At 36.1% G+C, this 144179-nt stretch overlaps 10 protein-coding genes, 3 long non-coding RNA genes and 1 pseudogene across 16 annotated transcripts in view; 9 read left to right on the top strand and 5 right to left on the bottom strand.

Moving 5' to 3' along the window:
- LOC124646119 (alpha-tocopherol transfer protein-like) overlaps positions 1 to 1868 on the top strand; it is a 17002-nt gene extending 15134 nt beyond the window's left edge. For both annotated transcript variants that reach the window (XM_047186197.1, XM_047186196.1), the window contains exons 4-6: positions 1 to 147; positions 322 to 515; positions 736 to 1868. The exon at positions 1 to 147 is cut by the window's left edge and continues 4 nt beyond it. In XM_047186197.1, the coding sequence (XP_047042153.1) occupies positions 1 to 147; positions 322 to 515; positions 736 to 1083 (689 nt within the window). In that variant the 3' untranslated portion in view covers positions 1084 to 1868. The remainder of the gene's footprint in view (positions 148 to 321; positions 516 to 735) is intronic.
- Positions 1869 to 51804: 49936 nt separating this feature from the next.
- Positions 51805 to 52727, top strand: LOC124646323. The gene is made up of 3 exons (XR_006986317.1): positions 51805 to 51963; positions 52059 to 52246; positions 52526 to 52727. It is a non-coding gene; the product is annotated as an uncharacterized LOC124646323 (long non-coding RNA).
- A 349-nt stretch (positions 52728 to 53076) lies between these two features.
- LOC124646325 lies at positions 53077 to 53855 on the bottom strand. Its single transcript, XR_006986318.1, has 2 exons — positions 53566 to 53855; positions 53077 to 53454 (listed from the first exon to the last, which is right to left on the bottom strand). It is a non-coding gene; the product is annotated as an uncharacterized LOC124646325 (long non-coding RNA).
- Positions 53856 to 62463: 8608 nt separating this feature from the next.
- Positions 62464 to 65030, top strand: LOC124646114 (annotated as a pseudogene).
- A 1405-nt stretch (positions 65031 to 66435) lies between these two features.
- On the top strand, positions 66436 to 83778 carry LOC124646267 (ras-related and estrogen-regulated growth inhibitor-like protein). The gene is made up of 7 exons (XM_047186386.1): positions 66436 to 66660; positions 76170 to 76263; positions 77039 to 77095; positions 77176 to 77276; positions 79571 to 79768; positions 81501 to 81678; positions 81870 to 83778. Exons 2-7 carry the CDS (start codon positions 76191 to 76193, stop codon positions 81968 to 81970), a joined length of 708 nt encoding a protein of 235 aa, XP_047042342.1. The 5' UTR covers positions 66436 to 66660; positions 76170 to 76190; the 3' UTR covers positions 81971 to 83778.
- A 2454-nt stretch (positions 83779 to 86232) lies between these two features.
- Positions 86233 to 89664, top strand: LOC124646061 (class E basic helix-loop-helix protein 23-like). The gene is made up of 4 exons (XM_047186093.1): positions 86233 to 86435; positions 88695 to 88791; positions 89112 to 89251; positions 89507 to 89664. The coding sequence occupies exons 1-4, from the start codon at positions 86233 to 86235 to the stop codon at positions 89649 to 89651; spliced, it is 585 nt and encodes a 194-aa protein (XP_047042049.1). The 3' UTR covers positions 89652 to 89664.
- Positions 89390 to 104955, bottom strand: LOC124646062. The gene is made up of 2 exons (XR_006986302.1): positions 104866 to 104955; positions 89390 to 89646 (listed from the first exon to the last, which is right to left on the bottom strand). It is a non-coding gene; the product is annotated as an uncharacterized LOC124646062 (long non-coding RNA).
- LOC124646060 lies at positions 104740 to 107641 on the top strand. The gene is made up of 2 exons (XM_047186092.1): positions 104740 to 104997; positions 105311 to 107641. Exon 2 carries the CDS (start codon positions 105326 to 105328, stop codon positions 107561 to 107563), a length of 2238 nt encoding a protein of 745 aa, XP_047042048.1. The 5' UTR covers positions 104740 to 104997; positions 105311 to 105325; the 3' UTR covers positions 107564 to 107641.
- A 2865-nt stretch (positions 107642 to 110506) lies between these two features.
- LOC124646126 (protein FAN-like) lies at positions 110507 to 119904 on the bottom strand. The gene is made up of 13 exons (XM_047186205.1): positions 119726 to 119904; positions 118777 to 119368; positions 118236 to 118307; positions 117828 to 118030; positions 117510 to 117753; positions 116888 to 117010; positions 116491 to 116752; positions 115564 to 115981; positions 115398 to 115486; positions 115151 to 115283; positions 113502 to 113709; positions 112381 to 112525; positions 110507 to 110772 (listed from the first exon to the last, which is right to left on the bottom strand). Exons 1-13 carry the CDS (start codon positions 119737 to 119739, stop codon positions 110672 to 110674), a joined length of 2604 nt encoding a protein of 867 aa, XP_047042161.1. The 5' UTR covers positions 119740 to 119904; the 3' UTR covers positions 110507 to 110671.
- A 362-nt stretch (positions 119905 to 120266) lies between these two features.
- LOC124646230 lies at positions 120267 to 121831 on the top strand. The gene is made up of 6 exons (XM_047186339.1): positions 120267 to 120662; positions 120762 to 120912; positions 120995 to 121093; positions 121168 to 121225; positions 121308 to 121584; positions 121661 to 121831. The coding sequence occupies exons 1-6, from the start codon at positions 120267 to 120269 to the stop codon at positions 121829 to 121831; spliced, it is 1152 nt and encodes a 383-aa protein (XP_047042295.1).
- A 32-nt stretch (positions 121832 to 121863) lies between these two features.
- Positions 121864 to 123592, bottom strand: LOC124646229 (proteasome subunit alpha type-7-1). Its single transcript, XM_047186338.1, has 3 exons — positions 123398 to 123592; positions 122843 to 123313; positions 121864 to 122103 (listed from the first exon to the last, which is right to left on the bottom strand). The coding sequence occupies exons 1-3, from the start codon at positions 123497 to 123499 to the stop codon at positions 121927 to 121929; spliced, it is 750 nt and encodes a 249-aa protein (XP_047042294.1). The 5' UTR covers positions 123500 to 123592; the 3' UTR covers positions 121864 to 121926.
- Positions 123593 to 124119: 527 nt separating this feature from the next.
- On the top strand, positions 124120 to 126178 carry LOC124646046 (coiled-coil domain-containing protein 43). The gene is made up of 4 exons (XM_047186068.1): positions 124120 to 124315; positions 124384 to 124605; positions 124734 to 124879; positions 125006 to 126178. The coding sequence occupies exons 1-4, from the start codon at positions 124151 to 124153 to the stop codon at positions 125076 to 125078; spliced, it is 606 nt and encodes a 201-aa protein (XP_047042024.1). The 5' UTR covers positions 124120 to 124150; the 3' UTR covers positions 125079 to 126178.
- Positions 126168 to 128437, bottom strand: LOC124646045 (ultraviolet-B receptor UVR8). Its single transcript, XM_047186067.1, has 3 exons — positions 128247 to 128437; positions 127263 to 128127; positions 126168 to 126730 (listed from the first exon to the last, which is right to left on the bottom strand). The coding sequence occupies exons 1-3, from the start codon at positions 128262 to 128264 to the stop codon at positions 126501 to 126503; spliced, it is 1113 nt and encodes a 370-aa protein (XP_047042023.1). The 5' UTR covers positions 128265 to 128437; the 3' UTR covers positions 126168 to 126500.
- A 787-nt stretch (positions 128438 to 129224) lies between these two features.
- Positions 129225 to 130469, top strand: LOC124646022. Of its 3 annotated transcripts, none has more exons than XM_047186037.1 (5): positions 129225 to 129321; positions 129549 to 129757; positions 129922 to 130072; positions 130232 to 130322; positions 130413 to 130469. In XM_047186037.1, exons 2-5 carry the CDS (start codon positions 129560 to 129562, stop codon positions 130450 to 130452), a joined length of 480 nt encoding a protein of 159 aa, XP_047041993.1. In that variant the 5' UTR covers positions 129225 to 129321; positions 129549 to 129559; the 3' UTR covers positions 130453 to 130469. The 3 variants fall into 3 exon arrangements, with proteins under 3 accessions (XP_047041993.1, XP_047041994.1, XP_047041992.1); XM_047186038.1 differs by lacking the exon at positions 129225 to 129321 and adding an exon at positions 129413 to 129428; XM_047186036.1 differs by lacking the exon at positions 129225 to 129321 and having other exon boundaries at positions 129448 to 129757.
- Positions 130470 to 144179: the final 13710 nt, after the last annotated feature.

The following is a 144179-nucleotide window of genomic DNA, read 5'->3' as shown; positions in this document are numbered from 1 at the left end:
TGAACTACTACCAATTCAAAGAAGATAATCCGGAATTGTTTGAGAACGTATTCCCGTTGGATTTGCGAAAAATAGGGGATTCAAATGTGATCGCCGTGCCTCCATACAGAGATCAGGAGGGTCGCAGACTGCTGTTCTATAGAATAGGTAAGTTTGACATCAAGCTACAAGATAACTTAGCTCTATAGGTATATTGGTCATTATACGTTACACGTGTTTGCATAAATAAAACAACCTAGCCCCGATTTCAACAGACTAACCATTTCGTAACATTTTTCAAGTGTTTCTTCTGAACGACTGAATAAATATTTTTATTTTCAGGTTGTTGGAACCCTAAAGCTATTCCCGTGGAGGATCTGTTTAAAGCGACCATCATCGCGCTAGAGTTGGGTCTGATGGAACAAAGGTCGCAGATATTAGGAGGTATCGCAGTCTTCGATCTGGAGAATATCGGCACACAGCACGCCTGGCAGATCACTCCGTCCGTCGCAGCGAAAATTGTGAAGCTGATGGTGGTATGTATTTATTTTGACTATAATATTTCTCAATTCTTTTAAATGTTTCTTTAGCCTTCTAAAGATGCATGCATGAGTGAATTTAGTAATATTTTTCCTTTCTTAGCAACACATGAGGAAAGGTCAAGAAAACATCTCAGTTAGGTTAAGAATAACTATCGATTGAAAAATTTCGTAATACCTGACAGGTTTTGTAACGATACCGTTTTGTATTTTTCAGTCGTGCTTCCCAGTGACAACCCACGCCATACACATCATAAACCACTCCTGGCTTTTCGACAAAATCTACAACATCTTTAAACCTTTACTGAACTCGAACATGAGGTCTCGGATCTACTTCCATGGTCACGACAATTCTTCTTTACACAAACACATACACCCGAATCATTTGCCGGAACGCTACGGGGGTACTTGGCCGGACTACTCTTACACCATCTGGCTCAACTCCCTAAAGAAGAATTTCGAAGTCGCGAAACAAGTACTTGATTACGGTTACAAATTCCGCGAAGAAGAAGTGGACCCTGAAGTGGTGAGACAGTTGAAAGAAAATGGGTTCAAGTTGTACTAAAAAAATCTTCTACGTAGCTTATTGCTGAACAGTTTTTATAGTGCTTGTAATATTTTTAATATTGATAAGTGTAGATCACAGTCAGTCGGTCTGATTCTGTTATTGCTATGAGTCATCTTGTCTACCAGACAACAGACTGCGATGTTTTTAGTTTGTCTGTGCCTGATAAATGTGGAACAAATAATATTGTTAATGTTGCTTGAAACAAACAAGAATGCGTTTAACCTAGTTTTCTGTTATTAAATTTTATATATTTTTTTTAATAAAAAAAAATCTGAAATAATTAGACCTGAAAATTGTTTACAGCCCAATATTTCGTTTGGAAGTTATATTGTAACGCAAATGTACATGTTATCAATTAACAGGCCTTATCTACGCTGAGCTTTTCTTCTGTCATTCCTAAGTTTAGTTATGTTAACATTTTAGAGTAAGGTTAGTTTATTACATATGAGATTTTGTAGTTATATTCGTAGATTTAAATAATAATTACGCCTTAGGTTCAAAACGTTTAGTGTTTTTTGGAACAAACAAACAAACAATAATTTAGGTATGTATGTACCGGACAAAATTGTATTCTAGTTTAGTTAGTACTTTGATTTACTTAAATTAGTTTAGCATTAAGGCATGTCGAGAGAATTCGTCAAAAAACCTGTGATAGAACAAATTATGTATATGAATGCACCCCTAACTATAAGTATAGGCTTAGGTTATATTTTTAACTATTTCTTAGAATTAAGTTGTTATACATGCTAATTGTATGTTTATTAATATATGTTTACAAAATAGTTTCACGATTTTATTTCGTTTCCTTCCTCGTTAAGTTTAGTAGTTTTTTCTGGGACCTCTCGTACTATTGTAAGATACCTCATTGGCGAAATCTTTTAGTTTATACAAATCGTATGTATGACTCAGTGTTCATGAGAAACATATAACCCGGAAACTAAATAGATACTCTTAAATCAATAAACATGATCGTTAAATTATATGTTGAAAAACTCAATGACGCTCGCTAAACAAATATTTAATTCTTATATAAGCAAACGTTTGTTGTTTATTATTACAACAATGTTTTGCAGCGCTGTCCTTACACCCATTTATTTATTATTTATGCAAATTCACATGACAGCGAGGTCATTGCCATCGGTTATTACAATTAAGGCTTAGCCTGCTGAAAACCCTGAAAAAATATTACTGGCGACTTTTCACGAGATCTCGTAGAATTTTATTTATAACATGGCATACATTGAAGGTTTGAGGACTTTGAAATCCTACGCTGTGACGTGATTTTAAGTAGGTCTCTAGAAACTCAATTCAATACATCCAATTGGTACCGAAGGCGTTTTCTTTATAACTCGTATGACGTCAACTACCAAGAATCTCTCATGAGATCTTATCATCCGCTTTCTATTATTTAATAAACCTACGATTCCTGATAACATTATTTGTTTGTAAAAAAGAGGTTATAATTTATTGCGCCTTAACGGTACGCGATTAAAACTTCAGAAGTGTCGTGTTCCAAGAAAGGTGGCACTTTCCAATGTTTACCAAGCTTTTTGCAAACAAAGATAAAGAGTATTTACAGGGCGAAACAGAGTTACCTATCCACTGTAGTACTATTTCCCATATGTATTATTATTTTGAGCAACCGCTTCTTGGCAGTGACAAACGACGATGATCATCACCTCATATATATTTGTTGGTTTACGGCTCCTATACGTAGACTGAAGGCACGACCAATGATCACCACGACACCCCATGTACGTACACGATTATTGCCAAATTACTTAGATGGAGACAATTTTTATGAATGAGGGCCATCCATCATGTTCACTGTCTAGTCAGGAGGGGATCGGGCATTGACCCCCAAATCTTAGGCTACGTCACAAGACGCGCCCTCGGGCGACAAGTCGCTATGATGCGGAAGCTGATGAAGGGCCGTACTATAGGTTTGTATAACAACCTATGTTCGTACTCAAATGTTGGCCACACTAGAAATTTCGAGAACTGCGCGTGCCAAACTATCGGAATGATGACATAGCCATAGTTCAGGCGCTTCGAACTTGCGAACTAATTAAAGTTTGAAGTGAACTTGGTTAAGGCGTGATTGTAAACATAATAATATTTGAAACGTTCTAAGAATTTTCAGCTTCGTCAAGTTCTACACAGACAGGTCTTCAGTATTATCGTGAACTATTAAAAACCCTTTTCGTTGCAGCAGTTTCTACCTACATTTATATATTATATATTAATGTAACCTGTTGTAACTTTTTTTTAAATAGTTATCAATGTATAATTAATAAAGTAAAAGATGAATCTCATTCCATGGTTTATAATATTACAAAACAAACAAAACTACCTTCTACAGTGAGTCACACTTTTTTTGTCTTCTAAAAGATCACCTTTACTATTTCTTGGATGTCTTATATTAGGGGTTCGTATGTTTTCATTAGATGTTTCTTCGGATATTTGCACTAAAAATGAAGAGTGCGGGTTCCGTAGACGTGCACATCTTGGGAATTTAAAGTTTGATATGTTTTTAGTTTCAGACTCCTCTGTGGTTTGCTCGGCTACGTCGGCAGGGCGTCTGAATTTCCGAAACGTGTTCTTAAGGCGTGCGAAGAATCCGTCTTTGCTGGATTTCGGGAATGGTAGAACTTGATGCATTGATAATGAACGTCTTTCTCCAGGAGAAAAGAACTCTAAATCTATTTTTGAACTCTTATGTACATTAGAACTAGGGCGGTTGACGATCGGTATGCTCAAGTTGCAACAGCTCTGCGTGGCCTCTTGAGTCCTGGCCGGTCGGTGGCACTTCTCCTCGAGGCGCTTGCGCAGGAAGTGCACGCTGGCCGTGTAGAACAGCTGCTCGTCGTCGGGCTTCGCGAGCGCCACATCAAGACAATCCGAAGTCGCACTGTCAGGACTCCTCACTGTTAGACTGTTTCGCCGTTGCATCCCTTGTCAGTGTAACCAATCACTTTTATGTCCGAATACATTTTTATCGTTTCATCAGTAAATACTTTAACAATATTAATAGCTTATTATATTTAAGAATACAAAACAATATTAATTTCCCTAATTGATTATTAACAAATTGTGTATTTTGAATTGACGGAATGTCAGTGTCACCGAAAAAATTGCTTATGATTGATATTTATTTTTTTATGAAAATGTGTCAACTTAGAATTTTTGAAAAGGTTCGCTTTCATAAAAATGTAAGGTAAGGTTAATAAACTCTCAATTTTATTCTCGGAAATACAATTTATTTCACATTCTTAAGCAATACAGTATTCAGTGAAAAATACTTGGGACTATTACAATTGAAAATACCTCGACTATTTCTTTGTTAAGTTCCGAAAAAGTACTTTTCGATATACCTATAGAACATGCTTCTATGTGATGTAGTTGCCAGTTGCCACCACATCCCTGACCTTTCTATTCCAAACAGACCAATTTGGTCTCATTGCCCATGGAAATAAACGAGGTATTAATACATCACTAGCAGACATGCAATTACGAAATTACGATCGCTTGCAATGAACATCATCGTAAACACATTGCTATTTTAGGCTAGACTAGATTAAAGGTCACCCTACTAAATCAAAGGCAATGCTACGAATACGATACCTACCAATTACTGTAATAAAGAATTATTTTTTATTCTAATATCATTTCAAATGTCAAGAAATAATGAGTACTAATGTGTGTAAAAGTTATCATGTACTCATTAATGAGAATAGGCGCAGTTTCGATTTCTTTATTTTTAGACTGGTAAAATAAATTAACGTCATAGAAATACAACATCAATGAATAATATCAACACCTTCCGTAGATCTGTGAAAATTCCCGCAATCCGGCTATTTTATTTACTTTATTATATTTGATAATTTTTAAGGTCTTTTACCATTAATCATAAATACACGTTGGTACATTACTCTATCACCATGGTTTTAGTGAATTTAATATTCCTGTCATCTTGAAATACTTCAAAAGCAATGATAAATTACAGTTAGAGATAAAGAATCAGACGAGTTATTTAGTGTTTGTGTTCATTACGTCTAGTGCTCGCAGTCCGGTGACCCTAGGTTCTTTAAATATCTGACTATCAACTCGCACACAATGGAATTGTCCCGGAGCGCAGAGCCTTGTGGACAATAAATTTACTTAGTCGCACAAGCACCGTAATGAACTCGAAACTTTCCAGATTTAAATAAACGCTTCCATTGATACTTTATTGCAACGGATAAGTAATCCTTTGTGTCTCAATTAAGTGTGTTTACTATTTTGTTTGTTTTAAGTATACTTAACTTTTACTCATATTATGCTTAATATACATTTTCTAGAATTTACTCAATCATCGATACATGAAAGAAAATTCTCAAGCCTTATAATATTTTCTTGAGTGTTCTGAACTTTAAGTACGGCCGTTGACCCATTGATTTCGAATGAAAATTCACGTCGAAAAAGCGCTTCGAGGCAAAATTTACGAAATGTATAAGTCAAACGATTCACGAAGTTTATTATTCGAATTAAATCTGTTTGAATTATTGAAAAATGGGCGCACATTAAGATACTTGAGTACAACCGAACTGATTGTCCGATTGCTGGCAAGACTGTTCTGAATATAAATCGTTTAAGGATCAATGTACTTGTATATTATTATTTTCCTTGCAAAAGTAAAGAAATTCCAATAAAGATAAATCACATAACCGTTTTCGTATCTGCAATATAAATTATGTAAAATATTATTAGACTTGAAAGAAAGTTCCGTTCACTAATTGATTCTAAAGGATCACATGACACATGGTAACTGGTTGGCCGTGTTGGAAAGATTCTCGGTAGTTCCTTTTTTAGAACATGGGTAATCTGAGCTGGAAGGATTTCACCACATTTATAAGGTCAGTCTATAAGCTGTAGTGACCCGTGTCCTTTCTATTGCGTAAGCGATCCGTTTGCGGGTAATTTATTGAAGAGTCGTCTGATTATGTCCCGTTATAGAATTTAATATATCTGGCTTACACGTGCCTCTACGTGATTAGTTGCTTTACGTAAACAAGTATGGGACTGATATTCGTTTTCATATGCCGTTTGTTTTTATGTCCATTGTTGTTATAGTAGATACTTTTCTATTATTCATGTGAACAACGCTTTTATTACCTACGTCTATTATTGGAGTTCTTATGTTTGACATGTAGTAGACGCCTTTAGGTCTTCTAGAATACTAAGGATAATATTTTCAATTCCACGTCACAATTTCCAATTATAAGTATTTAAACATCACGAGTAAAAATAGGAAAATAATTTTATTAGTGATGTTATTTTGCACATACATAAATATACAGGTAGATTTCATTTATGCACAAAGACGAGCTTAACCCAGAATTGACTTTTCTTACAGCAAAACTCCTTAATACCTTCTAAATATTGTTTCAACAAAGCAACTTCTTATCAATTTAGGAAAGGGACTTCCTTACACATATTAGCTTGTTTACTTAAACCTGTTAGCGAGAGCGAAAAGTTAACACAACCCACTTTTAATAAAAGATATGCAAACGGAGATTTGAAAATCCCTGCTAACTTCAATTTCCGTATATGGAAGCCTGGAGGCAGTAATTTTTTGTTAAGCTATATTAGAAGACACGACGCCCCACGACTCAGCGGGATCTGTGTCACGCGAGGAACTGGGACGTTGACTCCTTAAACGAAGTCTTCATTACATCTGAACCAAGAATTTGTTAAAGCACCTACTTCGCAGTAATTAAAACCGCTCTAGTCTGAGTTAATGACCTAACGTTCAAGAGATAGGGAAGCTTTCAAGCGTAGATTGTGAGTAACTCCGAACAGGTAGGTAAGGCTTGATATAAATCATCTTCATTTCTACAACTGTAGCGCCACAGTTGTAGAAATGAAGATGATTTATATTTCAGCACTTCAGCGTACCTATTGTTAGCACTTGGAATACCTTTCTGCCATTAATACATTCTTAAATCCACAGAAATAAATTGATGATCCTTTACCGGATACCTAGCTCGAGAAAATTCATTTTCATAACTCATTTTTTGTAGGAAATTATGTAATGCCACATTCAATTCGGATTTTTGGGATACGTACTTTAGGTTTAGGTAGTGTCATTGACCTCAAGTTTTTCATTCATTTATTAAAGGTTTAACGTACCTTAGGAATTTTAATAACATTTTTATACCAAGTTCTTTAATTATGCGTGTAACTTCAGCCGGTTTAATGCCAGTTTATTTATGTTTATGTGCGGCGCTTAAACTGACAGTACGGACTGAAACGGCCGACAATGCCTGTCAGTACAAGATCGCATTAAAATACATCATCGAATCCTCATATTGTTGGATTTACCATACTCTTTGTGTTATGACAGTGGGTAATAATCGCTTTGTGTTCCGTAGGGTATCGAACTTTTCGTAACACACGAATAAGATGCGGGGCTACATAAACAGGGGTCCGGTACAAAAGGCGTTATGTGTTTCATAATAAGATAAAGGTGGAAAGTTGGTGTGTTATCAAGTGGGTAATGAGAGAAAACAGGCTCTCAGAGGGAGCGAGTTCGTTGGCCGCGGCGGGAGCTGGCGCGACCTCTGACCCCGGCAGCCTGCATCCTGCTTGTTGTTCACTCGGGGAACTGACGCTCTCTTGTGGAAAATTAACTTTTCCACCTTGCCTTCTCGAGATTTTCAGCCTCTTGTACCTAATAAAATACATGGAATTTTCACCGAAATAACGAGGTTTTGTGAGGTCCGACAACCGTGTAAATAAATCATTACTGAAAATGTCAAACCCATGTTTTGAATTTATTATTCTAGGTTCAATAGCATTGTTCATATGAATATAATATTGCTTCAGGGTTCATAGTCCTATAATCTGTACTTCTTACACTGAATGTGCACAAATCAGAATCTAAATTTAACGTTTTTATCTCAATGATATGAGCCTTATATACCTATGTATTTTTTGTATAAAATAAGTAGCATATGAGAGAAAAGTGATCCTCAGCGTAAATAATAGGTATTCAAATGTAAATGAGATTTTTCATCTTTCCGGGTGAACGTACGATATGCTTCATAAGCGAGAAAACGTGAATAAATTCAAATATATCAAAGAAAAGCCGCTTTCATTGAGACACCAAACAGTTCGTAGAAAAAGGCATTCATTAGAATAAGTAATCCGCATTTTCATTGAGAAATCTGAATACTACAAAGGTATTGTCCAAGGAGGTAAAATATACTTGTATCTCGTCATTCTGATAGTTGGGGTTTTCCATTCTACCTATGGTTAAAATTGATTAATTATGACCCAAAAGGAACGCTCTCACTAATAACTTGAGTACATTATCTGTTCAGCCGTGCACCGTTAAACAAGTAGGAATAAGTCAACAAACTCATAACTCAACAGAGCATTACAATAAGTAAGAACACCTATTAAAATTTACGTTCTTCACACTAAGCCTTGATCCTGAATAATATTGACGAGTCAAAATAAGCACGTAATTACACTGTTTTAGTTTAACACATAAAATTTTAATGCCTCGAGTGCTGTCTTGGCTTAACTAGAAAAATATATTGTAGCGAAGTGTTTTCTCGGCCTAACTGAATACGTGAGGTGAAGGTACTCTAAGGTATGACTAAAATGACCTGAAAATTATCACGTAGCAGTAATCGTATTTGTGCTGTTACTTTACGAACACACCTACATTTTCTGCTTAGTAAATAGTATAGACGCCTACGCGCTACGGTGGCATTTTTCTTAGAGCGCGTGCTACGGCGCGGCATTTTTCGTAGCTCGCGTAGCCTGAATGGGGCAAGTACTTAGATTCAAAGGCATTCTCTTGCTCCAAGGTTTAAGCTCCTTTTTTGAAGAATATAATTTACATAAAATAGTTGAATACGTTGAGCCCACAAAGATGTACATAAACAAGTAACTGTGTAATACAATGCAATATTAATATAGCGATATCGAAATTTGAAGTCATTGTCAATTGAAAAAACCTATAAACTATGGACTACTAAAAATAGAATCTAAATGAAAATCCAAAAGTACTATCAGCTATTATTTTCACTCATAATGTTCATCATTAGGTGTCATAGCCGCCCTTGAAACTTTCCACCCAAAGGAAAAATGAACACAACAAACAAAATATTGCTGTTATTAAACACAAATATTACCAGTATTATTTATCGAAGGGTGAACGACCTCGTTTTCCCTTAGCACGCGGAAGTCGTTTGACAGTTGTATCAAGTCTATCCACAATAATTACATAAGTATCCCGCGGGTCCCGCGAGCGAGCCCATCAACAGTTCCGTAACAAAAATGAACAAACACCAAGTTTCATATATATAGCTGGAATGTGGGAAGGTCATTAACCCTGGTGGTAAATATAACAATGAAAAAGAGTAATGAAGGTACAATGAAGGTGGATTAGATATTGAGATTTTTTATTGTAAAGAGCTTTTGAATTTCAATAAACTGGTAGATATGTACTTTTTATTCATTAGACTTTGTGTATTACATTACCACAATTTCTGGAAGTTGCGTCAATTGTGAAGAATTCGAGAAAAAAATTGGTTTTAGGTGAAATGTAATTTTCATAGATTACTTAAATTTTTTCATAGAGTGCAATAACCATTTATCATCAGGTTGGACTTGTTTGTTTATGACACAAATAAAATATTTTTCTTGGAATTTACCATTCACATTATGTGATACCGATAACTGAATGAATTCGGAGTAAGGATACCGACATTAATGTAGTAATTATAGGAATATTCCCAGATGACTTAGTTACTTAAGAAGGGCCGTTGCATAATAATAGCTAACTCGACTTAAGAACTTATTAAGTAAATAAAATATTGTTATTACAGAAATAATTTACTGTTGCTTCATCATCATCATCTCAGCCATAGGACGTCCACTGCTGAACATAGGCCTCCCCCTTTGATCTCCACAGATACCTGTTGGAAGCGACCTGCATCCAGCGTCCTCCGACGACCTTTATAAGGTCGTCTGTCCACCTCGTTGGTGGACGTCCTACGCTGCGCTTGCTAGTCCGTGGTCTCCACTCCAGCACTTTTCGGCCCCATCTGCCATCTGCTCTGTTGCTTATGTGAATTATAAATGAGTGATTTATTAATTATTAATTGAGAGATTTATACACTTTCTAACTGATTTTAGCGATGTGGGCATAGGTATGGAAAAAAATTGTACCTATTTAGATACTACTTAATAAAAAACACTCTGCTACAGATAAGTGTGTTTTAAGATGATGTTATAAGTATGTGGGCAAAGTAAATTTCCCACAGATAAACTTTGGTAAACCCAAAATCTTTTCATAAATAGTAAACAGGATGAGATGACGCAGCTAACGATATTTTTAATAAAGATACAGTTTGCGTTGTGACAGATATGTGCTGACTTACGTAAACTATGACTGAAAATCTCCGAGATAATATAATTAGAAAGCTTATTAATAACGCATCGGGCTAATTATAACTGAAACTAAACTTTTCCTACCGGCTACGGCTGTTTGTTTGTACTAAAAATTATTTTCCAGCGTCAGTCAGTATTCCACATCGCAACGTCAACGGCTCGTCAAAATATTATCAGTTCCTTGAAATTTAATAGTGTCGCAGCACAATAAACAAGTCTTATTATCCAGCTGCTGAAAGGTAATAAACAAAAGCCGGACTTTGACCGCCATCTGTAATAATGTGTAGCTATTGTAATAATTATAAACCCGCTGAAAGGTTCCGTTATTCTCGCCCGTGCCTTTATTTTAGCGATTGTTTTGATTTGTTCACTGTAAAATTGTTTGCCAGCAATTGTAAAGGTTCTTATGTTGTAGGTCTAACGTGACCCGTATTAAATATAATACAGATAGGTACCTATAAATATCGATGCAATTTATGTGTAGGTATCAAATTGGTGATTCAAAAAATATTTTGTTGCAGTACATTCCGCCATTTGTTTCTTACTTTATATCATAATGGCTATAAATTCTCCAATATCTAAATCACGTGCCCGAAATGTGTGCTAAGCATGCAAAACCAGTCAAGTGGTGGCCGGTTTTGGCAGTAGTTGCAACATTATCAAATACATATGAAATCCCTAAAATAACTAAATTACGTCCATAGCATTGGCATTCATCTTAGGAAAGTGCCACAGAATATATTTGCACACCTTACTAGAAATTACTTTTATTGATTAGTTTATCTCGCCCTATGGTAATTAAATCTGGCATAAAATATCATTGATGTAGTTGTGGTATAAAAATATGAAGTTTGCGGGAGTAATGTACCGCAATATTATTAGCGGAGTTTTTCAGACATCGTAAAATGCTTAGATGGCGCCAGATATATCATCATCTGACGCGTCCATGATGAGCAGTGGCAACTCTTCAGACTGGCTACGTCCTGTTGTGAGAGCACTTCAACACTTCAGTTTTTTATAACTGCATCAAACACATTGGCAGACGTTATAAAATCTAAAAAAAATGCAACATCTACGCACGCAATGTTGCTTGTTTTTATTATATAGTCAGAGTTTGTGTAATGTTTGCTCCTCAATCGATACCTATGATTATTATAAAAACCAGGCACAGAATTAAAGAAGTGAAGCAAAAATATTTCCAGCAAACAAGTTTTCAACGAACGAAAGATTTTGATGAACAGAAACACTGAAAATATGTACAAAAAATGTTATTGTTTATGTAATTTTTAAATGCACTTGAACTTGCTTAATTATGAAGGAAAAAACAATCGAACCAGACGAATAAATATAACTTATTTATTTCTTCTAAAAGTTCCTATTGAAAGTTTGACCTTTAACTTGAACCTTATTGTACTTCGAAGAGATCGACAGAATTGTAAACTCTCAAAAGGGGGTGACCACAAATACCTAATTGTTACAGATTCAATAACAAAAGGCACATAATACCGCCTATTATGTGGCCTTATTATTACCACACATAAAAGCTCTATTGTATTACAATAATAATGAAGTTTTCACTTTGAACAGCAAGTCCGTAAAATTCTTGGGAGAAATAACCTTTTCGAAAACAATTACTTACCTATTTATTGTTGGCACTTTAAATCAATAACACTATATCTAATTCAATCATCATCATCATCATCATCGTCGTCGACATCAATAAACAACTATAAAAATAAAGTACCAAATATTTAGTGTTATTCTCTAGTAGTATTAAATTACCTATGTCTAGCCTATCGACGTTGAGCTACTTAATCGATCACATTGCTCTAGTACGCGACCATAAGCGATTCGATACTCAGTGAAATTCGATCAGTGAGCGAAGCAAACAGATCAACACGGGTGCATTGACCCTGCGAACTTTGCGTCCGTTAATCTTGCACTCAAGTATGTAGGTACATTCCAACACTTTTCAGTGGGCTCCCACTGCTGACCCGTTGGACGGTCAAGGGTTTCGCGCGGGAATATTCAACAGCATTCAGATTCGATATCGATTTTAACAGGACAACGGCCTAGAAAATTCCTCGGTTTCATCAAAACGAAACGTGAATAGAATCGTAATTAATACGTATCGATTAAAGCTCCACCTTTTATATTTTTAACGCTTAATTACCACCAATTATTTTTCTGTGCCCGTGCGTTTACGCAACGCGTTTCGTCTCATGATTTCAAAGGCGATATAAAATTGATTGTGTTTTCATTTAAAATAAATTATTACGCATTTTCATCATCTGTTTAGACTGAAATTGAAGTTTAAAATGATCAAGGTGTTTGCCTCCAGTGTTGCATGGTGGCCTAGAGATGTCAAAGATCGTGTGATTGTTTATAATTAATATTACGCATTAGGGATTATCTAAAGAGGTAACCAGATCGCTTGGCCTTAAAATGGGAATCATAACTAACATTTCCTGGCGCCGACCCCGGGATCATGAGCGCAATGATGATTCGAGTAGTTATAATGATGAGGTCAATGATACATTAATCTGTTTAGATACGATTAATAGCATTTTAATACATATTAGGATATAAATGTTAACTGTTTTTGGGACTAAATCTATATGCTGAAAGCACATTGATGATTATTTTTTTCTCTGTTTCTCTTTAGCATTGATAACATTGTGTCTTATACAATTTTGAGAAATACATACACGGCTTTATTCAGAAGCTTTTGTTTCTCTAGTACGTAAAGACCCGAGAAAATATATGAAAAAAAAAACAGACGTAGCTCCGCGCCAAGATAAGTGAAAACAGAAACCCTTTTTATTTTTTCATGCAAAAAAACTACGTTTAACCCCTTCTGGTCGGGTCCGTTGCAATCGTAATGAAAAACGTAAAATATGGCTAGCACAAAGGGTGTTTTCATAAGGTTAGTAAAGTGCTTCGCAAATGGTGTCTGCATCTGACACCGGGTTTGTTTGGAAAATTGCGGATTGCGCTCAAGTATTTTCTTTGTAATAAACAAAAAGGGGTTTATTTTAACGTTACCTACTTAGGCTGCGGTACCTACTTGCAGAGGCTTGAACTAACAAGTTTCTTAGTTCCAAGAGCGCAAGAACTCTTTTGCAATGTAGGTTGCATCTATTGTTTTTTTTCAAAGTACAAGTTTTATGATACAAACTATGAATAAACAGTAGCTGTGATGTTATTGTTGAAAATTTTATAGTTATTTACCTAACGGTTTTTTAATGTGTCCAAAATGAAAACCTTCAAAAAATTATAAATTCACCCCTGTGAAATCCTTCACGGAAAACCACTGTGTTTAATAAAACTATACATATAAAACCAACATTAACTTTGAAATACAGTACAAAACCATAATCCAAATACGCGGTACTAATGCATAGACTACGAGTAAGTGGAAATAGGGTGAGTTCCACTACCCCGACATCCCGTCAGTAACAAGTTACGTAATCAGCTGTTATTGGCTGTTACTCAACGGAATGCCTTCTGTGGCTGTCGCTCTAATGGAATCACAAGATTTTATGTTCTGTTCACGTAATAATATGAACTTCTGTTGTTCTGTTGTTAGGTGATTGTTCTGCTTGAAAAGTAACAATACAGTTTGGTTACAGATACGTATTATGCAAGCTTTTAACGAAAAAAGTTGCATTGTTGTAGGTATGTGTGCGAAAGTTTAATACATGAGCATGCATGACTACTTCTAGCGGAACATTAAAAATGTGTGTAGGTACGCGTTTATGACATGCGAGAATTTAAAATCCTGGTCTGTACGTAGCTTTAAAAATGAAAAAAATAAATAAGCTACTGTTAGATACTCAGTAACTATTAGCTAGCTATTTTGAGCATAGGCCCTGACCAATAAGCTTGCAATAGGCAGTGACCAATCCAATATATTTCCTAAAACATAAACAAGAATTCCGAATTCAAACCCAAACACTTCATGCCTATGCTAAATATTTTGAAAATAATGGCTGTGCTTATTTTGAACGGATGTTAGTAGACATATGTAAACAATAGCAATTGTTGAACGATTTTCTCCGAAGTTCACATTTTGAACATTCGTCATTTGTACAAAGCATTTGTGTTGTACTACGGCCATTCATGACCGAAAATAACGGAGATGAGGAGTACAGTCGCCGAAATACATGGTTGACCTACATGCTACTGTTGGTATACAGTATAATGCAATCGGTTGAAATATTAAATGAAGAATTATTTTAAAATTCCTGTTTAATGAATTAATGATTTTATTGTTGAAGTGGGATCAAACCTCTGTGGACTACGATTATCTGCTGGATCAATTGCATTTCTTTTTTAATCCAGAAAATGTAATAAACCACAAAATTGTGCAGGTATGAAAATGGTTCAGCCATAAATGTCCACGACTCCACGACTGCACATATTGCAAGGCACACTAGTCACGTGGCAAGGCACACGGTTGCAGATCAGTGAGATTGCACGTTGACATCTAGTTCCCAGACATTGGTAAACAAGTCGTTATGCCGTTGGCCCTGACTGTCATACTCGTACAATTTTAATGGTTACAGTTTATGTTTACTTAAATAAACATGAATTTTGTTAAATATTTATTGTTCGACTATTGCTCCGCGGCAATATTTGTCCTTTCTGCTGAGTCTCAAATTACTATTCTGGTGTAAAACTTCTAACAGTTTGGACTGTTTATATTTAATTCATGGTGTTTTTATAATTATCATCGTGCCTAGCCTTTGCCGAAGTATTTTGGGGTTGGCTTCCAGTTTGATCGGATCAATGTTTACATGGATCGACTGTCTATCGAACTTCCTCAACCAAGTTACCCCCACAATTTTCCGGATTTCACTAGCAAAATGGCAAAAGCAAAATAATTCAACTATAAATAAAATTAACTTCAGTTGCAATATTGCGTAATAAAGCAATAATTTCAACTGCATTGTGCCTTCAAATTGCCAGTTTAATTTCTCAGTTCTCGGTAGTAATTGACCGGGCTGTCTTAGGGCTTCAGCCGACGATAACTCGTAGTAATAGAACCTTCTCGACTGCAGAGCAATGTTCTAGCTTACACCCCGCGGAGCCACGTAACTTTTAGTTCTTTGAAAAACAAGAAGCCGTACTAAGCTATTAAAGAAAGGTTGCAAATTTCAATTACATCATACTTTTTTTTCATGGAAATATAGTTTTATAAGTGTAATAATTTCTGGTATTGCAGAATTGAATTTGTACTGCAAGGATAAACATCAGTAGCAGAATAATGTTTTTAATACCTTTTTGAACGTTGGTACATACAGTGGAGAGATCATTTATAAGGAATGGCTAAAACTGCATACCTTTAATTGTTTTTTTTTTTAAGTTACTTTTGAGCTCAGAAAAACCAAATCCCACCAAAAACATTAAATGTAAAAAAAGCCAATCCTCTACGCAATTCCTCCACCGTAAAGTTTTGAGATCGCATAGAAGCCAAGTCCTGTTCTACTTTATTTCTAATAATAAATCAATATTTTGTGACTATATCAATAGTTTCGTTCACTTTACAATAATATTGACTTGGCCATGAGCACAATAAACTACAAATATAATACAGAATATCTTGGAGAGGTGAAAGTCAAACATGAAGTTTAATATCACAGAATTAAATACTTTTAGTTTATTCAATTGTTACTAAATGACCGACAGTCAGTATCATCCAACATCAATGAACTGCACATGTACTATGGCGCATGTTTAGTCCATGGTGATCTCAAATTCCAATCAGTCCATAATCAGTACAATCGTAAAATCATGTCCATATAGAATTTATCAATTTACACATTATTACAAGGAGCGACTTTTAACTTGTGCTCATGGCCAAGACAGTATATTATTGTAATGTGAACAAAACTATTGATATAGTCATAAAATATTGATTTATTATTACAAATAAAGTAGAACAGGACTTGGCTTCTATGCGATCTCAAAACTTTACGGTGGAGGAATTGCGTAGAGGATTGGCTTTTTTTTACATTTAATGTTTTTGGTGGGATCTAATTTATTTTTTGTAGGTCTCTTTCTTCTCTAAGTATATAAAAAAATAAATTAACTTACATGCAACTAACTAAATACCTATATAACAAACTAAATATGTACACCTAAAGTAGCACGTAAACAATATTTTTTTTAACCTAAAAAATTTCAATTGTCTTCTAAATAAAATAAAATCTTTTAGAATAAAAGAGATTTATTTCAGAGGTAGATGACGCTATCACATGAAATTATTTGTTTTTTTTTTTTTTCAGTACTACTTATACTAAGCTATGTAACGAAACCATAGCGCGATTTAGACCAGGACAAAGCCATCTATCGAGCGAGCATGCAGTGTTTATCGCACTGCATTAATATGAAAGATTTTATCATTATTCATTTCATTTAAACCTAGCTTTTTTATTCATATGTTGTATATTTAATACATAATAACAATATACCACTACATAACAATAAAACAAATAGTAACATTTTGTACATAAATAAATAACAAAGTTATCAATGCAGTCAAAATTCATACACAATGTTCTTGAAAAACCGCAAATATAAATTTGTTTCCTATTTTTTTATTAAGTTTTAAGGTTTTTATAATTTTCCCTTTATATGTAGCTAATAACCTATCTTGGTGCCAAATTTGAAGGTTCTAAGTTTGCTAGAAGTACCTTAGACTTTTGATGATCGGTCAGTGAGTGAGTCAGTGACAAAATGGTGTAACTTTGATCGCTCATAACTCGTAAACCATTTATTCAAATGTCTTGTAATTTTGAGACTGAGCTTGTTCTAATACTTACTTCTGGTCATCGAAAACCTAAACTCCTAGCTTTGTCCACATGGAAGATACAGGGGGCTGAAATAGCCGCGAAACGCTTCGAGAAAAGATGGTACGGCCGTGCCCGCTTTGCTCGAGTCTTGGCTGGGGCACTGCCGTGCCCTCAGATAAGTACGTCTATTTATTCACGTTAAGAAAAGTCAGTATCATAGTTCTCGCACAAAACTACGCGTAAAAAATGGGATATAGGTTACCTAGATCCTTTATATAAATTACCTAGAGAAAACGATATCTACCTTGACAAACCTTCGTCATTTATTTTAGGTCTCAAGGACGATGAAAGGTTCAGGTTTTGTATTTCTTTGACGTCTATCTGTACTGTACTGTACTGTAACAGCCTTTTTATCGTCCCACTGCTGGGCACAGGCCTCCTCTCACACGGAGAAGGACGTCTATCTATGACAATGTAATTTATCGTTACCTATGTCTTTAGTTTCGGCTGAGTCTTCGTAGTTTACAGGTCTCCGACAATTATGTCCTCACTTGTTTTTTTCTTTAAGGTCAGTCACAATATATTGGATTTTTATATGTCATATTTTGTGAGTGGCCTTGAGTCTTGATGTATGTACTCCTACCCCTGTCTTGAATATAACTGGTGAAATGTAGATATACCTACGTAAAGGCTTGCTTGCTGCTGTCTAATCCCTTTAAGTAAATAAGTAGGTCAAACGTTTATACTTTGTCTAAGTTACATAAATCCCGTTCTATTCTGTTTGTATTTCTGCAGGTACAGAAGTAAAGTTCATAGTTCATAGGTAATCATAGTCTTAGGGTGTGATGTAATAGTGACTCCCCCGTGGTACTCCTACATTGAACTTTTCCTACATCGTGGGTTTTGCAAACACAGCTGTCATAGTTATCTCCTTGGACAAGGAAGACTAAATAAATACTCGATCCATGACCGAGTGGAACTAGGAAAATGGCAGCAACCATGCATATTGTATTGTTTTCTTTTAATTAGAATTTATTCCAGACAGTAAAAATGTGTATAACGACAAATGTTTAAATATAAAATAATACTTAATAAAAGAGGAAAAATGTAAGTAATGAAATTACAGTAATGATTTTCATTGTCCATACAAAATTTATATTAAGTCTCAGCAACTCGTGTAGAATTTTATGAAGTATTTAACCGAAACATTGTTAGGACATAGTACATATTACCACACATTTTTGAGGTTAACAAAGTTCAACATTACAACCAAATTACAATTCAAAATCTATTTCGAAACATAAGATTTTCATTAAAACAAATTTAAAAACACAAGACATCATAAAAGACAACTGATTCGAATAAAAACTGACCTAAAAACATTCCTAATTCTATTTTTCATTCAACAGATTTGTACCAAATAAATACTCGTAACACGTGTCACTATCAGACTTCATTTTGAAATACAACATAATAAATTAACAATAACACAAACACACGTGGAAAGATTAGCTACTGTAATTTATATACCTCCCATGAATGAGGGAAATTAGGGCAACGGATTGAGGATAATGGGGAAAATTACCCAGTTACCAAAGCATTACATTTTAATGGTTGTAGACAATATGGTAAGAAACCATTCATTCCCAATATTATGAGACACGTGTAATATCAATACAGTTATCGTTCTCAGCTCTTATTTGCTACCGATACACGTGTTTTTCTCTAAAGCGAGACTAATGAAAAATACCTTCGGATCAACTAGGAAAGGATTGCTTGTTGAGAACATCGTCCGTAGAACCCTGTACGTGGAACTTCATCCTACATATTCTCGAAAGTTCCGGCACGTTTACAAAATCCATATAAGTGATGCGGAAGAACTTACAAACAAAACAATTGTTTGAAAGTTTTTCCTGATCTACATATGGCTAGCATGATATTAGCTCCATTTTAATTCCAGCACAGTCTTAAAATAATCGCACAACTTGAATTGAGGGAAACTTTACTAATTCCGCGAAACTCATTTTTTAGGTACATTGAAATTGTGTCAACGTGTACAAAATCTTTAGTTATCTACGAAACAAAAACCTATCTGAGTTCGTGGAATAAAGTCGCCCAGACGTCTGTTTCGCAGTCTTCAGACATTAATCTTCGTGTTGTCAATGTTACGTCTACTCTATTTTCACAGCGAAGGTGATCACTACTTCGAACCTGCTTTTCACCAGATTTAATGGCAATACTAACATTGCTAAAATAGTCGAGACAAGGCCGATTTCTTATAACATAATCGATTAAACATCTTGATATACAAGGACAGTTTGGATAATATTATTTCCGCTTGCCGGAAGATATTTTTTGCGGAATTCGAAGTCAGGTTGCCCATTGCCGTAAAATTTAAAATTGAAAACATGTTGTGATCACCGCTGTTTGTGTTGTAATGCGCCTCCAATAAAAGGCATTAGTATCGATGGTAAACAATAAACAAGCTTACTTTTTACCAAAATGCTTTTGAGGCAAAGAAAGAATCGATAAAGGCAATCTATGGATAAAACAGGTAAGTACATGAAAGGTGATGAAAATACATGAATCAACAATGTAAGTAAGAAAAACCTCCTACTTAATTTCAGATGTAACCCAAAACTTAACAAAGTGGAAGTAAAGATTAAGAAAAATAAATTTATAAGACAGGTAGATAGATACATACAAGCATGGCTGTGCACAATATAATAATGCGCTCCAAGTAACATTGTTTCATTAGACAACAAACTTCTTGCAAGTCCGCCTCCTGTAGGTTACATAGGACGCCGAGTTTCCTCATTAAGTTCCGATGCTTCGTGGAAATTGGCATTATCGGTATAGAGGAGGTAGGGTGAAATTGCGGTTACTTAATAAAATTATGTTACATCTAAGTATAAGTGATTATTAACAACATTTCCTACAAGTCCCAAGTATATTTTAAGTACGTGTTCTTATTAAGCGCATTTAACAAGAGATACTACATAGTTTTTGAAATAAACGTGTGTGTTCATAATGGACCACAACTTTGTTTTATTTGGCTCCTTAAGTTTCATTAGATGTGGGTTGATAGGCTAATGTTTTGGTTGGTCATTTTTGAAACTGGTAAGTTGTCAAGAGGATGTGTCCATCGTATATTTTTACTTTCTCTCCCCTATTGACTGTAAGGATCCGGTCCGTGTAATGAAGTTATAAAACTTTCGTTTGAATAGAAATAAATATTAATATCTCGAGGTATTTTTTAAATTCGATTCTTTACAAGGAAAATTGTGGAACTGAATTAGGCTGACTGGCCTTCATTTGACCCATCCGATGTTTCAATTTTATAATGTTATCAGCTGATAAAGTAATGTTACAATACTCTGCGTAGACAGCACCTGATAAGCATGAGACACTCAGACAGAAGAACAACACTGGCTGGCAGATAGTGCTCCAGTGTAAGCCGGGCTTAAGCGCTGACACTGATCAATCAGTGTACACATAACGTTATAATGTACTGCACAATATGCGATGCACTTACTAAAAATAGAATAACAAACATAAAAATCTCATTGATGTTTGAAAAGGTCTGAATACCGCGTGTACAAAAACAAAAGTCTGCTTGATACTGATTATAGAATGATAGAATTGTATTGAAAGAGTCACAGGACTATTGGGACAATATTATTGGAACATAAACAACCATTCAAATTGTTTGTCACGTGGGAGAGCCTTAAAGGCTTTTTGAATAAAACCTATGCAAACAAGATGAAAGGGATGCCAGCCACTTGTAATGTAACACGTGACAACATCGGGGCTGCTCGAGAAAAGCGGCTTACTGACTGTATCAGCTTAAAGCTCCGCAGATACGAAACTGGAAGCGATCCAGTTCTCAAAATTTTTCGCTCGTGAGAACACATGTTGCAATTTACATTTAAAGTTATGATTCTAGCAATCATAAACAATAGTTTCTCTTAATTGTAAAAGATTTATTGAAAGAGAATCTTGTTTACATAACACAGCTGATATACAAGAATCGAACTTTGAAGCCATGAATTTCTGCAAATAAATAGTGGCTTGTTCCGCATTGTTCTAAAACTGCGTGCATAAAACTGGTACCGAAAATATACAATAGAGAATAAACCGTCTGGTGTAGGAGGAGTTATATTTCAGTGGCATGCAAATGAGTATTGGAACGTCCTTGCAACGTCTCATTAAGATATGTTCACACGTTCTCTGACAGCTAACCTTTGTGCGCAACTACTTGGAAATAGCCGTTTTGTAAAATGGATGCAGCTGTCGTTTGTTGACAGTATCAAATAGCCTGCCAGATAGCAGTTGTAAAAGTTTCCATGTCCGTGAAAACGCGGCCTAACAATACACTTCCCAGCGCTGATGTGTTCCGGCATCTGAATAGGAGCTCCGTTGTAGTTCTACAAGGCCGCACGCGACTAACTAGGTATAGCATATAAACTTGCATATACACTTGCTTTTGCTACTGCTTGGCTATATAAACTATGCCAGGAAGAAACTCAAGATAATTAATCAATTTGACTACCCGTACACATACAAGAAGCTTATTAATGTATGTTTTAATGTTTCTACATGTAATGAAATTCTTGAAATATTTGGCATCACTCAACAGTTTCCTCGGAAAATTCTAAATATTTGCTCTTCATCATGCTCATTATCTGGCAATACTAATAACCGTACCATAACTTTGACTAGTAATTGTCTTATATTATGCACTCTGGTTGATTCATGCTTTTTATCTAAGTACACAAAGAGCTTTGGCCTGATTAATTGGTACTCTGGATTTATTTATCGATATTTCCATAAAGTCTTTGTCTCTGTGATGTCTAAAGTGTGCACAACAGGGCTTAAATCAATGAAAAATTTCGCTTTGGCCACATCAAATTTCTGAAAAGGGTATTCCCAAAGTTACAGGACTGTCGCCTCATTCTTAGAAATCAAAGCCCACAGGAAAAGACTCCGCTTCTACATAAGAGGAAATATATTTTTTTCGTCCAACTACCTGGAAATGTCCTCTCAAATAAATCTAAACAGAAAAGAAGGAATTTTGGCTAAAACCGTGAGCAGCTTTTGTCAGACGAAACACAGGCATCAGTATCTAGGCATTATCCTGTCTCACGTTTTCTTCATTCGGAGTGCAAGCGTCACGTGCTCATCAGACACTGGGCAGTCTGTACCGTACGGGAGCCCGGTCCAATTGGCGGCACTCTCACGTGACCAATAAGACAATACTTCGAAACAAACGTGATCGACCCAGATTGTGTGTTTCCTTTTTGGGAAATGATAAGCCTCAAAATAATGCATTATTACAGCCAGTAAACAAGATTTGTAAATAAGTTTTCTAAGAATTTTTGGACGCAGATTTTTTAAATTAATTGCATAATCAAAGATCACACATGCTGAATACACGCTACATGTTGAAAGATTAGTTTCTGCAGAATACTGTAATAAATTGTATCTGCCTTTCCACTTCCGACTACCGCGTGCAGGAAGTTAAATAAAAAATAAATAAACGATTAAAATCCTTCGCTAATCCGATTACTGAGACGTGGATTAATTTACGCAATGTTTTTAATTTCAAGGTGATTGTTCGTGAATATTAGCCTCGCAATAAAAAATAACATTTTCGCGATCCGTTTCCACCTTCCCTATTCGATAGGAAGAACATTGAGACATCAAACGTCCGATTTCAATGCGAGATATAATAATAACATTTGGTTGATTTTGATAAACCAAAAGTTTCGCGTGACTAATGACCGTAGAATTTGTGAACTCATGAATGAATATGCGCGTAGAGTTTCAGACAAGGTTCCTGCTTGATGTATCGAGGCCGGTCCTCGGGGATACATGAACGTTATAAACAAGAATTATAGTTCATTATGCGCGACATAATCATTTGTAAACACTACATCAAACAACCCGTTGTTCTGTCTTACGGATGACAAATCGAGCATTGAACCTTATAACTATTTTTTATGTAAGTTATAACGGGTCGAGCCCTTCATAACTCCATCGCGCAGTCAGCCATAACCGCCCCAGAAACCTCGATCAATAAGTACTGGCCTATAAATATTAAGAAATATTTTTATTAGCCATGAAACTGATTTCAATTGATCATGGTGATTCACAGGTGTTTATTTTCACACCGTTTAATATCCATAACAAATAACTCATCTGAGACTTATTGACTGAACTTATATTTTCAAATGTATGACTATGTAACTACGATATTGTAGATAAAAGATTTCTAGATATTATTATAACTTATATTTCGCCTTAAAAGGGGACAAAAGCTAAGAAAATGTTTACTGCAACATAAACATTATCCAAAAGCAACGTTGTGATTTACCTTTGTTGAATGAATCGCACTGTGGATGACTCCTTCCTCTGAAAGCGTACCTGCGTGAGTTATGACTATGTAAAATAATTATAATATTTCTCTGGTCATTGCTTTCGACGAGACTCAGTATCTACCTTGAAATGCCACAATTTCGCAATGACACACATTAAGTTCATCAACCTTTTGCACTTTTTCTTAGTCTCTTACTAACAACACCTTGACGCGAAAACTTTAAACGTTTATCTGCTATCATATTATAAAAACTCTGAAAAGTGACACAATTGTGTTACATTCTAACAAATTACGAACATAGATTGAAGTAAATCACATAAAAGGTGTTACATTAAATGTGATATATTATGATGATTATTCTTTTAGACGGAGTTATAACGGAAAGTAAATGGGATGTTGCTAGGCCGACAACACAGCTATTGCCGAATGGCTAAACATATTGTGTAACCGCGTGGCCGGGTGCCACCGCGGCTCGGGGATTTATCGCATCGTAAACACGTAGTCTCTGGTCATCCATGTCGACGAGTGCAACACAATACTTGAATGAAGCCAATGAATTCCTCCACCAAAGACTAACGCGCAGAAACGACTTGCTCATCTAAAAGCATTTTCTGATAAATAAATAAATACGATGTTTTGCTCCATTATACTAATTTATTTGGAGAAATGTTAAGAGTGAGGGAATTAGCCACTAGCAATAAAAAATATATGCTTCCTGTTAATGTTTTTGTTTACAAAATATGACTTATATAAAGTATTCGCGGAATAAATGCACACAAATCCTATTTTTCGGAATGGAATCTCGTTCGGTTTATTTCCAATCAACAGTAAACATTTATTCATGGCGGGTATAAATAGCGAGTTTATTCTTACCCACTTTTGCACAACTGACAGTTTTGTACGTCCGGGATTGACAGAGAAGCACCGCAATACTTGATAAACATATAAATTAATATGATTCATCATGTAAAAAACGCTTAGCAACCATAGGTTATTACGACATTAGAAACATACTTAGCAGAAAATCCGACTTTAAACATTGAAATTATGCTTACCACATCAAGATTTTTCTCATTCTTTCGCATTCTTGCGAAGAGTGTACTGCTTCATACTAACATTCGCAGATCCCCTAATTGTAAAGTAAACAAATGCCGAATCATTCTGCTTATGTCTAATCTACTATCCAGAATGTCAGTCGGTAACCTCATTTTGTTTAATTTGATTACATAACAAGCAGAGTGAACATTTTTATGAATGGAATCTGGTGGAACATTTGTTGTATTTAAAATATATTTTCTTATTTTATAAAGACCTACATTTCGTTAAGATTATTTTCTCTAACGTGTCGGTTAACAGTTATGTAGAACAACTGAACTCTTTGAGAATATTGCACTCTTGTAAATACAAGAATTAGGTCGTATGTGTTAGAAGTGTGTTCCATTTTCAAATTATGTAATGGATCACATTATCTGTGCTGTTTACTTTTGGAGACGAATTCGTTCAACTTTTTACGATGACTTACATTTGAGTTTGGCCTTAAAGGAAAGCCCACGTGAAAAGTGATTCTAGCTTCATTCTCATATACAACAATACTAAGTATAATTGAATAGCTAGTGATAATACTCGTGAAACAATAGTAACAATGATAGTAGAAAGGTGAGTGGCCGAAGCTTAAGACACACGATCCTTCAGGTTGGTTACATGTCAACGAACTGAAGAGTTAACAGACTTGTAACTTTAGTAGTAAACAATTACTTTACTAAGATTCATTAACATCGAAGGTTCCGGAATTAATTAAATATGTACTCATGTTTCTGACAAGAGGAAAGTTGTTATACTTAATACTGTTATAATAGACATTCAAAAAGTTTGCTTTGACGCGTGATTAAACTTAAAGTCAACTTTATAAAATTGGTAAAAGACATGTGAATGTTAACCATTATTAATTCAATTTGATTTTCATTTAAATGTTTATTACCTTGGTTTAAGTATTCCTCCGGCAGCTACATTTTCTTAGTCATCTCATATCTTTCACCGGTTCATCATTCTATTACAATTTTTTTTATAGCCTAGTCTTCACTTTCTTTCACACTCTTGAATAATCATGGCTGTATTCCAAGAAAAACATCTATGCCATCAAAAAGCATAAACAATCAAAAAATCAATAAAATTCTCTTTTTAAATTGCATCACACCTTGAAGGTAAGAGACCTTACTACAGACATTAGGAAGTCAATAAAAATTTTCAAATGTTTATTTTAGACAACGGCTATTTAGATTTAGTGCTCTCTTAAAGCAACAATGACCATGGAAGATATTTGTGAGACCGATAAACGCCATGAATTTTGTCTGAGGACGTCGTATATTTGAACCCACTGGAATTAATGGCTGACATTTGATCTTTGACGTTTTGTTATAAGTAGTTTTTAAACTGGAGAATATTTATAAAATCGGAATAAAAAATCCGTCATCGACAAGAAGCGTTGGCCTTTTTAGTAAACATGGGATAGATGCCTGTAGATACTAGAAAAAGACATTGCATTAAGTATTTATAGTGAAATAATGATTGTTTGTGCGATTTCTGTGTGAATTAATTAAGTATTACAAACACAATAATTGTTTTTTTTTGACATAACACGTTTCTAACAAACATTAGTTGTTTACGAATATTAAAAGCAGTTAAAAATAATTTTAGTAATAAAGCGTGCAGCTTTTTTGCCGCGCCCTACGCGGAAGAGTTGTAAAAGGGTCAACGCGAGTTATTTCAACACTGCAATCTACTCATAACAGTCGCATATTAGTGTTGTTACAGCTGGAAGAGGTACCACAAGAAGAATAATAGAATTTTTCTAAATTTAAAATTGTACCGCTCTTTATAAAGCATTCTTCTTTCAAATCTTATAAAGAAGCTTTGTTTTGGTTGCTTTCAATATGGTAGTTGACAAATTCAATACTTTTTCATTAGCTCGTATGAAAAAGTAAACTACGTCGACATAGATTTTTCATATCAATCTGCATACAAAAATTCAAACAACTTTTCATTTAAACCTCCTCCGAGCCTTTTTCCCAATCATGTTGGGGTCGGTTTCCAGTCTAACCGGATTCAGCTGAGTACCAGTGCTTTACAAGAAGCGACTGCCTATCTGACCTCCTCAACCCAGTAACCCGGGCAACCCGATACCCCTTGGTTAGACTGGTGTCAGACTTTCTGGCTTCTGACTACCCGTAACGACTGCCAAGGATGTTCACTGACAGTCGGGACCTACAGTTTAACGTGCCATCCGAAACACAGTCAATGGTGTCTAAGATATACTTAGAAAGTACATACAAACTTAGAAAACTTGCATTGGTACTTGCCTGACCTGGGATCGAACCCGTGCCCTCATACTTGAGGTTGGTCCTTTACCCACTAAGCCACCACGACTTCATTTAAACGATAGATATAAATATTAAAATTCATTTCTTTCAGACAAGAGATACAGATTACAAATAAATTATTACAGAATTAAATAGAAAAGAAAAGAAGGAAAGTGACATAATTTTATCATAATTTACCAAATGAATACGAAAAAATAAATTTATCTTTGACCTCATCAACTACCCAATTACAGGTGAGTCACTCAATTATCACTATGATTTTCTCATTAAGATCCCTGAAGGTATTTGTATTGTGTATAAATAGAAAATAATTGTTATTTCTTCTGTCATTCACTGTTTGTTGGTGTCCGTTCACCTGTATGTTTTGTTTCCGCATTTCTGTCCCAAATATTCCGCACACATCGAATTGTGTTCCCGTAAACATATCAACCACTTTTAGTGGTGTTTCCTACGAATGTGCCTATTTATTACAAGTTTTACAACTTAAGAAGCTTCATATTCAGATTGAAAATAAAAAAAATCCGTCTTAATTATTTTAGTTCCAAATTACATCATCAGTTTATTCAATTTGCATGAAAGTCCTGTTCGCGGCACTAGGATGATAAATGCTTACCAATTTCCAGTAAACAAAAGAATTTCTGGAGTCCCAGAAAATCAGTACTTCCAAATAGACAGTAGATACAAACTTTGTCTCTTCATACTTTTTCCATGGAACTGTAAATTAACAGGTGATGGTTGTGGTCTAGACTTTCTGAAAGGCATTTGTTAATACTTATTACTGGAAGTTAATTTATTTGCAAATCAATAGGTTAAATCTTTGTTTTTGATCTTTAGGGATGTATATGTTACCTTATGTTCAGATAAGAACTTTAACTTACATGTAATGAAATCCATCTATTTGGATTTACGAGGGACATGAAACATAGATACTGTGTGAAAGGGCGGCACTAAAGGAGTTTAATGCTACATACGACCAGTTTATTGAATAACACCCACGAAATGGCCTTTAACTGCAAGGTGCAGACCTTGTTAATTTTAATCCACCATAAACGTTATGTACCTGTATATACGCTACATTGGTTCATCAGGCAAAGAAGAGACATAGAGAAGAGAGATAGAGACATATTAGATTGTAAGCAATATCAAAATATCTTTCGTAATGTTTTGTCATTGGCAACACTAGTACAAAAATACTACTTCCTACGTAGTTAAGTATTATCATTTAGAAAGACGTTTCCAGCGACGATAATTCTGTGTACACGATGATCGAAGGGCTCGCAACAGTGACTGGAAATAGACGTCGATAGTGGACAACCGACACGCCCTTCTTCGTAAATAGTCGCGGTTGTTCTTCGTAAATACTGAACTAAAGGTCACCGGCCCAGACAGTTACGTAAAACCACTAAACTTATACTTCACAGACTTTTCTAGATTATCATTTTTACCGAACTACTTTTTTACCTGACATGTTTTTCTAGACCACCGTTTTTATGTTCGGTATTACGATTTACGCGAGTCCGAATAAACAAAGTTACATTCAATCTTCAGTTTATGCAGAAACCACATAAATAACAGTTATCATGTATTACGTTTTTGAAAACTTCCTCATACAACGTAACATTAACACACATACTTTTCAAAATTTACTATTCTTCCGCAAATACATAAATCTTGTTTTCGGTAAGCCATCTCTATGGTCGTAAAAGCACACATTATTGCTGATATTACACCCTAATGTACCCAAGAGGATTTACTAATGTAACACACCACAACGTCACGACTGTTATCCGCTACGGCTATGCACCTGTGGGTATCAGTACCTAAACACCCACATTCTATTTAACGTAATAGGATAAAGCTTATAGCCGCCAGGGGCTTGCTTGCTGGGAGATTCATATTGAAAAATTTATCGCATTGAAACCGAATACGCTGTGTTCATAGCCGGGTATCAAGTCAAGCTTTGAAATTAGAAGTAAAGTTTGCGATCACAAGAACCAAAGAAAGACAAATTATTAGAAGCAGACACTTTTGAAATACGAAAACAGTCTTGAAAAACAATAACCCGAATTTACCAGGAAGCATCATGGTGTATTGTGCAACGCGACGAATGTTTCGACATCCGTGCGCTGAGTGACCGGCGCGGGCGCCTGTTGGCAAACAACGCCACGCAGGGGCCCACGAGCCACCGTGCTTCTTGTGGTGTTGTACCACCATAGTGACTCACGAACTATGTACACTTCTGTTTTGTATTGAATATATGCAAAATATACACTGTTTATACATAGATACGTAATAAATAAACAAATAGATGTTACGTTATTCGCCCTGAAAACAACGATAGGCAAATCAGAATTAATCTTACCAGCTTCAAATGCTTAAAATTGAGAAGTGACGACGGATAGTGAAACCGTAGTAGATAATTTTCGAATATGTATCGTAATAATGCTCGGCAACAATGTGTCAATGTAAAATCACGGGTCTCATCTTCGCGTTGTAGAAAATAGCACTTTGACGTTGCTAAAACATATAACTATTTCCGTTTTCGTGTACATTTCCATGCAATATTGAAACTTGAATTAATCAAAAGGATTTGAAGAGTTATTGTTAGAAAGCCATCCTAGGAATACAAAGCTGTTACACTTATTCTGTAGTGAAATAAAATTTATCAGCAACGTAAATATTATTCAGTAGATTTACATGGCACGCCGTTGCACGCTCTCCCTCGTAACACAGGATGTTACTCCGATTGGATCCAATCGGTTCGAACTATTAATAGAATAGCTACTGAATTTACAGTAATATAAGGCTGGGTATATTGGTGTAATGATTTCTGTGTTAGTGTAATCATAATCGCAATTTACTAGATTTTTCTCAGGTCAGATTGATTGCGACTGGAAAACTCCAGTGAGGAAACCTACAAGAGGATTTTCCCTTAGTTTTGTACCTGCATGGTTAAAGCATTGAGTGCACCTCACAATATATGAGGGATTTTCATAATCAATACATTGTGTTCTGCTTTTGGGGAAGTCCAGTGTGTGATGTTAGTATGAAAGTTGGTTGTCTCAACAAAGAACCGGCTGAAGTCCAATTATGAATGATGCATGACATTGAGTGTCAGCTAAATGCCCATACGAATTATTTTTACACTTTCATTTCTTTATTCATCAAACATCAGTCACCACCATTAAAGCGGAAAATTAAAGAAAAATATAAAAATGCCGTAAAACTGCAAGACAACAATATTTCATATGTGGCGCCGAAATATTGTTCATGACTTTCAAATTAGCAAGATTAATTGCTGACGGCAATATGCACCAACATTTATAACCGTGCGTATAACAGAGTGATTTAAGCTGTAAGATTAATATCTAACAATGTTTTATTTCACGTGAATAATTTGCTTATGAAAATAACTACACGGTTGCTAATTTAGCATCTTGTTTTAAAAATAGGTATTTTAAAAGGCTGAAGAATTTTACGTTACGAATGAGTCTTATATTGGTGTTAAAAAATATCTATCAAGAGGGCAGTGATAAGTGTTATAAATCTCGTTGTTGGCGCCGCGATGCGCGCGCGTCGCTGACGACCGGAGTACCGCCGCGCCGCCACTGAAACTTCATAGTCAGGCTGCCGTACATGGAAAGAGCTTTATTTATTTACGTCAGAAAATCTTTAGCATGTCATGTATTATCGTATTGTCTTTAAAGTAGTTTTCTAAATCATGTAGTCCTGTAAATTTTCCTTTCTACATTATTTATATTAGGTTTCAAAGGTCTTTTGACAAACAGAAAAAACATTTGCTCATCGAATTATTTCATGGAAAGAAAAACAATTCCGACATTTTATTGTAATGCGTGAATAAATTAAATAAACAAACGGAAAGTTCGGAAACGTACACCATTACTACCGGTTGACCGTGAGTCTTTCTCTGAAGATATATTAAAAACAATTAGGTATTAGTCAATGAATAATTTAGACTTCTGAGAAAGATGGCGACGACATGTGTAGGATACGGGTTGTAAAATGATAATTTGCTGGTTCCACAATATGTTAGCCGTACGCGCATAGTTGGCGTGGAGCCAGCTGCACTCGCGCCGGATGCCGACAGCCCTAAAGAATTCGAAGCCGGTTGGCGTCGCCCGCGCAACTCCGCTGTAAAACCAGAGTTACTGAAGGAACTAACCGTGGGCAAGAACAACGCAATATCAATACGATAAGAATCATCTAGTGACGTGATTTTATAGGTGTGTGTTATTGCGTAGGTAACATTGTTGAATATATATGTCATCATAAAATCACATCACAATAATATTTATCATGAAGTGAAAGTTGCGTGGATATTTGTGGTTTTCCATATAAAAACTACTCAACAGATGTTGGGGTAGCATCTGTTGAGTAGTGAGAGAGATGGTGGGGTAGAAATATAGATCCAAATAATACAAATGCTGTCAAGTATTTAGTTACCTTGGGAAGCAGGTTAATCGTCGCGCAACAGCTAGTGCAAAAAAGCTTTTGGCTATTTTTTTTATTTATTTATCAAAGTTGTTATTTTATTTTTATTTAACATGCCAATGCCAATACTAGTTTATTACAGGTTTTATTGGAATAGTTAGCATTTTTTCACGCCTTCTGTAAACAGTTTCATGTTAACATGTTTAAAGTCCACGTAGTAATGGGTCAAGTGCAGTAATATAAACTAAAATATTAGTTCAATTACTTGCTCATTCGCTTTATTAGCAGCCAACATCTGAGTGTCATACGTTTTGAAAGCGAACGTAGCGCACTCATGCGAGTATAGGAATTACGTACTTCATTCAACAATGCGTCTTAGTCACTTTATTTCGCGTACCTAAGTATCGATGTCGTCACAAAAATTACGAACGCATCAACTTTCTAGAAACCTGCCCAAATTTTAAAATTACACAGCGTTAATCTAACGCACGTCAAGTATTTATGGAACATGACATGATTACAAATACTGTTAGACTTGATTAATTTCCAATTTAAACTGCACTTCGTGAAAATGCTGCGCAGCTTTCTTTGCTAGAAGTTGTTTACGCGTCGGGTGAGTATGCGCCCGCGCCGACGGATGTCCACTTCTCTCTGCCAGGACGCCGACAGCCGCAGCTGACATTGTAGCATGCTTTATTATGAAGAGGAACATGCGCAAATTATAACTGCAATATATCTCTCAGTCATGTGCATATGAACCTTGCAGGCCAAGGTTTAGAGCGCCGATGGACGAACGAGGTTGTTCCCACTGCAACTAACTGATTGATTGATTTACAAAGATTCCGAAGAATGCCACAGCAATTATTTTATGACTTTTATTAATAAGTAGAAGTGGCTAACCCTGAAATGTACAGGATATGCAACTTTGTTGCTCTTTCCCTTATTTCCTTAAGTGTTCCTTGGTGCTGACGTATCAGCTTTCGAAAACACCTAATTTTAACCAACTGATGTGACCCAAGGTTCTTAATCACAGGTCGTTCTTAACGATATACAAATGGTCTCAAGGAAGTTGATTTTATATGCACCATAACAATAAAAACAGTGAAAACTTCAGATGTCAATGACACTACAAGATGTAGGAACATTTTAATGTGCTGTTGATTTGCCAGGCGTTTGGCTATGGAAGGCCGCAATGTGGTGAAGCCCATCTGTTGGTGTTGGCTTACAGATAATTAGCGCCGTGAGCGACAGCTGCCGGTACCGGCCACTCAAGACCACTCCACAATGCCGTCCAGTTCGGGGTTCAGCGGAAAAATGTTAATGACTCATTAGTCACTACATAATCACCTGTTGGAATTTCACATTTATTGAAAACTTTTGATAGCGCAGCTATTAAAAGTATCAAAAAGCTCGCAGAGGGATTACAGTAACCAAGTTATAAAATCCACTTCAGTAAGTGCCTCCTCAAGTGGATTGTACCTATATCCTAACCTACGACGTGGAAAACTAAATGACAATAATTCAACCTGATCGATGCGAAATTCATGCGCGCCAAGCCTTATATACGAGTATTTCGTACTCGTGCCCAAATCTCTTATTCGGATTCCACGTTCCTTAAATACGCGAACGGTGATGTGTAAATCCTTTATTGTTTACAAATACTATGTGTGTAAACGTTATCAGGGCCCGTGTCAAGTCTTTCGGCCTTCCCCGAGGCCGCGACTGACCTGGATTTCGCCACGCGGCGCCCGCGCATGACTCATTGTTTTGGTGCGCCTGCCCGAGCTACCACCTCGCGTATTGTGTTACGTTTCACTATTATACGACTATGCTTTAGGGTTATGTTATGAAAAAATAGAGCACGGAAAGAATTTCATTTTTATGCGATCGATAAAACAAATGAGTGTATAGAGCCGTTTTGTTTTGAGACGCGCGAAGATAAATATTAAAGTTTGACGCCAGTTTCTAGGTTAGTGCACACACCAGTTATAATTTTTATTATAAATTACATAAACTGGCATATAATATTTCCCATTTAATCACATAAAATATAAGAATACAAGCATGAGATGTTTCCGCGTTCGTTAAAAGCTTCAAAAAAACTTTTTATGGGGTGTAATTTATGATAATTGTTTTATGATGTTTGTATTTAATAATTGTATCGTGTAAACAATTGTTGGTGAGCCAAATAAATAAAATAAAAATAAAAATAAAATAATAGATCTTTATGTAAATTTAGTATTATTTCAATAGTTACAGTTTGGAGGCCGTCTTTTGCCACTGCGAACTAAGAGTGTCGACCTCACGTGGGAAAACACTCAATGTCATAATATGAAAGTTGTCAAACAATCCTTTACTCCAAAGAGTTCTCACGTTTAGGAGACAAGTTACTATTAAGAGTTCACCCACCTAACAGGTCATTACCGACCATAGTTCAGTAACACGAGAATAGACAACAAACTCTTAATGATAGGACAAAGCGGCGTAAAAAGTTTAATGAAGAGATTTTAAAGTTTTTCATGAGCGGCGCAAATAAAAGATCGATGAAAATTCTTAAGCGACAAAAAATCTGACCCAGTAAAGTGTCGCCGAACTTTTAATAACAGAAGGTACTTTCCAACAATGTTTTGCCAAATGATAGCAATTTGTATCACCGGGAATTTATGACTTAAAAGATTAAGAAATTCTTCCAGCCAGTATGTGTTTCTATATTTCTAATGGAATTTTTGCACGCTCTAGATCACACATTCGCGTTAAGATAGCGTCCCAATTAAGATAATTTAAAAACATGGAGCTCGCTTCTGTTTTTCTCTTCATCAAGTTAATCCTTTTAGTAAACAAATAATACTTTCGAATGCATTGAATCAGTCCAGATACTCAGAATGAATGTCTGGAAGAAAATAAGAGTATTTTACGATAAAACATTAGTGTTTTACTGTTTTGTGTTGTTTTGTACTTATTTACGTGCATTCCTGATCTATCAATCATTCTGCAAGCAAATATCGATTCAATGAACTTTTGCCCCCTACCACTGGTATAAACTGACTCCTTAAATAGCAGTCATTTCTCCGAATAAATACCTGGACAGCAGATAGTTATTTTAAAACTGTATAAATATAGGTACCATTATTGTTAATGTTTTCCTCAAATATTACGTCTAAAGTATGACCATTAAAAACTTCATGGAGCGACCTTCATTCCGCTAGAGGAATTGTAATGGTTACCACAATAAGACAAATACGTAATACTATAGTTCGGCCATTCAGAGAATGCGTTCCTGACACGTCGCGATTGAACTGACGACGTAACTACATTCATTGATTATTGATATAATAATGTTGTTTTAATGCTCCTCAATTGTTAAAACGGTAAACAACCAGCAAAAATATTTTTATCGTAACTGCAACGCCATTGCAAAGTTACGTCGTCAGTTCAATCGCGACGTGTCAGGAACGCATTCTCTGAATGGCCGAACTATAAGTAATATTCTTCACGTGTCTGTTTACGTCCGAAGTATTTTTACGATCTTTCACCAGCTCTCGTAATGGGGTGCGAAACTAAACAATTGTCTTGTTTACCCACGAGACTCAGCACATGGAAATATAAGTATTTAAAGGTACTATGATAAAGTGTAAAGTATTATTTGAACCTTATCTACTGAGAAACAAGTCTCAAAACTTAATGGTCTACTTTCCGGGAGCAATTTACCAGGTACTTGATAATCCTTCACGTGAATTCATGTAATTTTCTTAATGAATCCACAATGCGTCCCTTTTGTAAATAAGGAATGTTGAACTGTCTTATTACGAGTATGGTTAGGGAAAAATTGTCTTGTAATGTAAATTTACACGTGGCGCATTTCCACGTGCGGGGCTTCAGCTTAATTCCTAGAATTCATTGGTCTAGCGAACATATCTGGCCGCCTACTGCATATTACTGTGGATCTCATTTTCAGAAGGATTAGTAGTGTAGCACGTAACAGGAATAACACAATATCTAAATATGTACAAAGTATAACTTATAAATAAATATAATTATCTGAATCTTTATTCAGTCAAGTATGAGAAGAGTCAATTTGTGATCGGCTATTCACGCGGCGCGACTCCGCTTCACACACATGGTTCCCGATGACCTCTCTAACTTCTAATATCCATACCATTTGTCATTCGTTGAACTATTCGCGGGAAGTTTATGACCTACGAAAACGTGTTGATTGGCTGACGTAAACTGTGAGCACGTGAATACCCCAGGCCGTTATACCATCGTAAAACAATGCTCTATTATCAATGATACAACTCGTAAAATAATGATCGCATACATTTATTACAGACGTAAAGTTTGTTTGTTTGGCTCGTGGTATAACATAAATTCTTTATTTATTCGCCGATATATAAGACGTATAGCTTCCTAAATGCAGGTTGTAACACTTTGTCTGGTGAGAGTGACGACAATCGGGAGTACTTGTTACTTTTACGCGAATATTTTCTATTCATTGTAGCCACATAAAATAGCCAGTTGGTAACACGAAAATCCCACACATACCTAATATTTTCTCAATTATATTTCTGATATATAGGTGAACAATGATATCCAAAATCTGTTGCTAAGAGATTACTTCGTAAAGTCGTAACAATTCTTCTCCTTCATCTAAATCTTTCAACAAAGATAAAATGGTTCGATGCTGATCAATGTTACGACTCGTATAATATTTATTCTTTGTGTGAAAATATTACTTATTATTTATGAATTATTATCATTTTATGTCGTCCCACGTAAAGTGTAGGTGTATAAAACCATCCATTCATTGAATTATAATGTAGGTATGTGTACCAAAAAAACGTCCTTTAATGACCCCTAAATATATTTTAACACTGGAGTTTAACTTTAAATATTCGTGATAGCTTGCAAGCGGATCCAAATGAATTGCCTTAACCACGGACTGAACGTACACCTACCGTTTAAATAAAAAAAATACTTATTTTAAAATTAAAATTATCTGCAGTAGGTGTACCTATGTATTGTACTAAAGAATAGTTACCTAATTTAAATAGTCGCCAAGGAGATCGTGCCAATTAGCCAGTTGCGTCATTTAGTTTACATCCCCGTAAGTATGTATGTTTGTGGTGCAGACGAATTTATTCAGGCGATTAATTTAGAATAAATATACGGGTATTTAAATAATCGTTAAAAGGATCAAACTGCATTCCTGGAATTCTACGTGCGGATATATAAATGCACTCTTGATAGCTGACGTTGACTTATTAATAAAGAAAATGCTAAAATAAACATAGAATAGCAAGATTTCCAAGTATGACTCATTTAAAAGTACTATGAATTTGGATACTTTTATAAAAATCCTATCAATAGCAGACCTTTGAATGATTCTTTACACGTACCTTCAAATGACACACATTTTCATTCATAAAGTATTTTAGATCAAACGCGAGACCGTCTAATTTTAGACCACTTTCTTTCGCATCCCTATATAGAATGCCCTAAATACAATCTACTGTCTACAATAGAACTGAAATAACAATTACATCCCACAACCTTTTAGAACGACAAAAGGGGATTATTTGTTTAATGCCGTTCTGCCGCAAAGGTGAATGAACATTCAACATGAAAGTTTCCGCCACGCGCTTGTTTCAAGCAAACAGACCTATTACTGAGTAACTAGCTACTGTTTATTTTTTCGACTGCTCGCTTTACGTGGTCATAAATGACATGGACACGTGTCACAGGTCAGGAATACAAAGGAAACTTTTTAATTGTGGAGCGTTTGAGAGTTGACAGTAACGAGCTCGCGGGAACTGCTTCTGGGAATTGTTACAACATTGTAAATGAAAGGACGGTCTTCAGCCCGCCTGTGACCTACATATAGGTACATTTTCAGTTGCTTAATTTGTAACTCGTTTGCCTGAAAAGTATGTAAATATTCCTTTTATGTAACTGCTTGTTGTTTTGGGATTCAGTTCGTTTTTCAATTACATTCTGATGGAACTTTTTAAACCTGGGATTAATAACATAAATGTAGACAAGATTTAAAAAATACTATGAATGTTCTGTTAACCTAAATAATAGCATCAATCCATCGAAGATTTGTAGAAAAAAGTACAAATGATGTCATTTACTCGTGTAGCGTTAGTACGTGCAGCTGTCACTATTAACTAGAGAAATAGCATTGTTTGTCAACTGAAGTACTCTCCGTAGGTGTAGGGCAACTTTATGGTGTAGGATAACCTTTGTGCTAAAGGTTGCAAGATAATCTGGACAGTACCTGCGTTAGATTAAATATTGCAGATAGACATTATAATAAAAACGTTCATGAGGCCGTGTTATGTAAACCTTCAAGTTCATAAACTTTCTTTCTCGAACATTCCTTCAACACAAATGATAAACAATATTTTCCCTTAGCTTGGTCAACTTATTAATATTATGCGTTATTACATAAAGTATTTCTGATAAAACGGTATTTTCATCGAAAATATTACATCGACCCGGAGGCTGTACCTTCTACGTATTTATGGAGAAATATTGTTCTACTGAATTACGTACTCCAGTCCAAGCTACGTTTAAATTCCAAGAAAAGGTGTGCAATTTTTGTTATCGTAAATTGAACACAGAATTGGAGTATCGAGCTATTCATTAAAGTGTCTCTAAAAATCAATTTACTCAACTTCTCTTAGAGCCAGGACCAGCTTAGCAATTGACTTTGCGAACATTACAAAGTTAGCAAAAATCGGATCATTAAAAGGTGGTTGACCAGAGTCCACTAAGGCACTATTGTAGTCTCAGACAGTCCGTCTGAAACACAATGGAATTAGGGCGAGATCTCTGCTGTCAGCCGATATTTCCCGCATTCCGACAGGTGGGGTGCTTGACCGCTAAGACCGCGGCATTCCATGTGGCGCCCAACAAATTAAGACATACTGAGATTAAGTTGTCGAGTAAGGAGGAAGGAGTAAATGGAGTGCTTATGTTAACTTGATTGTAACGATGTTTGTTAATGCAACTAAATTGTGTTAAGTGTTTGAATTGCCTTTTATGTGAAGAGGATGCAAATTCGGCTTATTAAAACATGGTTCTACCTTTAGAGTCGTTTATAAGAGGTTTTAAATCGTTTATGAAATAAGTGCCTATATAACACAATCTTTTTTTAGTAATTATCTTAGTTAAATTCGTTGCTTCGGCTGTGGACTTTTGGAACTTGCGCTTTCCTTTTATCTCACTTTTGGCATTGCCTTAATCACACAAGTAAATAGTAGGAATTCTGAATGGCCCTTTAAATCTATCATCATCGCTTTATTTTGTTTTTATTCGATGTCCCGTTGGAATCCGGCAACACGCCGGAGGAACGACCCGTGGTCGCCACGCTGCGCGGCGCGCCGCGTCGGTCGCACGTCGCCGTCGCACGTTCGACGTCCACACTTCAACGCATCTCACGCTAAAATAAACGATTTCCTTTATTTTTACGCTATAAAATTGAATTAATGCGACGATTTTTTCGCTCCATAATGCGCTATCCTAACATAAAGATTTTTAGTGCGCACACAGTTTTATTTTTATGACCTGAAAATGACGCTAAACAGATTGTGGTGACAACTATTTCTCCGCGCGTTGTAAATCGCTTTTTAAAGTTATTGTTTCCTTTTGCGCATTATGTAAATAAAGTTCGTAGCCACGTATAAATAAATGCAGAATCCACATGGATTGGTATCTGTCCATTGGATTTAATGGCATGTCTACTTTAATCTGCGTTAGAATCATTTATACTTCACCCACGCAATCTGCTTGAGTGGAACAATTTGGTCTCTTATTAAATGGACAGCATACCATAACGCTTCGCAATCAACATGACGGACCTCCTCTTAAATAAATGTGAGCTCTTGCAGGTAACACGTAAATAACTCAAAGGAATACGAAAAAATCTCATTAAAATAGCAAATGACAAAATATAAGAAGGTATTTGTAAGCGATGCTAGTGTCATTGAAATGTAAATACAGATACCTGGAAAAGTAATTTTTCAGAACGACACATATGCCGAGTGAATCAGACATTCGGTTCAAAACCGTGGGCGACGAGTAATCCGCTTTATTTTTACAACTTGACTTGTGATTCAATAAAAAGGCTAATATTAGCAACTTTACATTTTCCTTCATGTTACACTTTTTTATTTGAAAATATATTTTTGAAAATTTAAAGTACTTTTTGTTCGTGATGTATCTGTACAGTGCTTAAATTACGGACATATACAACATTCTTTCATGCTTCTTTGACAATGTGCTGGCGATGTACAAATGTGGGAACATTTACAGACACGTCGAGTTTCATTTTACATTCAGGACTAACATACGAGCTGAGAACAAAGGTGCAATGTACCTAACTACATGTTTTATTAACATAAACAAGAGCTTTTTATACTAAGTCATGTCCCAACAATATTGTGGCAAACAAGACCATTATCTGACGGCATTATCAAAGTGCATAAACAATGATAAGGATACCTAATGAAGTGGAAGAATTTATCCCTTGATAGCAGCCATGTAATATTAGATATTAAATCAAAGCAGAAGCAATTAAATGAATGCGAATATTATCTATACTTCATATTATAAAGCTCAACAGTTGTTTGTTTGCTTGACCGCGCTAACCTCAGGAACTTCTGGTTCGATTTGAAGAATTATTTCATTGTTAGATAGCCCATTTATCCAGGAAGGCTATAGGCATACTCTTTTGATCCGGGCTCGTGGAAAAGTTCCCTCGGGTCGCGGGTGATACCGCTGGCAGAACCTAGTTATAATTATAACTATTTAACGAACTTAACTGTATCATTTGCAGAGCAGCAAACTATTCCTTGATTGCAAATAGCTTCTTGTAAAATATTCTAGTAATAGAAACACAAATTATTTCGTAAGAATTAGTCAAGTTTGGAATTCACCCAAAAATGTGACACGAACAGTACAACATGCATATAAAACTCATCTTGTGTAAGTATTGCAGGTGTTTATAGTGAAATGGACCTAGTCATCTTTCACACAAACTCATTGAAAAACTGAGCACCTTCATTCCTGAGTCACTTGCGGTGGCACTGCTCATAACATTGTGCAGGACTGTTCGAAATTCGTACACCCTAACTCCAAAACAAAAGCTCAAATAGTACCTAATGTATTGATGGCGACACAAAGCATTTACAAACACCTAAAAATAGTCAGTTCTGCACTCAAAAACTAGATTTCTTAATGACCCAAAATGCACACGTGTAAGTTGAATTACCAAGACAGTAAACTTCGACTAATGGGCATCAGAACGACAGCAGCCACAATAACTGTAAATAGATCGGCCTTGGATGAAGTACTCCGATTTAAAGGGAAAAGAGAAATATACAAACTATCTATACATTTACATAGTTATAAGTGACGTATCCCTCTACTATAAGAACGAGGAAGTCAATTTCACGCATAGCTACTAAGTATGTTTAGACTATGCCGTGAAAATGACAAATTAAATGATAATCGTAATGCGTGCTGAAAGCGAGATTTATGATCGATTTAAAGCCGGTTGCAAATACCAGTTTTCTGTAAAAATTACCTATAACCCTCAGTCATACTTAAGTTTATTTTTCAACATTTTATCTACCGCCATAAAAACTGAAAAAGGTGTAACCCCTCATTTTACCCACGTAGAATTTCAAAATACTGCAAAAGCACACAAAGACCTGGTCAACACTTAAAGCATATTAGTAACATTTACAAATGTAGACTACATTACACTGCACTTCTCTGCTTACACAACATTTTCTACTCCTGTATTTCCTCAGCGTAAAGCACTATTGTACTTCCACGTAGAAACGGGAAATATAAATGTCCAACAAAAGCGGATAGGATCTCGCGAAAGTGCTACCAGTGACCTACATTTTTAAGTTTAAGTAAAGTTATAAAGCTAGATACGCACGAGCGAGTTCGTCGCATCTCAAGTACTTAATACATAGTACAAATTCCATCCGTGTATACTTTACACGTGTTCGTAACTTTATCGAAAGCCGAGAACTTACAGGGATATGTTTAGACCTATTCTACTAAATCGTATCTATACATAACTCACGCTTAACTTATCATGTTATCTGGAATGTTCATATTATTTTGCCAAGTCATTCCATACATGCCTGCATACTTGGTATATTAAATTGTTGGATGTATGTACCTCTACAACTATGTTTTCGATACTGCGTCGTAAAGGTGGCTTTATACTTCCGTAATAAATTCTGCCTATTTATAAGAAAGATCTATAATATTTTGATTATTATTCTGAAGTTCAAAATTAACATTTATCATCAAACAATTAACATGCTCGCAAGATAATCATGTGTACATCTAAATCTCTGGCACTCAGCGCAAATCATAATAACAAATGACAATCGTAAAATGTGTTCTTGCAAATAACTGAAATATGAATCATAAGATTTATTGCTTTGCAGAAGCTCGGAGCGCGTGCTCTATGTCACAGAATAAACATTGTTATGATCGTCTATTGCACGTGTAAACAAATATATTATATAAACTTTACAAATTGATTTAAAACATGATGGTATAGAAAATATGGTGAAAGCATCCTAACACATTTTATCCGTGGCCAAGAGAGATAAGATAGCAACTGATCATAATATTGTTGGGTAGTATTTACAACAGTAATATAAAATGCTACAGATGCCGGTAATACCGCAGATTATTGTTGTATAGAAAAGGTAACGATGACCGGCTAGCACCTGACGACAATCATTATAATGTTATACCTATCTAAATAATACACGTCAAATTATAATGAGCTTTTAGGACTAGGTCCAGTCGTATGGATTAGGTTCAATCATACGTCACTTGTTTTTATGTAACAGTCTCTCTATAGAGAGTTTAGATACTCTCGTCTAATTTCTGAATAATAAAAAGGTAGGTTAATGAATAGAACTTCTACATATAGAAAATGGAAATAATGGTTTACAAAGTTATAAAGCACGTAACATCTCTCTTCACACAAGCATGAATACACGAATTGACAAACACGCAAACACACAAACGCACATCTCACCCTAAACGCATATACCTGATCCGTTCCGTCGTGGATAAAAAATGCACAAAATAAAGAATTAGCAGCAAAATAAATATCTGACGGAAAACCATACTTACATTTGCCAAATCCGTAACAAGCAAATCTCTGCCCCGAATACAATATCCAAGCAGTATATTTAAAATAATGTTATATTAGAACCCGACACCAACTCACGCTGACAACTGACGCGCAGTCATTAACTGCGAGCACAACATGACAGGAGCCAGCGCTCAATCGTGTTCAAAACTACCTTCATACTCCGTAAAAAGTCACACTATCGTGATGAAAACACGCCATTAGTCACAACCAACATAAAAATCGGTCCGTCTCAATTTTTCATCAACTTCTATAAATAAAATTGAAACCAGGATGAAAACCGAAGGGCGAATATTAAAATAACTTCCTCCATCCTGCAAGTGGGACAAAGACATTGTATGCACTCATAACGGACGATGTTTACATCCATTATTATGTACCAAATGGTTTGTAAACTGTTATTAAAATAATAATTATTCAAGGGAACACTTTGAAGAGACCTGCAATTTTCTCAACTTATTGACTTCTATTGAAAGCAGTATTTTAGTCTTAATTATTTGATCCACGATATAGCATATTATTTACACTAATTAAGTGCACTTTCAACTTAAATATACTGTAAATATACTAACTTACGGTCCTTAATTTAGATTCACACAGCTCGGATGTTAGTGTCATTATTAAAATCTATCTTCTATATAAATAAAAATGAATTGTTGTTCGTTAGTCTGATTAAAATTCGAGAACGGCTGGGCCAATTGAGCTGATTTTGGTTTTAAAATGTTTGTCGTAGTCCAGGGTAGGTCTAAACGGTGAGCAAATAAGAAAAAAAAATGCGAAAATAAAAAAAAATATTGTGTAAAATATGCCTCCAATAATTACTTAGGCGGTACGAAGTTCGCCGGATCAGCTAGTTAGAAATAAAAAAGAACCCATAATAAATTAAATCGGTAATTCTAGACTAAAATAACTAGGATCGTTAAGGTTCTTCTTACGTCACATGCAAAGTAGGCCATTGGTTTTTGTCCACAATGTTAAAGTTAAACAAAATAGATTGAACAAAGTCAATTATGGTTATATTAGATCTATAAATAACGCATTGGAGTGTCGGGCCGATACCCAGCGCCCACTTGACGCCGTGACTTTGCATACAATGACATCGCCGTTAGGTAACTAGGCACTTCAGAATGATCGCCTTCTATTTTCGGCCGACATTGTATTTGAATGAATTAAGTATTACCAAACAATTTCATTGAAGTTATCAAGCATCATTACTAAGTTAACTAACGAGAGTCAATGGCCACGAATTTAATCAAGGATATTGATACTACTGAATTTGAGAGGAATTGAAGATCTTGTTGAAGGACCCTTAACAATCGACACTTAGCGATTCAAAATAACTTGTAAGGCATTTATTAATTTACGTTAAATTCAAGAGAAGGCTATCCAGGGGAGCTCTTAGCTTAGAGCCCCATTCGTTCAAGGTTGAGTAACTTTCCGAAGTAGTATCTTCACATGCCTACCTTTTTTTCTGGCAGGGGCAAAATTTTCACGGACCACCATGGGTATTAATACATATTCTCTCTTAATCTCATCAATCGTGCCATTTTAATTATCAGTAAATATGTATTTCAAATGTAAATGTCAGAATGTCATTGAACTCCAATATCGACGATGTTACTTGACTGATCAAATTATGTCAACCGTTGTCCCTAATTAACAGAATTTTGTCTTATTAATGTAGACGTCGGAATAAATTAATACTCAGCGAATGCTTTTGAATATGATTTCTAGGACATCGAACTGTTCTGTTTTTCCTTGTTCATTCAATTCACTGACTTCTAGACAAAACTGTTGCCTAAGTATATTTCGGTTATGATTATTTTTATAACGTCTGTACCAGCTCGGTGAATTTGTAACTACTTATTGAAGAATGAATCTGTTTTTGAAACTGTCACGTTGAATCAAAAGCAAGATATAAGTACTCTAGTAGTGTCTTTCTTCAATAATAACACATCGTATATTCACTATAAGACTTAAGACAAAGCTTACCAAAAATAACACTGGCCGATATTTGAATGCGAATTCACAGCTCTAAATTAAAAACAGAATCAATAATAAAATCAAAATCAGTTCGTAATGGAAATCGAAATGCAAAACAGAGCATTTTTCCTCAAACACGCCTACCTACGAGCTCTGAATTTCTGATCGGTTGAATTCTCGATTGATTGGTACAGCCAACGGAAGTTTACCACAAATGTCAGTCGTGCCAAGTCAATAAAAGCGTAATGATCATCTGCGTGCAATTATCTCGTATTTAGACAACCATTGATCAACCCACACTATGGCACTTAATAGGTCACTAAATGTCACAATTACAAATTCAGTATTGCTTTCTGTTACAAACTACAACAACTATGAAACAATAATACGAACTAATTTGGTGGTAAATGTAAAATGAAAGCTGTTGTTTCTGGTTGTCACGTTGCTAGAAAATAAAACGTATTTCTATTTACTTTCAACATTAATTAAGGGACATTGCGGTTGCTTGAAGCGTTAAAAAATTTAAAAGAATATGAGCATAATATTTTGATTACTTACATTTTAATTTCTCGATTACTTAAACACAATTATTTTTAATTATTTAATATTAGTTTCATTAAATTGAAAAATTACACGTCTAAAAAATTGACGAACTTTAGAGTTACAAAAGTTCACAATCTAACACAGAGACTATTACAAACACACCTTTACAAACTATTTGATAAAATGCTAATTTGTATGTATTTAACCTTATCAAACGCTGTTATAAATGCATCTGGGTAGGTTTCACAAATCTAATTAATGTAGGCGGCTAATTGTTCTTTTAAAAGAAAAAGTTGTATGCGATAGTGGGCGGTTTTGTTACTTTTGTACGTGAACTTTTAAAGAGAGTTACATTGTCTTTTTTAATAAAAGTACAAGCCACGTTTATTATAAAATTATAGTTTCCTTAGTTTATTAAAGGTCTCAACCTGTTTTTATACTGGGAACATATAGAATAGAACAGTGATGTATACTTTGTAGGAAGTTTTTATTTTGCCGGTCCTTTTTCATGCACATAGGTGTAACCTTTCTGGAAAATTTCACTAAACATAAAATAAAATATAGAAGATATAAATAGGTTAATTATAAAAAAAAGAATATGACTAAAATACGTGAAAAGATTTTTTCTAGCCTACTACTTGAGCATGAAACTTCTTTCAATTACGAAAATAATACAGTAGTGAAATTGAGTCACGTCTGGGAACAATAGGAATATATTTTCATGTCTATTTTATACGTGTCATATCGGCCCACGCGCCTAGTATTTCATTACGGGAACCACGTTATAGTTCCCATAGACAAAAGTGGTACTATGACCTTGCACATAGCAACAGAGAGGAAGCTGTATATTAATTTATTCATTTTGAATATACAACAGACGGCAAATTTTCGAAAAGCCATATCATGCCAACGATATTTCCGAAATGGCTAGACAGGGGCGTACCTACCTACATAATACGCCCACATTATTTCACCGGTAATAGCTAAGTCCCATAAGAGGTGAGAATATTAAAGGTCACACTGAATGAATCTTAATACTAGGTAGTACTGAAATATAGCATGAATAGAATGCAGTTTATTTCATAATATACGCTTATTACATCTATAACTGATCTTAAACATACAGTTTAAACTAATTAACGACATTAAAAAAGCCGGGGTCCTCTTGAAAACACAATGAATAAAGTTAATCGAACGCAGAACTATTAAATATAATAATAATATATTCAATAAGATAAAACTTATTCACAAAATGTGATAATAAAACCGAATTATGATTCCTATAACGTTAAAATTCATGTTCGGTTTTATTGGAACTCTTAAAATATACCGTATCTTTCTAGGTTAAGCGATATCACCAGAGGCACGAACTTTCATATTCCCGGTTGGTTCCACAATTTGTTCAAATTTACTCGATATCCCGTGTTCGTGGATGTAACTAGGTTTATAGTTCAAGGGAAAAGTACTTAAAATTATTTGTGAACGATATTGGTACTCATTTTCTTTGTCTTCGTGTGTACTTGTGTAATGTATGAGAATTTCGAGGTCAGTGACATCGAAAATGGGGCAAAAAGGAATATCTAAAAAGCTATAATGTTTTTATACATGATTTGAAAGAACAGCTTATAATGCTTGAATTCTTTCATAGTTGTACATAGGTATACCTATTTTGCTTACGTAATTTTTACCTATCTACTATTTTATAATTCTTTCTTTCCCCTGTGCTTGCAGCACATTCACCAAGTTTTAACGTTAGCGTCAGGAACGCCGTCACAATTCTCCGATCCTCTCGAAATACATATAGAGAGTTGCTACCTAATTGCTACCAGCTACCATTAGTTGCTACCAATTGCTACCCTCGTGGTTTTGAAGATATTCAGCATCCAAAGGTGACAGCCATTCTGATATCAGGATGGCTGTCACTTTTTCCAGTGTGAAGAAACGGCGCAAAAGTATTGAGTTTTTTTTTCACCCAGAGTTGCTACCTAATTGCTACCCTCCTGAATTAAATTTTGGGCCACAACGATTCCCTGGATAAAAAGATATTTAAAAAATGAGTTTTTATGCCCTGCCAAATTAAATTAGCAAGCAGTCAGTTAATACAAATGAGTACTTTTGACGTAGGCGCTATCTATTATAATCCGACAGCTGATATAAATGCGGCCGAAAAGTGAACTAAAGCAAGCCGCCATCTTTGAACATCATTTTTGATTAGGTGTATTTATAAATGTTACCTGTTGAATGAAATTTCCCGAAATGCATGAAAAAAGTATTTATTATAATTACCTCAGCCTTCGATTGTTAACACGAAATAATTCAAAATTTATTAAATCATGTCAGGGTATGATATACACTCTTTTGCAAAAAAAGCGGGCACCTATGCGAAATCTTAGTTTTAAGGACTTTATGTGTGTTTCAAAGGGTTTTAATGATTGTAGTATGTTTCTAGCATCAAAAAGGTTAGCCAAGCATGCGTGAGAGTGTATTCTAAATTTGAATATTTTAAAATTGCTAAAAAATTGGTAAACCTTGTTTTGGACTAATCGCTGGCAGAATGTTCGTCGGTGTTTTGAAAATTTTTTAGTCCTTAAAACTAAGATTTCGCATAGGTGCCCGCTTTTTTTGCAAAAGAGTATATTTTAAGTCAGTGACTGAAATAAAAATATTTTTTAATAAAATCAATATTGTTTTACTGTGACCAAATCAGTTCATGTTTTACGTAGAGTTGGGTATGATTTTTACACGACTGGCCTTACTGGATGTTTTCGTATTAACAATCGAAGGCTGAGGTAATTATAATAAATACTTTTTTCATGCATTTCGGGAAATTTCATTCAACAGGTAACATTTATAAATACACCTAATCAAAAATGATGTTCAAAGATGGCGGCTTGCTTTAGTTCACTTTTCGGCCGCATTTATATCAGCTGTCGGATTATAATAGATAGCGCCTACGTCAAAAGTACTCATTTGTATTAACTGACTGCTTGCTAATTTAATTTGGCAGGGCGTAAAAACTCATTTTTTAAATATCTTTTTATCCAGGAAATCTTTGTGGCCCAAAATTTAATTCTGGAGGGTAGCAATTAGGTAGCAACTCTGGGTGAAAAAAAAACTCAATACTTTTGCGCCGTTTCTTCACACTGGGAAAAGTGACAGCCATCCTGATATCAGAATGGCTGTCACCTTTGGATGCTGAATATCTTGAAAACCACGAGGGTAGCAATTGGTAGCAACTGATTGTAGCTGGTAGCAATTAGGTAGCAACTCTCTATATGTATTTCGAGAGGATCGGAGAATTGTGACGGTGGTCCTGACGCTAACGTTTTAACGCAGTTAGCCTAATATAACAAGTTTATTAAATAAAGCAAATAAATGGCTCATAAAGCTACCTCAAAAATATGAATGAAATCAATATATAATATATAATAATAATAATAATAAGCCCCGCAGGGCATCTGAGGCGGATGACGGGGAGTAGCGACCCCGCGGGGCTATATATCCGAGTGCTCCAGGGAGAGTATACTGTCCCCCATCTCCGGCTTGCCGGAGTGAAGCATGACGGGGGATAGGTCTCCCGCCTCTTGGCTTGCCTTCATCGGCCGGTCAGAGTGGAGTCGCTAGAGCAAGGTTAGTCCTGCTCGGAGGGTAGGTGCCTCGTGGTAAGTGGCGAGTGGGCCGGTGATGCTGGACCCACAGGGAGCGCGTGATCTGCGTTTAAAGTCCGCCGAGGTATCCTCACCCTTCTCAGCCGCTCATGTCCCTGTTGCCCTCTTGTTGCTTTTCAGTGACTGATTCCCGGGGGCCCAGTAAGTGAGTTGGCGAGTCTCCACCTGCCATTTTAACATGTATTTAATACATTGTCATCGGCAGGTGCCATAGTTCCCGTAGTTTCCCCATTCCTAGTCCATTAGCATCCCATCACAATAGCCCAAGTAGTTTTCATCCATAGTTAGCAATAGTTTAGCACAGAACCGGGGATTGTCCTTGGGTACATTTCTATAGTGTATACAGGGATAATCGTCGGTTTTGTGTCACCATTTCATTAAAGTTGTCTCAAAAGGGCTTCAGCGTGTTGGCTTCGGCCCCACGTTCGGCTCCCAAAAATCCGGGACTCTATAGTCCCGAGGTCTGGAAGAGACATACATATAATAATAATAACATATAATAATAACAACAACATATAATATATAATAATAACAACAACAAACTTACTGTAAGACCCAATGTCGTACTTCCCCTAAATAATCCTTGAGGAAAGCTCTAATAGGCTCACGTTCGGCAGCGGCCGGCTGACGGTTGTTAAATTAATAACAGACTCACGTATAATATTGATACATGTGCGCATTACCGTAAAACAATATACGCAACAACAAACAAAAATGCGACGCACTACCTGATTGTGGATTCTTCCATTACATTTCACCTTCGACAAATTCCCGATATTCCGCAAAAACACGGTCATTGATAAACAAGCTTTATTACTTTATATTCGCCGCGTTAAACAATAAATAAGCAAATCTGGATATCCGGGATAGTGTGACGTTAATTGCCCGGGGGGATCACGCAATTTGCTCGCTATCGGAACCGTGTCAAACTTAGCCCGAGATTGCGTGTAGGTAAACTATGTTACGACTTTCCCATCACTATCGAGGCTAAGCCTTAGTGCAAATTTATATGTTACCGAACTAAATCGCCTCCAATATTGACCTTCTTTGGCTTTATTGCTTCATAGAAAGTAGGAAATGTTGTTAACGTCAGTAAATCTAATAAGATCGAATTTAGTGGCGCAGCCATTTTGTGTGCCAGCCGTTAAAAAAGTAAATATTATGTTCTTTCAAAGGCCTTTATGCTTGTTTACTGTGTTTCCACCTACATGTTACGTATTCTCATGGTACGACTGAGGTAGTATTATGCCTTGGTACGTATATTGCTACGCGCTACGGAGGCTCTACGGCTACGCGCTACGACGCGTAGACAGTGATTTTACTATGCGACATAGAATACTTTAAGAGTGCTGGTTTTCAATTTTTCATATTACCTTAACAATTATTCATGAAGTGTGCCTTAAAATAAATCACTACTTTAGAGTGAGAAGAGTAAAAACTACAGTATAATGAGGTTGCACGTCGTATATTAATAACATTATACGCTACCGTTAAACCTATTAAGTTTTCTCTACGTTAGTTAGTTTTTCATCGGAAAACTGTTTATACTTCGTTGAAAATTAAAATTAAACCGTCTATATTATTTTAAGGCTTCTTCCTGCAAATACCCATTCAAAGAATAAATGTGCCACCTAGTTGCACTGCATGCATAAAAATAAATTGACATTTAAAAACCATAACACAACAGAACACAACATTTAGTGGGCGTGGAATTCTACAAAACTTTTCAAAAATGTTAGTATTTCATTCGCGTTTCGCCTACGTACTGGACAAATTGAATAAAATTTAATTCCATGCATTTATCACATTGTAGCAGGATAACTGAAAAATACCTCTTCAAAATAAATGACTACACAGAAGGTGTGGGAGAAAAAGTTAAAAGGTACAAAATAGTTTCTATTTTAGATAAAAGTTGCTTCAACAATAGCCAATGTAACTGCCAGTTTTATCTTTATCATAGGAATACAAACATTCACCTGCCATTCTGCACCCACGCCTCTCAGTTCTCTAAAGAAAAATAGGTCTTCACAATCTGTTCTGTAGACGACAACCCGCCAAGTTTTTAGTACCTGAACAATACAGACTATAATAATCTGTTTAAATCCAAGAAAAATATGTTATCTTCAAAGAAAAGGGTCATCTGTCTAATAGAAATGTTGTCTATTAGTTGTGGAAAAACATGTAGTTGAGTCATTCATATCAAAACAAGCCTACCGGGGTTTTCTCCGTATGTGAGAAAGTTGTCACGAAAAACAAACATGATTTGCATGAAACATACTTTTACTCCACTTCAGTTGCTATCATATTTGTGGGTTATTTATTACATAAATTCGGGATAATCTCCTCGCGGTTGTTATTACGAATGTAAACACGGAGTGGCGACGGCGGCGGGGAGTACTCACTGTATTTCCCGGAACCCGCGCGTTATCGCTCGCTCTTGACTCATGCAACTACAGCCATGCGATTCTGTAACAAACACATCATCGATGCTAACAACGACGAGTTCACAGATGTCGCATCGTAGACATCGCTTTTAAAAACAACGTTGATAAAAACCGTATTCGCTAAGCAAAAAAACTCGTCGACGATCTGACGAACAACGATGACGGCTTAGATGTTTACAGTGTTGCCAAAATTCCATTTAAAGTATAATCGAGAAAATCTCGACTAACGTTTTTTGGCGTTATTTCGACATTTTAAATCAATGTAAATGCATAATATGCATGTTTAAGACACATTCTATTCGTTATGCAACGAATAATTAATTAATTATATCATTTTCGATATAGAAAATAATGACTCAAATCTTTGACATTTGTTATAAGGTTATGTAGTATAATATATAGTCTGTGTCATTTCAAAACTCAAACATTTTGCTCATAACTAGATTATAAGTTTATTTATTTAAATACGAGAAAGATTTCAAAGCTCCAAATGGCTTTAAGCGGTCAAGTGGACTTTAAAAAAAGTTGTACCCATAGCCAACGGCATTCTACTTGTCCTGTGTTTTAGTTTGGTTCCAAAACTGTCGAAAGTAAGTACACAATACGTAACATTTATATTTTAATATACAATACAGTCAGCAGTCTTTGTGAACTACGTCTATTAACTAAAATATTTATCTTTTAGTATCTCGCAACGCACTGCCTTCGTTGAGTCAGCTGGAAGAGCTAGTAAGCTTTTTGGAAAGCAAACCATGTTTGATTATGATGGGCCATGCTCGTACTGCGAATGCGAGCATGCATGCATGATCCGTAAACAACAGCCCTAAACAGTGAAGTAGTGGGTGTATGAAAATATTGGAGCAGTGGTGTAAGGTTAGTAAACAATAATCATTTATGAACCTATATAGTGTGTGTTTACTGTTGCATTGAATCATGGTAAGTATAGTAGGTACTCTTCTACATTATGTTTTGTATGTATTAGGTACTAAATTAGTATTGACAGCAGGCAAATACAATGACTTTACTCTATCCTTCAAATTCAATCATAAAGGCATTTGAAATTACAACTGAAAGTTAAACCACACCAAGCAAATAGTTGTTCTATTTATTTTATATATTAGGTACACCATATAAGTTTTGCTTGTGTTACAGTACTGGAAGGACAAAAAGGAGCAGTTCAGAGGAAGTCCAGTTCTATTGCAGCTGCGAGCCAACATGAATTTGCCAGAACTCGGTGTAATCAAGTTAAAAATACATTCTATTATGCAAGGAGAATGTTTTGGAATCTGAATTTAAAAATAAATGCATATTCATTATAAAATACAAAATAATAAAAAGACATGATGAATTAAAATATTGTTTTATTAATTCATGATTACAGAAAAGTTCAGTATTTTTATAAAAATTACTTTGATACCTGCACACTATTGTGTAATGTTAAAAATGTTTATATTACTATTTAACATACACAGGTAAAATACATATGTATTGTTAGAAGGTGTCTACATAGTATTGTTTATTAAATAACTTCTAGCATGACATCCACTGTCCAAGTCACTGCTAGAGTCCGGCTTGCTTATCCACCAGGTCATAGTTGCTTCTTACCTACCTCGTACTTATCAATAATATCTGGATGGTTGATGGCATCTAATGTATATTGTTGAGTCCTTGAGGCAGATGCTTGTGAGACATTGTTCTTGTAATGTCACATAGCATTATTTGGTACTTAAATCCCACTAACAAAAAATTTGACAGTACCTGCAAAAGGTGGATGGACGGTAAGTTTTAGGCATCTATCCACTGTACTGTATGATGATTTATATTATATTGATTAAGTGTAATATATTGGTGCGGTTGCTAATTCCTCCTCGACGATTCGCCTTTGTTAGGAAAGGGGAAATCTCAGGAAATCTTTCAACTGTCGAATCTGTTCTTCAGTCAATCTTATTATAGTTTCTATCAGTAGTTAGTGTTAGTAAATCCATAATACGTATCACGGAGGCCTGACTTCTTATTTATTTAATTATCATGATGTTTAGTTTCTTCCAACGAAAAATCATACAGGAAAGACGAACTGCCATCTAAAACATAAAAAATAGGCGCAAATGTTTCAGGGATTAAAGTACGGTAAACAAATCATCATAAAAACATATTTTCACATTGCAATTTATTAAATAACTTGTTTTACTTACATTTCAATCGCCTTCATCCAAGAAAACATCCACAATTTACAAGCTTTTCGGTTTGACAGATAAAATCGAAGGCGAAGGCGAGGTTGTCGTTGCAGGCGAGGATGTTTCGTGTTGCTGAATACCGATTTTCATACATTTGGCACCAAATGTTAGTTCTATGTCACGCCGTCAACATCGTTGAGGCGCTACGATCGCGCAATTTTAACTAATGAATACCGCCGAGTTTTCATCTGATGTTACAATGATGATTTCTTGGTTGTAAAGATGTTTTGCCTTAGTGAATCGCACCCCTGATCTTGAAATGTTTTCATGGACCAACATCGATGCCTCATCTCTAAGAACATTTACCATATTAGAAGCTACCCACGGTCACCGCAAAACAGTTCATCATAGTTTATTTTTACGCCCACAATGTCACGATTTTGCGACGCGTTCAGTATTTATTATCCTGTACAAACAAAAACGTGTTCAAAATTCAATTATTTTTAACCCACACTTATATCACGCTACTAACCACTACAAATATCAGGTAGTAGATAATGTTAATAGTCATTCATTTGTGGCATTAAATAGAGCGGTTTATTTTTGAAACATGCACTATTTTATTCAACTACAGAATGTTTCCGCAACGCGGTACAATTTTATTTTCATTTCACATTCAGTTACATATGGAAATATTCTATATCGTTAAACATATTTTAATGGATTCGCAGGCGCTTTGTAGGAAATGTTTCTTACATTTTACAGCACAACAAAGCAGGCAGGTACACAATTATTTACACGCAATACCGCTCCTCAGTAACGTTCATAACATTTCTACAATATTACGTGATATTCGATTGGCACTGCAACCTTACGTAATCTTATGATCAGAGTTTACACGAGCCAGTATTGAAAGTGCTATATAATAAAGTAGGTATGAAGAAATGATGAACCTATTTGTACCTAGTTTGTTACTGGTTGCAACGGATTTGAATCAGTCTAGACCCTTATTGCTTAAACATGGCTTTTGACTATAACAATTTTTTTATTATTTTAACTGAATATATTTTTATGTCAATGTACAAAATACTGCAGAGTTAACGCTCTTAACATTCTCAGGGAACTAAAGTTCATTGGTTTCGTCTTTAGAGTTTAGAGTCTTTAAAGTCGAAGTCCGATCAATAATAATTCTTAAAAAAGATTTTATGTCCAATCTAAGTTCGGCAATCTCTAAAAAGTCCATAGTCCGAGCCTTTGAATGAAAGTCGATAAGAATATTTAAATGGTCTGCTATAGAGACGTAAAAAAAGAATAGAATGAAAAGTAATATGCACCTTTTTAATCTTACCAATGAATACTATTTTTGGATCTCTAATTTTGGGGTTGGTGACATGTGTTCACTATTATAGTCTCTTCAGGAACATATAAACTAAATAGTATTCTTTCTATAGATAAATTTGTACTTTTCTAACTAAAAAACGACGTTGCTAAAATTATCGCAAAATTTTCCACCATCAATCTTCAATAGTTTACAAAATTACGCGGTATTTTTCACTACACGTAATTTCATTCATAAAGCGTATTTGTTTGAAGGTCTAAATCATAAATGTTCGCGAGAAGACGAGCGTGTTTAGCGAATGTTTTATTAGAAATGCGTGGATTTAATATAACTTGTTATTATATTCAACGGAAAGCTCGATCGTTAATACGAGAATATTGGCAACTGGAGTCTTCATCTTAGAGTTGAAAGTGACATTGTGACCATTAATAATATTCATATTTTATCTTAAAAATTATCACATCCCGTCAAAACTATTCAGAAACAATTCTAATTTCTCCGGATGCTCATTTGTTTGAAAATTATACACTTTGACACTTGCGATGATAATTTTAGCGTTTTTTGTGATCGTTGACTTTTCTACTATGTAGGTCATTGTTAGAGATCTTAGTCATATGTGTATTTTAATACAAAAACTTAAAGCAGCTTCTTTCCAGAACTGTTTGTCACAGGCTTACATACAAATGGTATAATTTACAAATGCGACTAGTGCTCCTTGAATATCATCATCATCATCATTATCAGCCTATCGCAGTCCACTGCTGGACATAGGCCTCTCAAAGTGCACTTGAATATAAAACTGACTAAAAGAGAAAATAGTCGACAGTCAAACAAAAATGACTGAATTGTGAGCAACTTAGTGTACCGAATCCAGCCTACTAAGAACTGTAACAACTACTACGAAGCAATTGAAGAAAAAATAACAACAAGGACGTTCAAATCCTTAACGAAAACAAACCCAACAGGAAAATCCAAATCGTTATTTGTATGAAACATTTCTCACATCAACAAAGTACTTCACTCAAATCAATCCACTGGAAATAGAACATTGAGACTTGTCTGTAGGATGCATGCATTCGTACATTCGTATGCGAACCCGATGGGATACATTAACACATTGAAACTGATTGACATTTCTAGACTAATTTCATTACATTTCAATAGCTTATGTAGGTACATTTGTATGCTTAATCGAGCTTCTATTAAAATATAATTGATTACTAAAAGCTTATTGAATAATCTCACGACAAAAATAACACGAAAAAAGATTAAGTTTGTATAGAAATTTCAACTCAAATCAAGTTTGAAATATAATTATTTACCGTGTAAAGAGTTATAAGACACGATAGAAGTTTACTTTCCAAAAACAATAGCAACCTGCCTGGAAACACACATTTATTGTTATCGCACAAAGTAAAGATCTTTCACCGATATTTATACTAATACAACAAAACTTCAGCCCTCGACCGCGAGTCGGTCTGGAGGACAATTTTGCTTTGAAATCCTTCGCTACAATATTAATATCAGAGGAACAATAAAACTTCAAGTGACCTCATGCTCTTGTCATTTGTTTCTTATTGTGCTGCTATTGTTCCGGGGCTTTAAACCACTGTTCAAGTTGAATCTCACTTTGAAGTGTGGACTTTGAACAATATGTATCCTGTGAAGACAGTCATCGAACTTAGTAGGTCAAAGAGAGTACTGTTATACCCTATTTTAATACTGCAACCCCATGTAGAGGGTGCTATGTCAGCAAATTATAATAATATAAATATACGTCGGATTCGCCCGCGCGGTCAGTCTGTTGTCATTCTCGACACATATCGGTACTAATTCCAATTACCAATTCGTTACTATTCCTATTTCTAGTTCTACTATTTCTAAGTGTCCAAATATCCTTAAATACTGTCAATTGTGGTGAAAAACCAATATAATCATTTTTGTGTGTAAAATTAGTTTTTTTTTAAAAACCGTGTTCGAGGATCCCGTATAACATTTGGTGGCAGCGGTGGGATACCGAAAGTTCAATATATACACAGATATATCCCGAATACGTCTCCAAAGGACAAACCTTACAAATTAAAGTGCCAGTGCTACGTTTTCTTCAATAATCAAAGGCAATAATAAACAACGTTCACCCAAATATGCCTTCAACATCCTAGTGCGCGTGTGTATTGTGTGCTAGTGAATCCTGTGGAATATAAAATAAGTGCTGTGTGGAGTTGTTCCTGAGCCTTGATTATAATCAGGCCTCATCATCATGCTGTGGCAGATCTTCATTGTCGTGACAATACTACAGTGAGTGACGATATACTATATACACTTGTCTCGCATAGAACTCAGAGTCTTCCAATTCCCTAATTGACATCTTGATAATTAATAAATTCTTAACTTACTATCTGTTTTACATAATATTAAGTCGCTACACAAAATTGTAATCCTTGCAACAGCGAGTGATTGTTATTGTAATGCATACCAGACATCACTGATAAGCTCTGAATCTCGAGCCGGCGAACACGGTGTGGAAACAGCTCCTTGTACTATTATACTTGTACTTGTATTTTATAATCTTTTGTGTACTTTCTAGGCTTAACTTTAATATTTTAGCGTTATATTTCTATATTCAATTATTTCAAAATGTCTAAAGACGATTTAAAAGAAGAGGTTCCCAGTGGCTCTAGAGGTGCACAACTCCGTTCTGAAAAGGTTGAAGAAAAGGTCGAACTAAATGTCTTACTAAAGTTTATCAAACCATTCGATGGGTCCCGAGACAAATTAAACCCTTTTATATCCAATTGCCAAAGTGCTTATAATATAGCCAATAAAACTCAAAAACCAATTCTATTCAGATACATATTAAGTCAACTCATAGATAGGGCGGAGACAATATGTAGTATTAAAGAATTTGAATCTTTTGAACAGCTTGTAGAGTTCTTAAAACAACAGTTCGGAGAACGAAAACACTATGCACACTTACTCTCCGAACTCCAAGATTGTAAACAAGGTCAAAATGAAACGGTTAATCAGTTCGCCCTTAAAATTGAAACCTGCTTAGCAAAATTACTTACCGAAATACAAGTATCTATACCTACTAAGAAAAAGTCGGAAATAGCTGGACGCGTAGCAGCCATGGAAGATCTAGCTCTCCATACATTTATTATCGGCCTTCATCCACGACTATCACAAATAGTTAGATGTCGTGATCCCGACTCGCTCAATGCTGCAGTAAACTTCGCAGTCGCGGAAGAAAAGATACTGTCGAATGCGTTTATGAAAAAGCCAACATATTTTCCTAATACAGACAAATCTAAATTTGTTCCAAAACGAGAACAACCCCAATACTATCGTCCTCAGATGCCAAATCAATACCGCGTATCGGATACTTCAAAGAAAGTTCACACAAGTGACCTCGTGTGTCGTTACTGCAAAAACGTAGGTCATACTTTAGAAAATTGTCGCAAACGACAATATAATAACAATAGATTTGCTAATAATTTCCAACCGTCAACATCCGGTCGCCAGACAAATTTCAATAATGAAGGACAGCCCCGATCCGTGCATTTAGTCCAAGATAACGACGGCGGTTATGATACGGTAGACTCGACCGATTTAAACGAATAAGATTTCCCGAGAGGTATCGTTCGGGAAATTACCCTCACCGAATCAAAATCGATGCCATACCTTCTGGCTCATCTACTAAATCGAATCCTCTGAATCCTCTGAATCCTCTGAATCCTCTGAATCCTCTGAATCCTCTGAATCCTCTGAATCCTCTGAATCCTCTGAATCCTCTGAATCCTCTGAATCCTCTGAATCCTCTGAATCCTCTGAATCCTCTGAATCCTCCGAATCCATTGAATCTTATAAAAACAAATTCACTGTCTCCTCCGAGTCCTTCGAATCAAACAAAATCAATTATTAAAAATAAAACTCAACCCACTGAATCCAATATATTAAAAATAAAAACTTACGCTGAATCCGTCAAAACCACTCAAAATAAATCGTTATTAGGTTCAAAGAAAACTACTAATTCTTCAGTATCAAAAGTCCTAAGCCATTCAAATTCTACTAGTTCACGACCCACGATTGGGCAAACCACCTCTCCTACATCGCAGCACCTGGAAAATAAAAAAAATATTAAAATATATGAAGTAAATAATAATACTGAGAAAAGATACCTACCTCACGTCACTGTCCAAACTCCATTCGCAGATCATCCACTATCATTTCTAGTCGACTCCGGTTCATGTGTAAGTCTCCTAAAACTCGATTCTATGTCCAGAATCCCAAAACTAAGTAATGAGGTTATCACACTTAAAGGTATTGACCCCAACGACGCGGTAACGCCTACTATGGGAAGCCTTCAAATGCAACTATTTCCAAACTCTCCAAAACCTTGCACGCACGAATTTCATGTAGTAAAGAACATAAGTCTTAGCCATGATGGTATAATAGGAAATGACCTAATGCAAAAATTTAAATGCCAAATCGATTATTACAAGAACATACTACGTTTCGATGAAAACTCCATCACACTGCATTTCTCTGAACCTATATATAAAATACCACCTCGTACAGAAGCAGTCATTGAATGTACAGTTAGCAACCCTCTTATTAAAGAAGGCGTTATATTAGACCAACACTTATCTGATTCACTACTCATTGCAAATTGTATAGTCAAAGTAAAACCAAATAGACGAATCAATATCACAGTTGTTAATACATCCGAAGAAACAGTTGTACTCCATCCCAATCTAAATATTACCTTGCAAGCTCTAGACGAACAATCTATACCAGTTCTCACATCAGCAATTCCCTCTAACACTTATACTAGAACTAAAGAAGTCCTAAATCAATTAAGGACCTCCCATCTTAATGACGAAGAAAGGGATGCTCTACTACAAGTATGCTCACAATACTCTGACATTTTCCATCTCCCAAACGAACAATTAACATATACTACATCCACTGAACATAAAATTAGAACAAACTCCGATATACCTATCCAAACTAAATCATATCGTTTTCCCGAATGTCATAAAAAGGAAGTAGAAAACCAAATAAATAAAATGCTAGATCAAAAAATAATTATACCGTCAAACTCACCCTGGTCTTCGCCTATTTGGGTAGTCCCCAAAAAACTAGATGCTTCGGGGCAACGCAAATGGAGAGTCGTTATCGATTACAGAAAATTAAATGACATAACAATAGGGGAAACTTACCCCATTCCACAAATAACTGAAATACTAGATCAATTAGGCAAGAGTCAGTACTTTACAACATTAGACCTGGCTTCAGGATTTCATCAAATTCCTATTGCTGCTGAAGACGCACCCAAAACCGCATTTTCCGTACCCCAAGGACATTTTGAATTTACGAGAATGCCATTTGGCCTTAAAAATGCTCCTTCGACATTCCAAAAACTTATGAACACTTGCCTGTCTGGACTTCAAGGCTCTCGCTGCTTCGTGTATCTCGACGATATTGTCGTTTATTCCCCTGATTTAGCTAGTCACATTCAGAACTTATCCGCTGTATTCGAAAAACTTAGAACTTATAATCTTAAGCTTCAACCAGACAAATGCGAATTCTTATGCAAGGAGGTTGCATACCTAGGTCACTTAATAAATAACGATGGAGTGCAACCGAACCCCGAAAAAATAAAAGCTATCACTGAATTCCCAATACCGAAGTCCCCCAAAGACATAAAATCATTTCTGGGTCTTGTATCTTATTATAGACGATTTATTCCAGATTTTTCCAAACTCGCGAAACCCTTAACATCCCTTCTAAAAAAGGACGCATCTTTCAAATGGCATAACGAACAACAACTCGCTTTTGAAACATTACAAAACAAATTAACCACTTCACCGATATTAGCATATCCCGATTTTTCACAGCCCTTTCTATTAACATGTGACGCCTCTAACTTCGCCATATCCGCAATCCTCTCTCAGGGTCAGATCGGTAAGGATCGGCCTATTGCTTTTGCTTCCCGCACTCTTAACAAAGCTGAATGCAATTATAGCGTCACAGAAAAAGAATGTCTCGCTATTATTTTCGGCACGAAAGCCTTTCGACCATATCTCTATGGCCGTAAATTCACTATCGTAACAGACCACAAACCACTTCAATGGCTTTTTAACTGTAAAGACCCGGGATCTAGACTAGTTCGTTGGCGCCTAAAACTAGAGGAATTCGATTATAATATAATCCATAAGAAAGGAAAAATTAATACCAATGCTGACGCTCTGTCCCGATTCCCAATTAATCCAATAGATGTACCATCTCCCGACTCTTTACCTACAAGCCCTAATGATTTAATCGATAACCCTTTGGAAGACCCCCTCTTAGATCTGCCCTCTTATATACCGTTCACATTCGATGATAATGAATTATTAAACAACGACACTAATCGTAAACAGGATACTATTCCCGAGTCTGATACTGCTCATGACGCTATCCCTACTCATACCGAAGACAGTTTACCAGAACTTATAGACCTAGGACCACTTGACCTTAGCCCACAGAGTATTGATATAAACCCCAATTTTGATAACATCGAAATACCTTCGCCAACAGAATCTAACACTAAATCAGAAGCAAACGACGAAGACTATTCCAAATTTTTGAAATCAATATCGCGTAAAGAATTTAAAACAAATACCATTATAACTGAACATAACGAAAACTTACTCAAATGCCCTTATAAAACTATATTAATACCCACTTCAATCGACTTAGACGAATCAAACCCGTACATCTCTGAAATACTCTCTAGTGATAAAGACAAAGACGAAATTCTTAACGCTGAAAAAGAGCTCCATTCCTTCCTGAAAATAAACTTAGAAAATAAAGATATTTACCTAATTTTTACTAAAGTTCACCATTTCGACGAATCATCTTATCCTGATATATACAACACCCTGAAACGAGCGAGAAATGACATCATACTAGACTCATCGATCACAGATATAGCTACCTCTGACTTCAAAAACCCTTTCGACCGACATTCCTACACTAAAATCTACAATATTTTGACTTACCTGTTTCACGACACTCCAATCCGCATACACGTTTACGTAAATAAAATAATTTATCCTACATTGAGTGAAATACCCAAAATACTAAGGGAAAACCACGATATTCCAATCGCCGGGCACTTAGGCTCATCACGAATGTATTCTAGGATTAAAGAACAATTTTATTGGAAGGGAATGAGAAGTGACATAGAAAACTATATCAAGAAATGCAAATCCTGTCAAGAAAATAAAGCCCTTAGGAAACTTAATCGCGCCCCTATGGAAATAACCACTACTTCCACTGCACCATTTCAAAGAATAGCATTAGACATAGTAGGACCCCTACCTGAATCTGGTACAGCAAAGCTGAAATATATACTCACCATACAGGATGATTTATCAAAATATTCTGTCGCTTATCCGCTACGCAGCACAACAGCTGAAGAATCAGCTGATTGTTTAATCCATTTCGTCTCTCTCTTCGGTATTCCTAAATCAATACTTACCGATCAAGGTACTAATTTTACCTCTGACCTTTTTAAAACCACTTGCCAATTCTTAAAGATAAAACTACTCTGGGCATCACCCTATCATCCACAAACGCAAGGAGCTCTCGAACGCAGCCACTCTACACTTAAAGAGTACTTAAAATCATTCATTAATAATAATCAAGACAATTGGCCTACCTACGTATATACCGCTATGCTTACCTACAATACGACAATTCATTCCACCACGAAATTTACACCTTACGAACTAGTCTTTGGCCATAAACCATTCATTCCAAACTCGATATACGAAACTACACCTAATACAACATATTCGGATTACATAAGAATGTTACAACACAAATTCAAATTTACTAGAGAAAAGGCAGTAGAAAATATTCTAAAATCTAAGGAACATTCAAAAGCTTACTACGACAATCACACTAAACCGCCGCCCAATTACAAGGTTGGCGACCTAGTTTATCTTAAGAATCATTTACGACTAAGGAAAGCCTTATCTCCCATTTGGAAAGGACCATATAAAATCATATCGGTTCATAATAATAACACTGTCACTCTTCTTATAAATCGACGTCATGTGACACACCATTTCGATGAAATAAAACCTGCTGAAGTTTCATCCGATGAGCAACACTAATTCATATTTCATTCTATCTTTCAGCATTCCAATCGATGCACGATCGGACTTTGTCAAGCCTTATCCTTCAAACGCTGGTATCTACTTCGATAGCCTGGGAAAACTTAAAATAATTAAGAGTAATTTAAACGTAATTAGTTATGTAGATATATCTTTCATAAAACCTCATCTTACTAATTTGAATGAAATCATAGGTACATTAAGGTTTAACTGTCAAAAAATTTAACTTAACTTCTTGTGAAAACACGCTATCTCCTTTAACAGCTCGTTTTACAGACGTTCAACGAGAATATGATTCTATTTATCATCTTATTTCAAAGCGATACAAACGTAATGCATGGTTTGGCGGTATAGGTACAGTATTTAAGCACGCTTTCGGCACGCTTGATGAAGACGACGCTCTTAAATACGATTCTGCTATAGAATCTATACAAAATAATCAAAAGAAAATGGCAACATTAATAAAAGAAAATATCTTAGTTACTACTTCTACCTTAGAGTCCTATAAAAATATTATAAATAAATTAAAAACCAATCAAGAAATCATTAATGAATCATTAATATCATTCCTTAAACAAATAACAAATATCACAGAAATTACAAACAATTTAATCATAGAAACAAAAGTCCATTCCATACTTACCAACCTTGAAAGCTCTTTGCTTACATTATCGTTTCAACTCGAAGACTTGATAAACGCAATTATACTCAGTAGTCAAAACATCCTACATCCTAACATTGTAACGCCTGCCCAACTATACCGTGAACTCGCCGATAACGATAGGCACCTACCACGGGACACTGGGATTCCTATATCATTAAGCCTAGATAATATTCATTTAATTTTAAGTATATCTAATGTTGCATGTTATTATTTTAAGAATAAACTTGTATTTGTTTTGCAAGTGCCCCTCGTTACCAATGAGGAATTCAATTTATATCATACTTTGGCTCTGCCTACTCCTCATAGAGTGGATAACCCAAATAGTTATAGTTTAATCTCTCCTACTAGTTCGTATATTGCTATTTCTAATAGTAAACAATTATATTGTAATTTAGATAGTTTACGTAAGTGTAAGACCATATACTCTGAGTTCTTTTTATGCGAAGTACCGGTAATCTCGACGACAAGTGATAACCCGATATGCGAAAGTGAACTATTAACGAAAACTGTTAATGCTATTCCTAAACGGTGTGTTACCAAAACCATATTCGGCGAGCTAGACATTTGGCAACCACTAATAAACAATCGGTGGATTTTCGTGCAGTCTCGTCCGAATAAAGTGTCTATCGAGTGTGGTGTTTCAGAAATGCGTGAGATTATAGTGTCCGGTACGGGTATTTTAGATACCCCAAAACAGTGCACAATCTATACAAAAAGTGTAAGACTGATAACTTCAGATGACTCTTATAATATAAGTATACCTAGCCCTATACTAGATTTTAATATTATCAATGACTCATGTTGTCAAATCAATTATAACTCGATTAATAATAATACGTCCCCTATTCTTTTCCAAAATATCGATTTAGACGATTTAACATCTAATGTAAACAAACATAAAGAAATATTCGCGGAATTAGATAAGATCATAGATGACAAACCATTTATTATTAAATACGGGACGCATTATTCAATACTTACCTTTATAATTTTGTTAATTGTAATTTCTTTTATAATATACATCTTAATTAAAATTATATTAAAATATAAGAATACATTTGTTATCAATAGAAACAATGTAAACATTGATAACGATACTCACGTCGAGAACGACAACGCTTCGCTGCATTCTATCGCTTCTATCCCATTACCGCGACTTAGGGAAGTAGTATAACCTTTCCGAATTTCGGTAATTAACCCCAAATTTCGGTCTTATGCGGGGGGTTGTTATACCCTATTTTAATACTGCAACCCCATGTAGAGGGTGCTATGTCAGCAAATTATAATAATATAAATATACGTCGGATTCGCCCGCGCGGTCAGTCTGTTGTCATTCTCGACACATATCGGTACTAATTCCAATTACCAATTCGTTACTATTCCTATTTCTAGTTCTACTATTTCTAAGTGTCCAAATATCCTTAAATACTGTCAATTGTGGTGAAAAACCAATATAATCATTTTTGTGTGTAAAATTAGTTTTTTTTAAAAACCGTGTTCGAGGATCCCGTATAACAGTACGCAAACTTCCACTACAAACTGAAACAACTACACGTACTAACACGTACACCCCCTTCTCCCATCCTTTCTTTCCATGACGGTACCGTAGCTTTTCTTTTATTTTAACTCTGTCTACCATCATTATATAATAACAGAAATCTCCGCTTGCATCGTAATACTTCGATGGACAAACGCTTCGCGAGTTACAAGAGCCGTAACGACCGTTTATTACCGAGGTCTACGGAGCGTCTGATGTTTACTCAGCTCCATTTAAAAGAAACGTATCATTAAATGTGAGCCTATATCACACGAGAAACTTTCTCATGACTCATCGATACTTGACAAGAAGATATATGTGCCAATAACAATAAAAAATGGTTTGGGAGAACCGATGTTAGCCGAGAAACATCCTTGAACTGGTTCCGTTTTATGTTCGCGTGACTTTAGATACTGATCGATCGACTACTTTTTAAAATAATTCTCTGAAAATCGATTTGTCAGTTTAATTGCAATCTAGAAATGTCTTCACAGACAGATATTAGCTTAAAAGCAATATACATGCATCTAATGATAGTTTTATTATCACCACTATTACCCCAGTAAATAGAATAGTAACATACCGAAGCATTGTTTTCTACTTTATAGATTGACGTTTATATAGTCATAAACGTTTTTTTATTTATTGTAAACATTAACATGGTTTCTTGCGAAAACCATTGTAAGCTATAACATATACGTAAATTATAATGCAATAAATTGTTTTCTTCTTTTTACAACATTTTACGATAGTGTGTTAGAAAATCTAGTGTCGCGTTTTCAATCTGTCTGTTACTTTCGTAAGCTTCTGTGTAGAATTTTGAACATAAAGGACAGGATGTTCATGTAGGAATCTAAAATAAATCAACTCTTAATGAGAAACAGTTCCATCCTCCATTAACATACACATCAATTAACCTAAAGACGCCATATATGGCTTTGAACACATTCAGGATATGAGTAAGGAGCTTAAGTCGACAGAGTAAAGAATTTGGTCAAGTGTCACAGATGCAGGCGAGGAGATCAATGCTCTCATTGTGTCGGCATAAGGCAGTGACAGAGAAAATTAGGCTCTGGATTCCACTGATATTTTTGCATTACTCGGCGCGAGGAGGGCGGGCGGGATTGCTAGCTACCTACGTATATATAGGATGGTTCGGCTGCGCGCCGCCCAGTCGCTTGTAGGAGCTCTACCGCGCTTCACGTCGCTTTCAACTACAGTGACTACAGCATTACTTGAACCTAGAACAATTTCTTTTGCTATTCCTTGGACTTAAAGGACAGTGAATTTATAGACATTTAGTGTTGTGTATAGACTGCTTGATATTTCGTTCCCTGTGTGGTGTTTGCCGGCGATTCAGCCGACCTGTAGCTGTTTGGCCCGGGACGCCAATACTTTGGATCAGGTAAGCTTTCATTCAACTGTTGTCTCCTTGTCATGAACCGCTTATTAGAATACTTGAATGCATGAATCACTTTATTAACTAAGATTTCATAGAGTTCCCGTGAAAATTGTCTGCTGCATTTTCATTCCAGTCCATTGTATTGATTGCATGCAATAGATAGTTGAATAGTCATATTGATTCAGTTATGTCTAGACAAATCGTTGCACCGCTTTCATGTAACAAAAAACATAGAAGTACTAGTTAATATATTGACTTCGTGGCTTAAGTGAAATCATCTTCTTAATAATTGACACCTGTAAGCTGCATCAATAATTTAGTGTTTTGCGTTCACATATCATTTGATACTCACACTCAAATCTCAAGTGGGCTTATTATGTTCACCGTGCGTAAATTGATTAGGCAAATCATTAACATGTGTTGGGTATGCAAATATTTGTTCATTGGATGGAAAAATAAGCTTTTTCGCACTTGTTTTCATTTACTATAAAGGCTGAACTTTATTTGAGCCCACGTAGGCTTCAAAGTTGAATTGTGTGTGTATTTTCACCTATGTCGCCTATTGGGCCATAGGTTTATCTATTGTTACGATGCATCTGTCTTAATTTGATTTATTGGAACCGTATTGTACTGAGACGTTTTAATAAAGGTCTGATTAATTGATAAACTTGTTATCCTAATAATTTTAGACATGTTCTTTATTATGTAGTTTTTCGGCAATGTAATCGTTATGCTGACCATACCTTATCAGCCGTGATTTCATTGTTATCTCGTTGACATGAGGAAATTTTTGTGACCTGCCTAAATATAAATCGATGTAGGCTTCAAAATATTTCCAATACCTACTTTTTATGCACTAAAAGTCTACATGATAGATCTTAATTATGAATACATAGGATAACAAAGGATGGTACATTCATTGATAAGACGCGTGGTACATTCAAATCATTCAAAGAAATAGAAGGCAATATTTCATCTAACTTTATAATTTAATTAAAAGGACATAAACATGATATTCCAGTAAAATGAAGAGCCTATCTTCTTGGAAGAAACTGAGCTACTCAAGCTTGTATTTAATTTCTAGGGAAAACATCAATTACCCGCAAAGAGCTTTGACATAATATAAAACAAACAGTGCACTCAGATTCAATAAGAGTTGGAAATGAGTGTTTTATTAAACTATGCAATATCTACATAAGTTAAATATTCATATTGTAGGAAAAGTAGGTTTGATTTCCCATACCTTTATTAAATTAATTCGGAGGAAAACCGATTTGGATTCAAACAGGACAATTTTCCTTATATGTTTGGTTATCTTGTTAATAAAAAGATAAACATATAGATATCATCGCATGGGAGTTACAAATTGTAGGTGTATCCTTTATTATCCTTGTACAAAATACAATTATGATTATTGAAACTATTCAGTTTCGAAAATCAAAATGAACATCGATAGACAGTTTTCGTAAATAATACCCATATCAAAACAAACTGCCATCACAATGAGTCCCGTCCTTATTCAATTTATACGATTGTCGAACATTCATGAATGAAACTAAAACGTTATAGCGTCTATTGTGAAAGATACCCGAAATAACTCCCTCTATTTTCTTATCATTGAAACTATTGTTACAACAAGGGAAGGTAATCACATACGATTCCAGACTTGTATTTTCAGGCTGAAGAAATAGATTGTATGATTATTGAATAGAATAAACGTTCATACATTTCACATCGCAACTAAAATTTAAGTCGTAAAGGAGCTCGGTTCGATAAACTCCATCTTTTTCTTCGGGTTTTATTGATTGCTTCAAATTATTATTTCAAATACATTTTTATTCTGAATGTACCTTTTAATATACTGTTGCCGGCCAGATACCGTGAAGGTTTCATTTGGCATAGCAACGTTTCCAGTGTTTGAAATAATATAGTATTACATGGATAACCTGCAATTAAAATCATTGTAATTAACAAGCCCGCGGCCTTTCATTGCCGAGTGTCCTGTATTTTTCGAGCCATAATTGCCTCGTCATAACACAACCTTGAAAAAGAGCTATAAAGCCAATTAAACAGATAACGGTTGCCATCCAATTTGGGACGGAACCATTCATTTTCATTGTGGATAAACTTTCACAAAATACACATGTTCACTTCAAAAGATGATGTGTTATTTATCCATTCATTTTAATTCACTTGTACAGTTTATACAGCTGACAACGTGTTTCCTTAGGTCAAAGTCGCCTTAATAAAGACGAAAGGGAGACGGAACATCCGGCCCGGTCCGTTCAGGTCCGCACTCGGCATTGCCAAGTATTCCAACCGCTTTAATGCTCGATTCATTAAACGCGGAAAATAATTATAGTTCATCTTTACGTAGGTATATGCAAAGATAAATATTTTGCATATCCCACTAACGTTACGGTTCACGCCTCCATCGCTCATCTTCACGTGAATGAGAGATATACCATTAATACATCTAATGGAAAAACTGATGTAATGTCGAAAAAAAATAAAAATCAAAGCTGATGTAAAGATTTTTGTGTTCGTATCACGCTCAGTCGAATCTAAAATTCAAATCACGACCACAGTTTTTTTTTTAGAAAACACGATTTATGTAGACGTTGATCTGATTAGAAAAATGGTGTGTACATCATTAGTACACAAACGTTGCAACAGTAATGCCCAAAATGTTGGTGTACTTGACCCAATAAGATTTTATTCCGTGTAAACTGTAACAGCTGTGCCTGTAACGATCACTTGCGAAACCGTTATTGTTAAACACATACAAAAGTTCAATGTTAACCGAAAAAGTTTATTTATCCGAGCGGTTTATCGTAAAAATGAAAACAAATGAATTTTAAATTACGCATTACGATTTTCACTAAACTTGACCCAGTTATCGTTTTAACAATACTACTTTTAACCCAGTTATGAAAGTTGCACAATGTTTGGCGACTTGCATGTTACTGTCGGTGTTTAAATTGAGCTAATGAGAGTTTCAAAGTAACTGATGATCTTCTCGTTACCGTTGTCCTTCGCCTACATGTATCAAAAGCAGGATGTCCTCCTCCATGCTTATATTACAAAGGTGAAAAATAAATTAATTCAGGAATATACATAATGACAGCAACGTGGAATGTTACTAGCTACAACAAATCCGGCATGAATTGAGCACGCCTCGCCACCTATCCCGCTACCGATTAAGATGCGCGTAGCAACAGACGTGTTTATTTTATGATAAAATATACAATGTTCGTTGAGTACAAGTGCGATAAATAGTATTTTTCCACAACACATGGATTAACTCCTGCTGTTATTCTATCAGCACGGTGTCGTTAATATCGCAGACACTTTTAAAAGCGTAACGACTGAAATCACTTAGAGTAGACATTAATGATACTTTGTAGGTATACTATTCCATACCATTTGAAAAAGCAACCCGATATCGCACAATGCTTTTAAAACGTAATTATCAATGATTTGTTTCTTCTACTAAATGATGAACGAGTAAAAGGTTTTAATTTAACATTGATTGATTCGTAACACGTGTTCTGCATAATGGAAGCACTTCGGTAAAGTAATTTTCTTAAATCATGAAATAATACACGTTGTTAAATAAACTCTGTTGTCAATCATCAAAGGACTAAAGAGCAAACGATCTATAACGCAAAGCTCTCTGACAGTACAGAAAAAAACTCATTGTAATATAAGCCGAAATATTCTGAGGTTAGGGTTTAAATTAGGTTTTCATTGATAGTCTCCAAGTTTTGGTAAAGTACGCGCCAGGTGCGGCTAGCTAGCAACAACATTGAAACTTTCCTATAGACGTATTCAGTCGTAAATCTCCTAGTATTGGTGCAGGCGGAGAAATACGACGCAGTTGCACGTTAGAAGAATTTTATTAAGTTTATAAATATAAATAGTTGAACATTTTCTATAATCCACTTTAAGCTCAAAGAGCACTGACATCGTCCGATCGTAACAGGTCGGATATGAAATATTCTAGAAAAATAACATCGTTTAACAAACTATCGTTTCGACAAAAATATTGGGTTATAGAATAGATGCATCATAAAACATGAAAATCTATGTGCAAACAAAACTGAAAACAACTTCATATACACAAAAATATTTATGTTTCACTTGAAATTGAATAAATATTATTATAATATCTGATATCATGATATAAAGGATTATTCAATTTAGCTCCATAAAGTTAGTATTTTTAAAACATCAATGTTCTGGGAATTTTCCGAGGGTATGAGTTTATTTCAAGTATCGTATCGCTTGCATAGCTGTGCAGTATACTTTCAAACGAACTTGTTGAACATCCGTACATAATACATGAGAAGGTGACATGTCCTGTGCACCGCTCACTTTAGACACGACACGTGTACAAAGATTAATTGAAACATCAGCACTTTTCATGACACGTGCTACCTAAAATAGAAGGAGTGCCCAAAGTACGTTGCAATATGTACGCTGGAAAAATGTAGTTACATTTTTCCCAACTAACTTCAACATACTGGCATTTAGTTTTAGCATATATTTCAACAGGTCAAAGGTTTAATTTAGGAGTTCCGTCAGTACAACTATATTCGGGCTTTAGTCATAACTATGTAGTTTCATCTCTACTAGGTATCAATTCAGGTGGTCCGGTGCAGCGCAGATAACCCGGTCACGGGTCGATACGGGTCACGAGTGGGTCACTGGGATCCTGTGGCCTGAACTACATACAATTGCAGTAATTATCTGCATAGTAGTTAGTACAAAAGATGCAATATACAGTCATTTCAAATCAATGTTTACAGACGCATAAAAAATAGCAAAGCTTACTTTCGGCGTCAGTTTGAAGGCGTAGAATTTTCCTTGTTTTTATAACAGTTCAATGGTCGTCCTTTAATGACTTAGTAGCGGTCTCTGATCGCTATTACAATCAGACTTCAAAACACTGTACAGCAAGCACAATGTAGTCGAATACAAAACAATTGGAAAGCTGGGCGATGGAAGCCACACGTGTAACTCAGAAAGCGATTCATTTACCTCTCCACCAAAAACAATGTGTCGCCAATTTTCGACGCATTTACCACGCTGCTATTTTTATTTACTCGGGTGCGACTTTATTCAAGAATTTGACCTACCTCTCCGCGAGATAAAAAGACGACGAGTCGTGAAGATAAAATTATATGTACCCTTTTTGTGTAATCGTCTTACAGCCATTTCTATATCTACTCTGCACTCTGGATCTTTATTTCATTTACAAAAATTCACCAAAGTTAATTTTGAATCTGTAGCTACATCTACTTAGTATTGCTTACGTGAAATGTATCCCACAACGCATTAAAAAGGTCATAAACGTTCGTAACCTGTCGAATTCGCTAATGAATGACTTTAGAGCCGACAATTAAGCCTAATTAACCGAAATACTCTCCGACTTCCAAACAGCGACGAGTCAATGCCCTCATTAAGTGAAAAGTCGAGACACACACAATAGGATCGGCAATCGTTGAATCCCCGAAGCACCAAATAATGGCTTGTAAACAACATGTTACTGCCCCAATCGGTGATAACCATCGTGTTTTTCACAAAGTCTTATTTGTTCTCTGCTACGAAAAACTGCTACGAGGCGTAGCAAAATTAAAATTTTAATTTGTGCAAATTTAATTAAACCAGTGAGCTACGCTATATGAATAAATCTGATGACCGTAATATTACAAAATAGAATATATACATAACAAAGTTACATTAGCACTCATTTCTTACGGAAATGATGTTATCTAACTGAACATCTTGGTCTCCTATTTCAAGAACTCGGTCATGAAAATATACGCGAAAATAAAATATTTTTATGATTTATGTGTCTTCGTTTTGATATTATCTCATTAGATGGTACGCTAGATAGCTCGAGTTGACTTACCAGCCCAGAATGTACTCGTTATGACTCAACGAAGTCTTACGCGTCATTACAAACTTTGGCTGAAGTTTCAGCCTTTATAGCAACACGAATATATGAAGCACTTTCGTCTCACTTTATTCTGAACATGAAATTAACATTCCCTAAAGTACCTGGGTACTCACGACTCGGTACTTGCCAAGAACGAGAACAATGAATAAATAATTTGAGTCATGAACTAGTATTTGAGCTGAAACTCGTTCACTAGGTTTACTGTCGGCTTGCTTGTTGTTGTTGACTGATATACCACGAAGTGGCCAATCAAATCGTAAAATTAAATTGCACAGCTTTGTAGCTGAAACAACAGCTCTTTACTTTTATGTCGAAAAAATTAGGTCTGTTTATACGAAGTAGACCCAGAATGTGAATACATAACATTTGTAACTTTTTACAGAGAAATAATTTAATGATCACATTATGTAAACCTAAACCTAACGTAACTCGTTGCCTGATAACATGCTCGTTAAAAGGAACGTGTGTGTAATCCTACTGTGGTTAAACCCTACCTTCGGCAGCCAAGGACACGGCCTTCGCTTTGTGTAAATAAATCACAATTATTACTTGTCAATCTCTTGTTACACAGCTGTGAAGCTATTTATCATAGTCGATATCAATGTCAACAACTGAAGCAGTCCTTGGCAGCAACCTTCTAACAAGGAAATTAATGGTTATAATCCTTCTGATCCGACGATTTGTTCCCAAGGTCATGTCCTTTCAGCTGATCCCGCGGGTTATGTAACCTTCGAATATTGATGCCAGTTCGTGCACCATTTGACGGTGAAGGTCTCACGGCCTCACTTCAGATCAAGGACTCTTGTAAACGAGTTTCGACGATGTATTGCTTGACCAAGTTGCAAGGACTATTATGATTCATGAGTTTCGGACAGCTGCCCACTACACTATATAACTCAAGTAAATACCTAATTCTACTGGGAAGATAATTTTGCCATCTCATATTATTCTAATGGGGCAGATGTCACCTTATCAAATTAAAACTTTTATCCTATTCTGGCGTGCAATGTTTACCAGACATAATATTTCAGACGCTTAGCATTTCGTCCCACTCGTTTGGCTGTAAGCTTGCAGGGTAAAGGATCGCTTCGTGGGTAGGACGCCCACGAAACCCACTATCGTAATTGATCGTCTATGTTTTTATAGTAAGAAATTCGGGTATTAATAAGCTATAGTGGTTTAGACAAAAGATTTTCCCTGTCTATAAAAATATTAGATAGTGTGATCTAATATTTATAGGAAGCACTCGTATGTAATATATGCTGAAGATTTATAACGCACGAGAAAAATCGATGTCACATTGTAAACCAATATTGGACCTTCACTGCAAACAAAAACAAATTCATGATGCTGATATCAATTTTCCATATTGTTCCACAGCAAACAATGACTCTACTCGCCCACGTAAAGCTGGTTCAGATAAAACTTATAACATTTCGTATAAAAATACATTGTTTTTATTGCGAAACCTTATCAACGTGACAACAAATTCACGCGACTAGCAAACCCAATTCATATTACGTGAAAATACTCACGTTTTATCGCACGCAATTAACTAGTTGTGGCCGATAAACTTCAACATTTTATATATTTTTCCACCAAATAAAAGTGTAAGCCACGCAATAAGTTTTAAAGAGGTTACATTAGCTATTTTGGAATTCATCCTTTATTTTTATTTTTTACTGCTAATGATGAAACGGACTTTGTACACGTACTATATTAAAAATTAAAATATTTTTTATTGGGGCTTCACATTAAAAATTCCTGTAACGTCACAAACCACAATTATTTTTATATAATAAGTGGCTACTGAAATTATTTATGTAACACGGAAAGTAAATTTAAAACTTGATATTTCTTTTGGCACCAGGGCGCGAGTGAGCGATATTATTTGGCGCCAAACGTAAATAAAAAGTGCGTCGTTGTCGCCACTGATACATTAATCAGAAAGGCGTATCAAACACTCGGAATGCCACGTTTTCCACCGCGTGGGCTATGTTTTTTCACGTGGCAATGCAATTTCTTTTGATATTGCATATTTTAAGATTTTTTGATCTATTAAAATCATAATCGGTAAAAACATTTATTCTGTACGATGGTAATATTTCATGCTCACATTTCAGTAAAGTCAACCATTTTGTATCAATACGCAAATGCAATACGCACTTATTCATAAAAATAAAAACATCAAAAGGTAATTTCATGTGCCCAATATGCAGTTGTTATTATCCTTAAATTATATTATTCTTAAAGTATAAAATTGTGTCATGAGTCCGGCTTTATATTTTTATTAAATAAAAACAGTTACATAAGCCGAGAGAAAGCGACATTGTAAACAATCGTAAGCTTTAAACGTGGTCGCTGAGGCTTAAACATTTCATCAAGTATACGATTGTATATTTTATTCAATGGTCCATGGTACGTCACTCCTGTTTACGTAGGATACTTCTGACGTTGATAACACCTGCTCATCTTATGTGGAAACCTAAACACTCATGTATTACCTACATTCACGACGCACGTGCTTCTTTAAAATTAAAATCTTAAAACCAGTCTCTCTCTCTCTCGAAATAAACTCATATTCGTATAATGCAGTTCTCTGCCAAAATTTGTTTATGATACGAACTAAAAATAATGATCAACAAAGTACGCCTATCAAAAGATCTGTCGGATGAATTTATGTAACAAATAGACGAATGTTTTTGTTTTCAATTCTGTATTGTTGTCAACACATGGTGCGTCTGAATGGACATCACGGTGTATTCTAGGGTTATTCAACCAGTCGGTGGGCAGGCGCTGACGCATAGCAGCGTACCCGCTCTATAAATATTTCGCACATATCTACATTACATGCCGCGCTAATGGCGTTTTTGTACGCAGTTCTTTTTTGTTTTATCCTTCCAGGAAAGGGCTACGAGTACAATACCGCTACCTAATCAAAAAGGTTGTGTTCTGTTTTCAAGGTCTACAAATAAATGAAGGTCGATGTAGAATTCGCAATTTGTGTTTTGCTTTTTATTTACCGACCTTTCTTTTGTTTGCCGGTCAACTGAAATCTTTGTCAGTTATTTGACTTCTCGAATTTTGTAACAAAGCTGTTCGAGACAATGTTTCCTGTAATTTTTCAGATGTCAGTGACCACTGTGAATAATGATGGTGAAAATAATTTAAAGGAATATTTTCGCAAATGTTGTATGAAATCTAATGTTATCTTTGAACAAGTGTTCGTGGTGACGCGGTTGGTCGGTCATTAGCTGGCAGACGTCAGAGCGGCGTCAGTAATGAATGAAACTGAAGCTCGCCAACTAACCGCCGCCTGAGCTTATCTCACCCTGATTTAACGCTGAGAACGACTCAAATGATCATTAACACCAATTTTGTAGGTTAGCAAGGGAAAACGTAATGTTAGGTTTCGTATTCTAATGAGTAAACGTATTCACTTGCGAGCAGTTTTTCTGGTTTTGCTTCTAAATTGTTGCGTAATCATCGTGTGTTTTCTTATCAGCCCTTGAAACTGTTGTATAACATAAATGTTTTGTTGTTACAGATAAAACGCAAATCTCTAAGCATGAAGGACGAGCGTGCCAGCATGCAGCGCGTACGCATTGCCGTCATTGGCAGTTCTCGAGTTGGCAAGTCCGGTAAGCAAATATAACACTCACTAAATATCTTCATAATATTATGTAACATTTTCGTTCAGATAATAAAAACAAATTAATTTTTTGGGGCAGAAAAATATTTTGAAAAATATACTTCAGGAAAGTTCGCATCATCTGATTTAATTCAAGCGACCCAAATACTTGAGTGACTATCATCGTTTTGATGGATTTCATTTTCCACGAGTTCATAAATTCGATATTTTCCTCTTACTGAATGAAACTTAATTCCTTTCTTTCCTATTTTTTCAATTTTAAATAAATTATATGAAACATAATATTATAAGGTAACTTTCCTAAGAATTTTGGTTGAGTAATGAAAAGCGACTGCTCCCTTGAATAAATTATATTATATAGTTAAAACATTTACCTACTTATAACTCTCCATAACTAAGCAAAGATGGTGAATTTAACAAATAAAACTGAATGAATTACTTAGCAAAATAGTCCTAAAGACGCAATAAACATTTGTAGTAGTACCTTGACCGCAAATGTTCAGGACTCCGACCTACTTGGTGTTACATAAGCCGAGCTGGGCAACAGCCCACTGACCTATTCTCCTTGGTGATGTAACGTAACATGTTGAACAATACATCAATGTGCCACGCCGTACATTCGGCTACTGCGACTGAAGTCACGAACAAACACTAGAACACAAAACATACTAACAACTTTTGAAAATAGAATTTGTTGAAAAACTTTCACCAACTCAAATACGAAAACCTTTTTTGCATTTTCATAATTTATTTTTTTGTTTTAGCTCTCATCGTTCGTTACCTAACTAGAAGATACATTGGTGAATACCATTCAAATACAGGTTGGTTACATAACATTAAATACTTAAAATAACTTGGTCCGTTATTCCTTCAATATGCTTATTTTACGACTTCCTTTCAGATCTCCTGTACAGACAAACGGTACCTATCAACGGCACTCCAGTTGAACTAGAAGTTATAGATGTATCCGGTTCCAATTCAGATAAATTCCCAGCTGAACAGGTAAATGAATATCTTATACACATGTTTTTGACTTCAAATTCAAACTCGAAATAATTCAGGGGATTCTCTGATATAAGATATCAAAATCGTTAAATATATTTAAAATATATTTATATTATTATTTACGCAAATCGTTAAATGTATTTAAATTATGTGTATGGTCTTGTAAAGAATGTACACGTAGTTATTGACCCTCTACTACTAAAACTAACATAATTTTATGGTTTGATCATAACGAAGTATCGTAAACTTTAACCTTCGCTTTGACCAATGTGCACGGTATATTCAGTTTCAAAGGTACTCTGAAATAACACTTGCTGAACAGTTTATGAATAGGTTTGTACTCCGGGACCTTGCGCAGTGCCCAGTCTTCACCTTCGTGGAGTTAAAGTATAAGCTAAACAACTGACCGGCCTCTAGTTTCTAAACAATAATAAGTACACAAATCAGTGAGATTAAGGATGTCGAGTATTTCATCAGAAGGTCGCATTTTTGTAGCTATTTTAATTTTATTCCTGTTTACTTTAATCTCAGTTGTAATATTTTATTACATACCGGTTTATTACATACATTACATTGGTTGAAGTTTGATGTTTGTTGGTAATGTTTTGTAACATAATCAGTATGTTGGCCCAAGTAATAACTGAAATAGAAGTTAAGCCGTAACAAGAGATAATTAGATACCGCCGTGTTTGTCTTGACAACATCAAAGACAACAGTACCCTTCCGCAAACAAAACACGCCATTACCGGTACACTGGTGGCGCTTTATGTTCCGACAACTGGGTTAATGTTTCGAATAATGCTACTAGTGGCATGGAACGGCTCCAGGAGCTGCCCCAATGACCGATACTCTATGACTCATCGTGTTTACATATAATAGATTATTTATAGCAGTTCCATCACCTAATTACTAAGCAGCTCGCGAGCGAAAGTGCTGATTGTCAGTTTAACATTTGTAGAACTCGAACGACGACCGTTCTAATCTGGTACTCCTTCTGAAGTTTACACAAATATTGTTGCGGTGATCCTTAAAATAGTTATTTCGAGATGGTGTAGAAACACTCAGAGTCGTGAAAAAATAAATTTTGTAAAACGTTAATAATTGTCTCTGTGGGCAGAACATCAATAAATAGGAAAACTAGTGTAGGACGAACTGGCCTAATGACTGTAGCATTTTGCCAAATTAGATTAATTCTGTGGAAATTGATGACCTTAAAAATTGTCTCATTATGCGAAAACATCGCGTGCACATATTAACGACTACGTAGAATATGAAAAAAACTTGTGCAAAAGTAATAACTGTTGACCTTGTCGGAAGCCTTATACGCACACTTCAATTAAAAATCTCTTTTTTACGTTTGTTGTCTTGACCAAAGAGAATTCTTCGTGAACTGAAACCGTATAGGTTGGTATGTTCAACAGTGAAGCAATTTATTCCAATTTATTAAAAAGAAGGTCTGCTTGCAGAAATATAGGTACGAAATGATTGCCTCTTCGCCAATTGAATTTGAATCGATTGCTGCGAATCTGCGTTAGGAGTTCCATTCCTCATAAGTCAGTAGAGATGAATTATTGACGTCAAATCAACTTCCTGTTTAATTATGTGTTGTGATATATACGATGTTCGAGTGTCGAGTGGACAACAATGAGTGGCTATAGTCGAGCGAGTGGGCAGCGTGTCCCGGCGTGCCACTGGCTCGTGGGAGCGCCCGTGAATCGCTGCAAGGCTAATTTTAAGCCGGAATGTTGGCTCTGAAGACGCATTAATTAAACACATTCTTCTTCGTCTAGTCTCCTTTGCACAAAGCTGTATATTATATTGTTTGATGAAGACTTAAAAACGCTTTGCCAAAGTAAACAGCTTTGTTCTGTGAGTTGTTGTTAGTCTAAAAACCAAAACTGATTATGTCCACTTTTTTTAATTCGCGCTATGACGCACTTTCACGGTTATGAATTTCAATTTTCAACTGAAAAGGCTGTCACTATTATTTTGAAAAATTACAACATTGAACCTCACTGAAGTGTTTGTACGAGATTTAATTAGCAATCTAACGTTAATAACAGTCACAGATGTGACCCATTTAGAACGTTCCATTAAGATAGGCTGTAAATTATATCGATTTATTACACCTCATGAGCATCTCTCGAATTGTAACGTTGTATCTGACATAGTTAGCGATGTGTTGACACACACTTCCACATATTTCCGTCATTTACCATTTGCTATTATCTTGTCACGCTAATTGAAACATGTTGTTGGCACTTTCTAATGTTTGTTTTTCGTTGTTCTAGATTCAATGGGCTGATGCGTGCCTGCTGGTGTACGCGGTGACAGATCGCAGCAGCTTCGAGTACGCTACCGAAGTGCTGAGCGCCCTGAAGCGCGCGCCGACGGGCGGCAGCCCGGCGCACGCGCCCGCCGGCGGCGCCGCGGCGCCCATGCCACTCGCTCTCCTCGGCAATAAAACAGACCTAGACCACTTGAGACAGGTCAGTAATTCAATAATCCAATTCGATTACATTCCCATTCGCTAGCCAATACAACATTTTTCGAATATTTTTTTGTTCTACGCCTATTGGAAACTTTTCAGCACTTATGTCTAATGACAAATGAGTCGGGACGTGAATCTAAAATTATGTGGAAAAAACCAGTTGTTCGGTCATTACATCTCCTCTAAATACCGACATCGTCTGTGACCTACAGTATTTACAAATTATAACTCTTTAATTAGGCCAAATATTTATTAATATGGAAAGCTTAAAGCGTAGGGAACTAAAACGTAAATAAGTATAAATCCACTTGTCACTCAAGTTCATGTGTACGGAAAAATACATCTTCAATTCAGTTCTTTATTTAAAACAGATGGTCTTAAATCTCCCTGTTTGTTTACTGTAAACACGGAATAATACAAAAGCTCAAGTAACCCGAACATAGCTTTCGAACCGTAAATACGAATGTATTACTCCTTTCTGCGCAATATCTCTCGTTATTTCTAGAATATTTGACGAAATTGTCCTTCACCTTTCAACAAGATGTAAGCTGATATGTGGATCAGTGTGACGCTTACATAACACCCGATTACGTAATAACAGCCTGGATGATTGACACGTTTCCTTTATCTTGTTTAGAAAATCTAGTCTCGGATCAGCTATGACAAAGATACTAACAATTTCAGGGGCAAACGTAACTGTTGTGAAGGTTTTACGATTTGTGTCTCTTACATTACACGTGGACCATTTTCCACTTTGACCTTTTTTACAAAGTACCTTAACAAAGCTCGCCGTTAGACTGACAGGCGGTATTGTGAAGTTCGACGTTGTCGCCAGAATAACAAAAGACGAGAGACTGTCTTGTCTGTCACTATTGAGTCTGCCGAGCTCGATCTCAATGGGAAATACGCGTACAGAGTGTTGCCAACAGACAGCTTTCGTCACGAATATAATGGTTATACACTCGGGTGAAAACTGAAAGCAGAAATTCATATCTGAGGAACTTTGTAGGTAGACACTTGTGGGGCTTTAAGCGTGTGTAGGTCTCTAAAATTTGAAATATAGACAAGCAAGTTCCTTACGTTGCTGTGACATGTCTTCTACAAGATTTCAATATTCTCCCGTCACAAAGCGGATCCACAGCCGGTTCTGCATTCCTACAAGGAAATGTTTGCTTCGAGTTATAATATAAACATGTATAGAAATTAATTAAGAGTCTCAAGTAGATCTTTTCAGCAACAATGTAATTTATTTAGACTTGTCCGAAAGAAGGTTCGTTTTCGGATTCAAAAACAACGATAAACATTACTTTTAACGATAAAAATAAATTGTAATTTTCCGTTAAACCCTCAAGTTGTTTAAATAAAAGCTGAAAATTGGTAAAAACCTGACCTTATTTCGTTTTGTTTAGAGAGTTTACGCAGTCTAAACAGCTTTGTAAAGTTTACTTTGAATATTAAGTAACAAAATCCTCGGCATTATCCTACATTCCGATCTTGTCGTTAGGGGCTTTAATGTCGATAAGATAAAAATAACTTTTTATGACGTAACTTTACCTACATAACTTATCCTGGGGTGTCGAATGTATAGCGTAGCTTTGAGGACAAAGGTAGGTTCCTATCGCTAAGTATCCTTTAGTCGCGACGACAAAGACCTATTGTGACATAACAGTTCCAAGTACGAGTATTTTTATCCATTCATATTTTTCAAGTCTTTTTTGTATTGTCTGCAGGTCACGACCAAGGAGGGGCAGGCCATTAGTGCGGCTCACGGCGCCTCCTTCAGCGAGGCGAGTGTCGCCGACAACTCTGGCGACTTGTACCGCTGCGTGGATCGCCTCCTGGCCGAAGTGCGCACACCGCAGCGTACGCGCAAGTTCTCTGTCACCAAGATGCTCGGATCATTAATAGGTAAACATCTATTAGATTTTATTAAGCGATCGCTAGTACTTTTCCTTAATTTGTACGGAAATATATATCTATTAGCGCTCGCGGTTAATTGTTGGAATCGAGCCAATTGCAAGTCTTTCCGAATCTTTCCATGATAGGAATCTCAGAATGTCCTGTGTAATAGTTCCTAATGTTGTTTTCCTTTGTTACAGGCGGTGGTGGTAACACCCAGACGACCCGCAGCGGGTCGATGGTGGCGTGCCCCCGCGTGCCCGCGCCGGCGCGACCCCCGCTAGCGGCGGCGGCACCCTGACCGGCGGCCGCGCCTGCGCACCGCGCGCGCTGATGCCTCGCCGGCGCCGGCGCAGTGTGGCTCGCCTGCCTGCCCGTGCCCGCCCGCTTCGCACACCCCACGCCCATGTCCGCCACCATCATATAAGCTGCTGTGACGTCACGGGTGCTGACACCCCTCGTGCTCAACTCATGTGCAGTTGTGGACTTATCTTACCAAAGACCAGATACACTAGTCAATAGTTTAATCTAGTGCATACAAGTGCACGATGTGAACTTTCGTCATAATGTATGCTTGGACGGCATTGTGTTAAAACATCAAGTGAATCAGTTTTATGAATTTTGATGTTTAAGTAATTTGACAATAATTGCTATATTAGTAACGTGTTTCGACTCATGTATTAATGTGCCAAAGATCAGCTAATAATTACCTACATATTGGTGAAAATGTTACATAAATGTATGAAATTATGAACTTTATTAACTCAGTGATTGAATACTCATTTGCATACTTAATAATCGTAATCAACAATGTGTATTTTGTCTGTCGTATGTTCAAGTTGATGTTTATGAAATATACATAGAAATAGAAATGAATTCAAATATATAGTGTTAACGTGTAGAGCGAACGCGTACCTTCAATAATATTGTTCATGTAAGGTGCCTGACTGTCGCTATAATATCTACATATACTATGTGTACCTTCCTATGTGTAACGTGTATCAGTTTGATACGGCCTAAATTTTCTACTTTTTCACAGTATTATTATAAAGTAAGTCTTGTGTCAGGTATTAACTTACACTTTTTATTATTCCTATTTCACCATATCCAAAATATATAAGTACGTCTATTATCTAAAGGCTTAGGAATCTTTTGAAATTGTAATAAAATATTTGAGCTGTTCATAGAGTTTTTGAAGGCCTAATGGATGGTGAAATTAGGTAATTTATTCACGTTTTGAATTTTGATAATTGTTCTTTCTAATAGAGGAATTTAACTACACTCTTTATACATTTCTATCGTTACAGATTTGACCAAATTTTTATGTGTAGCATTGTGATGCTATGTTCACTGTATCGCTATACAATTTTATGAATTACTTGTATTACATATAAATCATTAGTCATCTTCTAGTCATAATTTAAGGGCTGTGAAAAGACATTGTGAATGTTTGGGTGGAGTGTTAAAAGAGACGGTCTGAATAAACAATGTTATGTATTTTACAAGACAAATGTCTACGTGTATTCTGTCAAATGGGATGTAGTAATAAACTATGGAGTGTGATTAAACTTGTAAATAATATGAAGCAAAGATTTGGCTGGTGTGATATTGTTCTAGATGTGACACCGTCGCACTGTTCATGTACCTAATATTGAGTCTATCAAATTAATAGTATCATAAATTATGAACTAAATATGAATGTATATAAGAAAATTGATAGAATATTATGCGATTGTTGGTGCGGCGGAAAAGTTGTAACGAGAATGCCTTAAATTGAATTGCTAAATTATTACTAAGGCTTGTATCGGTGCAGGCAGTGGGAAAACGCGTAGCCTGCTACGACGGCTACGGCAGCTACGGCTTGCTACGAAGTTAGAACCTTTCGCTACGCCATGTATATCTTGCAAATATTCCCAAACTGCCAAGCTTATTACAAGCCTTATTGTTGAATATTGACTATTCCATAAATTATATTGATGAGAACAGAATCGAGGAATGTAAATATGTACCTACATTGTTAAGGGGACTAAAACGTCGGAACTGATTGGAAATAAGTTGTAAATAAATTAATTGATTAGCTTTAATAATATTAAACGGTTATAATAATTATTTCATGTTTCATTTCTTCGTCTCTCCTTTCCCTATTAAAAGCCTCTAAAAGGTTGCAACTCATCCTATACATAATACTCTGAATATAGCTACTTACACTTACAGTATATTGATATCATTTTGATCCATACAACATATAAAGTGGCTTATATGCCTCATCATCACAAGCAGCCGCCATCAAACCAAGTTCTATAAAAGGCAAGGCAAAATAACAAGATAAGAAAAAAGAACATTCACTCAAAAATTCGATTACAAAAACAAATGAACATAATCAAGGCCGTAGAACCATTTAAGTGACCTATAACCACAATTAAAAAGTAACTCATCGTAACACGTATCAATCGTTGTAGAGAATTAGCAAGACTACTGATTGACACACAAAATAAACTATTGATTGAGTAAATAAAATAGAGAGGAATTACTGTAAACACTAATGTAGGTAAGTCTAATTACATTTCTAGGCAAACCGTGATTCATGAGGAAAAAATTAACTTTCTGCAAAAATGAGTCATTATGTTTTCACATTACAATACATAGTATCTTTCGTAAATTTAGTATTCATTTAGTTCTAATCGAAATATCTTCAGTAATGGCGATTAACTTTTATTTTCATTCTTGCAACAGAAACTACCATCTCATAAGATAATATTATTAAAAATAATATAAGAAAATTTAATAAATTAATTCGGATTGCACTTTAAACTGTAGGTCCCGGCTGTCATTGAACATCCTTGGCAGTCGTTACGGGTAGTCAGAGGCCAGTAAGTCTGACACCAGTCTAACCAAGGGGTATCGGGTTGCCCGGGTAACTGGGTTGAGGAGGTCAGATAGGCAGTCGCTTCTTGTAAAGCACTGGTACTCAGCTGAATCCGGTTAGACTGGAAGCCGACCCCAACATGATTGGGAAAAAGGCTCGGAGGATGATGGATGATGATAAGAAAATTTAATATAGGTGTACCTATACATCACAAACACGATAAATAACTCAACACTCATAAATCCATTTAAAATTATCTAGACACAAATTCTTAATTTATATTTCCTATGTAGCCAAACAGACAGGGAAATGCCGTTACCTAACTATAATATATAATAGGTATAATAATCAGAATGGGTTATAAATTCTATAGCGAATGATTGATGATATTGTTTTTATCTCTGATTCGTATATAGTTAACCCAGTTGAAGATACGCCATATAAATTATATCTTTTAGAATTAAGGCACAGATATACAAACGATCAGGGAAAATTAAGTGTATAATAAATACGGTCTGCAGGGTTTATCGGACGATATGTCGTGATTTTATTTAGTCAAAAATTAGATAAATGTATGTTGAACAGTTCATAAAATTCTTATGTTGATAATATGTAAACGAGTTATTTATTTACTTATCCATAATATGAAAAACAAAGACAGCAACATTGTTGAAAACACAGGCTTAAATAGGTACTTAGAAATTAAAGTAATTATCTGGTACATCTATCTACAATTCGTTTTATGTTCAGTTTTTGGCAAAAACTCTGCAGAACGTGCTGATTTGTAAATGTTAGAATAACAAATTAAAATTATTCTTACATCGATTAGTGTCAACGCGTAGTATTTAGCACACTCTTTTCACTTTAGGTGCCAAAAGATGAACAATTTCTAAACTTTGATTTATTAATGGGCAAATGTGTAACATAGTTTTGTGGAGTCGACTTTAGAAATACAGTCGGACCGGGATTTACGATCAGAAGTCAATGAACCCTGTTCCGTTTAAGGCTACTACGATCCGATTTGTTGAACTACCTGAATATTATAATTTATGCATGTGTGATCCACGTTCTTTTCAACTTTGATAAACAACTATGTTTGTACTGTGCATCTTTTTTGTTTGTACTTTATCAATATTTTTACGCAGAAGGGTTGGTGTTACCTAATTTGGTTCTCGTTAAAAAAATAAATATTGTATTCATCATCTCTTAAGTACTTGTTTAGACATATTTATTAAAATAGTTTAATAAAAGTATATAAAATTATTTATCATCAAAATATTACTATCCTTTTTTTACTATCTTTAATTATAGCTGTATATTTTGCTGTAAACATAATTGAATTTTAACTGTGCAGCTTGGCACTGAACTACAGTGCATAATAATATGAATAATAGTTTCAACCTAATTATCAGCTGACATGCATTAATAATCGAATTTTACGTCGCCGGCCGGTCGCACACGCGCCGCCGAAATAAATCACAATCGCATCTCAGAACAATGCTAGCGCGACCGAGATGAGAGGGGTGCGCACCCCAGCTGCGTGGCGCGATCGATCTGTGGACCACTCTCCACTCCGCCACTACACGACACATTGTCTGTCAAAGCGGCTCCAACTTCAAACGTCCCGACACCGTCCCGGACATTTAAGAACAGTGCTTTTAATCAGTGTTATGTGTTAATTTTTATTTTTTTGCACCATGGAGGGGCGGAGGTCTTGGGATGGCGTGCCTCTGGGCGAGTCGCACTCTCCACCACAGTCGGTGCCGGGCCGGAGGACGCCGCTGGGAGCCGTCGGCCTGGGCGGCTTCTACATGCAAGGTGGCCAGCCTCCGCCGCCTCCGCAGCACTGCTACCCGGCCGACGAGAACCAGCCAGAACCAGGGACCAGCTATGGACAAAGGTCAGATTTTCAATCAAACATTACCATAATGATGATTGTTACATGCGCTTTGAGTGTCGTATTTCCTTCTTTGATATAAATGTATACTATTTGCAGTGTTTCTGCTGCAATCCGGCTTTTTTATCGGCCCTAATTTCTGTTTGTAAGCAAAAGCAGATGGTTTTTCGCGCATGCGCGTTGAGCGCAGTCAGCTAACAAAAAACTATTCAGTTCTATGAATATGATTTTAAATTCAATGTTATATTCGCTATATTAAAGTTATATTGCTTAATATAATAAAATACTGATACAGATCTAACTATATATATTTTTTAAGTGCTAAAAAATTAATTAGGTATATTTAACGTCGACCACTACATTATACCCACATTTCAAGCAAGATATTGACATATGACCATACATATTCATTGTTTATTCGTATCTATTAATCCTGATTGCACTTAAGCACGTACCTATAGTTAACATATATATAACATTCAGCAGTTGAGTATGAAAAAAAAACATCTTAACGAAGCGATAAAAAATCAGAAATTAACAACGATAATCTAATATTATACTTACGCGATTCTCACTTTTATGCTTACTTAAAAAAATATATTACAAATATTGTTTTACGTGCATATAAAATTGCATTTTAAAAAAACGATGTCTCTATCGACCCACTAAAGAAAAACAGCACATATGGCTTAAATACAAACTAGTCGATCAGTAATTCATATCGTATTATGTGTCACAAATGCACACATGTTGACAATAGTAATCACGGCTACACCGGCACTTCTAACACAGCATCTGTGCACAATACTACCATTGTTCAATATTCCTCCCCTACGACAAGTATTTGCTCCCTTTGACCACGATATTGTTTACCACAGACCCTTCAAACGGTAGCTTTAGACAAGGCACCATTGCAATTGGTAGAATCGTTCAATCTCGTTTGCAGACTTTGCACTCAGACATTCAACAACCAAAGTCAACAGAGTGTTCCTAATCACATTAAATGTTCCAATTCCAACATTTGAGAACATTTCAAAGCTATTATATTTAGCGGTGTAAACAAAACCAAAATAAACGGGCGATTACCTCATATATTTCTATTACAAAGGAACAGATACCATTAAGGTACACATTTCATCGGCATGTAACGATTGTTTGACACTGTAGATATTGCAAATGCATTAATAGGAGTAAACTTACTTATATAATCCACGTTTTATGTATCATAAACCTGAAATAGAATTCGTATATTTAGATAAAATTGGCTCTAAGACCATTTGCTGTTAATATATGGTAATATATCAAAGGGAATGGTCTAAACGCTATCCAGATCCCATAACCTAGACGATTTATAGGAATTCCTTTACTATTGTCGGCAATAAGTGACTGCAGTTCTCTAAGAGCTGATCAGTTTATGATATTTCAATCAGAGTTGGTGAGTTTAAGCAATCTACAAAGTGTAGGATTTCGCATTAGTATTCCGTGACTAAAGCACCGGGTTACACCCCTCTCCCCTGGTTAGAGTCGTTAGCGTCCGACATACAAGCCCATTCATCGCGCACAACGAGTATTTGCCACTTGTTCCGCTCTGCCTCACCGCCAACCCTTGTCCAATCGTAACTGAGGGGACGCTGTGCTGTACGCAACTGTACTTCCAACTTTATTGCCCGTCAGCAGTACTTCATAACTCGACTGTACGAGTGCTTCCTGAAAGCTATGGTCGGATTATCGCTTGAAATAGATTGCGTCATAAAGAATGTCGTGATAATTTTGGAACTCCTGTCGTCGATTTAAGTTTTATGAGAGTAGCGTTCCAAATAAATACTTTTATTGGGTCATATTCCGAAGACACGACTTGTGTAAATTGAGCTTTGAACTACGTCTAACTAGCGAAAGGACACCAACTTATTACTGATACTAAACTTATTATTAGCGTTTAAAAGTCGGTCATGCAAAAAATATAAATTATACAGTTCATGGTTAGGAATTACATTCGGTTAAGAATCCAAGCAGCATAAATCTTGTCAACTATTGCAATGACCTCGAACTAGAGTTGCATAGCAGAACACTACGATGCGCTAGCAAGATGTCACATTGGTGGCGCATAAAATTATAATTTCGTAAATCAACAATTTGATGTTGGTAATCCGCAGTTGGTTTTGGGTCCAAACAAAATATTATCCTGACTGCATTATGGAGCAATCAAATATTATTTATGATTAATTAAGAGTCTAAAATTAACTATTAACTTATAAATTACAGACCTATCAACGAGTCAAAATCAAAACAGAAGATGCGTCAAGGCAAGAATGTACGACTGAACATAAACGCGAGGGAACGACGCCGCATGCACGATCTTGTAAGGAACTATTTACCTACCTATTATATACTATAAATACTATAATCCTTAACTACTCTACATAACAGAGCAATGATTAAAACTACCAAAGCAAGCTAAATCGAGCGTCTGATTACTACTCTCAAAACTTTATAAAGTAAATATCTTTGTTATTATTGCCCTTAACGTTACATGTTTCAAATCTGGCGTATCTCAAACGCATTACTGGACAAATATAGATATCTATTTCTAGGATTACAGTAATTGTGCAAGTGCATTTCTAGGAAATGTATAATTTGCACTCGACCATTATGTAATTTATGTTGGATGTGTTGTTGCAGAATGATGCATTGGACGAGTTGCGCGGAGTGATACCATATGCCCACTCGCCTTCGGTCCGCAAACTGTCCAAAATTGCGACGTTATTGCTTGCCAAGAACTACATCCTGATGCAGGCTAGTGCATTGGAGGAACTCAGAAGGTACGACGTACTTATAAAATCAAGGCAATACGCTCATTTACGTGGCCCCGAAACGTTTTTTTCACTTGGTATCTAAATTAATCATGCTAAATTACATCTACGGCTAGGTACATTCAGTTTGGAATAAAAATGCTGATGCCCTTATTAAAAGAAAGTATAATATAGGTAACATAAGAAATTCAAAGTAAGAAGGAACAACATCATCATCGATCTCTTTGAGCGTGTTCATAAAACAAACTCTTACACTACTTGCAGGTTGGTAGCATATCTCCAAAGCACAGCCACCGCGGCTGGCATAGTCCCACCTCCTGGCTTCGACCTGACCGGGTTCCCAGCTGCCGCCAAGCTGCTACAAGGCCCCATTCCTGGCCCACCTCCGCCCCCCGAGCCGCCATCTTGAGAATCAACCGTCAAATTAGAACCCTAATCACTTAGGGTGATAGAATGAAGCCAGTCCATACGATATAGGATATGACAACTGGATATTGTATTTTAAAAATATGTCCCAAAATAATCTTCCAAATCCAAATTCACTGTATGGTATGGATTGTGCGCTACATTCTATGTTTAATTATAAAAACCTAGATATAAATATTTCCTTACTAAACTTAAGTACTTACTATAAGACTTTCGAATAGATCTCAAATTAGTTGTAAGATACGTATTTGTAAATAGACGAAAATTTTGTTAGGTACCTATATTTAAAAACTCAAAATATGTTAAATTATATTCGATTTTAGTTTTAACCAAAGAATGTTCGAATTTAATTTTGCTCAATGAATTTCGAAAGCTCCATGCACTTAAATGATGTTTGACATTAAAAATCTTATTTAGCTACTTACGAGTATACTACTTCTCAGTTCATACAATTCAATGTTCATTACTACGTCAGCAGGAAAGCTAAATTATCATCAGTGATATGCTTTTATTTACCCACGTAACAGTCTTCTGGAAAGCCGCAAAGAAATCAATGGGGATCCCCTTAGCAGATGATACGCATTTGTAAACGTTTATTTATAAACGGGAAGTGTCTGTAAAGAATGTGTGTGCGAGCCAAAATAAAGTTTATTGGGGAATCCGGTTCAATATATTTATATTAAAATAAATAGTTGCTAGTCCTCTATTATCTTAGGTTATGTTAAGAAGATATTACAGTTAATGAAAGTACAGGAAATACGTAAAGTACATATTGATTAATGCAAAAGCCCACCAATGATAGAACAGTTACGTACCGCAAAAAGTTTGTTTTTGTATTAATTACTGTTCAGGCTATGAGATCGAAAGAGTACCTGACTCTTCAAAACCGATTATTTTTATATCTGTGCATTTTTTTTGTGATTCAAAGGTACTTATTTGATTTAATGTGGTCGATAATTAGATATCTTAATATTTAGTTAATAGAATTACAATTATAAAAAAATAGGATTAATATAGATATAAAACTGTAGTTTTTAGTAAATCTCCGTGAGTAATCTCCAGAGACGTGTGGAATACATGTGCCAAATATGAAGTAGATTTGTAACATATACTTAGATAAATAATATATTATTTACAAAATAGATATTCAAATATTTATTAGTCCATTTTAAATATAATTAGGGAGACAGATGAAAGAGATGTATGTATGAAAAATGCTGATCTGTTCCTAAATAAATTGGGATAAGAGCAGTTGAATGGATGCCTAGATATAAAGTTCTTCAATTCGGTAATCTTATGACTATGGTATTTTAATTAAGTCATTGCAAACTTATGAATAAGTATTTAAAATATAATAATTTATATTAAGAAGTAGAAAACATATTCAACGTGTCGTCGGAAGTCGTACTATAATATATTTGTGTAATGTATATTATTTATAACGAATTATAAACATAGATCTGTAGGTTTTGGTGATAAATTAATGAATAATTAATTAATGTAGTAGGTAGTAAAACATAGGTATTTAGTAATCATACAAATAGGTATGTAAAATTTTGCTCTAATATTATTAAGGTCACTATCCACTTATACTTTAAGCATATTGCTACCTACCTATTTACTATTATTATTCCTTCCTTAGAAATCATAATTAAAGAATTAATTTTATTATAACCAGAAAAAGAAAAAATCTTTTGAAGATTTTTAAAGCTCAAGAAGTAGGCATAAAGGATTTTTGTAGAATTAGCATTAATTTAGACATTATCATATACGATTTGTAGAAAGAAAAACAACCAATTTGTAATGAAAGGCCAGAATTATTAGAGAAGAAGGCATTTGGTAGAAGAGTTAACAAACAGGCAAACAACTACCGAAACCTTTTCAGAGCCGAATTTTCAATCACCATTTCAACTTCTGCTGAAAAAAAATACTTAAAGAGTGTTGACATATTTTCTATGCAAAGTCAAATATATTTTTCAAACAGAAGTTATCTGGCTACTGAAAAATCGGTCATTAAACTTATAAAATTAGACGTAAGCCCAAGTGAATTGTGATTGTTGTTAGCAATATTCTTGTTTAGGTACTCCATTGACTTGAACTAGCGTATAGTTTATGTATAATCTGTAGGTAATCCCATATAACTACGGTTTTGCTGAAGTATTGCTCTAGTATATAAAATACGATCAATAAAGTATACTGTACTTAAATATATGCAGTGTGTTATTTACTTCTGGGAGCTTCCAATCATCAATAATAACTTTTGTACAATTTAACAATATAGACTTAAGGCGAACCACCAAAATTGATCGCGAACTTTTGAAAGGAGTTATACCAACATTTGTGACGTAGACCGGTGGAATCTCGCCTTGAACATGTTAGGCTATTCTCACACTGCCCCGCATGATGCAGCGCAGCGCGTGGATGCGTTTTCTTCCATTGCTTGTAAATACCTCCGTTTGTATGGAAAACACGCACAGTCCAACACACTGAAAATGCATCCACGCGCGTTCATGCAGATCACGCGCATACACGCGGAGAAACACGCACAACCGCGCGTAGGTGCGGGGCGAGACGCATGGTATGGCACACCGAATCCCGCATTGCCACGCGTGATTTTCAATGGGCGTGACGTGTATATTTGAAAATGGATCTCGATGAGAGCCGCCATGCGTGAATCTACAAAACGCACCTACGCGCGTGAGTGCGCAAAAAACCCGCACGATGATGCAGATCTGGACTCCCGCAGGAACGCGCGCAGGTGCGTCGACACGCAATACGCAGCGTGATGCGGGGCAGTGTGAAGATCACCTTAATTAAATTTAATAAAATTAAAAAGCACCTTTCTTCATATAAAACGACGTATGTGTGCTTATACGTTGTAGTATTTGTACCTATCTAGAAGATAAAGTCACAAAAGGGCTGAGTCTAGATTGGTCGAAATACATACGTGCCATACAGTGGCAGTCAACAGAACTAGCTACTGAACCTATGGCACAAGTTCGACTCACACTCGGTTCAAGAAAGTGAGAAAGAAACCCTCATAAACAAGGAGTTCAAACATCCTCCGGCAGATGGCGCCAGCCTTATCAAATCCAACATCATTTATTACAAACCAATATTTAAAAAAAACAATTACATAATAAAAACAACAGTCGCCTGTTTTAAATGTTGCGATATTTTATTTTTAGAGTGGAATTTAAATTGCCAGATTTAAAATCTTCGAGTATAGCAACACTGGAGGTATATTGATGAGTGCGCGTTCTCATTTGCTTTAGGAAAGCTAATGGCTCCGGCACAATGGCCGCTGTTGGCCTCGTTTCAGCGTGCATAGATGGATTACTTATTATTTTGATTGACCCCCTCTGTACTAATGGAGCAATGGATGTTGATATTTCAATAAACTAGGCCTTTATGATAGATGTACCTTGTTTAGATATTTTAGGTAGTTGCTACCACATTACAGTTAAGATATACCTACCTGCTTAAATATTTGCACATAAAAATATATGCAAGGGTGGACTTCAGGAAATACGACATAAGCACCTACTTGTAGGTACCTAATTTGCACTTAGTACGCAATATATAAACAACAAAAGGATATTTTATAAATTAGTCACGTTGAAGTATTGTCTAGGACGGTGACCCTGATTTAATGAAATACATTAATTTTCCTTGATACTCACATTGTTCATTGATTTGACTTAAAGAACTTAAAAAACGATATATTTAAACGAAGAAGAAATAAATTCTCACCCATAAAGGGTTTCGGCCATGCGAGGGTTAATGGGGGTTCCAGAAATACATAGGTACGTGATGTATACAGGAAACTCTTTATATACCGACTAGTCGTGTTGTGGGTACTCCTGAAAAAACTAGAAAACCTAATTTTGTTACAAAATTATATAAAGATATTCAGGGAAGATGGAAAGTACATTTCGTAGGTACCTATGTGAACTCTAAGGTTCCTAAACAATAACATGAAATAATTCTTAATTTTCTTTACAGGCCCTCTAACGCGCATTTTATATAACTTCGGGTATTTATCAGGCTTTTTTATTAATAAAACTTTCATTATTTATACGGCTTCATTTACCCCGACTTACGTTTGTGCCCATGGGTACTTTTCTGAAGAAAAAACTTACCCGAACCACTTTCATAATGGGGTACTTACATAAATACAACTTTTGTTTCATCCCCTAGTTCTGTATGTGTGTGTACTGTGTACATGTATACTTGTTCGCCTTAACTGACGGCTGTGTGCGTGACTTTGTCATAATAAACCTATAACGATTCGGCTGAACCCTGACCTTATTCAATACTGTGTTAAAATACTCTGGTTTTTCGGTACAAGTTCTTCTTTTATGAAATAAAATATAAAAAAATATTGTAGTGCCACAAAAGTACAAGCATACAGTTTTTTACCGTATCTACTTACATTCTAGACTGTAGTTCGACATGTCATGAAACTTACGAGGCATAAATACGACCTTGTAAATACAAATTCCCAAAAAAGTGGTCACGGTTTACATTTGTAGTAAAGAAGGAGGTTCAGCAATTTTATCCCGTATGACCGGGGACGGTGAAGGACCCAAAACCATTTTCTGGCCTGATAATTACAATTTCCTAATGGAATGAACCAATAACAGTGACCGCTCGGGGTTACTGTATATAGGTACATATAAATATGTATGTATACACCTTTGAGGTACCATTCTTCTTATAAAATATCTATTAAGTATACAAACCGCGTACGATTTGTTACTTTATCAACACTTGTGTTCAACAAAAACTGTTTGATAATAACAACAACGCAATAACAACTTTTGCAAGTTATCAATCAGAAATTAACAGCTATATCTTTTAATGCAATAGAATTAATTATCAGTAATTTACATAATTCATACTTTTTTGATAATTATGAGTTGATAATGAGTGATAAGGTTGGCAATCAGTGTTAGTATTCGTTTCATTGACAAAGAACTTGATATTAAAGATATAAGTATCAATGAGTATATCCTTTACCGGCCTGATTAACAATATTATCTTGTCAACATTTTGATCTTTCCACTTTTAAACTGTTCACACACCTGACTAGTGTCCAACTTGGATGAAGATTCTTGCAATCATTATATTCGTTACTAGAGATTTTCCTGCGGTTCCACTCGCTTCCCGTCTGAACATCTGCCCGTACATGGATAAAATATAGCTTATTTTACTCGAAAATAGTGTAGCACCCAACAGAGAAATCATTTTTCAAATCGGGACAATATTTTCAGAGCCTAGGTACACACAAAGTAATATTTCCTCTTTTTTATAATAGTATGGATTGTATATAGATAAAACCTACATTTAAAATCAAATGATGATTACCAAGATTCAAACCCAAATAAGACTTACTCTCACTTCATAAAATGATGCAAGCGCCATTGTGTAATGAATTTTAAAGTCAACTCTAATAAGTATGCATATTATATGCAACGTTCGCAGTCGCTTTCCCTTGTGACTGTACTTTGTACACAATTAATCCCATGAGGTTGGTACAGAACATGAGGTAAAGGGGTAATAGGCTACTACGCTCGCTGCCATTTTTTCCGGGAAATGTGACCCTTAGATAAATGATTTGTTATTACATTTTTTGACGGAGGTTTCTAACTCGCTTCATGTTTAATAAGCTAGGTGAAATATATAAGGTGCTTTATTATTACCTGCCAGGACTTAAATGGGGGGTAGTATTGCGTTTATTGATTACAATAGTGAAGAAATTTCGTTCCCCGGAACCGTCAATTCAATTTGAGACAGTAAACAAGTTAAATTAACATTGTACTCTGCATAACGTGGTTCACAAATTACGCGCGAATTGTCGCTTCGTCAATGGAAACAACTGCTATCTCTTTCTATCTGTTCTGCAAGAGTGGCAACGCGCAACTCTGCTGGATGGTTTTAAACTAATCATTTAAGTCAAATTTATTCGTATTTTATTTTTATAAAAAAAATATGACAAATAATCAATAAATTATATTTACTATTGTAATCTATAAACGCAATACTACCCTCCATTCAAGTCCTGGCAGGTAATAATAAAGCACCTTAAATGTAGTCTACCTTTTGTAGTAGGTATCATCTAACCGTGCCTCATAGGTAACTTTATAAAACACGCTGCCTGGGTCGAAAGCCGCTGCAGCGAAAAATGTTCTATAGAGTTTTGTGTTTTTCATTCGCTTTTTTTTCTATACCTAGTGTTGGAAATTCTCAAGGTTTTTTATAGGCATCATAGCAAATTAATTTAGATAACAGCTACTTTTACGTATATCCTGAAACTCAAGGTTCTACAAGTAAGTACAAAAGCACTGAATGTCCTTGGCATTGCGTGATTAATTCCGTTTGGTAAAAATTATCTCTCGATCTTGATGATAAACATGTTTGATAGCGGAGAAATCAATATAGACAAATGTAGTAATATAAGCAACCCTTAAACGTAAGCAACTAATAATAAAACTCAACTGAATAAACAAAATTTACTCAGTGAAAAGCTGCATCAAAATCGGTTCAGCCAAACATGTGATGATCGCGCGAAACATACAGGTCAAACAGGACCTCATTTTTATGAAGTCGGTTAGAAACACAAGTCGGAAATCTCCATTCTTAATTAAACAACGGGAACTCCCTACCTACGTAATAAATCAATCCTAGTTGCCGTACCTGTTTTAATTAGTACTAAACAGATGGAATTCGTACTACAAACTGGGTACGTAGGTATATCCAGACATGGTACTTCGGTACGTTCCAGACAGTATATCACGTGACATAGCTATCTGTTTGCGTGGATGCAGGTAGATAGGTACAGTATGTATCTATGCACGCTCAGTTTGCGTACATAGGTAGGGGTGGGACACGAGATGAGCCGCACCCTGAAATCTCGACGTTATTTACGATTTTGAACAATTATTGTGGTTTTGGTGGAAATATCCTTATACTGTCTGGAAATTCATCTTTTAGAGCACGCAATTATGAATCTTGGTTTCTGTTGAATGAATTTCAGGAGTACACTTTCGTCTGATCCCTGAAAAAGTGGACTTTATGTCTCTTGTTGTTCTAACCAAAACAGACGGTAAAAACATATATTTTATAAGCCCTACTCAATACGTAACTTCTACACTATATCAGTGCAAGAACGCAAAAAGTCCAAAAAACCCTAAGTAAGTATATCGTAATCCAGTTGTAAAACATAGGTGAATAGGAGGTATTAATAAACGCTATCTTTGTGCTTTCAAAGATGAATCATGCAAAAGTACATCTGTGAGTGTAAAAAGAAACAAAAGATAATATAGGTGCCTCAAGCATTGCAATTACAGGATTGAAAAATACACAGTCTACATGACGTAACTATTGTATTTCTGTCTGTAGTACGAACTTTTCTTTTGCATAATTGCTACAATTATTGAAGCTTATTAATAGACGTCATGTTAGTCAGTCACTGCAGACTGCTGGCGATCACTTGTTACTGAAACTTAAGTAGGTATTCAGATGTGTCAGGAGCTCAGAAACAATGAGGAAAGAAATCCTTTTTATTTTACAATCAAATTACAAGAAATACGTAGTCTTTAACTTCTATATTCTGTATCACTACATAGTAGAAAACAAAGTCGCTCTTTCTGTCCTTGTGTCTGTATTCCTCGTGCCTCTTGGTACGCTAAAATCTTCAAAGCTACATAACGGATTTTGATGCGGTATTTTTTAATGGATAGAGTGATTGAAGAGGAATGTTTAAATGCATAATAACATCCATTAAATAGTAAGAAAATACTGTTATCCAGTGCGAAGCCGGGGCGGGTCGCTAGTCTAGCATAAAACTTGTAAGTATATCGATCACAGTTGATAACACGGTCATCGTTGAAGTCTAGCTTCGTCTGACCCTAACTCCTGAAAATCAACATCAACATATTTCTATATATTTCGTGAAGTTAGAATAAAGAAAACAATACATTCATGCTCAAAGAACATAAAGAAACCTTATTCCACAAAATTCCATTTTAGCCAAAACTGTTATGGTTAATCCTCATTCTGAAGGCAATATCACCTGATTAGATTCCAAAATAACTTTCACCATTACAGTCGTAAAATATGAGCCCGTGCCTCCACCATAAGTTACCATAACTTATGTACGGGGAACATATGGCGATAATCACTGCGCTTGGCAACTATATCAATGCTTAATTGCTATGTAAATACCATAATAGGCGTTGGTTTTCATCCCTTCGTTTATACTGTACGACATTGCGACCCCAAAGGCTGGCTTATTCAAGCTTTTTCCTACGGTTTCGTGAGTTTCGTCTGAAGAAGAATATCAACCAAAAATATCCTGAAAATGTAAAATTAAGTCAGAAATAAAAATATATATTTGCCTGATTTAAAGCTGAACTGAATAAACTCTGCCTAGTTTTATTTTATCAGACAGATATTTTATACAAACAAAAACTCATTGAAGTTTAGGTAAACCCATGCCTATTAGAGCTTTGTCCCAGTTTCAGAGTCTGGTATTCTGGTGCCTGGGGGATATTTAGAAACCTAGTTTTCGTCGTTTTTGTGTCAATGGGAGTAGGTAAACAGGTACTAAAACTTTCATACTTCATACCTTACTACTTAAAAACCTCTTTATTATATTAGATAGTATCGATTATGAAAGCATCATAACTTCTACATAAACTAGGGCAGTGTCTACACATCAAATTATCGATACTCACTACTCATAGAACACCATAGTACTTGGTAACTGAATCATTCGATATTAATTGAAGCCCATGCAGTCTACGGTACGTTCGCAGCAAGCTCGCGCAGTAATGATTTATCGATCGATGGTTTTCTGTAAACATTTCCCATACCTATCCATCTATCTAATTGCTAGAGCAGCATGCTATATCAAGTCTGCGTCATTAGTGCTAGACGAATAATGTGCGTTAGTACTAATGATTTGCTTACGTGGGTCTGTTGTTCTATGGAAAACTAAACTTTATTTTGGTTTACAGATAGAAAGGATTAAAACAGTGATCATCATACCACTCGTTAACATATTCTACTGTCGATTGCTGAAAAGCTAATAACTAAGTAACATATTTAGTGGTAATAGAAATTGCTACTAATATTTTGAATAAAAATTTAAAAAATGACTATAACTACAAATGTAATTTCAAGTCTCTAAAACATAACCAAATACAGGAACAGTTTCTAAAACATCGGCCCATTCATCCGTATCACAATACACTAGACTAAGATTATAGAGCGGATTGAACCCTTCTAAAAACTGTTAGATGCAGTTCCTAAGGCATTCACAGTAACAATATAAATCGGCCTTGTATTGTATTATGAGAAGTAATCACAGGGTTGGGCGTGGCGTTTAGCAGAACGGTGGCAGCGACCATCGTGGGAGAAAAGGGTACACTTGGAACGAAGGTCGCGAGTACCAGGTATTCATAGATAAGGTTGGGAAAAAACTCGCCTTGTTTAGCTTTTACTTCTAATCATTCTAGATTTTACTGTGGAATTTTACCAATTTTCTCGTGAGTTTTCGTCGGGTTGATTTTGCTAATCCCACCTCAGTGAGAGTCCTATTGGGAAAGAGTGTCTTTTCACTTTCTTGCATAATAGATTTGTGATAAGTAAGTATCCGCTTAGTATAAGAGAAACACTATGTTTGATATTCACATAGCATGAAATATTATGGATTCGATTTGAATCAATTTAAAGTTATAGATGCAAAAAACGCAACGTCCTACAGTCAGTCGTACGCAAGCAATAAATTAGAAGTTAAAATAGGACTAATCTATTAAATCATTACATTAGGGTTAAAAAAAAACGGAATCCTAATATCTACTTGCCTAAATCAGTAAACCGTTCCAAATATAGCCATGAGATTTATAAACGCAATCCATAAAAGCAAGAAATTAGACCAATTTGAAACTAGTGTCATATGTTCAATGCCGTGTTGGGTACGGCATTACCTTGACTAATAGAAACACAAGACTATTACTAGACTGATCATTGATAGACATAGACACATACATATGAAGGTATAAATGTAGCTGGACATATGCGACCATTGTCTGAGTTTCATTCTCATAAAGACATATCACAATGTTGCAAAAGAAACTTACTCAATACTCCTATATGCAACCAATCAGATCACCCTGAATCTATAGTCTGCTCTAGACGAAGTTAGTTAGTTCTAAAATACCAGTTCTAGAAATATTTACTGTTACTGAAAGCAGGCTTTTTCTACAAACTGCAGTTCACGTGATAATGCAGCCTAGACAATCAAACAACCCATTCACTGAAGCGTTACAAATGATCGTAACCTACTGACTGATAAACGATTACAGACGAAGATTTCTACACTAATGTCGAATGAGAATTATTGAAGTGTTTGTAGCAACTGAAACTTAAAAAGGCATACCTACTCAAGTATGTATGAGTACCTAGTATGTGGACACGACACCATCATTATCACAACTTGGTCTGAGCATGGTCTCGCTGCTATAGCATGCTCCTGCACTGATCCCAATTCATTTGAGGTTAGCACACATCTCGTACCTGTGTCATTTTCAGAAGTATCATCATTTCTAGCCATATTGTCTTCCACACAACCACGTTATACCGTTCCTTTATACATATCCACGTTCCTCCTTACACTGGTGAGTAGCAATGACTCATTACCTCTCGACTCTGGTACTTGGTTGCTAGATAGGAATGCAGGTACACAGTTTTTTGTATTGTTACCAGGAACTTCTTAGATTATATCCAAAGGTGTTATTCATTCTGTCCTTTCCAATAGCACATTATCTTCGAAAGGGTTTATTACAAACATGTGAGTCAGTGTTTACCGACACATGTAAACATAATACTGCGTCGTCTGCTTGGTGTTTATCTTTTTATGAGACCGTGCAAGCCACCTCGAGATAGCCACTGAAGTGTTCACACACGCAAATTCAAATGATTTCTTTATTTTTATTGGCATGCCATTTGGGGAATGTGCATACATTTCTTTGCAAAAAAAGAGTAATCATTTTGGAAATTGACAGGTCAGGTTTAAAATATCTGTTGAGGTCCCAAGGTTCAAAAATGGTGAATGCTTCATGGGATATCATGATCCTTGATGGTCTAATACTTCAAACCGAAATATGAGAGCTCTGAAGAGGATTTCTCCAGCTGAGACTGGATTGGATTGTAGTCTTGATAAATCACTATAACTGAGCAGAAGCATGTGTAAATCTATAAGCTAGTTGTCTATAAATTGTTACAAATGCCTGTAAATTTCACAAAAGCAACCGTTCTAGTCTATTCTTAGACGGAATACATTTTGGAAATATTCTATTAGGTTGCTGACAGCCTTGAGGTCTGCGAATATCAGTTGAAAACCGTCGCTTTTTCACAAGGCCGACCTTGTTTCCCCAGACTTCTAGGAACATTTAGGCATTACATAATCATGAAACCGCAAAGTAATGGTAGACAAAATGTAATCTATTTATAATGTCTTCGTTAAGATGTACAATTTGCTTTGATCAACCTAATTGATTTGTAGTGTCTGGTGAATTAGTAATCTTGTACTGTCTTTGTTAAATAAATTAAAATTAAGAAATTGCTGTTAACCATGGCTGGTACCTACATACCATGCATTGAAGTGGGTATTCCTAAAAGCCGTATGGCCCTAACTTTATTTTATGATAGTATCTGTATATTATCTTAGACAAGAATATACCTAATTGAAACAAGAAGAATCCGTTAACGCGACCAGTGATGGAAATGCCTAACAACAACTTGAATTTATGGATTTTTACGTGGTTCCAAAACATTGAAATGAACCAATGATACAAGACGGTTGCATACTAAACATGTGTGAGAGAATATTGTGCGCTGAAACACACCGGGAAGCAATTGCAACCCTAACGCTGATGAATACAAGCGAGCTCGGGCTGCTAGCGGTGTGCTACGAAATTTAATCTACCCCAGTCTGCCACCCGCGCCCCCACACTCCCTCTCCGCGGCACTAAGCACCTAGGTATCTATGTACGTCCACACGTACCTACATGAACAAATCATTTATTCATGGTAACGCGCGTCTTTGATGGCTATACACTCGTAATCACTATAATATAGGTGGAGTTTGTTTGTGCCGTTACCATGTTAACGAATGCCCTATAAGTCTGGCAGTGCCTAGGTACGGCACGATACGAATGTCTACCTATGTACCAGAAGTTCGTCCTACGAGGACCGGCGGCGACGGCGTAGCAAACCGTTAGAAATGAGATAAAAAACGGGTTACACAGACACACAATATGAACAAAAACTTGTTCGATTGTTGCTGAGTTGGTCTGCTTCTGTGAATTAAACTTTATTTAGTACACTCAGTTACCTGAGATGGGTTTTTACAAAAAAGGGTTCTTATAATATGATAAATATTAGTTCATTACGAACAAAGTTGGCTCTAGCTAAGTATGTTACCTTGAATCATTTTCCCTATTAAAATGGCACTGTCGACCGATAAAGGAGTGGCGCCTAGATATGAACGAAGCAGTTTACAAGCAAAAGGAATTTCGAGAGTTTTCCTAATACATTTCCATGCTGAGTACTGTGGAGCCGCATAAGAGAGCACGGTTTCATGACCAATATTATGAATGCAAAGTATTATTTCTTTACTAATCAAATCCTAAGAACTTCCTCTAAAGTCAGAAAAAGAAAAAAAAAAAAAAAAAATAAGATTTGATTTTATCAATCTTACTTTGAACAGTAAACTCTAACGCAAGAGTTTGCTGTCCTTGATAACGGTGCTATAACATTGTTATCAACAAATTCACTGTTGTTGCTATATAAAACTTTTAATCTACATCGTGCTTTTCACCGTATGCTATGTAAATTACAGGTTAGAGCGAGAGCGCGGTCTCGCTGTCTCCGTCGCTCTCCACGAAAGCCTCCTGAAAATATCTATTGATTATCGTATACGTGCGGGTTGGTACGTATAGTCTGCCACCTCGCCCTGTATTATGTCGACTGGCGTCGAGTGCCAATTTATTTGAAGAATGCTTGTAGTGAAGCGAGCAAGCTGTGCTGCTGCAGTGACGCGGCCAGCACACGTCATGCCACCTACGTACGTACACCTGTTCGGGTAAACAGATTGCCCTATGGCAGATCTTATAAATAGTAGCCCCGGACGATTTACTACACTATCCGAAGAATGTTATCGGACATGTACCTACAAGTTAGTATCCGTTGGGGCGCCTTTGTTTTGTTTGGATAGAAGTTTCGTCATTGTGGTGTATTTAGCTGCAAGAGTAGAGGTATATTATCATCAGGTACCGTCTGAGGTACATAGCCATGATGACATGACGCAGACGTACGCTTATGTCGGTCGAGACCTGTCGGGCTGGCCTGAGAGCAAAAGGTTGTGAACCTGGGTTGCCATGTTCGATGCTCCCACGTTTACGGGAGTACCTACTTATCGTTTACCACCTCAATAGCACGGAGACGTCGATGCGTTTGGGGTGCGAAGTTATTTTCGTTTGTAATTTATCCCCAAAACTAGTTCAATGAGTTTAGCGTTTGATTTTTTTATTTTCAAAGACAGATGTAAGAGAACGCTTCAGTACCTAAATTCAATTCTGAAGCGGTTTTCAGTAGCTGGTCGATTTTTGTAATTGATCATGATGAGGACTTGCAGATTGGGGTTGTTAATGAATATACAACATGTAACTTAATTAACGCACATCCTGAAATTAGTTTGTTCAGAATCGTTTACTGAATGGATTTATATCATTTTTAATATAGGTAATTTTTTATCCCAAAAATAATTAAAACTACGGAAATTATTGTCATATTAACCCTGTACAGTCAAAACAAATTCAAATAGACCGTAACTCAAAGTAATAAGACTTCGTGTATTGTCGGCTTTTTCCGTAGTTTCGAGTCGAGCGGCGCGCGGCGCGATATTTGCGTGCGTAGTAGTATGACCAAAAAGTTCTCCAAGAATTAGTATAACTAATTTAGTAAATAACAATGCATATACATGTTAAATTAAAAATTCAGTGTATGTATTATGATTATAACATAATATTCTAATTAGGGTGTTTGAGGGTGTGCGTTAATTACATTACATGTTGTATAACATATGTAATGGTTAAATAAACTATATCCATATGTGTATGATGAGTGTTTCATAACCACAATAGTCCAAATACCTAATACGTATTTATAGTCAGAATAACCTCCCCATCAAAAAAAAAATGTACTAAAATTGTCAACAATAACTTGAACCTGGGTGATGAAATCACCAACCTTCATCTCAATCAAAAATAAGCAAATCAAGATAAGTAGATTGAAATCGGGTACTTATGTTATGGTATCGATCTGAATTGTTAATCGGTATCTCATGATGCAAATGAATATCCATGTAAGCTTGCCAAAAAGGTTTTTTTTAATATACATTGTATCTACAGTTCTTTATACTACTATAATCGGGTAGGGCATGAATTTAAAATGTCACTAAATAAAACGGTGCAAAACAAATAATAATGATAACAAAATGGGAATCTAAATCACCACGTTGGTATCATTGCATTCACAAGAAACGGAACGCGCTTGCGCGAGCTCGGCGGGTGGACGCGGTGAGGAGGGTCGCAAGGCCGGGGCGCGGCGTGCGGGGAGGGGCGACGTCACGTCGAACAACGCAGCCCATACGCTACTAAATTCAGAAGGCCCCTCCGCATACACCGCGCGCATTTGCCAACGGACTATTCCATTGTTCCGGGTTAAAACTTGCCTGCGTCGCCCGAGTCGTCCAACGCGATTACGCGAGGTGGGAACTGTGAGATCGGTAGTAAAAGTGGCCTCTCTCTGTGACTCTGTGCTTGTGCAGTGATGATTTTGCGTTAAATATTTTGTGTAATAGACTATTATGAAGGTTGAATATCTCAAAAAGTGAATAGACTTATTACTGGCTTGAAACCAGAACAAAACGCCCTATAAAAAGACTTTAAAGCAAAGAACGTCGCTGTCAAAATAAGGCGGAAAATAAATAAATAGGGTTAAAACACAACGGCGCGCTGCAAAACGTGATATAAAGCGGACCTTATTGCAGTGGTGCGTTAGAGTGACTTTCGTGTGGCAAACCTGCAGTGGATGTCCGAATTGCTGAAATAAATTATTATGCTTACTGATATTTCGTTGATCGGAGTGAGAAACCGGTGACCGCGTTGGTGTCCGTGTGATCATCATGGAACAGGGGATCCGCTGGCACGCTCGAGCATACCGGTGGAGTTAGTCGAGGCCACAGCCTTTTGAAATAGGTACCGGTTTTGAATTATCATTTTGTTTGAGTTATAATACTGCTCGGTTCAGACGGGTGCAGGTGGCTCGCTGCACTCCTCTATCGCAGCGGTTACTGCTAACGTATATACAGTGATTGAAGATAGCAACAATGAATTTAGTCATTATGACTATGTATAATATGAAATTAAACTAAAATAGGCAGCTCAAATATGCCAATTAGATATCAAAAACCACTATGTTCTGTTCAGACGCCTAAGTTTCCAAAAAATAATTATGTTAAGAAAATGGAGCAGGTTTACTGTTATCTAATATTTTTAATATTTTTTGCAGACAACTTAAGTCATCATGGAGAACGCCATATCAGAACTGGGCGTGCAGCCACAAGAGCAGCTTGATAAGGAGGTAACAGATGGCGATAGAGAGCCAGCTGAAGAACATAGGGAAGAAGATGGCTTCCTTGTGATAAAAGACGAGAAAAGTAGTGACAGTGACGCTCACAGTGAAGACCTTAGCTCTAATGATGAACAAAGTAACATAATCAGTAGTAGTAACTCTCAGTTTTATGAGAGCAGTGACAGTAAAATAGACTTTGCGGTAAAAATAGATGACAATGATACTCTTAGTGATATAGACGACATCAAAACGGACAGTGCTTCAGCTGACAGTGAAGATTCCGCTCTTGGTAGTCTTCCACCGGACAGTGCTCTCAACGATAGGGAAGAAGAAGCTCAAGATAGGTCAGAAGGGAGCGATTCAGGCCTTGGATCAGAAGTCATTGATGATTTAAAAATACCAAGCTTCAACCTTGCTCTTCCATGCACAAGTAGCCTAAACAGTGTCAAATCATCAGATGATTTAGACCAAAATAATGATAACTCCAGCAATAGTAGTAATGATAAGAACAATGTAGATAATGGCCATAATTCATTAGCACAAGTTAAGCCCCTCAGAAGTAGCCTTAAGAGAAAATGTAGCGATGAAAGCAATTACGAGCCTCAAACTAAAAAACGGAAAGAAAGTATAACATTTGATAATGTTACTGTATTCTACTTTCCAAGAGCTCAAGGATTTTCATGTGTCCCATCGCAAGGAGGCTCCACTTTAGGAATGGAATGGGAACATTCTCATATACAAAAGTTTACCTTAGCTGAGCATGCTTTAGAGCAGAGAAGATTACATAGACAAATACTGCAGCAGTTGAAGAGTGAGCGTCATTCATTGCAAGGCGTGTCTCTGTCCTCTAGTGAAGATAGTGACACGGAAGAAGAAGCAAGTGACATTTCTGAATCAGAGCTTGATTTAGATAGTTATTTTTTCTTACAACCTGTTCCAACTAGACAAAGGAGAGCCCTATTGCGTGCAGCTGGAGTAAGAAAGATAGAAGGCTATGAAAAAGATGAATGCAGAGATATAAGAACATCGCGTGAATTCTGTGGCTGCGCATGTAAGGGAACATGCAATCCAGAAACTTGTTCGTGCAGCTTAGCAGGAATAAAATGCCAAGTCGATAGATTGAACTTCCCATGTGGATGCACCAGAGATGGATGTGCTAACACCACAGGTCGCATCGAATTCAACCCTGTAAGAGTTCGGACGCATTTCATACAGACTCTTATGAGAATAGGTCTTGAAAAGAAAAACGAAGAGAACCAAGAAGCTGCTAAGAGACAATGGCTGGAGGCGCACAACAACTCCACATCTTGCTCGTCAAATACTTCATATGAGAGAGAGCGATGTCTTAGTCATGAAGATGGAATGTTACGTGATGTTAACCTTACTCCGAGAGTGGAAGTTGAATCTTGCGTCAATACAGGAAGTTTTAATAATGTTCATTGTGATATGAATAATTCTACAGTGCAGAATGGCGACATGTCATATGGCTATAGAAATGAGGCTTCTAACCTTAATAATGTAAATGACAACAGTATCATGCATTTTGAGAATACAAACAATCATCACACTCATAATGGTTACACATCCAATATACTCCAAGGCAAGGGTCCACCTTACTCCGCGGCGAACGCCATGGGATTTGATACCATATCAAACAATGTACAACGGTTTCCTTGCGAACTAAACTATGCGTACGAACAACAAACGGAACACCATTTTAAGGGTCTGCAAAGTTTCTCCGCAACTAGTTTCGAAGAGTTCGCGCATAGTTCCCAGATGACTATGTTCAGTCATTATGGCCACGTGTATGTACCAGATTACTTGCATAAATCAGCTGCAAATGTGCATGAACACAGCTCGCTACAATATCATAGTACACAACATAATCACTATGGAATGTACAAAAACAGTTCCGATTGTGTAAATAATGACAGCAAAAGTGATACTCATTATACTACTTTGATGACATTGCCATATCAGCCTAGTAATAAGATGCAAACTGTAGAAAATGATGAGAACTGGTTCAGTCACAATACGTTACTGAACTTGGACCATTCGGACCAGACAACCCAGGATGCAACGGACTCCCAGTCTCAATCCGCTTCGACAACCGACAGCAATAATGCCGAGACCACGGAGAATTTTGGTGAACTTATTAAGAAAACGATGGTAGAGTCTGTTACTGTGTAGATGAATCACTTGTTGTATTTTAATCGTCTTAATTATCATGTTATGAAATTTTTAATTATATTAATTGGTAAATTCAAAGACTCGCTTTATTGAAAATCTTTTCAACTTCTAGGGTCACCTATGACGTTACTTATGTCTATAAATAAACAAGCAACTCACAATAATCAGTAAGCTGTGATATCTAAACGCGTATCACATTTGTTGAACATAATGTTATTATATCCGCTGCAAACATAAACAATTGAGATGAAGAAATACAAGCAATAAGTGATGCTTTTAAATAGAATCGCTTCTCATTTATGTCCTCAATATTGTATTGAAGAGTTTATTTTGTTTGGTTCTTGGAATATCGGGAACAGTTGGTTACAAAAATATTTGAAACCAATGCCCTGATAAAGAAAGACCTTAGTAACACTCACTCTTATTAATGTTACATCTCTATAGTGTATGTTTCGCATAGAGACGTCACAAATTCAAGTTTGTCGATAGACGAGATTGGAGTCCCGACTCACTTCTTATGTATAGCTACGACAGCGATATTGCTCTTGGAAATCTCAGCATTAGTCGTCACAAGGCTTTCAGTTGATTGACCATAGTATTGGTATTACCACGCCACCGTCATATTTTCAGCTGCGACAAAGGCTGCGATGTAAGTAGTGTGTAACAACGCCGAACGCTGTATGCTACAATTTAAATGTTTCCGTTTATAATGATTCATCTGAATCAAATATGGCCGCTTTCAATGATTCAGCTTTGACATATTGACGGTTTCAAACGGTTCCGAGCCTTCTTTATTATTTTTATTTCTAAAATATTCGTATGCATGTGTGTAGAAAGCATTTTAACAGGTGTGTTCTTGAAATCGAAAACAAAAAAAAAACATCTGTTTAATACTAAGGAAGCAGACACGTCATAACAATTTCCATAATAATAGGCGCAAGCGCAGAATAAGACGCTAGACCTCGATTTGACCAATACGTAACTTACAAAGAAAATAGTCAAGTCAGCTAAAATACAGATTCCTTATCGCTTTTCAGAAGTCTAAGTTTCTACAAGGGCAAAACAAACGAAGTGAGATAAAAGTCTTGTATCTCGCGCAATCTTTCAGAGGGTGAATACTTACTCACCTACTGCCCACAAGAACTATCACATCGGTAGTTGACACTCATTGAGGTAAGGATTAGCTACATTCAACAGTAGACAGCAATGTCGTGATGAATTCAAAAACGTAAATAAATAAATAAAATATGTTTCATATCTTCAAGTAGCAAAACACCTACTTTTCAGGGAAATAGTAAGTAAGTACTTAGGTAGTAAATCAAACGTGACGATAAATTCTTAGGAGGCGGCGACCGACGGGCAGTGTCCGGCGACAGTGCATGAGACAATAATATTATGATTTATTCAAACTAAAACTACCTACAGCTGTGGTCACTGCACTGAAGGAAATCACACAATAGATATTTTCGCAAAACTATACTTCGGGATTGAAGTGGAGCTTCCAATGTCATCTTTACTCCAATAGTTTTGTCGTATGTAGGGAAAAAGTAATCAATAAACATTTACACTCTGCTTCAGGCTTTATACTTCTAAATAAAGACGAACAACAAGACTATACATTCGTAGGTACCTATCTATAAAAGATATCACTAAGTAAGTACTGACTTAGAACTTAATCCCACATGCCTTGCTGTTGTTCGGCTACACATCCACGAAAACAAATGCATGTAGCACTAATAAATACTCCTAAAAGCACTGCACCTGATGCTGTCTAGCTAATAGGTAATACCACTTGGCCTTCACCATCAAAAATTAGCTAATCTTGAACCTAATATTAATTCTTACAATAATTTTAGTTACCCAGTCTGCTGCTCCCAGGGAACTGTTCAGAAGATAAGTAGTGAACGTTTTCGAGGTCACCCAGTTTCATTTTTCCTACTCTGTTATCGTATGCAGCGTTATGCTTTTTACATCTGGTTTAGGTAGGAATAATATGGTATATGGTTAGGTATCATAATTTCTTACACCAGGCAATTTTCACGATTTCTTACCATCATCACCTGCTTTGCCTTTTCCCGCCTATGCTGGGGTCAGCTTCCAGTGCAACGGGGCAGCGACTGCCCATCTGACGTCCCCAACCCAGTTCTCGGAGCCCGGTTTCCCATATCATCATCCTCCTGCCCTTATGTCAATTTTATTTGGAGTCGGCGCAGCATGTGTTCTACTTCTATACTATCTGCCTTCATCTCACAAGTAACATTCTTTCTAACCATATCGACTTTCACACAGCCCATCCATTCGTTTCTTTAGTGGTCCCCCCTTCCATTATATCCATCCACGTCCATGACCAAAAACTGGGTTTCCCACAATGCCTGAATAATATTTATATGATATCAAAGAACGAACCATCATTAAAGTCTTTTCAGATTCGAATTTGATTTTGTCTAATAAAACATTAACAAATTTACGTAGATACTGTCAAAACGCTTCATTGATAGCGTAGGTACTAGGATATCTAAGAATAAATTGGTATCAAAACAAAAATACTTGTTCGTGCCAAAAAGAAAGCTTTACTCAAATCCATTTGATATTTTATTTTGCACGTTGCATGCATACGAGTAGAATGTAATCGTCCTTGACTTCTAACTTTATGGTGATTACGGTACTTGCCTAATAGCTTGTGTAGGTACGAGTATACGTAACGTAGGCTCGGTATACATAGCTATGTGTAGTGACGTTCGATGCAGACACCGCCCTTCCAATCCGGGGCGGCCGGAGCGTCAGGCGCCGCGCCGACCGCCCGTCCTAATTGCTTAGCAACGGAAGTTAGGGCAATAAATATGCACTTTTTCAAATTGGACCAAGCAACGGACAGACTCCTACAAACCTTTTGTTAAATTAGCAAGGGCGATTTTTTATTCGTATAAAAATGAAACCACTTTGTACTAAAACGATAAATCTTTATTGGACATAGTCTCATTTCTGCATTTTATATTATAACACAAATAAATCTGTATTTTACGTATTGTTCGAATATCACAATTTTTAATAGTATTAATATTATCTGTCATGATTCTTAATACTGTGGGCGCGTGTGAAACACGTCCGTCAGGAACTTCGCGTAATTTCCCAGATCTTGATAATTTTGTCTTCACCGGCCGTTATCAATGTTTTTGAGATCTCGTCGAAATAGACGTTGTTGATGGAGTCTGAAACAAAACACATTTTAAAATGAAAAACGTGGGGAAAACTACTCATGAAATAGGGGAGATATTATTTTTTCAGTAGTGGCACAGGTATAAATAAAAAGGTAATGAGTACCTACGCTACAGATAAGTTCATGTCTTATAGAGTAATTAAAAAAAAAACAGCTTAGGTACGGGACGCAAAAGTACAATCGACCAAAAAGATGTCTTAGTTATATTTCGAGCTGCATAATTTTTTCAATGAATATTAAATTCAAAATATTTTATTTAAATACTAGCTTCTGCCAGCGGTTTCACCCGCATCCCGTGGGAACTATTTCCCATACCGGGATAAAAAGTAGCCTATAGCCTTCCTCGATAAATGGGCTATCTAACATTAAAAGAAATTTTCAAATCGGACCAGTAGTTCCTGAGATTAGCGCGTTCAAACAAACAAACAAACTCTTCAGCTTTATAATATTTTATTTAAATATTAAAACTAAATCCCGAGCGACATAATTGTTAGATCGGTAAAAATATTTATGTCGGCATAAACAAATATAATTTGGATATCGTCATTCTATTTTGTAATAAATTTAGAACTAGGTAACAGCACAGCACACGCTTCAATTTTAATGGTTTTTCTAACAGCACGTGTATTCTCTCTGCCTACGGTACGACCGATATTATCGATTTTAGAGGCAGGTTTAAATAGAAGATTTTTTGCAATACTTTGTTTTTTTTTTCTATATCAAACTTGATGCAGCACGAGACTTTAAATTACTTTAATTCACTTTTCAAGAAAAGTGATAGTTAGTACAACGTGGCTAATGAAACGCAAAGAAATAAATGCCTAATAAGAAAAAATGATAATGATACCTAACAATGACAAGCTGCGACACGGAAACATAGTTTGTAACAAAAACTTTGTGAGGAATATCCCCCAGCCGACTAATGTCACTCGAGATTGTTTGTTTCACAATACTTGTTTATATTTTTCATCCACAATGTTTAATCATAACAAATAAATAGTACCTACATCAATATAAAAATAAACTTCTCAACAACAACTTCTACAGAGAAGGAAACAAAAATCTGTAAATTCTGCAAATGTTTGTGGTTATTTGACCATGAATTATTTGAAAAACATTTTACACAACAAATTGAGATGACTCACAAAAATAATATGTTAAAAGTTTATACACAGGCGTGTGTCCCTATCAAATCTCTAATAACTGTATTAACACATGACAAAATGTTAAACTACTAAACCACTTTTCATAAGTACCAATTGTAGTAGTAGACATGCAGGGACGTCTGCTGATGAAAAAAATGTCGCAAGAACCTAAGCTCTTATCGTACTAACATTATAAAGTCATAAATCACGCTCAGTGTGGATAGCCCATTTATCGAGGATGGCTATAATTTTCATCCCGGTGCGCGAAGTAGGTAGTTCTCAGGAGAATCTCTTGAAACCGCTGGTGGCAGCTAGTCCATCCATGTTTGGCGTTTCAGTGAGATACTTAGCATCAACCGTTCACCTTTCTAAATGAGCGTAAGGGGAAATCAACCTTAGTCACCCTGTTCTATAGTACACATGTGACGCCCATCAGACGGTGATGGCATACTTACCACTATGAGCGGAGTGTTCACTGGTCTGCGTGGCAGTGAGCATGTTCCACTGCAGCAGCGAGCCGTCGCCGCAGCCGAGCCACAGCACGCTGCCGCCGTCCCAGCACAGTGAGGTCACAGCCTCCGGCATATGTTTCTGATATACCTGGTGACAAAAGACGGAATTAAATGACGATTCACAGGTTATTGTACGATATGGTCAATAATGTATCATAACCTGTGAACCAATCATATATTCGAGATAGGGTATCTCACTATTTAGACTAAAAAGTAACTGGTGCTTGTAAAAAAGGATATTTTTGGCAAATTAAAATTAAGTGTTCTATAGAAAAATATATACATAGATAGAGTAAAATAAGAGACCTATATTTCAGGATATATTTTCGATTACACAGCCAGTCAAAATGTCCTTACTGAGTCAAAATGATGATATCTTCTACTTCCGTGTTCTTCCAGTAAGCTTTTAGACATTGAGATAAAGAACAACACAACCAAGGAGAATTTGTATAAAAGAACTGATAAAACTTAGTTAACGACTTCATGCAGGTATATTAAGAATGCATAGTCATTGTTTTCTTACTAGCCAGATAAGAAACTTCGTACAAAGAAAGAAAAATGAATGTAAAGTATCACTAGGTTTTTACTCCAATAATATACTTTTACTGCAGGGAATTCACAGTACGGACCGAAAATTTAACTAATACAGTGGAAGATGCTGTTGCCGATGGCAATAGTCAACAAAAGACAACCAAGCATTGTGGAGGTCAGGCAGACCTATAGGTAGCCGTTATATGATATTCAGCTGGCAGACCTAAAATATCGTAAAGTAAACTTACCTAAGCATTTTGTCGGTATATGGGGTACCATGTAGACCAATAGGACCATTTCGGAATATTAGGTCATATAAAGAAGCAAACTCACCGAATCCAAAACACTAAGATCAGTGACCCTCATATCGCCATCGCTGCAGGCAGTCACAACCCTGTCCCCCGAAGGTACGAAGCAGACGCCAGTGTCGGATGATGTATGCACACTCAATTTGTTGACGAGCTCCTTGGTTATGTAGCCCCAAAGACCCACTTCGGGATATTATTATAAGTTATTTTAAATAGCAAACTCACCGAATCCAAAACACTAAGATCAGTGACCCTCATATCGCCATCACTGCAGGCAGTCACAACCCTGTCTCCCGAAGGTACGAAGCAGACACCGGTGACGGATGAGGTATGCACACTCATCTTGTTGACAAGCTCCTTCGTGGTGTAATCCCATAGAAACACTTCGCCATCTCCCGTGCCAGCTATCACGTCGATCTCGTGGCGACGCCGCCTTGGAATATAAGGATTTTTTTTTTAATTTTGGAACATTTTTTTTTTTTGTTTGTGGGAGGTGGGTATGTAGAGAGAAGGTTTGTTGTGTGTTGATGTTGAAGATTTCATGTCTACAAAGTCCTGGATTTACTGTAATATTTACTATACAATATGATATTTTTTGTTTGTATACATGTTACGATGAAATAGCTAAGGCATTTTAGATGTAATTGGTTTTAGGCAATGCTGTCATTTTTATATTTTTTGTCGAGAAAAAGTACTCATGTGAGTAGCTTTATTTTAGTAAGTAGGTAAGTATGTTTTTATCCCGGTGTGTTAAGTAGATCCTTCAAGATGCAGGTAAAACCGCGGGATAATCCAGTCAAAAATGTGAAATAAAACTAATTTAGCATATTTTTTAGTTTCTATGAATATTTATAACTCAAACAAAGTAGGTCCTTCTACAATTATTTACCGCGTATCCTCACGAAATCTGGCGTGGCAACTTTCTAAAATGATCATTAAATTTGTTCTAAAGACCAAAGTTACCACATAACGGCGATTACACATATGATATACATAAAAATGAATATAGTCTGTGACAGTATCACTGACCTAAACATATACAGACTATTGAACAAATTAATCTGCATAATACATATAAGATATATGAAACTAGCTGTTTTGACCTGGTTTCAACCGCATCCCGAGGGATCTTCTGCCCCTGCCCAGACAAAATATAGACCAAGTTACTCGAGTATAATGAAGCTTTCCGAAAGTCAAAGTATTTTACAAGGCTGTTAAAATCAAAATCATAACTCATTAATTCTAACTTGGCTGCAAAACAGCACTTTTCGAACGTCAAAAAAATTACAAAGGACAGTCCCCAAAACGCCCACCCTTCACTACTTCAGTTCAGTAGTTTCGAGCCTAGAGGACACACAAACGAAGACGAACAATAAATGTTTTTTTTTTTATACGATTAGTTTAGACATAAAAATATATGCAGTCTGTGACAGTATCACTGACCTAGACATATACAGACTATATTTGACCATCTATTCTGCATAATACATATAAGATTAGATAGATAGATATACAAAATTGAAGTCGCTCCAAGAATGACTGATAGTAAAAGTAGATTCGGTTTTTGGGCAAGCCGTTGTGACCTCCAATCGACACTATTTGACTTTTTAACTATCTCATTGTTTTCCATATAAGTCTAGATCTAGATTAATTCTTCAATGTATAACACTATACATTTAGCATGTAGTTCCACCTGCGTCCTGAGAGAACTACTTCCTGCACCCAGATAAAAAGTAACCATAGCCTTTCTCGATAAATAGGCTGACTGACACTTTTTTTTTTCAAATCAGTCCAGTAGTTCCTGAGATTACAGCGTGCAAACGAAATAACTCATTAGCTTTAATACATGTAGGTAAGTATATTTTAAGCTTTACCTGTACGTAAGACTGGTTATTTTTCCATCATGATCAAATTCTGCTTTTAATCCACGAAGGGCTTGTCCGGTCCTGCCAACATTACCCCAAACACGTACCACGCCGTCCCATCCGCCAGATATCAACAAGCGTTCTAAAATACACACCAAATTGTTCATTTAATTCAGTTTTATTCAAAAACAAGTTATAAAGAATACATTATTAGAATATTAGTAGGTCATTCTGTAAAAAGCTGAGCAAAACAAACCTTTTTCGAGCCACAACAAACAGCTGACCGAGTCATCATGCGCGCGAAAACTTTCCACTACTCTGCCGTACTCTACGTCATATAAATATCTGTAAGTTAGGGTTAACAGTTTAGTACTGAAAGCGTATACAACAGTCATACGATTATGATACGAAAATAACTTTACATTTCATTGTCCCATGAGCCAACCGCTACGGTATTGTCATCGACCATCACACACGAGCTTAGAGGCGTTGAACTCAAAATAACGCTCCTTATTTGCTTCCTTTGTACTGTGTCATATACTTTGAGAGTGCCATCCTTTCCCACAGAAATGACCCTGTTCTCACACCGAATAGCACACGTCACCGCTCCTTTATGCAGTTGCAACACATCGATACATTCCATCTTATAAGAAACATAGTCGTCTAAATAAGACAGGGGCTTCGCAATGTGCGGTGTTATTTTTCTAACGTGCGGTTTAGTGAAGAGTTGTTTTGGCACTTGTCCAAATTCCATTATTTGCACCTCTAGTGCGTGCCTGTCGTTCATATCGTAAATACATTCGAGATTGACCGCTCCTTCGTAGCACACGTGGTGAAACACTGCAATTGAAATGTTAACTTTTTTTAGAATGTTTTTTTAACACATTTACTACTAGCATACTGAGCTAGAAATGAAAAGGAATGATCATTTTAACTAGATCGCGTAATGCGTTTAAGACTATTTTTATTTTGCCATTAAGACGCTGCAGAGAATATTTATACTGGCCACTTCAGTTAATAAATACAGGCAATTTGTAGTGCGAAGTGATTGTACAGATGACATTAAACAATGTAAATCGATTTGTAGATAAAAAGAGACTTGATTACGTTAATCAAACCGGGCTTTTATCTTATATTTATCGCGCACTTCACGTAGTAGTATCGTGACTCATATTCAAATGGCGACATATTATATTCACCTGTATATTTTGTTCAGAGTATTTGTATCGTCAGAAGTGAATGTTTTATTTATGTGGATTATCTTATGATCCAACCTTCACTAATGATAGTTAAAGCATGACAAGTGAAACCTTCAAGGTCGATGTTTAAAGCGATCTATTAATACACACCATTGTAAGCCTTGACGGCCTCCTCGCCGCGTTGTCTGTACCCAAATATGAGGTCTATCCATAAATGCAAGTGTTTGCATACATATTCTGACTCCAGGGCTTCTCTCAGTTTTAGTACAAAGTCTTCAGGGGACGAGGCCCATGGTGGTAGTGCTACATTGTTAACTTTACTCCCATCGTGTCGTTCGCCGAAATTGATTTCGTATTGATTCACCAAAAAGTCCCCTTTTCCCTCTGTGTCGTAGAACTCGGGTACTAATTCCTGAAAACATTTTTTTTTTTTTGAGAAAGCAGGTATGTTTTGGACCAATAAACAATTTGGTGTACAAAAAAATATTATATTGATAGTACTAGGTTTCGAGACTTTGTATTAGACTTCCTTAACTTTGTTATTTACCTTAAAATCCGACATATTCCTCAAACAATTGTTATAAACATCTTTAACAGAATTGAACATTCTATCTGGATGATCGAATCTACCGTTTTGTAAACACAGCATATATTTAGGGTATTTCCGCACCTGAAAATCGAGATCAAGTTTTTAATTCACAAGTTCTTGCACAATATAATTAGCATATTGGCGGTAACAAGAAAAGTTATCATTTTAAAATACATTCATTGGATTATGCGCGTTTATATAACTTAAATATTGATGTTACTGATTACCAGACTTTGGTAGAAGCTTGTTGACCATGAAGAGTTTGCGCTCTACTTAACGCTAATTTATATTGTAAAATGTTCTATAGCCTCCTATAGAGCATTCGAACATTGTATCAAAAACTTAAATGTCTTATTATGAAGAGGTTTAACAAAAAACTGTTTACAATAAAAAAATATTTTCACTAATATACCTATTTTTTTACCAAGTCTGTGAAATACTATGCTGAACACCGCATAGAAATCGGTACAGCCTAACATGAGATAATCGGACACAAACATACATACATTAAAGGTCAACCTAAGAAAATCAGGAAAAGGTCACAACTGCTACCAGGAAAATATGTAATAAGATAACTTACTAAATAAAATAAAACAAGGCCAGGAGCCGAATAATGAGATCCATATAAAAATTTCGGTTCAGTCATTTCATAGTATCTTTCTTTGAGTTTCTCCAGTCTGTCTGGGTTTAGGGCTCCCATTGGTTTCGAGAGGTCCCTGAATGTGTCTGGGTTAGTTAGGTCTAAAGTTTCTGAAGTGTAGTCGGCAACTACCCAGGGAAATACTGGGTATTGGGTGAGATCATTCTTGCTCCTATCTGCAAGGCTGAAAACAATATTAAAATAATAAAAATACATAATTTTCAGGTAAAAAAATTGTGGTGTTATGCAGGTACATACCAATTTAAATACATCAAATAATCATAATTTGATACAAGTCCATTTTGCCACTGTAATGTCATTTCTTCAGTGTGCACCTTCTCCAACTGTACATTTGGAGAATCTTCTAGAATCTTGTATATTCTGTCTCTGTCTCTTTCAGATTGAAATGTCACATATATGTGAGGAACTGAGCTCTCTTCTGCACTGTATATTTCTAGCCCCTGAAACAATATTTAGAAATTATGATTTTGTTCTTTTCTAAAATAAAAACAAAAAGCAATCATTCAAAAGTAGGTTTTAGTAAAACAAATGGGTAGTGATCTGTTTACAAAATGTCACAAATATCTACCATGCCCAAACCATTCTACTCTAATTTATAATACAATCTACTGCAAAAAAATAAGTACATAAAACACAGATACATACAACTTGCCTTAGTAAAAATCTTCTTTTGTACATCCTTCGTAAGTGGCCCAGTTTCAACTTAAGAATGGGACTCTGAAAATAATATTACAAAGCATTAACTTTATCATTATAACTGTAGTTTCACAGAACAATAGAATATTAAATCTTGATATACACACTGCTATAGTTGAGTCAACATTCAATGTTGATAGTGGTATCTAAGTAAACAGAGCTGAAAGCATGTGTCACCCCACTCCCTTTATAGCAATTACATAATAAGGCTCAAATATTACTGTATACTACATATTTTAATCATTAATAGGCCTGATATCCTGTTTTATATCTCCACCAAAAATTAATCAGTTTTTCCATATTTTCATTATTTTTATGATTAAAAATGAATAACCTAAATAACTTTAAACTTGTTTTTACATTGAAAACTAACAAACAATTGCCATTTAGTCACTGATTGTTTTACCATTAATTGTATTAATTGCTTCATAATATAAATGCTACTGTTATGTGTGATAAGTATGAGTAATAATTGAATAATAATACCTACACCCTCAACATTACTGAATGGCTGGAAGTATATTGTAGTTGGGGTCAAAGCCAGCTTGCCCTGATGTCTGACAAGTGGGGATATCTTCTCAGCTTGTAGTTCACATACAATCTGTTCAGTAAAGTCATCCATCATGACTGGGTCAAACTCCATCCTCATGTACCTTGAGTGGAGGATCGTAGCTATCATGCTATTATGTTCAGGAGCGTGGAGAGTGGAAGCCCTTTGCAACTGCTGCATCTGGCTCAAGCATTCATCGGCTGATGCAAAGTCAAAGAAAACATAAAAGTCTTTATCTTCATAAATAAATTTGTATGGTGCCAGTATGTTCTCTTCAAGCATTTCAGCATACATCTTCATTCTAACTCTGATGACATTATTGTTTTCATCAACTATTGAGATATCAGCACAATCTTTGAACTGCATTTTGATGAGAGGGAACACCCAATCCCTGGGCTCGAATACCAGGGACTTGGAACATAGTTTCAACCGTCCTTGCTTAGCATTCTCGTTCTTCAATTTATCATCATTTAGGGTACAAGAAAAATCTTCGAAATATATTTCTCCAGGTTCCAATAGCAACATTGAAAACCTGTAAAACAGGTTATTACAAACAGAGGCAGAATAATCGAAAATTATAACTTACATACAAAGTTACTTTTTGAAGTGTAAATGATATGTTTACATACAGTATTACATTGATTTATGTAAACTACTTTTTACCATTCAATACCTACTACTAGCTATTTTACGATTATTATTGATTGGTAGAAAGTCATTTAAAGATTAGCTCTACAGATTTTGCCCTACTAAAAGATTTATAACACCACTTTGCATTGAGACCGTTACAATATTGCACAATGCCGAGTGAGTCATTTCGTTCAGGCAGGAGATATTTCAGTAAGCCATAGAAACAAATGTAGGTAGATTATTCAGATATAAATCTTACCTCGACTTGTCCATCTTGAAAATGGAATTTCCTGAAATAGACACTCCGATAATTCTAGTAACACAACTTTCATCAGTTAATTTAATAATACTTTAATCGGCGCGGTATAAATAAACAGACAGAACTTTCGCCTTGTTTATTGTTTACCGCTTTGTTTGATTCCAGATGTTGAAATGTGCTGTCCAATGTCAAATTCTGACATGATAATGTCACATTGACAGTAAGTTCGGTTTTCTTAGGTTGGTAACTCCTGGAAGGGAAGGTCCAGAAACCAAACACACAAGAGAAATCACTTCGCATGAGATATAGGTATGGGCGGCGTCTCTCTCTACGACGACTATCTATATTACTTCCATAATATGAATTTATGATTTATTCCATTTATCCATAATATTATCAGCTGACTGGTTTTTACCCCCTAATTGAACATCTGTGGTTCATTATTCTATTGTTTGACAGCTGATTTTTAAACATGACATGGCATTTTATTTGACTTGGCGCGACTTTTCAATTTGCGATTTGGTGTGTGAAACATTTTCAGATGTTAAAATTAACTTTATCAAACATGCAAGACGATAAAAATGCAATATTTCAAATGCGTTTTCCTCAGAAACTGTGGTATTTATTAAATTTACGAACAGATGCTATTCTGTGGGGTGGAACGGGTAGAACTATATTGCTAAACTATCGCATCCTTCATAACTATTTACAATGCGACCACTCAATATTTAAAACCACTAATATTTCAAGCTTTGTTAGGCAGCTCAACCTGTACGGGTTTCGAAAGGTTACATCACATTTGCAGGATCCTTTATGTAATTCTAGTAACCCATATATGCATGAATATGTTCATGACTACTTTCAGTATGGTAAACCCGAGTTACTTAACAAAATAACAAGGAAAGCTCTTGCTATGAAAAGAAATTTTAAACCTAAGGTATACAGTTCCTAACTATGTATCAAGGAAGACCAATATTGTTTCTTTGTATAATATGCAGGGATAAGTACTTACCTTACAATTTAATACTGTTTGCAGAATCTCTATAGCAATGTTGAACAATTGCTTTACTTGACACCACTGCAAAAGGCTCGCCGTGCTCTACGCATGGCTTTGAAGAAAGCAGCACAGGATTTATTTGTACAAAATTCACCAAAGCACTTTTGTAATCTTAAGTTTGAATGTGAAGGTAACCATCTTGTTTGTTTTGAGACTAGAGCAACAGTTACTGAATTTTAAAAAATTACATGAATATGTTCTAAACCTTACAGATTCACAAGATGATTACTGTGAAGATGAAGAGAATATTGAATTTGACTGGTTGATACCCAATGATAATGCAAACACAGAAAAAGTGTTGCCAGACCCAGGTTTACTGTCCTTACTCTTTATACACCTATTTATGTCCAATCCTTACATCCTTCTGATCCATTCCTTTCCACAGCTAATGTCCCAGCTCCTCAAAATGAGCCCACAATTGCTGAAGACACTAGCACATACAGGTAAACTTTCATACTGCATACTTGTTCTGATACTAAGGTGGCGTATTGAACAATTATGTATTTAATTGTTCATTTTTTATAGAGAAACATCTCAAGATAGCTTGATGAATTTTTCTGATGAAGCATGTCAACAGAACAATGATAATTTCCCAGCTCAGTTTCTTAGCATGCCTGAACTTGATCCGGAACCTTCTGGAGACAACTCTGGTGTTGAATTACTAGCAGAGTTTAACATTGACAATGACACAGATCAAGGCATAGCAAGAAAGATAGATGGTAAAGAAATTGATCACAATTCTCTGAATTGTGTTCTACCCTCAATAAGCAATGATCACATTGATGATGTCTACAAGGCTGAGGTAAGCACTTGTTTCATTATCAAAGTTCCACCTTCTCAAAGTATCTATATTGCAGCAAAATAATGTTTCACTTTAGTTATCAAATGTTTTTCAGAAAAATAATGAAAACTCTGATCACTACCATGGAGAATGGGACCAAATGTTCAATGATATCATGATAAATAGAGGACCCAACCAAGAGTGCGGATCTGATTTGAAAGAATTATATTCTCAGATCTCGAAAACCATAGATCTACTTAATTCTTAAGTATTTAAAATGAAGTTAAAAGAAAACTCGTATTTAATTTCCTTAAAAACATGTATTAGTTATTATATAGAAAAGTGTAACACATTACTATGTTATTACTTCTTCTGTTTTTTCTTCTCTGCTTCTTCCTCCTTCTCCTTTTCTATAATGGACACATATGAACTGATGGTATCAGAGTCCAACATCTGCATTGGTTGGCCACGCCTCATGACTGCTATTTCGAGGTTCTTTTGTCCAGACTGAACCACTTCAAGTAGAGCACGAATGGCAAGCTGAAACATGGAAAAATAATTATTAAAACCATTGCAAAACTGGGCATGCAATGAAACTCCCAAAAATTTAAAGTAAAGGAATGAAATCTTCTATCTTCATCAAAAAACAAAGTAGTTATATTTTAGGGTTACCAAACCTATTTACGAAACAGTACCAAAATATATCCACATTAAAAAAATATATATTTCAATTCTCTTTCTAGGATGTCAATATCAACTGTGACAATAAAAGGGTTGAAAAAAAACTAAAATATTGACAGTAGTACCACGGGTAGTTTTTTGTTGCCCGTGGTACTACCAGACCGCTTGGTAGTACTACGGGAAGAAAAATTTGCCCGTGGTACTACTGCTAGTACTATTGGTAGTACCACGGGCAACAAACGCTTCTATAGCAGTTATAGATGTCCAGGTAAATGCTATGCAAGTTTATAATAATAGGCTTTCTTTCTTAGAATAAGGTTTGCTGTTAGAATACTCGTCATCTTTTCTAAAATGTATTGTATCTATAGGTAGTGTGTGCAATATTACTTCATAAGTGTTATGGCTATTTTGTAAATAGACCTGAATACATTTAAAATTTTAAATACCTTAAAATTGCCTCCTAGTTTTAAATCAAGCTATAAACTAACTACAATCTAAAATAAACATAAAGGCATGTATTAAGTAACTTGTTGAGTGTTAGGTGTCAAAGTGCTCCTGTGTGTATATAGGATAGTAAAACACCTGGTACAATATTTACCTTAACAGCACCATTTTCTGTTGCAACTTCATCGGCAGTGTAGTTCTTCTCTAAGAATTCTCTTACAGTCTTTGCTGATCTACCCGTAGCGTTAGCCTTCCATTCATAGTAAATACCTGATGGCTCAGTTTGGAACAAGTGAGGGAAACCATCGTAATCGAAGCCCCCGATCAGACAAGAAATACCGAAAGGTCGACGACCATTACTTTGAGTGTACTTCTGTTTAAGTCCTGCTATGTATCTAGTGATATATTCCAAAGTTACAGGATCTTCAACAGTCAACTTATGCGACTGACACTCAATTTGGGCCCTGTTGATGAGGATTCTTGCATCGGCAGTCAATCCGGCAAATGCCATTACGACATGGTCATCCAGAAGACAGATCTTTCTCACAGTCCTTTCTTCTTGCAATTTTGCCACTGATTTCTTTTCAACTCCTAAGACGACCACATCAGCGCCTCTGACACCGACCTGAAAGAAGAAAATAGGTTGCAACAATTGAAATACATGCATAAAAAGCAGATCTCGTATAACCAATAATGTTCAAATAGGTACCGCTGTCGATCCTTTGCGTACGGCTTCCTGTGCATATTCTACTTGAAGTAAATGACCATCTGGTGAAAATACGGTAATAGCTCTGTCGTATCTCGCAGACATTTTCTTGTTTAGTTAGAATACAAATATTTTACAAATCACTCTCAGTAAACTATTCACTCGCCGCAAACTTTATAGTGATGTATACAGACGATGACACTTTTATTTTACTACTCGAATGACTGAAATCGATTAACAAATCGACAACATCATGGCTTTTAATCGTTTCCCACAAATATACATTGACTTGCTTGCAACTTTGCGTTTTGTTATTTTTTCTATATAAAAGCTGTTAAAAAGTTAAATACATTCTTCAGATGAAAGTTATCTGACGGTTGAAAAATTGAGAATGACTGCATGCATGTTAGCCTTATCGATGTTGTGTTAAAATCGATTATGAGGGCATCACTACTCCCAGGATGACAACGGTATTTCGATAAAAAAATCGTTCAGAAATATAAAATGTATTGGTTGATCTACAACGTGCTTTTGTTTAAGCGCAGCGTTCCCATATTTTAAATACTTTTCGTTTTGTACAGCTACATGATTTAACTAATATCAATTTTTAAGTTTTCTGCAATTATTTCAAGATACATTTTGACGAAATCATTAATCTGAGGGTAAATTATTGTCAAATGAATGTTGCTATTAGTAAAATCGAAACCGTCAATAGAAAAATGTCAAAGATTTTGAAATCCAAAAAACTTAGGCAATATGGCGGCGGCTACTAGCGACTTTGAGCCGTGGCTGAGTGAAAAGTTGAGATCGCTTAAAACTGACGAAGGAGTATTCGGATCATACATATCAGGTATTTTAGAAAGCGAAGACAGTGTGGATGAGAAAAAAGACGCTTTAGAAGGCATACTTTCTGAGATAGTGGTAAGTATCAACTGGTACTAGGCATGGTTTACACATCTATTTCTCTAATTTAATGCTATAATCAACAGGAAAAGGACATTTCAACTCACATAGATGAGATTATAGAGAAATGGGAATCATGCCGGCCGAAAGAAGAAACCCCAAAGCCAGTAACAGATGTAGATGTTCGACTAGCGAAATTGTTAGAATCTCAAGCTCCAGCTACAACAACTCGACGAGAATACACCGAAGAAGAAAAAAAGATTCGTGAAGCAATACTGTCTCAGTATAGTCAGCTCTCTGACAATGAGGTACCTAATAAACAATAGTAACTACTAAAAGTACTACTTAAGAACTTGGAAGAGGTTATAAATTCACCATACCATGCTATTTAGTACGATATTTTTTGCTACTGACAAATTCCCTATTCGTTTTTCAGGAAGACGTTGTGCAAGAAGAAGAGGCTGTTGGTCCGGACTTAGTAAAGAATACAAATGCTGCAGATGTTCAAGCTGCAGCTCGAGAGCGCCGTGAACAAGCCAGACTTGATGCCCAGAAGAAGAAGGAAAAAGACAAAGAAGATAGGTATACATCTTTCTTGCTTTATAACTTGTTTAGGTGCCTTGACACGTCTTAATCTATATCAGATTTCAGTATTATTACAACCTTAGTTTATTACTATATAATCAAATATCTATTTTTGCATTTCAGAGAAAAACAAAAGCAGCTAAAGGAAGAGAAAAAAGAAAAACGTAAGACACAGAAAGGTGAAAGGAAAAGGTAGCGAACTATCAGAATGAATATGTTTGGCTGTTCAACTCTGCTTTGTGAATGTGATATTAAAGTCCTGTTAATATTGCTCAATATTGCACAAACGCAAGCTGAACAATCATATACCCATGTGTCTTAGTATGTTTAATCTGTTTTTTATATGATGCAATCTGTTTAGTTTAATGAAAATGGTCATTTGCAACTAATACAGATATCAACCATTTTAATTTTGCAAAAATATTGCTGGAATAACAATTTGGGAAGTTTCTTTGTTTTCTATTACTTTTATATGAAATTGCTGATCCAATGTAATAATGAACTTGTTGACATAATAATTGTTAATTATTTGTACGAGTGAATTTTAATATGTTGATCTATATGGTAAAGTTTCCTGTCTTATCATTATGTACAATTGTTATTAAATTTTAAAATGTACTTGAAACTTCCTTACTGAATTGTGTACTCTTGGAACACAACTTATTAATGAATGGTGCTCAATTTGTTCCTTCTTGTATGAACTATTTTCAGTTATTAGTTGCATTATTGACCATACACAATTCTTTTTACATTTTACTACTTTCAAAATTGAAACAAAAAAAATAATTTATGACACAACTTTTGAGAACTGTTTTCATGTAAATTGAGTTTAATAAGCTGAATATAATGAAAATTTTGAGTAATTTATTATTATTTGTATTGTTTTTATCCATCAACAGAAAAGGGTAAAATAGTAAAATACCATGTAATTATTAACATAAATATACTTAGACTACAAATATCAACATTGCTAATACCGAAATATTCAAATGTCGCTTAACTTTAGGCAGCACTAATAATATTAAAATTAAGTGATGTTTGTATATTTGGGCATATCTTCTGTCACTGCAGTATTTTATACCTCTGTATTGAAATAGTGAATGTGTACAGTAAAAGGTGAATGTAATTAATGCCATATAGCCCCCAATGGTAATTATTAATTTCATTTTCTCCATAATATTTTCATATTTCACTGTACACAAATTTATTATGCTTTTAGTCATTATCATAGTTGTTATTTATTATAATGCAATACATGTGTTATAATTCAATAAAATCACATGTGTATGTAATATACTATATTGTTTTATTTATATGTAAGTATCACAACAACAAATACATTTACTTTCTGTATAACATAATATGAAAAGGCGTTCTTGTTCAAATAAGACCTATTCTAGTAATATGTAGAAAACACAAAATCACAGTAAATAAGTTCAAATATGCATGTAAAATAGTTAACTCAATAATAATATTTGCAAAAAAATGCATTTAAAAACAATTTAAAATTGTAATCAAAATTATGTTGCATTGACTAGCATGAGTCATCTGATGACATGTTTACGTAACAACATCTTGTGGCCTATCACAGATTGCTAAGTAAATTGATAGTTTACAGTTAATCATTATCAACTATGATAAAATTTTGAGCACCACCAGCAAATATTTGTGTAATTTTAGAGTCTTCATCTATTTCTAAAGGCACTAGAGTAGGTTGCAGGACATTGTTGCCAATATCAATGCCTGTGTTGAAGTGCTCATTCCATCCCCATGCCCACAGGGTGTTGTCTGTTGCTAGACAAATGGTGTGCTCTGATCCCACTGCAACATCTTGCACTTGTCTGCCATCTGAAATTTTTTTATTGTCTTTGTTTAGTGTTGCAAAAAAAACGTTTTTTTTCTAGTGTGAAAAAACACCTTGAAAAAAAACCAGATAAAAAACTGTTTTTTTTCTGGGCCTTGTTTTTTTCAAGAGTATAATAACTCTAAAATTGTTAGGGCATTTACCGTTAAAGATTAATACTTAAGGTTACATAATAGTCTTAGATTTATTCTTGAATCTACGGTACTTTTCTGATAAAACAGAACCAAATTTCATGAAAATATTGGCAACATTCATTGATATTAACTCAACGAAAGGGAAATTTTGAAAATTGAACTAAAAAGTAGGCTAGAAAAAAAACAACGATGCAAAGTTTTTTTTCATGTTTTTTTTCAATAAAGTGAAAGAAAACAAATCGTTTTTTTTTCATTTTACATCACTATCTTTGTTACAAGGTTATTATTTAAATATTCTAATATCTATATACCCTTTTTTGAGTCTGTAAGTAAATGTATTCTCTTGGCAAGCATTTTGGACATCTGAACAGTTAGCACTAACCTGGTAACTTGATATGTGTGAATGTTCCTGAAGGCACTGCTTTATCAGTGCCAAGCTGTCCACAGTTATTCCTGCCCCAAGCTATAAGAGTACCATCTTCTAACCATAACAACGCATTAGTCCAACCACTTAATAACTTTTTAACTCCCTGTTTTATACCTATATCTATTTTATTAGGTTTGAATATTTTTTTATATTTTTCTGAAGACAGCAGCAACTGGCCATGTTTGTTATCTCCCCATACATAAAGTGCTCTCTCCTCAGAGCACCACGCTACTGTATGGTTTTGGCCACATGCTATGTGAGAAATTTTACCCACACCATCCACTTTCTGGAACCTGTCAGAGGACAAAATTTCGTTTCCTAACCCAAGTTGACCATGCCTGCCTCCTCCTGTAGTCCACACTTCACCCTTGGAGTTAACTATAGCTGTGTGCCTTAGACCCATAGAAACCAGAACAGCATTCACTGGAAGTCTTATTGGCTTCATTATATCTGAAAAATATTCTTTAGGTGTTGATGGTATACCCAGTTGCCCAAAAGCATTGGAACCCCATACAATCAAGAAATGGTCATCTGTTACTCCACAGCTGAAGTCCCATCCGCATACAATATTTGTAAATTTAATGCCACTCAAAGCCCATGTTCTTTCAAAATTATGTACTTCTGTTTCTCTTGCTAGCTGGAGTTTTGAATTCCATCCACAAGAGTAAAGTTTCCCCTCGTCATCTATCAGAAGTGTGTGTCCACCTCCACAAGAAATTTGTTTTATTTTGGTCTGATATAAGAGCACTTCTACTTTGGTAGGTTTTTCCACTTGCTCACTTGCAGTACCTACACCTAGTTGTCCATGTGAGTTAGCACCCTGAAAGCACATATACAAGGTTTTTAATGAGAAATAACAGCTGAGAACTAATAGTACTTTATTTCCTTAGAAACAGGATTTTGTAATGAGACGCATGTATTTGCCCCATCCTTACTTACCCAAGACCATAGAGCCATATTTAGACCGATTTATGAATATTGATTGACCTATTTTCTTTAAGTCCCTGTATTTATTAATTAATTCAGTTATTATAATAATATAAATAGGTTATGTTTTTATTTAACTACATTTGACATGTTCGTCGTTCTGCTAAGAAATGTCACAAAATTTAATGTCAATCGCAGGACAGATGATTTCTAAATGCCTTGATGGTCAAGGTCCCTTAAACAAAAAATAATAAAATATTAAACAATGAGAATGATGATTACACGACAGGCATAATTTATTTTGTCTAGATGCGCGGTTTAATCCCCAATTTATTTTATGGAAAAATATGTTGTATACTTTTCAACTATGTAGTTTATTGGGCAGGAAAACATCTTGAGGAAACCTGGACTATAAAGTCTGAAATCACCAACCCGCATTGAGCAAGCGTGGTGATTAAGGCCGCGTTTCCATTGACGCGGAGCTGGGCGGAGAGGGGCGGAGAAGAGCGCTGAAAAGTGGTCAGTGTTTCCACTGAAGCGGAGCTGGGCGGAGAGGGGCGGAGAGGAGCGCAGCTGGGCGGAGAAGAGCGATGAAGATTTTGAATGCACCTAGTGACGTAACGAAGACAACTGACACACTGCACGCGAGTCACGCACCGCCCCGCTCCGCACCGCTCCATGCCGCCCCGCTGTCCTCCGCTCTGCACCCCAATGCTCGCTGTCCTCCGCACTGCACCAACTCGATGTATGAATATTCGCTCAGCTCTGCTCCACCCCGCTCGTACTGTTTCCATTGAAGCGGAGCGGAGATTTCAAGCATAGTCATTGGTCAATTTGTGCACCGCTAAGCTCCTCTCCGCCCCGCTCCGCGTCAATGGAAACGCGGCCTAATGCTCAATCCCTCTCCGTGTGAGAGGAGGCCTGTGCCCAGCTGTGGGACGATAAAAAGGCTGTAACAGTAACAGTTTATTGGGCAGACTGTAATTTGAATAATGACTTTGACACTATCCAGCCAGTTGGACAGTTGACATTGACACTTGTCAGTTATTTTATTTGTAAACATTGTGTATTTGTGTTGTGAGAAATGGTGAGAAAATTATAATTTTAACGTAAACTTTAAATTTGTGGCATTAATACTTATATTCCCACTTCCATCTATATATTGGTGAACTTCGAACACCTCCTTTTAACATGGTAACTTTATGAAATTGTTAGCTATTGCCATTAATTGTTACGTTGCGCCCGCATTTTAGCATTGATTGAATTGAAAAGCGAGTATTCACCTATTTTTATCCTGAAAATATGCTTGCAAAGGTGGAAGGAAAATGGAATCATCTAAAAGGCATGCAACAGCTGCTCAAGTAACTGCATTGATGGATTTCATGCAGGAACATTCAGATGTTGCCAAGGGGCTTCTCAATTCAGGACTTGAAAGAGAAGATCTAGAGGCACAATGGCAAGACTTGACGGCTACGCTAAACTCTATGGGTGGAGCTGTGAAATCTGTTGATAAATGGAAACAGGTAAAACAATTTGTTCTTATGTTGATGGAGTGCCTGTATTGCCTCATCATGTACAGACTGCATTGCTTGCAAATAATACACATAAGTAGTACAGCAGCAATAGTAATAATTTACCTACTATGATTTTGTATGTTTAATGTACTAAAATAATTGTTGGTGTGTAGACTTGGCGTGATCTAAAATCAAACACAAAGAAGAGAGCTCTAAAACAGCAGTCTCTTTGTGACACTAGTGGTGGACTTAGTTCAGAAGGAAGTGGGGATGCATCACAGAGCATAGACAATGAAAATTATGTACCTCCTCAGAAAAGATGCGGTAATTATGATTCAAAAACTGTGCTAGAGATAGTTTATCCAGAAAATTATAAAAATTTTACTTTTTGCTCATATTTAAATTATAAAGTAATGGAAATGAATGTAATGTTTATGTAATTTTGTTATTTATTACTAAATATTTCTGGTAATTATTTTTCAGCCTCCTTCGATGAAGAGATTATCAAAATAGAAAGAGACAAATTAGAATTTGAAAGAGAGTATAAAATTCAGAAAATTGAAGTACTATCAAGGTGAGTTTCTAACAAGATTCACATTAAAATTTAATGTTATTTATGGTTGAAATATTTTAAAACTAAGCCCTATTATTTGTTTTGTTTCAGGATAGCAGCAGCTTTAGAGGACTTAGCTAAGAAACAATAAAAACTTTTTTTTACATACTGTATATTTTTATCATCCAACACTTTTTTGATTAGGCTCTGAAGATAGATAAATCCGAAGAGAAAAGCCACCAGTTATGCTCACTATCTCTTTAGTAGTAATTGGGTTTTACAGCTATTTTCCCTCCAATATCAGGTGTATTTGTGATTGTGTTTTGTTACTTAGATTTGTCACAACTAAAGCCAGGTTTTAACTAAAAGTCCACTCCACATTTTTTTCGGCAGTTACTAAAATACTCATCGGATGACAATCCACTGAAAAGCCGATGTGGGACCAGGCAGATTCTCATAGTAACAAATCTATCAAAACCCTTCTCGCGGGAAACAAAGAACCTATTAGAAACGCGGAAATGGCCGTGAACAGATTTGGGATACATACATATATACGCTATATATAATACTTCAAATAAAAGAAATGCGATGTGGTAATGTGTCTCTGGATGCCTACATCATATTTTCCCTTTTTACGTAAATTCTGTCTGTAGTCGTTCCTTCGGTACGTACGTGTTCAAATATATCGCAAACCGATGCCGGCTGCGTGATTAATCACGTCTCATCCGCATCTGTTGAGTTTCAAACTTTCTGCTTGTTTGCGGGATTTGTAGAGAACTCTAGACCTTAACTTGAGAAAGTTTGTTTCGTAAATAATGCATTGATATAAACGATGAGCAGCAAGGTCGATTTTATTCTGGCGTCGCCGGGCTTTGAAATAATTAAACATTATTTTAGTTTTTATGTCTCTTTTATCGCATCGGAACGAAATGCGACATGTCATATTATCCGAGATCCCTGCCGTTCTGCTGACAAACTAAAACGGCCAAGCCGATTTTGGTGAAAAATGTTTACACCAGCTTTCATAAAAAAATCGATTAAAAAACTGGCCGTTCGTTTAAGAGCCACTGTGCTACGAACAGTCACAACGGTCAAACTGAAAGCACCCCTCTTTTTTCATCAGAGGTTAAAACTTCGTTAGTTGTCTCAAATGCTTACTCAGGCGACAACCTACCTATCTAGAAAACACGTTGGTACCCATTTCGTTCTCATTTCAGCAGATCATAAAGATATAAGGAGGGAGGTAGGAAGGCATTCACCTACTTAGTGCTAGCGTAAGCTGCAAAAATGCTGTAGTAACTCACGAGATAATTACCAATTACGGCATTCAATGCAATGTGGTTCAAAAGATAGTATTCGTCTTGGTAATAGCAGCTATCTTAAGTGAACAAATTGGAACTTAAAACGACCAAAGTTGTTCCTGGTAATTTCCAATTTTAATGCTTGGGATTCTTGGGTCATGTTCTATTTTTATGTTTGCTAAAAAGACCAGTCTTTTACTTTTCTTTCTCCTGAACACGCGTCTGTCAAGTTTCAGGGCACCAATGCATGACAAAGCTATTAGGTATAGGCACCTAAATACCCTGCATTACCAAACTTAAGCAAAACTATGGTGACCAGGCCACACACTATCATTCCCTCCAAACGTACCAAGTAGACTAAAAACTAATCTGTTCCCTGTTCGTACAGTAATTAGCACAGCGACACTTTAGTTTGGTGCAATTATCTAGTAGGTATTATACTTAGGAGTATTAACCGCTTGGCAGATCGCAACTGCGAATTGCATGCACATTGCACAGCTAGAAATTGTCTCTTTGGGAGAGCGGGGTGGAGTCAAACGCATCGGCACTCCTATTTTCTTATTTTTACCTATACTATTTGGTATTTGGATTAAGGAAAATTATTAAGGAGAGGCCACAAGGCAGGGTAGGTATTAGTTTAAACATTGGTTCTTACTGGCCGGCATAGATGGATAGGAAGGATATCAGAAGCCAAAAATCATATCCTACCTAATGGTACCTCTGGTAATCTACCTATATATTTTTGTATATTGTAGGTACCGATACATACCTACATACCAATGTAGGTACATATAGCTACCTACAAAAGGTAGGTGCACGCAGCGCTTTAAAAATTCCAATTTGTTTGACTGCCAGAAATGAACTTTACACATTTAAAAAGTTTCAGAGGAAAAGTTTGGTTTGTTATGTGATTCTGTTTATTCTTTTAAAGGTAAAAGTTTGAACGGGTTGCGACCTCGTAAGCTGCTTTGTGATACTTTTATTTAGACCTGGAGCTAATAATGCGCCCTGTTCGAGCTGAAAGTACCCAAGTCGTAAATAAAGTGAGGCGATTACGTCACTCTTACCTAGACAAATCTGCTTTTCACTTGGGTCTTATGTAGATTTTCATAGCTAAATGTCAGTTTGTTGTATTTTACTTTGTACAACGGCGAAGTTTTTGAGAGTACAAAAATAACTAAGTAAAAATAAATGGTGCCCTAATCGTATCGTAAGGTAGGTAAGTAGTACCTAAGTAGTAAGGTGCCAACAAAGGCTAGTAAATTATCTATATTACCATCACCTAAAAGAAAATAAATGCGATCTATAATCTACGTTCCAACAAATATTTTGTCCTTACTAAGATATAACATTTGTACTTAGATAATAAGTTAAGAGACAGACATATTACTCATGTGTGGTAACTCATTAATCTTAATCATAGTACCTACCTACTACCTACGTCCATGTTCACCCAGGAGCGGTAGGTATATAAGAGACATCTACCTCACTATATTCTAATAACTCCGCTATAATTGACGTTGTTACCTCTTCTCGGAAAATGGACTTAATTACTGGCGATCAAATATCCCTAGGAACTCGAATTATCTTTGAAGCGAGCCCCAGAGCACAGTTTAGTTACTTAGCTAGTGACCGTAACGTTTCGGATGAGTTTCCCGTTATACGGCTGGCGTAAAATGTAATACCGTCCGGCTGCCGGTCATCAGGCGATATGCACCGGTACACTGTTATTTAATCAGCCCGACGACCGTATGGTACGATACCGGATGTATTTTTCATTGCACGTAGGACACGTCGCTGTACAGAACAAATTGTTAATAAAACAACTTCGTATTTTTGATGAAACTTTATTCAGAACTTAATGAATTAAACTATATACATGAAGGATCACCTATGAGTACTTTTCAATAAGGTAAAGACGAGTACCTATACCTATCAGTTTCGTTTCACTCAGCTAAACCTCATCAGATATAAAAATCTTTTCATGAAAATGATTACGTACGGTTTAGATGAACGAGCTTATCTGATGTGCGGGAATACTAAAGAGGGATGCTGGTTTGACGTAGACGGTTTTGCTCGGAGAGATCGTGATTGCTGCGGTTCACTTGGCCATTCAGATTATCCCTTATGTGGATAATTTGTGCGCAGTGTTTGATGGAGGGATTGCGGTCCCTCTGGCATTAATTAACATGACCGCTACTCCTTCTAAATTTAAATTTACTTAATGACAAATCCTCTCTTTCTACGGTATTCGTTTAAGTTAGCTAAGGTAAGAGGTCAATTTCTTGACATTGTGTGGTCTCATTAACTCCTCTGGTTTGCGATCCCGAGGTACCTATGCATAATTAGACAGATGACGACCTTTTTACTAAAACTTCAGCTTGAATTATACATAGCTACGAAGTGAATAATTAAATTCCATCCTAGGAAAATACTAACAACGTAATATAAAATGTGATACACAGCAGCTTCTTACCTCGGTAGCCAGTCATGGATTCCCGTTAGGGCACAGGTCGCCGCCCAATAACCCGCATGATTGGGTTTAGGCACATGTGCTACGCTCCGCTGTGCTCGCTCCGGGCCACCTATCTTGTAGCTTTTTAACCAATCTAATTTAAATTTAATTAAGCCAATAATTAGATCGGAAATTCCCTACTAGACATTTAATTATTGTGAGGTAAATATGAAATTGCAAGAGAGAAAAGTTATCGTGTTTTTGGGATGTAGGTAGCTACCTAGTTACTGACCTATTACAAAGGAAGAATTTTAGATTTCCACGACTAGCAATTATGATAGTGAAAAACGAAGGTCTGGAAAATGTAAACAGCCTTTCGTGGACACATTAAAATACGTTACTTAAGGGCCAAGAAAATAAGTTCATTTTCGATTCGGTGGAAACCATTAAGCTTAAAAAATGACTCATACCTTTATCAGATAGGAACTGGGGCCCCGAAAAGCTTTGTTACATCAATGGAGCGACAATATTCATTGTTATTTTTATTTGTTCAGGTAAGTGGCCACTCAATCGGTTAAAGGGCTTGAGGTAGGCGCAATTTACTGTCGGCAAACCGCGCGAACAATTACGAGATGAAAGAATGTGTAAATGTCGAAAATTATTTGTGAGGTGATTTATTGATTTAATTATTACCTATTGGTGACCTACCTATGCCTATTAGTAGATAGGTTGTTACTTATATTAGTTGGCCGTTATGAGTCTCACAAAAATGTGGCAGTGTGAAAGGTAATAGGTAAATTATATAAAGTATAGGTAGGTACCTACCTACATAGATAAGTAGATAGTTAATTTATTATTAAGTATTGGACGACGATCGATGAGTGGGTATTCTGGTCCCGAAATACAATTTCTATGGTAATAAAAATAACCATACACACCTCCTGGCAACGACACCTACTTACATGAAATTGGGTCGTATATCTTGTACCTACAGTCAGGTATATGTTGCGAAAATTTGTTACCATTGGCATTTTATACACACGTCGTAAAAGTCAGATGGAAACCACAAAGTGCCCCATTTGGCTATCATTCGTTTTATATCCAGTATAAGCGTATACGTAAAACACGCCCGGGGTTATTTATTGACTCCCAGTAAAATAGGTGATACGGATGCTGTACCTATATTTTGTTGATATGAATAAAAAAATAATTTAGATTAAACGCTGCGGAATAACATTGCAAAATTGGTACATTAGGTATCCTCTAAGTAGCTTTAAATTTTTGCATAGATAATATTTTGTACTAATATTCAATAATACACTTCTGGACACATCTATTGGCCCACCTTGTATTTTCAGTTTCGTTTGATCCTAGCTATAATTTTATACTAGGTCGAGCAAAAAGTTTTTATGCAGTTTTGAACCTGGCACATTCACAATTTCATTCAATAGTCTTTTTTTGAATTTCGAACACAGAATTTAAAGAAACAAAAGACAATTTGGAGCCTGTTTGTTGATATCAAACAATCGAGTACTGAGAAAACTTGGTTTTATTGGTTTACTTGGATTTAATTCTTGAAAAAGTGATTGATATCTTTGGTTTTGCAACAAACATTACTTATTCTTATCATTAAGGTGAGGTTCTATCAATAATCTATGGCTACTTCACCTGAAGTCGCCGCCTAAGCTGTGGCACTTATTCAGGCCGGACACAGCCAAAGAAACGTGAGTGCTCAACTTAATTTAAGTCGATCTGCGGTCAGCCATGTCTATCGGAGGTACCTAGAGACTGGCGGCTTTGTTCGTCGCCAAGGAAGGCCACGTTCTCGGGTCACAACTGAAAGACAGGATCGATTCATCGTGACGACCAGCTTGAGAAATCGTCACCTTACCTCTATTGAGATACAAAACCAACTTCGCGACTTCCACGGAGTATCTGTGAGTGATCGAACTGTTCGGAGAAGGTTAAAAGAACGCGATATGGTACCACACAAGCCAGCTAATGGGCCCAAACTAACGCGAGCCCACCGAACAGCGCGCCTTCATTTCGCACGCAGTCATTTAAATTCGACACAGCAAGATTGGAGCCGTGTACTTTTTCTGATGAGTCTAAAATTGTGTTACGTGGCATTGATGGAAGGAAGAAGGTCTACCGACGTAAGGGAGAGCGTTTTGCACAATGCTGCTTTGAAGAGAGGGTTGCTTATGGCGGTGGCTCATGGACTGTCTGGGGCGGTATATCCGCGAGCGGCAAAACTCAACTTGAGGTTGTTGCAGGACAGGGCACGCCACCATCGTGGTGGTAAGTCCCCTCTTTGAGGAGTGGCTCGGGAGGAGTCACGGTGCCCTCACGTACCGCATGACGCAGGTCCTCACCGGACACGGTTGTTTCGGGAGGTACCTGCACCGCATCGGTCGTGAGGAGGCGCCCGGGTGTCACCATTGTGCGGACAGCCCCGAGGACACGGTGGACCACACAGTCCAGGTGTGCCCCGCATGGGAAGGGCACCGCCGGGTCCTCGTCGAGGCTTTGGGCGGCGGCGACCTCTCGCGTCCGGCCCTGGTTCAGGCCATGGTCCGGGGCGAGAGGGAATGGGATGCCGTCGCCTCCTTCTGCGAAGCGGTCATGTTTGAGAAGGAGGAGGCGGAACGCCAGAGAGTTCGCACCTCTCATCCCGGCCGCCGCGCTGGACCAGGTAGACACCATGGGCGCCGGGTGTCGCGAGATGACTCCCGGCCACCGTAGGCGTGGGTCTGTGGGCGGTGAGTTCGGGTGGTTCATCGTCCCTCTGTCTACTTAGACGACAGACCCGTGTCGACGGCGCGCGTTGTTCCACGCGCTCCTCAAAGAGATGTCAGCAACCCCAGCGGAGCCCAGCAGGGCCAAGGCCTGCCGGGGCTGCGGATTGTTCGAAAGAGATACCGCGGCCCTGGTACATAAAAGGCCTATGACGGAACACGACGGTTTTTAGTCAGTAAGAGTCTAACACTCCCTCACCGCTGCTAACCCACAGCGGGTGGAGTCATTTGATGATTTTTGACGTCGGAAAAAAAAAAAAAGGTTGTTGCAGGACCACGGCTGCCAACATTAAATGCTGAAAGGTACATTCGTGAGTGCTTAGAACCTCACGTGATACCATACGCGGACTATGTGGGCCCAAATTTCCTTTTTATGCATGATAATGCAAGAGCCCATGCGGCCGGCATCGTCAGGGAATATCTTCGGGATGTGAACATCATAGTTATGGACTGGCAAGCCAGAAGCCCGGACATGAACCCCATTGAGCACATGTGGGACGAGCTAAAAAGACGTGTTAGGGCTCGTCAGCCAGTTGCCCAGACGATGCAGGAGTTGAAAACTGCTATAGAAGAGGAATGGGAGATGATCCCTCAAAATTTCATAGAGCGGGTGATAAACTCTATGCCTAATCATATGAGAGCTGTTGTAGATGCCCATGGAGGCAACACGCGTTATTAAATTAAACCTTTATTTGATAAAACATATTTTTTATTCAAAAATTAATTGCCTTTAACAAGGCGCATATCCGACTTGTTAGGCGTAGCTCCATGTCGTATGGTATTCTGAATTCAAATTTAAAACAATACGATCGAAAAAGAAGGTAAAATGTATCAGGTTTAAAACTGCATCAACAGTTTTTGTTCAATCTAGCAATCATATTTCGGTAGGGGCCATCGAAACCTAAACTCTAAGGTGGGCCAATAGATGTGTCCAGAAGTGTATTTACAAATTCAGTCGTGCTTATATTCATACCGCCATGCGCCATACAAAAGGAGAGAGGTTTTCATAAATCGAAACGAATTTATATTAAAAACATTCAACATAATAATATCATAAAGCTTTGTTACGAGAGATAACAATCGCGTCCCACATAAACATAACCTTACTAGACCTACAAAGGTTTTGTACAAAACTTCAAAGCTGTCTCGTTAGGGCTGTGCGTTTGCGAAGGGATGTCGCCAAGGTAAAAACGGTGTCAAATAGTCGGTGTCGTGCGAAGAAAGGTAACACTGCGTCTCAATGGTCGTTACTAAATATTTCAACGGGCCGCACTGCGCACCGCCTTAAATAAAACATTCCTGCCGACCGAACTGAATTTTTCACGCGCTCTGGTGGTCCCATACCCTTAGAGACTGACTTCGCATACCCGACTAGTGCTAGTCAGGTATTTGGATTATTTATCTCTCGTAAATCGCGAGCTACACAATTTCACTGAGATTTTATGAATTGTGTATTTATAAGGGTTCATTCTCGTTAGTCTGTGTGATTAAAATCTACTGAAAAACAATGAAACTTTTGATTAATTTTGGTTCTAAAATATTAAAAAAGTTTTTATACTTAATAAAAATCGACCTATCGATGTAGGTACGTAATACGCTGATACCAATTTAAAGATCTCTAGGTTATCTCTCATTTGGTTCAACCGTAAACTATAGTTTTATACTTATTAAAAGTGCTTCTTGGGATCCAAGAATTTCAGTCGGTGCCTTAATATTAATCCACATCTTCAGCGAGTTAGTAAAAAGCATCCTTGAGAACCCCGCTGCGTTGATCCGCAGGGATTTCCTAAAGAGGTGATTTGCATTATTTTTCACCAAGTTAAAATAAAGAGTCCTATCTACGTAAAATGTAAATTCGAGGCTCTCCTGAATGTAAAGTTCACGGTTGATTTTATTTTCATGGAGCGAACGCGGCTTGAATTTTAAAATCTCATTGGGCGCAAATGAAATTTCATATTATTAATATATTTAGCGAGGATTTACCTACTAATTTAAATCGTGTAATACTCAACTTAATTTATTAAAAACAAAGTGTTATAAAATCATTCAGCAAACAATAACTGTGTCTTACTTAGGTAAAGGTACCTACCTAAGATATCAAAAGATTCAAAAAAAACATTGACCTTTAAAGAAAACAATGTCTATTTTTAGGTTTGATTGAAAAGTGTGAAGAATTAAATGAACCGTCTAAGTAAAAAATATAAAACCCATCAGTCCCCTGTCTTTAGTTTTTGTTTCCAAGTTCTGAGAATGATTAAGTATCTCGACTCAGCAAAATAATTTTGTCTTCAATAACATTTTTATTATTTATGAAGCGGCCAGTCTCCTTTGACTTGTTTTAATATCTTTGAATAGCCGGACTTTGAGCTCAGATCAAATTAAACTTTGCCAGACTTTTATAAAGGCTACTAAATGTTTCATGGCTTCAGATGTCTTATTGAATTGAAATGTTCAAAGAACGAGCGGAATCTGAGATTCAATATAATTTTTAGACTTTGGTGAATACAAAATTAAATACCACTGTGCGACATATTACATTGACAGATTAAACTTGATGACAGACTGTGATTAATTAAATATTGCGGAGCGTTATTAGCGGTTTTCATTGAGCTATTATGTTGTCCTGTATTTATCTATGTGTAGACGTTCTCGTAATATGTAACTAAACATGGAATTACTGTAATTAAATAAAACACATTACGGAGTTAGAAATGGATCACACAGATTAATGAGTGAATACCTACTTTAGCAAATCCCGATAAAGTGGACCTAGTTCCTGTACACACCTAAGCACACAACAATATCTACTAGATAGTAAAGACTGTAGCCATACTTAACCAGCATTTGTTACGCACATACGACTAGAACAGAAGTATTTTGCCAAGTCTATTAGCATTAACGTGGCCTTTAATGGACTCTATGATCACAATTACCGCGCAAACGCTCACCGATCACTGGTCATTTATCACCTAATATTACAAAATAGATGGCCATTGGGTAATGCTTCTAAATACAACGTTCACAAAACGGATGAATGTTCATAATTTTCACCGCGGTTGGGACACTCCGACCGCGAACAGTTTCAGAATTAAGACGTTTAATTTTTGAACGTCAAACCAAAACGCTGCATTTTTCATCCATTTACTAACGAGCATGCAAATTAAAATTCAATTTAAAAATGGATGGAAATAGAACGAGCATAAACACGTCTGGCAGCCGGGGATTCAACGGTAAACGTTAGTTTTTCACCGTTAGCATTTTACGTTTTCTCAACGTTTGCCCGCCGCTCGCAAATCCAGGAAAAACGCTTCGTTGCATTCAACTTGTTTCGCTACCCAACTGAAGGTGCTGACTCTGGAAAAATGGTTAAGTACACGAATGTACGTACGATTATAATATTAATGTACACTCGTATATTTTACGATGGAGCTTATACCTAAGTATACGTGACTATACGTGCTGTATAGTTGTTTCTGAAGATGGGCTTATATTTTGGTGTTTTTATTTTTAGCTGTGATTGTTTGTTACTTTGCTATTTTTTTAGTACGGTCGTTATGAGTGATTGTTTAAGTAGCATAGGTACTAAGTGACTTTCTGTCTACTAGATCACGCTCAGTATTATTTAATGAAGATATAAAAGGAGCTCAGAATAGCCCACTGAGTATTAAGCTTAGTTTTTTCCTAAAGGTTATTTCCACTAAAAACTTAATAAAAAGTTCTGAAGGAATATCACGTTCTCAGAAGAATAAGTTGAGGGAAGCTTCATTTCAGTCTGACACTTGAAAGTGAGAGGACTTTGAGTGCCAATATTATTTGCCTGGGCTGAGCGCATTCAGTACAAAAATAAACTGAGGCATTCTATTTAATATTTATTCCATTTCGAGGTTCCATTGTTTAAAAAATAAAACATATCTTTAAATGAACCTTTTTTCGCTGACGCTTAATTCGGCTATTATTTTAGACCATACATCTCTGATCTCTCTCGATTTTATTTAAGACTCGAATTTACATAAACCCCTATTTTCTAGCACAGACTTATTAGCATATAAACACAGTAAATCAGGTTAGAATCACACATTCATTTAGTCCTAACTTTTAATAGATTCGGTGAACTAATTTTCTTCTGGGTTAAAATGTACCTAACTTCACTTGGGATTTCACGCACGTGTAAACCATATCTACATGCAATCAAGAATATCAGTCTAAAAAATACACAAAGAACCCAGATAAATAGAGTGAGTTTTCACTATTACCCATACGAGTATAGTAAATTCACCGTCAATAAAAAATGTCTGTCTCGAAGGAATACATTGGCACTATTTACAATTGTTTGCATGTTTGTATTTGAGAAGTTGAAATTCCAAGCCACCGTGTCATTTCATCGTCATCTCCTATCCACTGATTGCAGAGATGCATGTTGTGCAAACGACGTGTGTGATGACCTAACCTCATAAAATATTAACGAGAAAACGTCTCTCCTAACAAGAATCTTTGTTTTTGTTTCTTCTGAGAATATTTTTAGCTAGGTAATCTGCTAATTACGTAAAACATTCTTAGCGATTACCTCTACTTAACTGTTTAATCCGCTTAGTTTAATGTTGGACAGAAAAGTGGATTTTATTCATGTTTGTAGCAACTAGATGGTGCAATGGCCACCTTGCCGTACTAGACCTGAGGTCTCGGGTTCGATTCCCGGTTTAGTCAACATTGGTGTTATGAGTATGCTTGTTTACCGTGGTCTAGATCCTATGTAGCTGTTTATTGTCCTATGTTCCTATGTAGCTTATCAGTTCTGTTAGTAGGTGCCAATAACACAAGTTATTCATAGGTACTTACCATCGACCGTGTAAAAACGTGTTCCTATGTATATTAAGTAACTATATTTATTTATTACTTTAGTTTGAGAAAATATACTCAAATACCTAGGCTTTGATATTGCAAAGGTTCGATGCGATTGATTGGTTATGGTAACGTCCACGACTAGATAGTATTGATAGGAATGGTGGGTGAGAGTATGTACAGTGAAGAATCATGAAATTAAATATAAACAAACATTAATTGGGCAAGAGAACCACGAGGGCATTTGAAGTACCTATAAGGAAAAGTAGAGATAATATAATAAATCATAGGCCGGAATAATTAGAACCGCCCGTAGCGAATGGTTAAATCTCCTTCAATTAAATCTAAATAAAGAAAATCGAAACATATACCGTTTTAATACAGATTTATAGAGCGGCAACACTCAATGTTAAATTAAAGTTTAATATCTTAGCGGCGAGTTTAGTGTTATAATTTTGCCTGGGGACATGCTTTGTTTGAATATTTTTAATCGGACTTAAAATACACAATTTCATATTGAAATCACAGGCTAGCCAAAACATCTCATAAAGTCAGGTAAATAATGATTCTTAAAATAGTTATGAGTTCCGCAGCATTGTTCCTGTATCGTGATGTTAATTGAATTTTATTGTAATTTCTTATCAAATCAATGAGCACCATTCGTGATCACATAACGTTGATTTTCAATTCAATCGAGACGTGTTAATCATATATTTGAGGTATTATAAGTACCTAGTATAAAATGACGTCGTCAACAAATTTTTATTTGATTAATTTTATTCTGGGCTTGCTAGTCCTAGAAAGTGTTGGACGTGATTATCATATGCAGTCACCGGTACCGGATATGCAATCATCGAGTGAGTGTATCTCATTTTTTGCACTTACTTAACAGTACAGAAAATAAAAAGGGGTCCATTTTAACGCCACAGTATTATTTAAGTATCAAAGTTTATGATGTCAGATTACCTAAATCTGAAACTAAAGGCAAGTTTATCTCGGATGCTAAATAAACGTGGACTCCGATTTTTCAAAAGTAACGGGACTTTTGGCTTAGTTATAGATTGTACTTGGCCGCCCGAGTCCATTTTTCATTTATTCCAGCCCGGATTCATGTTACGGTTTTCGGTTTTGGACAAAACTTTGGCTATATTTTTGCGAGAGCAGTTTGACGGAGTGCGCCATTTTTAGCAGAAGATAGCCCAAGGGTACGCTTTGTAATTTACACACAGTATAATAAAAATCTAAGCAGCTTACATAAAACCCGCAGTTATTACAGTAAAAGGTCTTTTCATCATCATTATAAAGTTTGTTTATTTTTGCTTTGATGGCGTAGGTACCTATAGAAAAGTATTCCATTGCTAGTTCCCATACGAATAGGCACTAGCCGCGCGAAGTACTAAAGTGCTAAAGCTAGGTACAAAAGCGACCCATTTGCGCGGTTGACACAGTTTGCGATGAAAAACGTCTCGTAGTCGCTACTCGTGGGTACACTTAGATGGGTTATGGAAAACTCACGAGGCTTACGACATTATGTCACGTTATGATAAAATACCTGCCACTAGTAGGAATATTACTCGCTTATTGCGAATAAACAACGCCGCTCCTGTATTTTCCTTTCTCACAAACATTTTTGGCCTAGCTTAGACAGATTATTGTGATACTTGGCAAAGCTTTAAGGTTTACGGGGATTTCCTAGAACCTACACTAAGTCTCGGTAAACGGATTTGAACTCAAGTAGCTACTGGTTAGGAGGAATTTCTTACAAAGGTAGAATGTGTTTCGAAAGTCTTCATCCGGAAAATAAAACACCGTCCCTGATACCGCTGTAATACAAAAAACATAGGTATAGCGAGGGCTTGTAATTATGACATATTATTTTTATGACACAAAATAATATAAATTATAGAAACCTCTGATGATTAAAAATGAATAATACCTAACCGCACGAAAACACATTTTGTGTTTATCTAATTAATATACTTTGTACAATTTCGTGGTATAATGTTGTTTATTATGCAGGAACATCACAAGGGTATTTTCTACAAAGGCTAAAGTATTAACTCCGCTAATTATGAAACACTAATTTGTTTATCCACGGAGCGGAATCACATTAGGGATCCAAAGAGAATAGCAATTCTTTTTAATTTTCATCGGCGTGGTCTCGTTCACTCTTTGTTTTTGGTAGCTCGTGTGTTACATATGTATATTATAAAAAAAAAAACACAAGACTGGAAGAAGAAAATAAAGGAAGAAAAAGAAATCGTCGATTAGCATCAGCGCCAATACCCTGTACGAAGATACGCACTTAGGTACTAAAGCTGTGTACTGCCTTCTGTAATTTCATATGTACTTCCCTATACTTACCTATACTTTTTTAGTAGATCTGTTTGGTTGGCGGTTATGTGTGTTTAATTCTGTTACAACTATTATCCACTTCCGTTAATTATTGTTACTATCCAATTCGTTATATTTTGACTTAATCTTT

The sequence above is a fragment of the Helicoverpa zea genome, chromosome 3 (genome assembly GCF_022581195.2).
Source record: "Helicoverpa zea isolate HzStark_Cry1AcR chromosome 3, ilHelZeax1.1, whole genome shotgun sequence".
Taxonomy (NCBI): domain Eukaryota; kingdom Metazoa; phylum Arthropoda; class Insecta; order Lepidoptera; family Noctuidae; genus Helicoverpa; species Helicoverpa zea.
This window is presented reverse-complemented; position numbering and strand designations above follow the sequence as displayed.

Bases quoted from the DNA above. Each gene is read 5' to 3' on its own strand.
- LOC124646267 (XM_047186386.1), top strand. From the start codon at position 76,191: ATGAAGGACGAGCGTGCCAGCATGCAGCGCGTACGCATTGCCGTCATT. The intron at 77,096-77,175 runs GTTGGTTACATA...ACTTCCTTTCAG, and splicing joins TGAATACCATTCAAATACAG to ATCTCCTGTACAGACAAACG. The intron at 79,769-81,500 runs GTCAGTAATTCA...TATTGTCTGCAG, and splicing joins ACCTAGACCACTTGAGACAG to GTCACGACCAAGGAGGGGCA.
- LOC124646061 (XM_047186093.1), top strand. From the start codon at position 86,233: ATGGAGGGGCGGAGGTCTTGGGATGGCGTGCCTCTGGGCGAGTCGCAC. The intron at 86,436-88,694 runs GTCAGATTTTCA...TATAAATTACAG, and splicing joins GGGACCAGCTATGGACAAAG to ACCTATCAACGAGTCAAAAT. The intron at 88,792-89,111 runs GTAAGGAACTAT...GTGTTGTTGCAG, and splicing joins GACGCCGCATGCACGATCTT to AATGATGCATTGGACGAGTT.
- LOC124646060 (XM_047186092.1), top strand. From the start codon at position 105,326: ATGGAGAACGCCATATCAGAACTGGGCGTGCAGCCACAAGAGCAGCTT.
- LOC124646126 (XM_047186205.1), bottom strand. The intron at 115,982-116,490 runs GTGTGTATTAAT...TTTCAATTGCAG, and splicing joins GGCCGTCAAGGCTTACAATG to TGTTTCACCACGTGTGCTAC. The intron at 110,773-112,380 runs GTAAGTATGCCA...GTTTTGTTTCAG, and splicing joins TGAACACTCCGCTCATAGTG to ACTCCATCAACAACGTCTAT.
- LOC124646230 (XM_047186339.1), top strand. From the start codon at position 120,267: ATGTTAAAATTAACTTTATCAAACATGCAAGACGATAAAAATGCAATA. The intron at 120,663-120,761 runs GTATACAGTTCC...TACTGTTTGCAG, and splicing joins AAAGAAATTTTAAACCTAAG to AATCTCTATAGCAATGTTGA. The intron at 121,585-121,660 runs GTAAGCACTTGT...GTTTCACTTTAG, and splicing joins ATGATGTCTACAAGGCTGAG to TTATCAAATGTTTTTCAGAA.
- LOC124646229 (XM_047186338.1), bottom strand. From the start codon at position 123,499: ATGTCTGCGAGATACGACAGAGCTATTACCGTATTTTCACCAGATGGT. The intron at 123,314-123,397 runs GTACCTATTTGA...TTCTTCTTTCAG, and splicing joins TACGCAAAGGATCGACAGCG to GTCGGTGTCAGAGGCGCTGA. The intron at 122,104-122,842 runs GTAAATATTGTA...TCCATGTTTCAG, and splicing joins CAGAAAATGGTGCTGTTAAG to CTTGCCATTCGTGCTCTACT.
- LOC124646046 (XM_047186068.1), top strand. From the start codon at position 124,151: ATGGCGGCGGCTACTAGCGACTTTGAGCCGTGGCTGAGTGAAAAGTTG. The intron at 124,606-124,733 runs GTACCTAATAAA...TTCGTTTTTCAG, and splicing joins GTCAGCTCTCTGACAATGAG to GAAGACGTTGTGCAAGAAGA. The intron at 124,880-125,005 runs GTATACATCTTT...TTTGCATTTCAG, and splicing joins GAAAAAGACAAAGAAGATAG to AGAAAAACAAAAGCAGCTAA.
- LOC124646045 (XM_047186067.1), bottom strand. The intron at 126,731-127,262 runs GTTAGTGCTAAC...AAAAAATTTCAG, and splicing joins CACACATATCAAGTTACCAG to ATGGCAGACAAGTGCAAGAT.
- LOC124646022 (XM_047186037.1), top strand. From the start codon at position 129,560: ATGGAATCATCTAAAAGGCATGCAACAGCTGCTCAAGTAACTGCATTG. The intron at 130,073-130,231 runs GTAATTATGATT...ATTATTTTTCAG, and splicing joins ACCTCCTCAGAAAAGATGCG to CCTCCTTCGATGAAGAGATT. The intron at 130,323-130,412 runs GTGAGTTTCTAA...GTTTTGTTTCAG, and splicing joins AAAATTGAAGTACTATCAAG to GATAGCAGCAGCTTTAGAGG.